We start from the raw sequence: 143,807 nt of genomic DNA, 5'->3' as shown, positions 1-143,807 counted from the left end.
AACAGACATTTAACAACCCACTAAGTTAATTCCACACCGAGTGTAACCTGTCTGAAGAGCTCGGGCGGTTTTTGGTGATGCAGAATGGTGGGGTTATGATTTTATCACTGTAAGAGCTGGCTTTATTTGTGTATTGATTCACTTGCAGGCGTCAGAGCTCCGGGCCTATCTGAAGTCTAAAGGAGCGGAGATCTCGGAGGAGAATTCAGAAGGAGGTCTGCACGTGGATCTGGCGCAGATCATCGAAGCCTGTGACGTGTGCCTCAAAGACGATGACAAAGGTATGGCAGAACTGAAGTTAAAGATTTACAAACTATGTGTTACATGCTAAGCATTACAAGAACGTTTCCATCGCTGTGGTGTTCTCTGCAGATGTGGAGAGCGTGATGAACAGCATCGTCTCTCTGCTGCTGATTCTGGAGACGGAGAAGCAGGAGGCTCTCATCGAGAGTTTGTGTGAGAAGCTGGTGAAGTTTCGTGAGGGAGAGCGGCCCTCGCTCAGGATGCAGCTGTGAGTGCTTTCACTCGTATTGTTGAAATTAAATGGTTAGTTCACCCAAAAATGAAAATGATGTCATTAATTACTCACCCTCATGTCGCTCCAAACCCGTAAGACCTCCGTTAGTCTTTGGAACACAGTTTAAGATATTTTAGATTTAGTCCGAGAGCTTTCTGTCAGAAAGGTAAGAAAAACATCATCAAAGTAGTCCATGTGACATCAGAGGGTCAGTTAGAATTTGTTGAAGCATTGAAAATACATTTTGGTCCAAAAATAGCAAAAACTACGACTTTATTCAGCATCGTCTTCTCTTCCGGGTCTGTTGTGAGAGAGTTCACGGCGCTGTTGACGCGTTATCTTTGTTATTGGGCGCACCAGAAAACATGTCAGCAGTGTCGTGAATGCACTCACATCAGAACTGGAAGAGATACAATGCTGAATAAAGTGGTAGTTTTTGCTATTTTTGGACCAAAATGTATTTTCGATGCTTCAAAATATTCTAACTGACCCTCTGATGTCACATGGACTACTTTGATGATGTTTTTCTTACCTTTCTGGACATGGACAGTAGACCGTACACACAGCTTCAATGGGGGGACTGAGAGCTCTCGGACTAAATCTAAAATATCTTAAACTGTGTTCCGAAGATAAACAGAGGTCTAACTGGTTTGGAACGACACGAGGGTGAATAAATAAGGACATAATTTTCATTTTTGGGAGAACTATCCCTTTAATCTTTTTTTTCCTGACCTTGTCCATTTGTTTTAATTAAACTCTTTGTTTCTAGCTTGAGCAATCTGTTCCACGGTATGGACGAGAACACAACGGTGAGGCACACCGTGTACTGCAGTCTGATTAAAGTGGCAGCCACCTGCAATGCCATTGCATTCATACCTACAGAGCTGGACCAGGTATGGACATCATGTCAGAAATATCATAGTGTTTCCTGTCCTGCTTTTGAAATGCATCACAAGATATTTTAAAGAGTCTTGAAATGTCCAGCTCATATTTCATCTCATAATTAAAATGAAGTGAAAAATTAAGCCCTCTTTCTCCAGTTAGTAGCCTACTGTAATGTAAAAAAAATCTGTACAGTGTATTAAAAGCATCTGTAAACTGCATTTGTTAGTGATTTAAAAAAAAGTGTCCTGATTGCTGTGACTATTACAGTAAAGATAATGAGTAAATGAGGCAAGTACAGTAAAATGTGTTTGTTACAGTAATGAGAATTTGGGGTGGAAATGTTTTTTTTTTTGTTGTTGTTGTATCAATATAACCTAGGTTTAATTTTCTTAGGTAGGCTTTTTCCAAATGCATGTTCTAGATCATATTGTAAACACCTTATCTGTGCATATGTTGCATTTTTCTTAAATGCATGTTTATCTTCCTCTTGAGTGCCACGCCCATATCTGGACATCCAATCAACAACTGATGCACAGAACCAAGTCCCGGCCCTATATCTGATTCTATCTGATCTCTTTCTATATGCTTGTGATCTGAACATTTCTTTGTGAGATTAAACTGTATAGCCAACATTAGTTTCAACCCTCAAACGTTTCTCTTAGTATTCATGTAATTAGGAAAGGATATTCCCAGCATGATTGGGTTTTTGTGTTCTGTGCAGGTGCGCAAGTGGATCACAGACTGGAATCTGGATACAGAGAAGAAACACACTCTGCTCCGTCTGGTGTATGACGCGCTGGTCGACTGCAAGAAGAGGTTTGTGCTCGTTTGATTTCAGGTCAGCTGTGTCCAGGCAGCTTGGGGTTGTTCTTTATTTGACCTTGCACTCTTGTGTCTTTCAGTGAAGCTGCAGCTAAAGTGATGGTGGAGTTACTGGGCAGTTACACAGAGGACAACGCTTCACAAGCCCGAATGGATGCACACAGGTATGACCTTCTCTCCTCAGGTCTCTGTCAGATCTGCTTTTGTCTTTGTTAGTAATTTCCATTCTGCTCTCCCAGGTGCATCGTCCGTGCCCTGAAAGACCCAAGCACCTATCTCTTCGACCACCTCCTGGCTTTGAAACCAGTGCGTTTCCTGGAGGGAGAACTCATCCACGATGTAAGAAAATGTCGATTTATTCTTATTATTTTTTAAATGAATACAGCCTTTGAATGGTTTTCAGAAACTCTGTGAATAAAACACCTCTTTCTCCTTCCAGCTCCTGACCATCTTTGTCAGTGCAAAGCTTGCTGCATATGTCAAGTTTTACCAGAGCAACAAAGACTTCATTGAGTCTCTCGGTGAGTACAGTCTGAACATCTTTATAGGATTCAGTCTTGACCATGACACTCTAATAAACAAAAACACAAAGTACACACACAAAGTGTAAATTCTATTATTTAAAATAATCTTTTTTTTGTTTGTTTTGGATTGTACTACATTTATAAGTACCGTATTTTTTTTGACTATAAGTCACACCTAATTGTAAGTCGCATCAGTCCAAAAATGTCATGACGAGGAAAAAAAACATATATAAGTCACACTGGACTATAAGTCACATTTATTTTGAACCAAGCACCAAGAGAAAACATTACCGTCTACAGCCGCGAGAGGGCGCTCTGTTTTCAGGGGTAGACTACAAAAGCACAGAGCACCCTCTCGTGGGTGTAGACGGTAATGTTTTCTCTTGGTTCATTTCTCTCGGTTCATGTCAAATTAATTTTGATAAATAAGTCGCACCTGACTATAAGTCGCAGGACCAGCCAAACTATGAAAAAAAAGTCCGACTTATAGTCCGGAAAATACGGTAATTGGTACATAATGAAAAAAATTCAAGACCGTTTATCTGCTATCTTAATTATGATTACAGCGCATATATATATATATATATATTATAGCACATTTAAATGCTTAGTTTAGTTCTTATTATCAATTGCTCTACGCGATTGAGTTCAGTATGTCTTATGTTTTATTATTGTGCTGGTTAAATTCTCTAAGGAACTTCTATTACTCAGCAAACACTTTTGAAGAGATATTTAACTATGGACTCCATATTAATTTTAGAGTTTCTATCTCAAACTGCAAAAACCTTATACTAGTTTTTAAATGGCACTTTTATACCATTTCAAATAGCCAAGGATGCTCGCATGGTGTTAAAACACCAAACAACATTATACATTATTTATTCATATGTGACCCTGGAGCACAAAACCAGTCTTAAGTCTCTGGGGTATATTTGTAGCAATAGCCAACAATACATTGTATTGGTCAAAATTATCTTTTTTTTTCCTTTTATGCCAAAAATCATTAGGATATTAAGTAAAGATTTTTTCCTACTGTAAATATATCAAAACTTAATTTTGATTAGTAATATGCATTTGCTAAGAACTTAATCTGGACAACTTTAAAGGCGATGTTCTCAATATTTAGATTTTCACCCTCAGATTTTCAAATGGTTGTATCTCAGCCTAATATTGTGCTATCCTAACAAACCATATATCAATGTAAAGATGATTTATTCAGGTTTCATGGGATGTATAGATCTATGTAAATGTATAAATCTCAATTTACATCAAGCTGACCCTTATGACTGGTTTCCTGGTCCAGGGTCACATTATATATTTTGTTACATTTATTTCTTCATATAATTTTATTTTGTTATTTTCATTTTTCATTTGCATAAAAGAAAAAGGCATTTGTTTTATACTGTGGTTAATCTAATATAACTCACTTTTAAAGCTACCGTGCATTAGCAATGATGAGTGTTGCTCCATATTGAAAACTGGCCTCTATGCATTGCTCATCTTGTATTTGTTTTTAAGTGCAGTAATGTGTTCGGCACTGGCTCTCACACGTGTTTGTTATCTGTGGTGTCACTGGGCCGCTGGAATTTGAGTCTCAGCAGTTCTGGCTCTTTTAAAAGACAAACGTTAATTAGAGCAGGATCCTCCCTGCCATTGAGCAGCGACAGCCAGCTCAGACCAGTCCTGATCAAGTGTTGATCTAACCTTTGAACCCAGAAGAGAACGGCTCAATCACCTTCTCGTTTGATGATTTTATAATTAATGTAAACAGATTTTCTGTTGAGAGGGTGAAACGGTGAATATTTGTAGTCTGTCAGCATTTTCTTCACCTACATCCAATAACATCTTAATAGAGCGTAACAGTAGCTGTGTTTGATGTGCATAAATTCTAAAAATGCACATAAAAAAACCTATGTGCATATTGGAGTAGGATAAACTTATTATCCAATAAGAAAAAATGTGCATAAATTATTGAAACCCATTTCCCGAATATATTCCTCCATGCGCATTTTGTTCTCTTTGACTCATTGGATGAGTTTAATTTAATAAGTTTAATTCAGATCTTTGGATGGAAACATAGCTAGTGTTTTTCCCATCCCAATTTTTCAGCGTATCTTTCCCATTAGAATTTTTGCATATTATCTCATTGAAACAGGAACAACAAAATATTGATAATTATTATGACTATTGATAGCCTGAAGTAATTGCCAATAAAAAATACATATATTTTTTTTTACATTTAGTCATTTAGCAGAAGCTTTTATCCAAGCAACTTACAAATGAAGACAATAGAAGCAATCAAAACGAACAAAAGGACAGTGATGTGCAAGCGCTGTAACAAGTAGGGCTGCACGATTATAACAAAAATCATAATTGTCGATTATTCCCTTGAAATTGTAATTGCAATTATTAATTGGTTACCACAATTTACATTGAATGTTTATATCGTTGTTTGATGCAACTACATGCTGTATTTTATTATGCAAATAAACAAGCTGAAAACTGTAATTCTTTTGGTGCTTTTCTGTAGTATTAAGCCTCAAATGTCAACTATGCATCGGATTGTTTTTTTCTTTAAATTATAAAAAAAAAAAGTAAAAATATTTAATGATATAAAGTTATACTAAAACTAAAATTTAAATAATGGGAAAAACCCACGATAACATGTAGAAAGAAAAAACATCTTAAGCATGCAGAATAACATAAGTGGACTTTAAACGATTACGTAATTGTGGCATCCATAATTGTAATCACGATTAGAAATTCGATTAATTGTGCAGTCCTAATAAGTCTAGCAAGGTTTTTATTTTTATTTTATATATGTGTGTGTGTGTGTATATATATATATATATATATAATAAAATGAAAATAGAATAGAAAAAATAAAGCAAGCTTGTGTTAGAAGCATTTTACTTATTTAAAGCACAGTCCAGTGGCGTAATGTTGCATTGAAGCTCAAATTAAATACCGAATGCTTCATGTTGTGTGTTCAGGTTTGTCTCATGAGCAGAACATGGCAAAAATGAGGCTGTTGACGTTCATGGGCATGGCAGTAGAGATGAAGGAGATCTCGTTCGACACCATGCAGCAGGAGCTGCAGATCGGTGCTGAAGATGTGGAGGCCTTCGTCATTGACGGTACGGCTCTGCTCTACCTTTGCAGACTATTTCAGCTCAGTGTATTTGAAGAGTAACTGTTTTGTCACTGTCTGCATGTGGTCATTTATGTCCAACACCAATTCCTCTGACTGGGACAATAAAGTAAATCCTAAGCTCAACGGTGTACATAAATAGAATGTTAAAGAAGCTTTGCGTCCATGTTTCTGTACAACCACACAAACATACTTACTGTGTCTTCATGTGAATTTCTAGCTGTTCGGACCAAAATGGTCTATTGCAAGATTGACCAGACACAGCGGAAGGTTGTGGTGAGGTAAGGCATTACCTTTTTTTCTATTTCAGACTAATTTAAAAACATACAAATAGACTTATGGTTGTGTCTGGAGCCCAGACTGACGTGATCGGTTTCTGACTCTCTTTCCTGTAGCCACAGCACACACCGCACCTTTGGCAAGCAGCAGTGGCAGCAGCTGCATGACACACTGTGCTCCTGGAAACAGAATCTGGCTTCTGTGAAGAGCAGCCTTCAGACGCTCTCTCCTTCTGCCTGAGACTGCTGCTTCTGTTTCAATACACATCCAATAAAACACCCATGAAGACCATGTTTCTGCTTCACTCTCAGTGCTGTATAAAGGATAATAGACAGGCAGATGGTCATTATTGTAAAACGAACCTCCTTCAGGGTCCACTGGTGTTTTATCACTCTGAAAGGGTTTATTTATTATAGTGACTGAATGATTGAACGTTATCCCACTTATTACATGAGTAACCTAAAGACATTAAACGCCTTGGGAAATGTCTCCAAGCCTCATGATTTGCATTTGTTCTAGTCATTGCTTTAAGTATGAGTAATGTAAATGCAGTGACCACTAACTTAAACTTCAGGAAGACACCTTGGCAGCATCCAAATTTGCGCAAATAACAGGGTTTGGACACAGCAGCAAGTCCAGAAGTTTACAAAGTACCTGGGTGACTTACTACATTGAGGTAGAATACCTTCATAATTGAGTGTCAAAGGCTGAAGAGATGTGAATGATGAAGGGAATGGCCTGCAGAAATTGGAAGTGAGTAAGAGAGAGACCGAATACTAGATTCAACTACATGTGTCTTTATTTAGTAAGTCAAAGATGAGCTCTTGAAATGAGATAAGCCATTTTTTTAATCCTTTCTAGACATGATAATAGTTCCAAAACATGCAAGTCAAATTCAACACATTTTCAGAACGTTGATTTTGATGCTGAACACTTTAAGGTCAAGATAAATTATGTGAGAAATGTTTCAATCAAATGCAAAACGTTCCCTCTTCCTTCCTCTCTCTGTTTGCACTCACTATCCCAGGTGAACGGTTCATGCCCAAACGATGTGTTGTGTGAGATTTACCAGTTATGTCTTCATTGTTTCTATCTACCGTGTCCGATTTCATGACCCCGCTTTATCAAGATCTGATACAGGGTGAATCATATTTCTGCTCTGAGAGAAGTCGTAGCTAATGTTTCTTATCTCTCTGGTTATACGGTGGCCCCAAAGAGCTCTTAGGCTCTTAAGACACACTTAAAAATGAATTTCATTGCATTAGAGGATGTATGAAGTATGATGTCAGTTCTGTTATCCTTAAGTTCACACAGGTGTAGTTATCATGTTTGTCATTACAAAAAAAAAAAAAAAAACTGTTATTCTGAATTATTGCTAAATAAATTATTTGTTATTAATGTAAAATCCTAAATCAGCTATTTTAATTTAGAAATTTTTGCAATTTGCTTCAATTATTGAAAAACTGAAGATGAACAAAAGAGATTCATCTGAAAGCTGCCCATATTTTACCTGAGGTTATGTAATAGTAGCACTCAAATTAAATAATTTAATTCAGTTAGCCCATAGGTTTAAATTAATCATGAAGAGTATGCACTGAAACATCTAAATTTTGAATAACACCATTCGTGACAATTAAAAGTATTAAAATAATAACATTCAGGGGGTTGTTTTGGGGCCAGGATATCCCATGGTCAAATTTTATATTTCCACTTTCAAATAATTTTTTTCTAAAACGAAAATATAAGAACATTAATGTGTCCACAAAAAATATATATATTTATTATTATTATTATTATATACATCCGTATTTGATCAAAGATTCTAAACTTCCTCTTGCAAAACACTGCTCTGTGCTATATTTCGTTAAAATAAATTCCACATGGTTTCATATTTTAATGTCTAGGCCTAATTCAGTGACTTTCAGACTTTTTCTAAAGTTTGCTTTTTGGGGGCTCTCTGTTCATATTTCATAACTTTGTGTGTGATAACCTGTTTGTTTTTAATAAAACGCCTGCATGCAATTGGGTAATAGTTGAGTGATCTTCCGCTGAGCTTAAAATGCTCTGCCAAAGCTGATGAAAGTCGATATCTTAATTTCAGCGCAAAATAAACAGAATAAATCTTTTCCTCCGCGCGCGTTTGTAAACTTGGCATACTTCCGACGGTCTAAAACATGAATTCAGTAACATAGCAGGAGGTAATTCCCACTGTAGAGAAATTATCGCATTTCCAGCAGCAGACCCCAGTTATCCGTCATTATTCATCCAGAGCAGAGCGGGGTTCTGACGAGTTCACCGTCGTCTGGTCTTACAGCAGATAAAGACAGGAATGTGACTCTTGTATCAGTTCACTGCAAGGTCCGGTGTGGACAGACGTGTTCAGTGCAGTGCAGCGGGCCGCTTATGGCAAGCCGGCTTAACATTTAATTAGGATTACCACTGTCAAAAAAGACAGTGGAGGCAGGATGCAAACGAGGAGGGGGGTTAAAGTAGTCATCTCCATACCTAAAATATATATTTTACAGTTACTGTAATGCATATTGATCATAAACACAGTAAGATGTTGCTGACATCAACCAATCAGAATCGAGGGATAACTTTTCAGCAAGTTTTAGGCTTATGGTCAGGGTTGGGTGCTTCTACACTCTTGTTAATCAGATATCATTTCCCACTGATTTTAGGAATAAATTATGGGGACGGTTAGGTTTAGGGGTAGGCGGGGGCGTCACTAGGCCCTTTTTAGGGAGGCTTCAGCCCCGCTAAACCTCTGCCCAGCCCCCTTAAAAAATATTTGATTAATAAATTTTTGATCGCTTCAGTCCCCTTTAAAAAAACTAATTTGAAACGGCGGCAAGCTGTGTCAAGTTTCGGCTCCTCCCCTTATCTGAGTCTGCTTGGATTTAGCGCATTTTTCAATCTGCAGGGGCGCCGAGCAGAGCGAACATCAGAGACTACAAGGTGTGTGTCGTGTGTGCGTGCATTTATTGATAGATTGCTAATGCTATGAAATTACATCTGCATCGGTGCAGTTCTTTGTCATAAATGCATTGCAGTTTACATAATGTAATGTTACTGGAGCATTGGGAGCACACGGGACGGCTCGGTTTCTCATCCAATACCAATACGTTTCGCTGCGTTTTTTCCTACAAAAATGAAGTGATTAACACCCATGAAAACATACTTTAGATTCAGAAAACGATCATGATTTATTTTCATTTACTTTTTAAAATTACAGACATATTATTATGTATTTTGATATTAGCCTACATTATGCAGCCATGCACAGAAATGAGACACACATCATTGTCTGAAAGCACTAGATGGCCCAGAGAGAGAATATGGAGTTATTTTGTTTTGTATTATTAAATATAGTTTTGTATTAAGTCATAATGAATCATGATACATAAATTAGAGTAAGCATAGAGTAAAGGGATTTTTGATTTTCTTGATTTATGCTATTTATACTAGATTTGTACTTGATTTATAGAAGTGGCAAATTGATAATTCATGTTGTTATTTTTAATAAATAGAAATAAATATAGAACAGATTAATCATATTGCCAATAGACAATTACATTAATACATGGTTTGTCTATATTCTTAATGAATATTAGCTGGTTAGTTAAAATACTTAAAATGACATCAATTTTCATGGGGTGACTTTATGAATATCCAACCGTATTGTTGATTATAAAGGCTAAAAAGCTAAAAAACTTAAATAATTTATATTTCATTGTAGATGGATATACGCCATTTTTTCTTGTCGTGCGGGAGTAGGTCTGCAAATGAGCAACAGTCAGGTGAGAATACAACGTAGACAGCCTCTCACACACACAATACCACTGTGTTCCCAAGATTCATTTCAGTCATTGAACCCTGACATTGTTTTAATTGTCTGCCAATTTCCCTGTACATTTTATAAGAAAAAGCAGTGGTATCGTCAAAGGAAAAAATTCCTATCTGAGGTTTGTATGTGAGCATAGAAATGCAAACAGTAAAATGTTGTGTTTGTACTGGAAACATGTGTGCGTGTGTTTGTACAGTACAGTGAATGAATCAGGAGGTCTTCATTGTAAAAATATCGACATTCCCTATTTTCTAGGGGTCACATCCACTAATTATTTTTTATAACAGTGTTGTATATGGCTCAGTCAGTACTCCTACTCCCGTATTTGAAATACAGGAAATACAATGGAATAGTGGATTGCAGTAAGGTTAGTAGCATACCACCCTACCCTAATAGTCAAATAATATTTTTTTAATCATACCCTTATTGGGGGCTGAGCCCCCCTAAAATCAAAATCCTAGAATCGCCCCTGGGGGTAGGGATTGGGTTAAGTCTGAATTTTTGATGTTGATCCAGGAACATGTCTTACTTGGAAAAAAATCACCCGGGACCCCGCCTGGGACCAGTATGGGTTTGGGTCTGTATTTTAAATGGTCAGTCGGGTCCCGGGTCTGTTTAACACTGTGTGTACCCGAGTCAATCAGAGAACACCGCACCCGCCAGTGATCAGTGTCAGTCAGCACTTTGCATATGTTTTGAATTGTTTTCTTTTACTGAAGAAGAGACACACCTGTTATTGAACATCCACACAGTAAAGTGTAACGCATTTCTTGTTCTGAGCGTTTTTTGTTAAAAATAATTGTTCCTAGTCGTTTATTATAACCAACAAAAAGTATTGTTAATGTAGTTCAAAAGGGTAAATGCAACAGTAGAAGTTGATGCAAATGGGAGGGCAGGTGGGGTTATCAATGACAACAGTGTATAAGTAGCCATTTTCCATGGGAAAAAATGCAGGCTTGACAACCCTGCATCCAACACTAACTGCTGGAGTCAACTTTGACTGTTCATGGGTGGAGAGTAAGGAGAGATGAAGAAGAGCTGAATCCTGGACATTTTGAGCGATTTAGAATTTGCATTTTTAAAGTCCATAAAGAGGAAATGTCTTGGAAAAAAGTGAATGTATGGTCACCCTAATTTATTCCTTAAAATGTATAGAATATATTTTCATGCTACTAGTAAGCCCACTCATTTTTAGCTACTAGCATTGAAAAAATCCTACCGGAACATTCAAATCTGTGTTTGCACTGGTGCTGCAGATTATAGCAGATATAGATAGATAGCTTCACAAAGAGTCTCTTCAACTCCACAGTATTATTTCTATCTATCACTCATTCATATTATCACAGAAATACTGGGATGAAAGTCAGATATAAACATTGATGTCTATGGTTACGATCAAAATAGAGCAAATCGCCTTTTGAAAGTAACTGGCACTTCAAATAATGTTTGATTTTGTCGATTACATCGTCTCTCCAGTATGTGGAGACAAGTGACCTATTAAAAAATTTATTTGTCACTGAATCATTTATTCAAGAGATTCATTCAAAAATGCTGATTCATCCAGTAATGAATCAAGTGAAGTATTTATGAATCATTGAATCATTCATTACAACTTTTTTTTTTTTTTTTTTGTCTTTAATCGATAGGACAGTAGTTAGACAGAAAGCAAAGTTGGATAGCATTAAAATAGATACTAGTAGGTTTCGGATTAAATGTTAAAACAGCTTGCCATAGTATGCCGCTGCAACAGAGTCCAGACCCCTGCTGAAATAGTGCAGTCTATTACTGTTCAATTAGCACCAGTCTCCAGGAGGAGCACAAATACATCACTGCTGTTAAATTGGGGACTTTTCCTGGCTGGAGATCATCTGGGTGAGGCAGAGGAGGAGTTGCTTTCCCCAGAAAGCATAGATATGAGGCAATCAGGTTATAAAGTGATGAGGTTTGTCTGTGCTGTTTGATATGTTCAAGATATTTATAAAAATGTAATTATTTTTTGCGGTCTCCATGGAGCATAAAGTCATCTTATCAGCTGCATGGTAATGCTTTGAGAGCCTCGTTAATGTTTCATAGATGACATGAACATACATGTGGTTCTGGTAAATGTTTTTTTATAGTTAAAGACGTGCTTCTGTACATTTAACAATGCTCTTGGGAATTGTCTGGAACAGAAATAACTGAGGTTAATTACAAGCATGCAGTCTGTAATTATACACTGGACTCCTCAAGGGTCAGACAGAGTGCTTTAGTCTCCAGTTTACAATCTGAATTTTAGATGTCAGCTTAAGTCTGAAAACTGGAAATTGTTATTTTTCTCAGTATACACAAGTTTTTCATTTTTGTGCTAGTGGTGTTCTCTAATGGTGTTGACTGTAAATAAATGCATATATACATATTTATTTATTTATTTATTTATTTAATTGAGCTAGTTGAAAAATAATAACATAGCCTAGCTAAACAAAAAATACATAAAAAACAATCCTTTATATATATATATATATAATAGTATATCAGTGATATTATAAATAACAGAATCAGACAAGAGTAAACTATATACTTAAAAATAAAGGTCAAAGGTTGTTTTCAGGAAATAATTAATGGTTAAATTGTTGCTCATTAAAAAAATTGTTTAATATTTTGTGTTACTATTTACATTTCGTTTTAGAGAATGTTTTGATTCACACGATTATGAAAATTAAATTAAACATTTGCTCATTTGCTTTTAATCACAAGAACTGTGGACAGCAAGTTTTCATTGCCATCTAGTGGTTCCTGAAAGTGACATCCACCTGTGGCTGGATTAAAAAGAAACAATAAAACCCCAAATAAGAAATAAAAAGATAAGAAAAAAAGAAAATTATTTACTCAGGCTCAAGCTATTCCAATCCTGTATGAATTTCTTTCTTCTGTAGAACACAAAATAATATATATTTATAATTTTATTGTTCCTTATTTGCAAATATGAAATTTGGTAAACAAACTAAAAGGTTAATGTGCCCGAGATCCTTGTCTCTTTTGTTTTCATAAAATATAGGCTAATGATGTCTTCATAGTGGTGGAAACATATTTACTAAAGTTAAAATCAAAATTGCATTTACATTTAGATTTATTCATTTAGCAGATGCTTTTATCCAAAGTGACTTACAAATGAGGACAATGGAAGCAATCAAAAACAACAAAAGTGCAATGATACACAAGTGCTATAACAAGTCTCAGTTAGCTTAAACGCAGAACACGAAGCAAGGGCTTTTAAATAATATAATAAATAAAAAGAAAACAGATAGAATAGAAAAAGAATAGAGCAAGCTAAAGTTAAATAAAGGGTCAAATAAAGATGAAAATTAAAATTAAGAAAGTAAAATTAAAATCAAAACTTTAGTATTACAAAAATGACAAACATCATGAATGTAAGCTTGTTTAGCACTGACAGGATAGATGTGAAATGTTAAAGTAAACCTCATTTACCTCTGTAATAGAGTAAATGAAAGCACCCATGCAGTTTCGCGTGGGAATGATAATATTCTTTAGCCCTATTCGGACGGGATTAGTTTAACAGAAGGACGTGGGGTAAAGCAATTTTTATCAGAGCTTCTCGGTGATTTTAGTCCCGTCCGAATGCTCCATGTCAGTAATCATCACGGACAATGTCAGTAAAGATTACGGCGACTTTTACCTTCTGTAAAAAGGTCCGGAGAAATTACCTCAGGTAATACTAGTCCCGTGCGAATAGACCATCTGAAAATATACACGGTAGTATTTCGTCATTTCCTGTAATTTTGCGCGTTTTTTTTAAATATGGAAGCGCTTGAAGAAGCATTCACTTGCTTTCTAGGCGGTGGAACAAATCAATGGCAAACCTCAAGTTTATCCTGCATACGACGACACAGACCATTAAAGAAAAGGTCACAAGCAGTTCTCAGAAGCACGGAACTTCTGTTTGTATTAAGTTAATTTCCAATTACCAACAGAATCCAATCATCAGAATGTAATGAATTGCGTTAATAAATCGTTTAACTGGACCCAAATCTTTGTTTATATATCTTTATTAATATTATAATATATATATATATATATATATTATTATATATTATTATATAATGTATAAGGTAAGTGTGTGTGTGTTTTATATATATATATATATATATATATATATATATATATATATATATATATATATATATAGTCAAACTTAAAAAAAATCAGACACCACCATCAGGGGCGTCGCTAGGCACGTGCAAGTTTAAATTTTAACAATTTACTGTAATTGTTGGTGTATTCATTTACATTGATTGAATGTATATGCATTGCATCGTAGTATTAACATTAGAAAAACTTTTGCTAAGAACACAAAACTGACGGAGAAATCAATGTCGCACGCGACTCTGTGTTGCCAGGTCCGCGGCCTTTAGGTGGAGTTAATAATTGGGCTACTTAAAACGACTTTTTGTGACTTGATTTTTTTCAGTGGATTAAAGATGGAAGGATTTCGCTCATTATTTGTTGTTATTTGGGCTGTGGGTGGCCATTGGGATGGTTTTGGGCTAGTTTTTAATGACCATTGGGCTGGTTTGGTTACGCGGATCTGGCAACCAAAGCAGAACACACAAGTGTAGGTGCGTGTTTGAGACGAGGGAGGTGACTGCGCTGCGTAATCGTGTAACCCCTCCCACTTCTGACTGTTTTACTGAGACTTTCTAATCTAGTCCGAATAGGACATCAATATTACAGACGTCCTGTGGTAAAGTTACATTACTCCATCTACCCCCGTAAAACTAATCCCGTCCGAATAGGGCTTTTGACGTGTTATGAGAACATACAGTGACGTGTTTTTTTTCAGTTACATAAATGTGAAAATTTTGAGAATCCGCTGAGAACGTCTGAGCCAGTGGGCGTTCTGCGCGAACGTCATGTAACGTAATAAATATTCATGAGCTAATCCTTCGCCATAGTATGTGTCGGTGAACTCGGGATTTGTTCTCGATCGATTATTCAGGTCTGAGCAGGTGTTTCCCAGTTCAGCCTTTTTTTTTGTCCTTTTGTGTGTGTGTGTGTGTGTGTGTGTGTGTGTGTGTGTGTGTGTGTGTGTGTGTGTGTGTGTGTGTGTGTGTTGTAAACGGAAACTGTAACGTTAATTTCCTGAAACACGAATAACATTTCGTCCAAACCATGAATGTCTTCAGGTGCTCTGTGGAAATTAATTAAAGTCGAACGCTAGCGTTATTCTCTGGAAATATAAACTAACGCTGAAAGGTAAGTACTTTGATAGCTTCCTTCACTTTCTTTCGATTTCGACCATTAAAGCTGAGGCCTTTTTCAGATCCAACTGGAATTTCAGCTTCTAAACTAACACAATATGGGTGTGTGTGTGTTTCCCTTACGAAAATTAACCATGGTGTTTTATTATAGTAAAATTGTATTAAACATTTTGTTGTTGTTGTTTTCTTTTTTTTTTGGGCATATTCAATAAGTTTGTATAATCACAGTTTTACTTCAAATGCCATGGTTAAACTATGGTTACCGCTGCAAAATCAGTCAATATTTTTAAACCATAGTAACCAGTTTTGTTTTTATTATTATTATTATTTTTTTTTTTTTTTTTTTGTAGTAATACCATGGTTAATTTTTGTAAGCTTTGTAGTATTAAGTCTGTGTTCCTTGTCGTTGAGTAACCCGATTTTTGTCTTTTTTCCCTGCAGTTGACCAGAAATGCTGATATTTGTCCTCCTGCTGTGTCACTTCACTTTATGTGGACACTGTGCATGTGTGAGAAAAACCCTTCAAACACCAGATCAAGACAGTAAAGGTGTGCAATGCTTTTAAACATTACCATTTAGTTTTTCAACAAAATAATGACTGCATATACTCTTATTAAAATCCTAGCATGATCTAAGATAGGATAAGATATTATATGTTTAGGTTTATGAGACTAAGCCTATTATAAAGTGACGATAATGATATCCATAACTTCATTTCAGTATATTTTTCTGGTTATGTTCAGATGAACTTTATATCTCTATCAAAGTCGGTTTCAATATATGTAACATTACTTTTGATTATTGCATGACACTGTTTTATTTGACACATTTATTGGTCCTGTGTAGTGTTTGTTGTGGACCAGGAGGCCAACACATTTTTAGGACGTCGCCTGTTGTTGAACCGCTTCGACTTTGAGATCCTGACCCCAGGTAATCTAGAACGAGAGTGCTACGAGGAGGTGTGCAGTTACGAGGAGGCTCGGGAAGTCTTTGAGAATATCCCTGATACAGCTGAGTAATCCCATTATTATTATTATTATTCTTGGCTAATTAATTTTATTCATCACACAGGCTGTGACAAGCACTCCTAGTTAAACGACATTGTCATGTGTACTTACCCATGGGTTGGATTTGGGCAGACAGCTCATTTTTAGGCAGTACAAATAAAGATGATGATTAAAACGTGATGCCAGAGTGTGTTCGGAGTGACACACTCCCTTCACATCAACACACAACACCCATTTGTTAATTTCATACCGGACATGATTTTTAATTCGCATTAAATTTTTGATTTGACAGGATGCCTTTTGGAAGAAATATACAAAGGGTGAGTTTTTGTCATGCATACACCCCTTAACAGAAATTGCAAAAAACAAAACACTGAAATCTTTTCATCTTCTCAGTCAAGTGTTTATCTGTTCTGAAAGAAACCCCTTCATCCAGAGTTCTTTGCATGTTATTTTAATATTCCCAGTTCACTAAAGTTCCACTTCTTTTTAAACCACTTCTTCATTCTGAAAAAAAAAATGTATTTTTTGCTTTCCGTATATGTGCAATCCTTTACATGTATGCTGCCAATAAAATGTTTGGAATTAAGATTATTTGAATGTTTCTAAAAAGAAGACTCTTAAGCTTAAACCAAGATAGCATTTATTTAATAAAAAATACAGTAAGAATAGCTTTATTGTGAAACATTATTTAAAATGACTTTATATTTTGTAACTTATTCATGTGATGCTAAGATAAATTTACATTACTCCAGTCTTCAGCGTCACAGGATCCTTTTGACCAGTAGTGTATGTACTAACTTCCATTATTTCAAAGAATTCATGCACAAAGCACTGTCATATATAAACAAATAATAATGTCATCAAATAAAATCTGCATTTTATTATTAGATTTTTGATAGCTATTTCCACCTGTATTGATAGATAAGGGTGAATCCCAATCAAAAGTTGATGTGACAGCACTGCTGGTGGGCATCATCACAGCTGGAGTCTTTATTGTTATAGTTGGCCTCCTTATCTGGTACTTCTGCCAGGGGAGGAATAAAGACTATGGCTTCCGAGGGTAAGGCTTTACAATAACACATTCTCTGTGTTGAGAACTATGCTAAGAGTTTGTCATTATCTGTAGGGATTGGAGAGACTGATTGCAGTGTTTTTGCCTTTTAGTTCATTCCGACGTCGATCCAACCGAAGCAATGCCTCTGTGATCATCCGGAGACTGGAGGAGGTCTCTCTGCACCCTATTCCTCAAACAGACGCCTATGTCAGCCCCGATGCTCAAGGTTTACCTTCTTATGAACAGGCCATCGCCATCAATGGACCACATGATGCCCCACCTCCGCCGTATCCTGGGTACCAACACACCTTTTCAATTATTATATTCCCTTATGAAGTCTTTTTCAGTTTATTATTATGTCATTTAGTTGTATATGACCAACAATTTGACGTTTCTTCAAAAAAAAATAAAAAACAATTTAAGGTTTGTTAATTGCCAAAACAGGCAGCAATTCACAGTTATCTGTTTCTAAATGCTAAACAAAACAAAAAAATCTAATTTACTGAGACTTTGCCCGTCCTCAGGCCATCCAAGATGCAGATGAGTTTGATTCTTCATCAGATTTGGAGAAGTGTAGCTTTATGTCACTTGCTCACCAATGGATCCTCTGCAGTGAATGGGTGCCGTCAGAGTGAGAGACCAAACAGCTGATTAAAATCATCACATGTAATACACATCACTCCAGTCATCAATAGATGTCTTGTGAAGTGAAAAGCTGTGTGTCTGTAAGAAACAAATCCATCATTAAAGCATTTTCATTTCAAACTTTCACTTCTGGACAAATATATGAGTCTGTAATGTGTAAAAACGTTTCCTCTAGTGGAGGATGTCCATCCATTGTTGTTCTTTTCCATCAAAATCTACCAACATATTTGTTTAGAACTATTTTGGACTGTAAACAGTTCTTGATCAGTGCAGATTTCTCTCTTGATTCAGAAGAGGTACTTTTTGACTGGAGAAAGCAATATTATGGATATAGGATTTGTATTTTTTGAAGTTTAAATCTTCTTAAGACATTAACTGATGGACTGGAGTGGTGTGGACTACTTGTGTTGATTTTAATCAGCTGTTTGGACTCCCATTTTGACGGTACCCATTCACTGCAGAGCATCCATTTGTGAGCAAGTGATTGAAAGCTACACTTCTACAAATTTGATGAAGAAACAAACTCATCTGCATCTTGGATGGACTGAGAGGGATTAAAATTTCAGAAAACTGCTGAATGTTGCTGCCTGTTTTAAAATATGTGACCCTGGAACACAAATCAGTCTTAAGTTGCTGGGGTATATTTGTAGCAATAGCCAAAAATACATTGTATGTTTCAAAATTACAGATTTTTCTTTTATGCCAAAAATCATTAGGATGTTAAGTAAAGATCATGTTCCATGAAGATATTTTGTAAATTTCCTACTGTAGATACATCAAAACTTAGACAACAAAACTAAGAACTTCATCTGGACAACTTTAAAGGTGATTTTCTCAATATTTCGATGTTTTTTTCACCCTCAGATTCAGATTTCACACTCAGTTGCATCTCGGCCAAATATTGTCCGATCATAACAAACCAGACATCAATGGAAAGCTTATTTATTCAGATGATGTATAAATCTCAATTTCGAAAAATTGACAGTTAAGACTGGTTTTGTGGTCCAGGGTCACATATATTATACACAATCAACAATCTATTGTGTAATTCTTGTTAAAATGGTTACATATCTAATTCCTCACGTCTAATATCTGTCCACAGTTCCAGGCCAAGCAGCATCCGACGATAACCAATCATCATTTTCCGAACTGAATCCGGATGGACTAAACCACTTTTTCTTGACTATGAACTGAAAATGTGTTAAACCAAAGGCATTTGGATTTAATACACTGGAATAAACCACTAATATTAAGCTGCATTGCAGCGTTTAGTCTTATTAGGAAATAATTAAAATCTTTGAACATTTCTGGATAGTGTAGATAGTTAGAGCTACCTAGAAAGATAACCTTTAAACCTAATCGCCATTTTTATTCTTTCAAGTGTTTATTTAAAACCATAACCAGTTTTATATTAATAACTGTTACAATAAAAGAAAGATCATAGTGTTTTATATAATATGGTGGGCTTTTATGAAGGGCAAATCATTTTATCCCTTTTCAGTATGCTATAGTCCATTTTAACGATCTAGTAGGGTGTGACTTAGATTTGTGTATTTACTGGATCAGTATTTGGTGTATATTCTGTGATCAGCTCACCAAAAACCAGATTACCTCCTCTAACGTCATGACACTTCTGTCAGGCTGTGTTGTTTTGCACTAAACCTTGTGCGTGTAGATAAACGAATTCTGTTGCTTTTGTCTTCTTTAGGGATTTCAGTTCATTCTACTGGCATGAACATCAGCTTTAAAGGGCATTTTGCCAAGCGGCTGGTACTGTACAGGTTTCTGAAGCATCTCTTTGATGCCTTTTAAATGATAATGGCTGGGCTCTAGTGTTATCATCATATGGATATTAATAGACTTTATAATAAACTGTCTAATTTGTTTGAATATTTTTGTATATTAGTGTTGTCTTGTTACATTTTGGTGGATGATGAAAATGCTTGGTGTAATTATCACTAAAGCCGTTACACCGAAATAACTTCTAGGTACAATGATGATGCAATTTCAAGTTGTATGGAGAGTCAGATATTGTTTATTAATGTTTAGCAGGTTAATGTGTGTTAGGAAAGTTTTGGGTAATTTACATTTTACATTTTAGAATATGACTTTTCCCTCAGTAAAATCCTAATGTGCTTCTTATTAATAATTAGTAAAGTAGTTAAATTTATGTTTTGGGTAGAATTAGGGATGTAGAATAAGGTCGTGTAGAATGAGGTATTAAGATCTACTACTAATAAATGGCTAATATTCTAGTAATATGCATGCTAGTTAGTTAAGATCGACTAAAATAAAGTATTACTCTTACATAAGGCTTACTTAAAATCCCAAACAAGTGTGTGTACACTAGTATTCTGTACACTACTGGTGTAAAAGTTTGTAATAATTAAGACTCTGAAAAAAGTAGCAGCTAATGTTTCTGTGCATGCTTTGATGTTTCAAGATTCTTTGATGCATTTAATTAAAATATAAAGGTTTTGAAATATTATAACAGTCTTTACAGTCACTTTTGATCAAGCAGGCATGCTTAGTACATATAAGTACTAATTTCTTTCTCTTTTTTTTTATTTAAATACATTTTACCCAAAACTTTTGAATGGTAGAGTATCAGTTTCACAAACATATTAAACAGCAACATCTTCGACATTTGATAATAATCAGAAAAGTTTCTTGAGCAGCTAATCAGCATATTAGAATGATTTCTGAAGGATCGTGTAACTGTAGACTTGAGTAATTATGCTAAAAATACAGCTTTGCTATTACAGAAAGATTACATTTTGCAATATATTCAGATCTAAAATAGTTACTTTAAACTTGTAATAATTACTGTTTTTCATCAAGTAAATAATGAGCATAAGACTCTTTAGCCACACTTAAAAATATGAATGTCAATTTATTACACAAATTTTCAAACATTTATTTTACAGGAGATATAGCACAAGTGTACTTTTCAAGCATGACAAAGATGTTTAGTTTTGAAATGACTAGATGATGTACTTAACCAGGTACAGTCAAAAATATTGTGACTGTTCGTGGTTGTCTGTGGTTCTCTGACATTGTCAGATTGTAGACCACTTCAATATTGAACAAAAATTGTGGACCACATCAAACCATCAGTCATCAGTCTCAGAAAATAAATAAAAAACAATCATATTATTGTTTATACCCTACTCTCATAAGCTTGTTTATGTATCCTGTGAATATAGATGTATCATGTAAAACTAAATGCCGCATTATAAAGTTTTTACTGTACTTGCCAAACCGCATGAAACCCACTGTATTAGAAACCCTGTCTGAACTTGAAGGAAACTGTCTTAAAAGTTAGTTCTGAGACACAAATATAAAATTAATTTGATATTTTATTAGCGAATTCAATAGCATTAAGATGTTTGCTTGCATGTCTTAGGTTCACAGTTCTCTATATCTCAGAAGAATAAGAAAGTTAATGTATTGGCCAAGAAATAGTAACCTGTATAAGAACGATTGGAGAAGTCTTTCATAATAATAACGGTTTATGATTGCAATGTAAAGGTGTATTTTGGGTTGAGATTATGGAGAGGGATTGTATTAATTTTAGTAACAGTCTCTACAGCGATGCATGCTGCGCGCGCGCGCGCATGTTTGTGTGAGGAGAGAGAGAAAGCAAACGAGTAAGAGACAGAGGAGGGGGGAGAAAAGCAAAAAAACTTTTGCACATCTAAAGTTTGTCGGAAGTGAATGTTAGGAAGAAAACGCCAATATGGGGACTTGAGGCAGCAGCGCTTCTGTCTCTGTGTGATTCTGTTTGGGGGCCACGAGCAGCGATTCTCGCCCTCCGCTTAAACCACGGCACAAATCATCCGTCAGGAGCACCGCAGGACACACGGCGTTTGAGGAATATGTGATTTTCTCACGCTCGGTTGAATGTGTAGCTGTATCGGGGGACGCGCGTCATTCCCGATCCAAGGCGGATGATGGAGAGGAATTACCCGAGCCCCAGCTTCACAGAGACGGGCAGCGCGGCGGCGCAGAGCGCGGGCTGGGCCTACAAACCCAGGTACGAGAGGGCGGGTCGCCTCCCGAAGAAAACTCCGGTGATGGAGGCCTAGCGAAAAACACACACATTCACACACACACCTAAAAGTGTCAAGACGCATGCAAAGCTAGTTTTAAAGGAGTTAATGCGTTTATAGCTGCAGTCTGTCGCGTAGTTACACACCGTGATGATGTTTGCTCATCTACTCAAATCACTGATCATCTTTAAAACCGCACTGCACTTAAACATTAATGCATTCTTATTCATTTAGGTGTATGTGTTGCCTATGAATCATCCAAAAGTGCTGGATAAGGACTGTGTCAGCTTGTTGGCGCATATATAAACTTGTTCAGCAGTCAGAGTGTCTTTGCAGACATCGAGGAGGTTTGTAAACAATTGATCGATCAGTGTTGCAGAAGGGCCACGTGTCTGCAACTTTACACAAAGTGTCTCATTTAGTTCAGTCTTTCACTGGTTTTCCATAAAGGTCCACACTTGTGGCATTAGTGCATCGTGTTTAAATGCATAAATTGCCAAATTTTTGATCATGCAACGATGTCAAATGTAGTATTTTAGAATTATTTTATTCAGTAGAGCATATTAACATTGCATTTAAGTGCGAAAGCTTTTAAGACAGTGCATGTGTCTGATTGTGGACAGGTAACAGACTTCTGGTAGACACGTTATAACTGACCCACTTGCAAGCCATGGATAGCTGGGCAACATTATTTTTGGAAATTCCCATGAAGTGTGCACTGCATAAGGCCATTCACAAGTCCTAATAATGCACATTGTGATAATCTGTATTTTTCATGCCTGAATCTTTCTAATAAGTCATAACACATAACATGACACTGCAGCCTGGAAACTATTAAAAGATTAAAATGTAGTGTATTGTATCTATTGTTGTGATTATGATGTCTTATTAGCTGTGTTATAATGCATTAGGAATGCATTTATAATGCAGCTCGTTATGTTATATAAGCCTGCTAGTATTGTGTGTTTTAAGCACCAGGTGGTTTGCCGGTCCGAACAAGGGATGGTTAGTTTATTACACTGTATTAGTATGCAAATAATTGCACAGGTAGTTCTGTTCACTCATTTGCAAAAATCAGAGTTCCCATATTTTAGCTTAGGGTTTTTTGGATGCTTTGGTTGAAATTTACATTGACACCAAATTGAAGAAATCAGTTGTGTTAATTTACTTTTATAGCCAGGGAGCAGGAATGAGAATTTGTAATGCACCATAAGAATATATAGGTGTATATATATATATATATATATATATATAAGAAGGAATAGACAAAGAATTTATAACACAGTAACAAATGGACACACATTTAAGTTCCAGTAGGTTGAGGTTCATTAGGTTGTTCAGCATTCATAGTGGGACTTTGAGTCTGTTTTGTACCGGTAGTTGCATTTAGGCTGGGTTTTTTATTTTATTTTATTTTTTATTAAAATGATCACTGTCACTTAAAGTTTAATAATTTGCTGGCTGTGCTACTAACTGAAATAGAGGATATTCTGATGGATAAGCTGATGGATATTCACTCTGTTAGTTTATACAATACGCATCCACACTGAAACCATCAAAAACAGCCAGGAAACAAACCCAAAGGAATCTCCCCAGCTGTGACATTTACTTGCACAGATGTTTATTTGGAAAAAATATATAGTGCAGACTTCCTCTATTTAGCAGGAGATGTGGCATTGCTAAAATCATAACAGACAAACTAACCAACTAAAATAGTTTCCATATGTTTCCTCTGACATCTGTCTATTGTCTTTGTAGTTCATTTTTCTCATTGGCTGTGAAGTATAGCCTACATATTACATCAAAAGTGTTGATATGTTATGACAGAAAACTTGTATAAATATGCACATAAAACTAACCAATCTATGCAACTATTACTAGCCTATTACATACACTACTACTACCAAACAAGTCTGCATCACAGGGAACTTGTGTAATATCTGCTGTTATGTCTGAAATAGGTTGTTTTTGTTATACGAAATACTTTAGAGTTATGCAAATGTGTAGCGTAAAAACCTCTAGAATGATATGTGCGAAGATACTGTATAAAAATTGAATCCTTATTGAATGTTAAGGATCTTTGCGTGAGCTCAAGTTTGTGTTGGATTTTTAACAGTACAAAAAATATAATCTAAAGGTGGCTTTTTTTGCTTTATAGTTCTAGTTATGGTTCTACACAGTTGGACTCTGAGCTCCTCCAACGGCAGACCTTTGCCTCTAGTCACCAGCCTACGTTTACCACCACCACCCACCATCCCACAGGTGAGCAACAGGTTCAGGCTAGAACGAGGTATAGCTACTGCTTAAAGTCACTGACAGTCTGTTGTCTGATATCTCTCTGCTAGGAGTGTTTGACTCAAATCAGCACAGCACAGCCAGTAGCAACACTACTGAATCATCGGTCATGAATTTCCTCTCTGGTATTGAATCTAGAAGCCTTCAGGCTGGACCTGCTGGCTCGACTCTTCTCCCTTCATTTAGAAGTCCATCCTGGCAAACTGGTAAATATACATTAGGTCTCTTATTTAGAGAAACCACTGATGTTTTTGCTGCACCATCTTATCAGCGATAATTGGACTCACAGTTTCTCAGTTGCCAGTCATGAACTAGATAGTTGGGGTTATATGAAATAAACTAGCTGATGGAAGGGAAAAAAAATGAAATCTGGTTTTGTTTTCCCTATATTCCATGTATTAATAGATCATCATTTAGAACTTGATGAACATTTTCCACCCTCCTTTATTTTTTAAGGCTCTTTCATAAACTCCTTCATCGCATGTGAAATTAATAAGCAGATTGCTGCATTTTCACGTAGGTTGCAGTTTTTTTTCATCCTTTAATAAACTTTGCATTACAGCGTGACAAGTTCACAAAACCATTCTGGCTGAAATGCATCACTAAAACTGTTATAGTCTGATAGAAAGAATCGGGTCTGTTATTTTCTCTAACTCTTTGCATTAGATCTTCTGGTGTTTAATAATGATATCATCAATCCTGTGTTCTCCTTTTCATCTCACTGTAATTCTGCATGTTTCCAAACACTGAAACAGCTGAATGAATAGGTACAGAATGAGACATTTTTGGAGCTTTAGAATTTCAATAGATGAATTGTTTGGACTACGGAAAGTTATGGTTTAAATGGCACAATTAACTCTTCCTCATTATATGAGCCCCTTAATTGTTGTGGCATCAGAAAGTGGCATTTTAATGCAATAGAAAATTGGTTTAGAGATGACGTGCAATTTAAATTTCACTTGCAGTATGTCAAACTTTAATTTTTTTCTGCTATAGGTGCAAACTCTTCAACAGAACTTTATCTCACCGGAGCCCTGCATCCTTCAGGAACGTTCCCGACGCCTTCTGCGCTCACATCCTACCAGCACCCTAGTGCCTTTCCTAGCAGAAGTTTCACCACTACATCAGCATCTGCAGTTCAGGACAGCACTTTCAGCTCTTCAAATGGTCTGCTATCCCCTAATGACCCTCTGCTGCAGCTCAAATCCTCCCAGTACACTGTGCCAACTGCACTTGCTTTTGGTGGTACGTCTCTAGGGGCTGGCTTGCCACCCCAGTCCTCCACCTATCGCTCAGCACAAGAGTCAGCCCCTCACCTCCTCCAGCCTCAGTTCAGCCTGCTGTCCGCATCCTTGGGCAGCTCCCAGCAAGCCCCTCAGCCTTACGGTGGCCCGATTTTCTCAGGCTCCATTGAACGAGCACTTCAGCGTGAATGTAGTGTGATCAAGCACCACCAGCGGCCTTCTAGCACCCAGCCAGTTCAGGAGCAGCTGGCTAGTGGTGCTCAGCACTCCTTACAGGGTTACCTGCATGACGAGAGTGATGTTTCATATCAACAGGACCCTTCCCCGCACACACCCTTACCCTGCAGTCCTGTGGGCGACCCTTCGCCCCTAAACAGCACCACACAACAGAAGACAGCTTCTCAAGCAGCACTGCAGCAAACTCAGGCCTACGTTTCTTCGGCCCCCTCCCCTGGGTTTTGCAGCTCATCTGGAGTAAAGGTTAAAGACGGTTCTTCCAAAATAGTTCAACATCCCAGTGAGAACACAGACACTCAAGCCCAGGCAAGCTCTCCAGGCATGCAGCCGCAGACCTACTCCTCCCCAGCCCAGAAACAAAGCTCAGTGATCGCTAGCCAGTCACAACCGTACACATCCACACAGCTTCCAGGCCTGGTCTCCGTTAGTGCCTCGCACTCTTATATCACATGTCAAAGCCTGTTGAGCAACCTCAGCCAAACACGAGCCCTCTCGTCTAGCTTGCCTGAGAAGCTTCCTTCAATTTACAAGACTTTCCCATCATTTGCTAGTCAATCTGAAGCTGAGACATCTGTGAGCCAGTCTCCTATTTATTCCTCGAGTCAGCCACAGGATTTGCCGCCTGCAGGTAACAGGGAAGGGTATGAGACACAGGTGCAAACTCTTTGCATGGGAAGTCCTTCTCAAAGTTATTCTACCAGCCACTCTCAGGGCCTGCCAACCATTAGTTTCTATACCCAGGGGCTGGTATCTGCAAGCATACCTTCGCAGAACTATGTGTCAAGTCAATCCCTAACCCCCATCCCTTCTTTCTCACCCAGTCGTGCCAGAAGTTTATCATCCACTAACCCAGGACAGGACTATATCTTAATGCAGTCTCCTCCTGGTTTCAAGACAGACAGTCCTCTTTTGCAGCAGAAGTACTTGTCATCTGTCCAGTCATCAAGCTCCTCCCCTGCCACTCACACCCAAGCCTTACCAAACAGCCAGCCCTCCGTTGAGTTAAAACCACATCAACAAGATGAACGAATGTTTCTTTCCTCAAAAGAGGGCTCTGGAGAGCTTCCTCTTGAGGATGTGCAGGCGTTACAGAAAGGCTCTATGTTGACCTCCTCTCAGACCCTTTCAGCCAATGAAGTCGGAGCACAGAACAGCACAAAAAATGATGTTTATGTAGTTTCGAAAATGGAAGACAGGCACAACACCCAAAGTGTAATTCGTAGTAACTCTAGAACAGAGGAGCAGATCCTTACACATTTGGAAACCTCAAAGGAGCTCACTACCAGTGCCAATACTCCCTCCGACGCCAAGAGTAACCCTTTGTTGATGCACTCCACCCATGCACCCCTGAGTGCCGACCAGCTGAAACAGCATACTCTACTTCTGAAAGGCTCCAGTTCTCAGCAGCAGAACCTTCAGGGTCAGATTATCAGAGTTCAACCGACAGATCCCAGACACCTGTCTGAGGACCAAACACAGTTCATTAGAGTTCCCAGTGCCCAATTTCTCCTTGATCCCGCTCACATGATTGTTCTGCAACAGCCTGTACTCACCTCAGGCCAGAATCAGACCAAGCAGACTATGTACATGCAGTCCGTACCAGTCCAGTATCTCCAAATGAACAGCGACACTGTTAATTTGACAGTTAATGGGCGTCAAAACCAGCAAGTTGTCTCTCACCAAGTGCCCAACTCAACAGAGTCCACTAAACAGGACCCAACACAAAAAGACAACTTCAACCAGTTAAATCCTCATGACGCAAAGCAGAACTTTACTCTCAATTCTGTATGCTTTCCTGACTCGATGCTGTTGGCAGATGAGAGGAACATCCTGTCAAATGTGGATGACATCCTTGCTGCTACCGCAGCCGCCTGTGGTGTCACACCACAGGACTTTGTCAAATCCACATCATCTGATGCCAACTTGTCATTGGTAGCCAACCCTGTAGTTTCCAAGTGCAATTTTCAATCAGCTGAGAACAGACTCGATAGTTTCCCATCTCAGCATATGATAATCACTAATTCGCAAGCCATGACTATAATTGGTGCTCAAACGACATACTCCAAAGATGACACCGAGGGACACCAAGTGTTTATGCTCTCAAACTCTAATAACCAACCTGAGATGAGAAACAACTCTGCACAAGAAATATCTGACAAAGTAGCAAACATTAATGAGAAAAATAATGTCTCACCCAAAGGACATTTTGTAAACTCTAGCCATGGCTCTGTTTTGAATGCTAATGGACTTGTTATTAGTAATACAACCTCCTCTGACTTTCAGTTGTCTGGCCAGGAGCAAAGTCAGCCAGGACATCAAAATACTGAAAAGACATCAAATGATATAAGCCAGCCGAAGGGATTGAACAGCCTTAAAACCGATGATTGTCCAAGTGGACATCCTACAGATGGCCTTCCAAAAAAACGACCCAGATCAAAGGGTTCCTCAAAGCAATCTGTTGAAGATGAAAATGGTCAACCCAAATCTCAGAAGAAAAGCACACAAGTTAAGCGTCAGAATTCACGCGCCAGTGAGGCAAGTTCAACTTCCACCTCAGAGGTCTCAAATGAAAGCTACCAGCAGCAGGAGAGAATGCGTCAGAAGTTACGAGAGGTTGAAGAAAAACAGCCAGAGGTTAAAACCGGATTCTTGGGCTCCTTCCTGGACTTTCTTAAATCTGGATCCAGACAAAACCTATCATCTCCACCCATACGGTCACCCAATCGCACTAGAAAGCCTTCAGCCTCCAAGAGACCTCCTAATCCATTACTTATTCCTTTTAAACCTCCCCCTCCTTCAACCCCATTGATATCTCCAGATCCTCAAAGTGTCATTTCTACAAAACGACTTGATGAAGAGCTCCAGAGGAACCTGGAAACACTGCCGTCATTTTCCTCCGATGAAGACGATTCAGTGGGGAAAAACCAAGATCTTCAAAAGAGCATCACCTCTGCACTGTCATCTTTAGACGAGCCCTCAGATAAAAAGCAGAAGTTAGGTATGGAAGCTCCCTTTATGTAGACCTTTTCTTTAATGATTCATAATGAACATGTCTAAATCATAATATTATAATATGTAGAAAAGCTTCAAGAACTGTAAAAACTGGTAAAGGCATGTTGCTTAATATTTGATTTTGTAAATCAATGAAATTTTGGTCTTATGATAACCCTAGTTCGTCTTCTCCTGTTTCAACATAAAACTTCAGGTGACAATACAAAGCAACTTCAGACCTCCAGCACACAGCCTACTGATGCCAAGCCACAGGACCAACAGACGGTTGTACAGAAGATGTCTGCGGAGGAGTTACTAAAGGATGTGCCTCCAGACAAGCTAGCTGTTCAACTGAACTCCGTTGCTATCGAGGGCCTGATGGATGAGGAGCTGTCAGATAGTGGAGGGGAGGGCATGTACCGGGAGCGTGACGAGTTTGTCGTTAGGAATGAGGATATTGAAAGGCTAGAGGTATGCTGGGACTTTTATTAACCTGTTTAAGGCAACATTTCAAGTCAACAACATGCATTTTTAAACAATTCTGATATGGAACAACCACTTGGATGATCCTGTCTAATTAAATATGCCATCTAGTTACGCTTTTTAGCATGCATATATGACTAGCACATTGATTGTTTATTAGTACTTATAAAGCACATATTAATGCCTTGTTCTGCATAGCCATATTTTAGATGCCTTAATCATACCTTATATGTAAGGGATAACCCCCGACAAGGTGATCAGGAGCGGAGGGGTCTTGTGTCACCCTGAAGTAGGGGTGCACGATAAATATTGGCCGATAATTAATGTGCATCTCGTCAGTAAAGCCGGTTCTCTAATCAGCGGTAAATTCCATCTGGTACGTGATTTCACATAGAGCAGCTGTTACTACACAGAGCCGTTGTTAACTGACAAGCTGCGCAAATCCACGTTTTTTATCAGCATTATCGGCTGACGAGATGCGCATTAATTATCGGCCGATATTTATCGTGCACCCCTACCCTGAGGGAGGTATTCTGCAATAACAACCGGCTGGATGTACATTATCCCACTTATTAGACGGCTACTTGCCACATAAGTAAATAATTAGACAGAAAATATTAATTTGAGTTGAAATATCTGAACCAAAGCTTCCACGAAGACAGCAGTTGCGAGCAAGAGGCAAGTTCAAACTACATGGTAATTTAAGGGGAAACAGTGTAGGCAAACCACGTATTACACAACATTTCACCACATACATATTTAAGGAAATAAAAGATTTAAGACAAAAATGTTTTAAAATCTTACCAGTTTGTTAGTCATCTTATTATCCATTACAGCGTACAAAAAAATTCTAGCAAAATGGCAGGGCTTGCATTTGTATGAAACGAGAGCGAGTCCGCGATACCAGGATGACACAGTTAAATAATTGTACACCATTTTGAATCGAGTTTTAATATTTTATTAGCTAAACAAACGCAAAGCTTCCACCAAGAAAAAATAGGGATAACAGGGATAACATACCTCGGAATATCACGGCTGACCAAACAGAATCAAGTATTCCACAGAGCCGTGTAATAACTCAACTTTACAACTACCTTATTGACTATTAATGAACAGCAAATTAGGCATTTATTGAGGCAAGAGTTGTAGTCAATAGTGAATTGGTCCCCAAAATAAAGTGTCACCCATAATTCATAAAATGGATTCATGTTGAGTCTCAATTGTTGAAATTACATTATGTGACCATGGATCATGGTTATGTGATCATTTTTTGCTGAGCAGGTATTGACGTTTTTCACCTCCTGTCAGTTATACGAGACATAGGGCAGACTGTCTGTCTGTGTTTAAATAAACCCTTTGTCTCTTTAAACTAGTGCTGTCAAACGATTGATCGTGATATGCATCCAAAATAAAAGTCTTTGTTTACATAATATATCTGTGTACTGTGTACATTATGTATTTATAAATACACACACATGCAGTGTATATTTTGAAAATATTACTTTTATTTTGGATGCCATTAATTGCGCTTAATCGTTTTACAGCACTGGTTTAAACCTTTGATGTGTTGTGTTTTTGTGTGTAGATCACATTGAAGGCAGGGGTCGAACCACCAGCCATCTGGAAGGTGCAGAAAGCCCTGCTACAGAAGTTCGTACCGGAGCTCAGGGACAGGAAACGAGTCTTCTTTGCCACCAACAGTGTAAGTGCCAATACATAACAGCAGTTAATGTGACATCATAGTGTGTTTCCAATGGATATCTTAAAACGCCATGAACAACAGGCAGTGTCTTATTCTCTTTTACAGTATTTGGGGTACTTTGGTGATGCTAAGTCCATGTACAGGAGAGTACATGTCAAATTTCTTGACACTGTCAACAAGCGGGAGTATGTTCGAGTCTGCAGCAGGAAACCACGATGCAAGCCCATGCATTCAGTGAGGTACAGACCGTATGTGTCTTACTATATTAGTATCAGTTTAGCTAATGAAGAAAATGCTTGTACTTGCAGTAAAATGTCATTACCAATATGGCTTAAAGTCACCCTGAGATGAAAATCCACCTCATCTGTTTTCTAAATGTGCATTACAGATCTTACTTTCAATAGTTCAGCCATGCACTTTCATTTTTAACATTTCTAGTCCTTGTAATGTGTAATGAAAATGTAATTACTGGATCTGAGAAAACGTCAGACTTCTCTCTGGTGATATATGCAGGTTTTTTCCAATCATTTAGTCACTTAAGCTCCTCCCCTGCAAGAACGCATTCAGTGCGTTCACACGCACTCTCTTAATGTGATTATAATGAGACTTTGACAGTTTTGCGATTAAACTTTACCTGATGTAAACGCAATACTTCAATCTAAATAATGCGCTCAAGTTCATAATCGCAGCAACATACTGATATGAGGTGGTGTTCACCTAAATGTATAACTGAACCACATGCAGATGAGTTTTTGCTATTCTTTACTAAAATGTCAAGCTGAGCCACAGCCCTCTATTGTGCAATCCCACCCAGCCAAATATTTTTCCATGGAACATCAATCTCCTGCCAGTGTGTTTAAATTTTCAACATCCAACTGATCCCACACATTACTCTGCTCCAAACAGCTAGCACGAACTTCGCAGTATTTCACTTTCCATCAGAACCGCTCCCTTGTTGACTACACTATTGATGATCTACATATTATACTCCATAACGTTCATTTATTTATTTGTTGTTCCCAGAGGATCTCAGGCCAAAGCTCTTCTGGCCCAACGATTCACTGCGGCGTCTGTGTCGGACTCTCCCACGCAGAAAACAACACAACAGAGAGCTCTGTCGAAACCCAGACACAAGCAGCCCAAAGCCAAGGCTGAACCGCCGCCTAAAAAGAGAAAGAAATGGAAAGAGGAGTTCACGACATCTCCCTCCGACTCCTCACCGGAGGCTGTGAGCGAGGATGACGGTGAGACACGTGACAGCAGTGGAAATATGACCTTGTTGTGTTGAAATGTGCATCTGTGAACATCGGTGATGGGGAAAAGTGATCCAGTTAGTTCACTAAACGATTGACTGATGTGAAGCACATAAACTCCACAGACTAAGGACAGCTGCTGGATAAAGCTGCGTAAATGCAACAAGAACAAAGCAAAAATATGTTTTGCAAAGTGTGATCTAAAATGTCAATAAATATCATTAAATATCAATTACAATATGTCTAGTTAATGTTATAGCACTAGTTTTGTGTACCAAGTGTGTACTAAGAATTTTATGAAATGCATATAGAAAATTCAACTATTTTAAAATAACCATACGTTTAGTTCTAGCATCAAACCAAAACTCAAATGTATTTTCTTTTATTATTATTTTTTAAATGCTACTTTGTGCATCTTCAAATTAGAATTATTTTGAATATTTCAGGTAGGGATGCACCGAAATGAAAATTCTTGGCCGAAACCGAAAAAGAGAAAACCAAGGCCGAAAACCGAAACCGAAACACCGAAAGAAATTATCCCAATTATTAGTACCATTGCATTTATTGCTATGACCGTGTACTAACTTTACTAAAATTAAAACATTGCAATTGCATAAATTAATATTAAAGTTTCAAAGATAATTACAATTACATAAATTATAAAAAAACATAAAAATGCATAATTACAAATTATGCAAATATTTATTAAGCACATTGCAACAATGCACAGTATAAAATAAAATTCAAACTAAAATTTAATCCCACTCATCTGTATATTAAATAATAATGTACAGGCCTACTGGCCTGCAGAAAGGTTGTAAAATTAACTGTTCTCTCATAAAAAGTGCATTTAGGTGAAGAGCATTTGAAATTTTTCTCTGTAGTACTAGAAAGTGCATTACTTCTCCAGTAGACAAGACTGTTATCACTTCTGGGGATGGGGACTTCAGACAGATAACCATCTAGCTGTTGAGCAGTTGAGCTTGTCATCTGCCTGACATTTGAGAAATATTTGAGAAAGTGTATTTAAATAGGGCCAGGGCATAAATAAACATTTTTATCAAATTAAAGCAGAAATCTAGCAAAAAATCTAGCAGAAATATGGCTACAATCTGATATTATGCATGTATATGTATATGTGTGTGTATTATATATGCAGAGACGAGTCTTTTTTTTTTTGCGCTCTGATCTCAGTCTCCTGCGCTTGGCGCTTCTCCGTCTCCACGCGGGTTCTCCGCATCCAGCGCGGCCTGGAGCATTTCTCGTGTGCTCTGCCATATTTCCGCGTCCAAGTAATGGTCTTTATAACGCGGATCAAGCACATTCGCGATGAAGTGCGGAGGATCCGAAAAGATCTCAGTGAGACGTGTGCTAACAGACTCTATAAGACTGTACTTTTCTTTGTTTTCACTTCGTGGTCCGTCTCAATCTCTTTGTTAGGAGACGCTTTAGTGCTGCGAATAAAGGAATAAGAATAGAGAGAATGTTCTCTATTAAGACCCACTGGTGTGAAGTGAATGACGCGGGGAGCTCGTGGTCTGCGCTATGCAGGTGCACGTGCAGGTCGCGGTTTCTGTTTGCGTCATCATAACATTTCGGCCGTGTTGTTTCGGTAATAAAAGTGTTTCGGCCGAAAACCGAAAATGCACTTTTTGGCCATTTTCGGCCGAAAATTTTCGGTGGCCGAATATTCGGTGCATCCCTAATTTCAGGCTGTAGTGGCTAATATTTTCTTATTCCATATTTTCGAATGTCTATCTGGTTCAGGGTTATCGTTAGCTAAAACTATTAAAGCATTTTTATTGAAAGTTTAGAAGTTTTATACACACACACACACACACACACATATATATATATATATATATATATATATATATATGTATTAGATGAAAAATGTAGTTGACGCACGAATTAAAAGAAAAAGAAAGATAAATATAAATAAATTCAACCTAAATAATAATTGACAAAAACTAATAAAGACTAAAGCACATAACAAAATGACTAAATAAGTAACTAAAAATGAAAACTGAAAGTGCAATCGTATATAAATAATACTGAATAACACTTTTCTGGTTGCACCATCATTTCTCATGAGTGTGTTGCTATTGTTCTACACCCATCCTTTGTCCTATCCCATAAATCCTTATCTTAGAGTTTACGCCTCCGGTTCCATTCGCCTCACGTTTCCTGAACACCAGAACGATGAAGGAGACCTTTAAGAGCTTCGTAGAGCTTCTGATCAGCTTAGCCCTGGACACGGACGTCATGAACTCACTAGAGCGAGAGAACGGTGAGATGTCTGATATGTAACAGGAGTGTTAATGAGTGGCTGGTGGTGAAGCTGACCTGTGTGTCTGCTCTGCTCCTGTGTTCAGACGAGCTGCTGCTGCCTCACATGAAGAGGGTGGATGGAATGATCACAGACAACAGGCGCAGGCTGCTGCCCAAACTGCGCATGGGTCAGATCTTCAAAGTGAGTCATGAGTCACCATTTTCCATTTCGCCATCAGTGTATCACAGTCCTGCTTCTGTCCACAATAATAATCACATTTAACACGCTGACTAATAGCTCAGTCAGAATAAAACTTTTTTGGTTTCTCTTTTGTATTGTTCAGGTTGAATTAAAGGAAAATATTAACGTAACCTCAGTCCATCCAAGATTTTCAGAATTTTAGCATTCCATCACTTGTTCACCAATGGATGCTCTGCAGTGAATGGGTGCCGTCAGAATAAGAGTCAAAACAGCTGATAAAAGCATCACAATAATCCACAAGTAATCCACAGCACTCCAGTCCATCAGTTAATGTCTAGTGAAGCAAAAACTGTTTGTAAGAAACAAATACATCAAGACGTTTTAACTTAAAACCGTTGCTTTCTCCTTAAATATTGTCCTCAATCCATAATGCTATGTTCTCCAGGTCGTACTTTTTTCAGAAGCAACAGTTCAAAGTTAAAATGATGGATTTGTCTCATACAAACATACAGCTTTTCATTTCACAAGACTGTTAATTGATAGACTGGAATCTTGTGGATTATTGAGGTGTTTTGATCAGCTGTGAGGACTCTCATTCTGACGGCACCCATTCACTGCAGAGCATCCATTGGTAAGTAAATGATGCAATGCAAAACATCTCCAAATCTGATGAAGAAACAAACTCTTCTGCTTCTTGTATGGCCTGAGAGGGAGTACATTTTCAGCAGATTTTCGTTTTTAGGTAAACCAACTAGCTGACTAGTAATTAAGACCAACACGCTGTTGGTTTTGAAAATATGTACTTTTAAATCATTACTAGAAATTCGAAAACGTCAAATACACACTCAGTTCTGCTAGTTAGTTAATCATTTTCTCTGACACAACCAGTGAAAGAAAGCATGCACACACATTTTGTTAAAAATACATTTGATGCACAAACATTTTTGTAGGCTTACATAGAACAGGGGTGTGATTCTTCCGGAAAAATCTGGAAATCCGGCTTTTCCGACCTGAAAATGATGCTCTCGTAAATTATGCAAAAATAAAAAAAGTGCGGGGGTTGGGGAGGGGTTCTTTGAAGTTCAAAGTTTACGCGCACCATTATGAATGCGCCCACACCCAACCATCTACTCACGTGAACAGCTTCAGTTGACTGACGAAGGCCGTGAACACGGGTGATTCATGTAAGCAAATCCAATATATTGTCTTTCATTTTTATATGCAGGTCTAGTAAAATTTAACCAATCTATTGATCACTTTTGTCATGCTTCCATAACATTAATGTTAAATGATTCTGGGCTAACTTAGCAAAGTAACGCCATGTTGGTTATTGCTTACTTCTACATAGAAAGTTTAGCAGCTTCTACAAGGCTCGAAATTGCCAACATTTTTGTCGCATATTCTCCTGAAATTTAATCTGTGCGACCTAAAAATATATTTGGGAGTAACGTTATATGCGCGGAGCATATGAGCATATCTGTCCACTAATGACTCGTCCGATTTGCGAACTAGTGACTCCTTTGAACCGATTCACTTTAATGAATGCTTAAATCTGATCTGGGTCGAGTTTCCCGGTAACGATGTATCTTCGCTCTGAAGAGCGCTCTCAACATGCAAGGTTATAAACGAACGCCACAATTCCACGGGCCTTTCCCAAAAACTTTACTTGACATGAACGCGTTCTACGTGCTACTAAAGAGTCGCTGTCCATTCGCGAAATTCGTGCTGAAATATAACCTATGGAATCGTATTCTGAACGTTCAACCTAATAATCGTCTTCTGTTGTGGATTAGCAATCATAGAAGTCTATAATAAAGCACTGACAAAATGGCTGAACAAAAACACAAGAAAAGAAACCTTTCAAAAATATAGAAGGAAATAAAGATGTTATTTTTAATAGATGTAAAGGACACCATAGAAATGAGGACAAGAAATACCCAATAAATGGCTAGTTTTCGTGCACTTCAGCAGCAAATCATTGACAGATTTTTTGGAATTCATCCCTATTTTGCCCAGTCTTAGAAGCATATGTACCACATTACTCCATTTATGATTTGTTTTTTGTTCAATCATTTAATTTAGATGTGTATTTAATTTTTTCTTCACTTTTTAATTTATTAATTTATAAATTCATTTAAACAAAAAACAAGTACAATATTTTTAATTTATTATTATACTATATAAATTATGTCACTGTAGGTGTGTGTGGTTGGGGGGGGCAGGTTGGGGCTGTCGCCGCGTCATGGTAAGTGCACCGTAAAGCTTCCTGCTTTTTTGTTCTTTGCCAATCACACCTATGATAGAAATGTGTACTGTACATTCAAACTTGATGAAGACAAGACTGATGAAGATCTGTGCATGTAAACATAGTCACTGTTGATTTCAGGATGTGTTTTTAATGCATGTTATTTTGTCCGTCAGAATGCATTAGACAGCTTCCCTGAGCTGTCCGTGGTGACCGAGCTGAAAACAGACTGCGAGACTCCCGTTTTCAAAGTGAGGTTAAGTGGGAGGGCTTACAACAGGAAAACCATGAAGCCCTCGAAATCGCCCTGCAAACTTCCCCTGGTGAGTACTGCAGTGTTTCTAATAACAGATATCCTGATATCAGCTAGTTCAATTGTTTGACCACTAGGAGGTATACCATACCGGTTTTTAGGTCGCTGTACTCTAGATATACAGTTGAAGTCTTTATTTATTCATTTTCCACTCTTATCAGGAATACACAGTGGATCAGCAGAAAACAAAGTGGTTTTCCCTGTATCACTCTCTACAACACTACAAATACCACACATATCTGATGTGTATGGAGGAGGTGAGGCATTAGTGTGTGTGTGTGTGTGTGTGTGTGTGTGTGTGTGTGTGTGTGTGTGTGTGTGTGTGTGTGTGTGTGTGTGTGTGTGTGTGTGTGTGTGTGTGTGTGTGTGTGTGTGTGTGAGCTTTTGGATGGATAACCAATCTACTAGTCCTTGAAGACAAGCTCTAGGAATCTTTGAAAGCATCTTGTTTTGACTAGCATTGCTCATATCAGTGTCAGCTCTGACGTGTCTGGTTTTATCCTCAGTGGTAAAATCCTCCACCTCACGCTGTGTGCGTAATCAAAATAAGACCCGAGCGTTTGCCTAGTGTGTGAAATAATGACTTGAAGCACTCCCTGAGATTTTAAGTTAATATTTCACACAAAAAAAACACATTTGCATATTCACTGTTGACTTATGTTTAATGGTCCAACAATTAACAGATTAAATGTATTTTATTTGATTATTTCTTAATTCTTTCATATTATTTTGCAATTAGTTTGTCATGTGAACATTTCATCTCATATTGCTTCTGCTGAAAACAACGAAACAAAAGACCTCTTTCAGGGTCTTCATTAGTTTGATTATTACTTGGTTTTAACTGTAATAAAGTAAAAAAAAAAAAAAGTAAAGACAAATATAGTACTGGTTTTAATTACAGTTGTACTGCAAATAAAAAAATAGTACAAAATTATAACACTTGAGCTGTTATCATTGTTAAATTCTTAAAAAACTTTTATTTTTGCCGAATGTTGGTGAAATTCTTCTGGAAATTATTTAAATATAAGTGAACCAAGCCCAACACTTATATACAATTATATACTATTCTTATTCAATTAGTTTTTGATTTGATAATCGCACTAAAGTTTATTGCATTTTCTGTTTCATTTCAATTAATTCTGCTGCCCAATTTATTTATTTGTAATTTTACATTTGAATGAATTATAAGCCTTTCATCAACTAACGCCCCCTGCAGTTCCTTCACATCCAGCTGTGGTGCTCATATGGGAGATTCGGGTTTGAATCTGATTGCTACTATCGAATAACAAACGCAGGACACCCTAGAAAGTGACATTTCTCTCATTAGAAAATGTAAAAATGTTTGTGTTTACAGTGCGGTTGTACTATGTTTCGTCAGTGTGTTTCTCTCTCATCAGATTCGGTTGTTGAAGTCGCGAGGTAAAGATCTGGGGCAGGAGGAGACGGTTCAGACATGCATGGGCAACAGGACATGGGTCGAGGGCCTGTTCGATCGCTTCGGGGAGCTTCTGACACAGGTGCAGCAGGCCTGCCTTTGAACAGAAGCCTAGATTCTGCTGATAGATAAGCATATATGAGAATGAGCATTCATAAACCTGATGAACCTGCACTGTTGAGGACAGACTTCAGTACGAAGAGACTGTGAGGGTTTTAACAAATGGAAATAAATAGACCAAACGGCTGCCTTTTTCTGTCATGCACAGAGACAGTGGACTGTGGTTTTACATGAAACCCGCTTTAGCTTTTAGTTGAGTGTTGTCTGTACCCAATCAAGGTCTGCGTTCTTTCCTCTTATCAATAAGGACCAGGATTGATCTGTTATGTGATACACGTGTCTTGCTGAGAACCAGAACCTCTGGTTTAAGAGAATAATATCAGTCTGTGATTATGGTTTGGAGGGCTAGGTGATTATAAGAATAAAATTACACATTGATATACATGTAAAACATCTGAATGCCAAATTTATATAGGATATGTTTTGTTTGTCAGAGGAATCTCATGATGTAATATAGAACACTTAGCCGATGTGCTTTTCAAACTCTGTTGGTTAAAACAGAGTTGGTGCAATTCTAATACCGCTTTTGTGATATTATGTTGTAATAAAAAGCATTTTTTTCCTGGGGTAAAAATCTCTTTATACTCTTGTCTCTCTTTTTTTTTTTTTTTTTGCTCAAAACATTTATTTTATCTCACAGATAGATGTATTTTTCACAGAAGGAAATATTGTGCTCATATGTCATATGCACATCGTGTACAACATAAAAGAAGTTCCTCATTTGGTGACTGTGCGAGTTCAGAACGAATACTGTGCCGACAGCATTGGATTCGTTTTCCGCTTTTCAGGTGTAGCCGTGTTACACACTACTGTGTTTTTGCTGACATGTGAAAATAAATTTCCTATTAAATGAGAACTTTGAGTGAGTACTTCATTTATGAATGATCATCGTCTGGTGGCTGAAAACTGGTTTCATTTTAAAGCTCTTTACATTTGTTCAGTACATTTTCATAGCAGTTTTGTCACATAATGGTTTATAAAATGAATACGATCCCTTTTCTCATTAGTGTGCGTTACATCATTACACATTTAGGTGGCGACGTGAGTGAGTGAGTCATTAAAGGGGTCATATGTTGGTGCTAAAAATAACATTATTTGGTGTAATGCAATGTGTTTAAGCGGTTTAAGGTTAAAAAACAGAACATGGTCGCGACAAGACAAAACCAATAAAACCCATTACAAACAAGGCATTTGTTGCATCCAGTGGGGACATATTTACTGATTATAATGACTTATACTGTCTTTTTACAAGTTGCGTTGTGTATTGCATTTGTGATTGGAGAAACGACAAACAAGCGCTACTCTACACTGCTCAAACTCACGTTTCAATCATTGGTGGCACATTCTTTAAATATGTAAACGTACTTACTGGCTGTGAGTCAGAAGCACCAGACTGTTCTTGCAAAGTTTGAAGCGCCCCACTTTATGGAAACAGCCTTTGTGCCACAGAAGGGGCATTATGCAAATCTTCCCACATCGTGATGTAGAGATGTGGGATCGTTTAAACAAGCCATTTTAGCGGATGTGGTTGACTGTTAACTTTTATAAAGAATATCTCTTTGGATTTGAGACTTTAGTGTTTGCAACTTTACAGATCTTCATTATGCACCAAGAACTTGTAGCACTCCAAAGATAAAAGAAAAATGAAAATCGAATCATATGACCCCTTGAAATGTTCACTGGTTTGTTCACACATGAAGAAAGGTGCTTAATGAAACATTTAGTCATTGAATCATTTACTAAACCGATTTTGTTCATAAATGTGTATCATTCTTGAAAGAACCACTGTTAGTGTGTCTGGCTGCTCTTCTGCTTTCATTTAAAATCAAACTGATTTCATTGCGGGACCAAAAAAGGGGGAAAAGGTTACTCACAGAATTGTATCTAAAATGTTAGTAATAACTTATTTATTAACTGTTGTATAGGTCTATAAGCAGTTATTGGACAATTGGTTTGCGACACAGCAATGCATTGGGGAAAATAACAGTGTTCTTGTTTAGGTGATATAAACTGCATTCACCATTTTAATGTTCAAATGGACACAGCCATTTTTATCTTGAATGTGCTTCCAGTTAATTTAACTGTTCAAAACCCATCCGTTATGCTGCTTGATATTGCAAACTAGTATTTATTATCATTTTTAATGTAATTTATTATCACAATCGTAAATGCACAGGTTTATAGTGCAAATTCAGGCTTATAAATATTACATGACTAAAATCTCTACATCTATCATTTTAATTTGAGGTCATCCAAAATCACTTGTAGTGTGCTAAAAGTTTTGAAAGCAGCTGTGTTGATTTAAATAGGAGGAGGAATCTCGGTGGCAGAGAAATTGTTTCTGCCACATGAGTCTCAAACCGGGAGTCATGTCTTTTTTGTCTTGTCTGTTGTCCTTGTTCCTCTTCCTGCAGTGATGCTGCAGATTTCTAAGTGGACAGTAAGCTGTGACCGGTGATTTATCACTTTGCATACTGACATAGCTCCACTGGGAGAGGCTGGTTGATCTTTAGCCTGCTTTTACACAGCTTTACAAGATGACGTGCATTGTCTGTGTACTCTGGGAATTTAGAGCAACCAAATCAAGAACATCATTTATAAAATCTGCAGTACTGATTTCTGATGAATATGTTAAGAAATATTGCTGACTTTTTTTTCTAGATATTTTGCCTCATTACAAAAGAGGATGGTTATATATAGTCAGCAAAAAGATATTTAACTCTAACTAAATTCAAATCAAATGAAGCTTTGGGTCCAAAATCAGATTAATTATAAAAACAATTAAAATATATGTGTTCCATGCTTGTGCTCTACAAGAGAATAATCAGAATCTCTTAACACTTCTCTATACCCTTGTGAAAAAGAAGTAAACTTTAGAAAATAATATAATTTAAAATAATGTACTAAGTGTGAACTAACCCTAACCCAGTACGGCTGATCAGTGGACTGCTGAATGAAATATGATTGTCGCAAGCCACAATGCTGCAATCTCAAACATCTCTGTGGCTGGAAACAAAGACCTCAGTATCCACGAGTGGCCCGTCATGAAGGAAGCCACTGTACAGTTCAGTCTAGTGAGGGGTGTTAGTAGATTCCAGGCTGCATATTGCAGAACTGGATGTTTGTCCAGTCCCAAACGTCTCAGACACATGAGTATGGATAGGATCGGGCTGCTGGGGCCGTGTGGGACTGACACACGGTCAACTCATTGTTCTGGTTTCACTGAGACTGGAATTCTCTTATGGGGACAAACGATGGGCAATTGATACAATCCACCCAGTAACCATCCATCCTGGAGATACTCGGTGCATCAGACAGGAGCTTCAAGAGCCCAACTGGCTTCATTTTAACAAGATTAGATTTTACCAAGTCAGAATTTAAAAGTACATTGAAAGTTATAATAAAACTTACAAGGGTGAATCTCACATAACCCATCAAGAGCAAATATATATATATATATATATATATATATATATATATATATATATGTATGTATATATATATATATATGTGTGTGTGCATATTTAATTGTAAAGTATGAAATATTTTAGATAAGATACAATTTTTCGTTTTATAACAGTAGCCTAAGGACAAAATGATTTATTTTTTAATCATTTATTTATTTTTTGGGTGGCAGTAATAAGAGTTTGGGGGAGGGGCTCATCAAAAAAAATGTGAAAAATATCTTCACAAAGCATGTCATAGTGCAAAAACGTCCTCACAAAAAGACTTCATTGTCGAGTGCCATTGACTTCTTCGAATATTTAGATTTTAGGGGAAATGTGAGCTGGTTGGTTCTTCAAGGGATTCAAACATTCCTCGAGACATTTCATACGTGTCCTGTGATGTCAAACATGACCAGACCAATGAACGTGACAACGAGTGTAACACCCTGGTCATCAGTAATCACTTATCACACCCCTTGTGTTCCCATGAAGCCCAGGTGATAACGCACCCAACATAAAGAGCTCAGATGGGCAGTGTAGGGGAAGGGAAGGCGGCTCTGGGTTCTTGATAAGAAAAGCGGAACAACAGCCAGGTATTCTGACCTTGCTAACAGGTTCTTCAGCATGATTTAACCCTGAGCTGTAGGAATGTGTTGACTCAAGAGTAAAAGGAAAATGCTTTAACCTGTGACACAGGGGGCAGAAACGTACAGAACCAGTTCTTATGACACGCGTGCGTTTTTAGTGGTTGGAAGCCTAACTTTTACGAAGAGCTTATTTTGTTTTATAGATTTTTAATTCAATGTATTTCGCATGAGGTCAACTCTGGAACTTTTCATCGTCTGTTGTTCTGAGTGGGTAAGTAAACACTTTTTATAGTATCTCAAACCTCTCAGACAAACCCGAAAAGTTTGTTATCTATGTCCTTTAAAAGTTTTTATGGACTAGTTTTCATGACAAAATATACGTGTTAAAAATAGGCATGTGGAAGATTGTGGATGTTCGACTGACACATACTGTTTAAATCAGAGTGTTTGTGTGTATTGAAATCATGCAAAAGGACAGTAAAAGGGATAATGACTTGGGAAAGATGAGTGAATGAGACCCCCTGGAGAGTGTGAAAGCTAGCATTGAGAGGCAAATTCTGTTTTACAATCGTTTGGCCTGAAAACTCAGACAAAGCATCATGAGGAAGAGTCGTAGAAAAGGACTTTCTAGATAAATCCCATCCCTCCCCCGTTGAACTGGTTTCTTTACCACGTTTAGCTACTATCTCAACACTGACACTTATGCATGAAAAATACAGTCCAGACCGACTCTTCCTTTGATGCTTAGGACTAGGTTTTGCTTTGCTGATGAGCTCAGGATTTTCAAAATCTCTTATTTGGAATGTTGTACCAAAATAACACATTCTCACGTTATAGCAGTCTTATACTGTTCTCAAATTGTTGTTACCGAATTCTCCTTCCTGGATTCAGGTCTATTCACATTATTCCACTAAAATTTTCACAAGATGTCTATTAAAGATCATAACATCCATCTTAAGGTTTTTATGCGGATGCCATTGGCAATGATTTACAAGGCGGGTGAAGTAGGACCTGCAAATGCACGCTATTAAGAACGGCTTAAAAAATGTACCTATGGGTTTCTCATAACAGAGGTCAGTCTATGCAGCGATGCATTATATCAAATTACAGTTTTCTCAGCCCCTATTATCCACAGTCTGTTAATATTTCTGAGTACTTAAATCCTGGTCAGGCTAAATTCCTTGAACTAGTCATGCTTTCTAAGAACTGAATTGTCATTTAAAACCACACACCATGCTGTGAAAGCTGTCTGTGTTTATTTCCCAGTTATCAGACTTCTTGTTCAACCAGTTGAGATTGAGATGCTGAAACAAATTATTTTTAATTGTTTATGATCTTAATAAGCATCAACATTATCTCAAGTGACACAAGACTTTCACAGAGTCTCATTTGACCTCCAGAGGCTAACCTACGTACCTACGTGTACTTGCAGAACAGTTGATGATTATTATTTTTTATTTTAATTAACTTAAATATTTCATCATTTTAATTAATTTTGACTAGCCTAATACATTTTCAAGGGTTCCTGGCCAGGCTGTTAGAAATGATGATAATAATAATAATAATAATAATAATAATAATAAAACATATGGAATCTCATCAAATCTAAATGTTATTTTGTTTAAAATGAAAGAGAAATTTTGAAAGAAAATGAAAGCACTTTAGCATATATCTAACACTTATGGAAAAAGCAGTTTTTTAATAATACATTTAACTAAACTGAACATGATTTTGGACACTTAATTGCATATCATTTAAAATTACATTAAAATATATTTAAAATATATACACTTTTTTAAAAAATATATTTGTACATATGTGATAATGAATTTGATGCAATTTAAAATAGATCAACTTTAAATGAAATATCATCATATATATAAGATTTGAATACCATACAAGTGTACAGTTAATAAAATGGAACACTTCTTTTTAACAAGGGTTGCCACTATATAGAATATAGAAATGGCAATATGTATGTGCTTTTTTTTTTTTGCGGGAACCATGTTTAATTTCTTGTTTAGCCCTTAAATATCGATATCTCAAAAAACCATGAAAAGTCTAGATCAGATTTTTGCTGTCTTTATAACGGTATTATTTACATTTAGTGGTGCTTGTTTAGCATTTGCAAGTTTCAGTGACTGTTTGAGTGTTAATGAACTCATTATTATGTTAATGAGCTCGCGACTGCCCTCGTGACGTCACGGCGAGGGTGTGGAGAGCGCGCGGTCTGCGGCTGTAGATGAGTTCAGTCTCGGAGCGTGCGATTGTGAACATCAGCTTAGAGCGCGAGACCAAAGGAGATGGTTCACTTCGGTACAGCAGCGGCGCGACGCAACCGGCTTTAACCCCAACTACATGCACGGACCTCCAGGTAGATTTCTGCGTGTACGACTGACTATTTGATTTTATTTCGTGTTTGCACATATGAAATATAAATGCATAAGCTACTTCGTTTTTAACTAAAGTGTAAATGCTAAATAGCTTACATAAAATTAAAACATGCATATTACTGCATTTTTATGTCGGAAAGGATGTTTTTTTTGGACCTTACATATAAGATTTGTCTTGTAATTGTTGTCTGTAATTGGTAAAATAATAAAAAATAAATAATGCATTTCTGATGTGTATTCTATATATATATATATATAGATATATAGATAGATAGATATATACATTCATACATTTTGATTCAAGTTGTCATTCAGACGCGGTTTTGCATTTACAGTAGCCAGAGGGTAAAAGCATTTGGCGTGTCTGTGCATGACAAACTAGAGAGCTCTTAGTTCTCTTAACTCTTATACACTTAGGACAAATTAGCAGGGTTTGTCCTAAGTTGTCTTCAACATGATTCTGTGTTATAACAATAGCCTGGTGTATTTGCTCTCCCTCTGGGGTTATTTATCTGAGTGTTGGGCAAACACATCAGTGTGTGCTGGCCATCAGGAGAGGAGTGATTCCAGCAGATGCTCTCTGTCCATGGGGACAAACACCATAGGTATTCTGCAGATACTGGATTCACATTTGATTGTTACACTGGTATTATTCATGCACACTAAGAAATCAACAACAAAAAATGTCATTTTTTTCAGACGTCATTTTTCTTGATGCAGGCTTGTACCCACAGCTGTGGCAGGCAGCTGTGGCCTAATGGTTAGAGAGCTGGTCTAGATACCAGAAGGTCGTTGGTTTGAGTCTTGGTGCTGGCAGGAGTTGTAGGTGAGGGGGAGTTAATGAACAGCGCTCTCTTCCACTCTGAATACCCATGGCTCAAGTGCCTTTGAGCAAGGCACTGCACCCCCAGTTACTCCACGGGCGCTGGATACAGCTGCCCACTGCTCCGAGTGTGTGTTCACAGTGTGTTCACTTCTCACTGCTGTGTGTGTGCACTTGAATGCAGAGCACCAAGTCTGAGTATGGGCTACCATACTTGACAAATGTCACAACTTTTGTCTTTCATAATTCTGTTGGGGCATCATATTTTCATTTTAACTAAGTCATTCCATTCCTGTAGTACACTAGCATCATACTTGTTTGTAAGGTTCAGTTACTTTTATATGAAATAAATTATTTCAAATAGTTACACCAAAATCTCAGCAAGTAGGCTACTAATACAGTTTTTCAACCAGTGATATACAAATGAGCTAAAGCCTACATGATGTGAACATAACAAGGACGTTTTCCTTATCAAATAGTTATCAGATGGAGGCATGAATCTGACGAGTCTAGTCAAATCTAGCCATTTGGAAAGAAACTAAATTTATGTTTGTTTTTTAGTTTCTGTCTTGATAAATAAAGCTTTTCCAGATTTGCTCATTTGTTTGTTAGGTGTAAAAACAGTGATACTCAAAGGTACTTAAATAGTTATTTTTTATAACATCTAACACACTTGCATACACTTTTTAAAAAAAGTGCTTTGTAATAGTCAAAATAATTTTTTTCTCTAAGTAAATTTTAAAGCAATCTTTTGTCGTGGTTTAAATGAACTCAATTTGATGTTATCTAAAGCGTAAAGCCTAATTGATGTTTCTTTAAGTACAGATTACATTTTTATCTGATTTTACTTTAGTGGTTGACAGATATATCAGCCGATATTTGGCATTTTTCAAATATCTGCATCGGCCGATACGTTTCCAACTTGGCCGATGTGTTCAAGGTGGGACTTTTATTTTGGCACACAGTGCTCAAACTCTCTCTCTTGTTTGTCGTCGTCGTTGACAGTTCTGTCTAATACGAATTGAAGTCTGTCTAATAATCAGATAGAGCAGTTAAACAAAGGAATTAATGTATACAAAAAATATTATAACGATTGCTTTTATATTATTAGTAATAGAAAGGCAAACATTAAAATACTATCTTGTTTGCCATCAGCATTAAGTAAATACGCATTTATATTATTTAAGCAAATCTTTGAATGACTAATGAACATTTAATCTGTGATATCTTGTGAAGTGTGCCTTTTTATCCAGCATGATTGCGTGTTCTCTGTTTGACGGTCAGCCTGTTCTTTACACTTTAAACGTGATTTCAAATTATGCTGCACTTTATGCATTCGCCCACTGTCATATTCATGTACTTGTCTCTATGCTGTATGTAAAATAAGTGTTACCCTGGCTTTATTTGAAAATGATTTCCAATGCACACAAACTTCCCAGAATACAGAGTGCCCTGTTGGTTACTGTAGTTACTTCTTTTTTAATTATATTTGTATAAAATTTATTTGTGAAAATACTTATTTTTTAATCTATTGTCAAATGATTTAATATTTCTTAAATATATATATTTTAAATGATATCGGATTTATATCGGCCTCCTGCTTTTCAAGATATCGGCATCGGCTGTCAAAAAACAATATCGGTCGACCACTAGTTACTTTTAAAGTTAATATATTTGAAATTTACACAAATTATTTTAAATATGTTTAAAAAACATGTGGCATACAAGTTTCAATAGAAATAACATTAAAGTATGTTTTACTTTGTCATAAATAGTTGCCGGTACATTCTGCGAAAATATAGCAGTATAAGTAATTATGAAATTACATATAAAGATGTACATAGGTTCTATTTAAGTGGCTCAAACGCTTATGTTCAACGAATTCAATTCAACTTTAAACTATAATACATTTAATTTAATTGCAAATTACTTATATTCTAGTCTATTTCTGTAATAACAAGAACTCTTTTCAAAAACATGCTAAAAAGTACTTGTTTTTTAGAGGGGCAAACAATGACTATATTGTATATTCACACAGCTAGCATTAATCTACTGTTCTCTGCATCTCAGATTTCCCAGAAAAACTCTTGAACCACAGTCTAGAGAGAATCTTTTGTATTGAAGCCAGCTGTTGTCCACTTGACGCAGAGCCTTCATATTGAAGACTAGGGGTGCGTCTCTATGACATCACAACATTCATAGCCACCCCTAGTAAATAACCTGATCCCTGATGGGTCATAATCATTACTTCAGAGCTGCACATAAAATTCGGCAGGAAACACTTTCGAGAAATGATCAGAGAGTGTCTTTTATAAGGCTTATGAGGTACAGTATTGTTCTTGGAAGCGGATGCTCTTTGTGTTGGAAGTAGGATCTGTAAAAGCTTTCTTTAGTCCAGCGTTACAGCCATGAGAGCAAAACATGGGAAACTTCATGTTCTAGAAACTGTCAAGATGATTACAATGATAAAGAGCTGAAATTAAATAGCTGAAAACCTCTTTGTCCAGTTTCAGAAGTCTGAAGAAGCTTCATTTTGTAGACTCGTTCCAGTATTAATAACAGACGGTGCCAAATTCTGTGTGTAATTGTATTCCTTATAATTGATTTAAAAAAATGCCAAACTCACCAATATTGGCATGGAAGGCCTAGTTTGTGTCCACAGTTTTTTAAAGCCTGACTAAACGTATTAAATGCATCTCCTTTCAGTCAAAAGCTATCGATTTATTGAACATGTGGGAAATCAGAAACACAAGAATGCAGGCTGTGATCATTATTCTGGCGTTTCTCATCCAGTCCCTCTCTCGACAGAGACAGGGATGGCTGGGAAACCATTCCGAGCCACGTACATCTGGACAAACATCATCAACAACCTTCAGACGCAGGTGGAGGTGAAGAGGAGACGCCACAATCTGAAGATCTACCATGACTGCTTTCTGGGCTCCGAGGCTGTGGATGTGGTTCTGGCTCACATCATTCAGAGCAAGATCTGCGGAGACGAGGAGGTGCCTCGTTCCAAAGCGGTCCGCCTCTGCCAGGCCCTCATGGAGGCCAGAGTCTTCGAGGCGGTGGACACGAAGGTGTTTGGGAAAGAAAAGAGGCAAGCCAAGTTTGAGGACAGCAGCTGTAGTCTGTACAGGTTTCTAATCAAGCCGACCCCAAGCGCATCAAGCTCAGAGAATATAGATAGTGAATGTGACAAAAGGTAGGTCAAATCACCTTCGTTCAGTGAATCTGTATACTATATAATCAGAAAATATCAGAAACTTGTAGAGGTTGTAGACCTTCCTCCTAATGCTTTCTCTAAAAGACCGTGGCCTGAAACGAATCAATGTCATTTCAGACCTGTAGGACCTTTTTTTATCTGTGAAACATAAAAGGAGAAATTTTGAAGACTGTGCTGGCTGCTCTTTTCCATGCTATTACAGTGAATGGGGAATGAGGCTTTGAAGCTTCTAAAAGGAGGCAAAAACACAATAAAAGTGGGCCATATACAATTCCAAGTGTTTTTTAAAGTTATTTTTTAAAATCAAAGTCATTTGTGTGTGGAACCAAAAATGAAAATTATCATTATTATGAAAAATCATTATTCATTGATAATAAATCAGCCAAATCAAATCAGTCTGGTTTGTGAAAGAATCACTCATGAACGTGATCATTTGAATTCATGATAAGATTTGACATATAATGATTGTGCATCATTACTTCTCTCATGTACGTAGCCCTGCACATGGCATGCATGAAAAAAATAGCAGGCTAAATCAGGTGCACAATTTATAAATCAAGAGAATGAATTAGTAAATCGTGAGGACAATTTAGCAAATCGAAAAAGAAAATATTAATCGTGTGCACGCTTTTGTACATGGAGGGAATGAATTAGTAAAAATCGTGAGCACAATTTATTTATTTTCTCTTGCATGTCATGTGTGGGGCTCCGTATTCATGAAGTCTTATGTATGAAGTCAAAAGTTTCAGTGATTAATTTAAGAAAGTAACTTGATTATTGACAGCTGAACATTTTGAATATATTGCACAAATCATTGACTAATTTTATAATGCTCTTATGGTGATTTTGCATCCTTTTTGAAGCTTGTAAACATCTATTCCTATTCACCGTCATTTAAATAGATTTAAAAATATTTTGGAATGAATTTTTTTTTTTTTTTCGTCACACCGAATTATAACAGATTGTTCATTTTTGGGAGACAAATCGGTGGCAGATAACAAAATGTGTGGAAAACATGCAGAAAAGTGCATTGTGTTTCCATTTACAGTAGATACAAGTGCTGGTAAAACCTTGCAAAATGAGTTAATCGTTTACTTGTTTTTAGTTGCATAGAGATCTCACAGAATGCTTGGTATTTTCTCTGAGTGGTTTTTTCTTTGAGATTTTATTCTTTCACATCACAGCGAATCATGGACTAAAAATCCTTATTTGGTGATTCATACGAGAATGCATGAAACTCGTTCAGCTTGATCCTTCATTGGAAACTGTTTCAGACATATGACATACTCATTACTATTGTCTGATTATTTCCTTTAGGAAAGAAGATTCTGTGTATTCAAACAACTCACTTGTCAAGACGGAAAAGTCTCTAGAGGATGTTTTGGGAAATCTTAACATGAACACAACCATCACACCACAGATGATGAATCTGGGGTTATCACAGGAGTGTATGTTTTCTTTGGAAATATATGCATGCTTTGTATAATGTCATGAAACATGATGTTTTTTGACTGTTTGACAAAATTGTCATAAAATCTGTCCTAAAAGTTGTAAAGATGACATGTGTCATGACTGTGTCTGTATCAGTGATGGATGAAATATGGCGGCAGCAGACGATACTGAGGCTCCTGAAGCTGATTGAGCTGCCTCTTCTGGAGAACCTGTTGGAGGGCCACGAGAGCCCTCGCCCGCCCCTCCACAGCATGGACAGCGACCCAGACCTCCTCTACACCAGCAGCTACCTCGACCGTGAGATCCTCAAGGCCTTCAGTGAGGCTCAGTATGCTGATTATTTCCATATCATGCTCCATCTCTGTTTGTTTAACTCTCCTTTTGTGTTTTAGAGTTGCGCTGACAAAAGCTAGAGTTTTACATTTTGTTCAAGAAATATATAATACAATGCAAAAGTGCTGAGGTAAAAAACATCCTTCTCCAGAAATGTTTTTATAATCTTATACTTGCATTGACACATCTCAAAATATAAAGTATTTACCGTATTTTTCGGACTATAAGTCGCACCTGAGTATAAGTCGCATCAGTCCATAAAATACATCATGATATGTATTATATGTATGATATGCAAATACATCAGGAAAAAAACATATATAAGTCGCATTTATTTAGAACCAAGAAACAAGAGAAAACATTACCGTCTCCAGCCGCGAGAGGGCGCTCTCGCGGCTGGAGACGGTAATGTTTTCTCTTGGTTCATTTCGTTGGTTCATGTCAAATTAATTTTGATAAATAAGTCGCAGGACCAGCCAAACTATGAAAAAAAGTGCGACTTATAGTCCGGAAAATACGGTAAGTCTATGTAATAGTCATACTATGTAACTTATAGCCCCCTAGCGGTTAAAAAACAAAACAGCACGTGGAAGAGTATTTGTTTTTTGGTTAATGAGTCATGATAATCTTTACATTTCGTCGTTTCATCATTTCATAAAACAGGTTTACCAAATAAGCCAGGTTTATTTAAGTTAGTATGACTTATTGTGAGTTGATTTGCTTCAAAATAAGTAAGACTAACTGAAATAAGCATGGTTTATATGGAAACCCGCCGCTGGAGTTTCTTTGATGTGTCACGCACTTTCCCGCAAAATCCGTCTAGACAAAAATGTAAATTATTATAATATATTTTTTTAAGTGTTTGGGTAAAGAAATGGTTTGGAAGATGTTTTTTTTTGCACTATTTCAATAACATTATTATTATTAGTATTATTATTTTTAAATTAAATGCATGCAAAAGTAATCTGCACTACATGTGTTCAGTCCAGTGTCAGCTGATCGTTATGTAATAGTTCTGTATGAATCCAAACCATGCTGATTTCACCCACTCATGTTCAAGACAATCTCTTTTTGTCCACACACATTCTGATGAAGGAAATCTCATAGCAAACTTGCATCTTCTCATTTATTGATTCTGTCCTTGCATTTTAAGTGTTGTGTATTTTTAGATGGCTGTGCTTTTAATTGATTCTGTGTTATCTTTGCATCATTTTCTTTCCTCTTCCGTCTCATTAACAGAGCAGACAGCTGGTTGTCGGCGGCTGTGGACTGTCTGGAGTTTCTTCCTGATCAGCTGGTGGTGGAGGTGAGCCGAGGACTGGCCAGGTGTGCGGAGGAGACGTCCCAGTATAAGCAGCTCCTCTACGGGACCCTCGTTCAGCACTACGGCCAGCCAGACTACCCACCGCTGCTCAGCAACCACGTCTTTGACATCCACTCAGGCGTCTGCGAGCTGCTTGGTGAGAGATCAGTCCATTATATGTTAGCTTAACCTGACTTTTATAGGAAATTAAACTTATTAGCTTATTAGTGGCCCCTGTTAAGATGAAGTACTTGTTATTATGTAATAATTTACATTAAAAGAATATATTTGCATGATGTTTTTGGATACTTAGTTGCAATAACTAAATGCAACTAATTTATATTAAATGCAATTAGCAGTTAGTAGAGTGCAACATTAGCCGGTCTGACCTTAGCTTTGTGAGATTATATTGCATGAAATATGCACAAAATTAAAACAAGCAGACGTGCTGAGTGAGAACGCATGTTCACACACTGACAGCAGGTGGCGCTTATGGAGCAGCAGTGAAACAGCGTTTCATTTACTACCGCTGTAAACATTAATATGTATTATATGGAGGTGAGGAAAAAGAAAATAAACTTAACTGAAGACAGTCAGTTCATATAACCCCTCACCCCCAATTCAGTTTTTTCCGCAATATTTTGTGTATCATAAACAGTGAGTTTGCTCTGCCTGCTACTATTTCCTCCTCTTTGTGTTCGTCTTCAGAATCTCCGACTGAAGTTTTAGTTGTGTGTTATTAATGCTACTATAACCATTAGTCAGAAGTGTATGCAGTTAACAAGTATCTCCTCTCAATTCATGACGCTGTTTACGTTGCCTAGCCAGTTGTACCAGTATGTCAGTTTCTTTTTTTAGAAATCATACCGTGTGCATAATTCAAACCAGTTTACTAACATCACCCAGCATTATTAACAACCATACAAAACATCCTAGCAATGTTCTACAGGCAGTGTTGGGAAGGTTACTTTGGAAATGTAATAGGTTATAGATTACAAGTTACTCTATTTAAAATGTAACAAGTAGTGTAACTGTTTCAATTAGTTTATTAAAGAAATTTAACTGATTACATTGATTTGACAAATGTTTTCAACTGTTAATCATTTTGAACCATTTAAAGCAGGCCGCGTTAACCTTACAGTAGTACGACAGTAACACTTATTACTGTCAGACTTCAGTCAGTTGAATTAAGATTATAAAAATGTCATTTTAAAGCACAGTCGCCACAAAATCAAACTTTAGCTTCGCGTTTCACTTTGAGATCGTTCAGAGGTTAAATACTGATTTAAAATCAAATCTTTGCAGCTCTGACAGGAAGCACTGATATCTAGCAAAACAAAGTTCATCTAAAAAAATCAAGAATGTACACAAACCTAAATAGGAACTAAAAGAGTTATCAAATAAGCATGTGTCTGTGTCCTAAACTCCTGAAACACTGCTGTCTCATGTTTTGTCTGTTTGTGTGTGAAAATATTTTTTAACAGTACTAACTGTAATTTAATGACACATTTTTTGCAGTAACTGTAACAGATTACAGTTGCATTTATTATGTAACCGTCACATGTAAGTAGTGACTTTCCAACACTGAGTGTACAGGCCACTGGATTGCTCAGAGATGACTGTATTATATTGTTGTGCGTGTGTGCAGTGAACGGGAAGCAGGAGCAGGCTCTGGAGTCTCTTCAGCTCTGTCTGAAGCTGCAGGATTCACGCAGTAGAGAGGAGCTCCGCAGGTTACTGCGCTTCATGGCCCTCGCCGCCGGCCCTCAGGAGACCAGACTTCACAAAGAGGTACCAATCATCTGACGTCTAGTGGAGACTGAGAAATACTGTTTGAGCGTGTGTTTTTATGCTCAAGTGAGTCAGTTATTTGTAAAACAAATAAAGGATGATATGAAGTGCTGGTGTAGTATTTTTAAATGACATAGTGTTTAGAGATCATTTGTGAAATGGATACAGTATCTGCACTGAAACTGAAGCAGATCTTTCAGTATGTTTGCAGCTAAATCAGCCCAGTGCACACTACAACAGTGTTTCTGTCGCATAAAAGTGTCATTGTTAAAAGCAGAAACTAAAGTCAGCTTTGAGGTGAAATCCATTTATTACACCCTTCCTACATCCCTACAGAAACCTGACCAGCTGATTGTTTGTTTTGTTCTGTAGATAGAGAACAGAATGGCAGTGAAGAGGGTGTTCTCCAATGCTATTGTGTATGGGACTAAACTAGCCAAGGGGAAGGTCGATCTTCTGGTTCTTTTCATGACGGACAACCACCACGACCTCTTCAAGGTGAGCCTACTGTTAATGACATACAATCAGACATATACTGTATAATGTGCTCGACTGTGCAAAGGTCTGGAACAAATCCTGTTCTAGATCCATCAAAGAATCCTGAAACAGACATTAAGCAGCAAAACCCGTTTTCACGTGTGGGTAATAATTAGCAAATCAGTATATTAGAATGATTTCTGAAGATCGTGTGACACTGAAGACTGGAGGAATGATGCTGAAAGCTCACAGGAATACATTATATTGTAAAATGTATTCTAAACTGTAATAATATTTTAATATATTACTTGTATTTTGATCATATAAATGCAGCCGTGTTGAGCAGAAGAGACGGCCCAAAGCATATCAGCATATATAATAATTGTAACAGTCCTTGTGTTTTAATATGAGAGCCTTGTTGTGAATAACTCAGCTCGTGGTTCTCTCATAAAATTATGTTTCTGTGTCTGAAGTGAACTGACAGCTTTTGTAATCATTTGTCTGCGTTTTTGCTCTAGATTCCCGTCACTCTGCACAAACTTGTTAGTGATAAACTGGCCAGTATCATCAAAGGAACAGATCCTGATCTCATCACAGGTAAATCTACAAATATATGTCGGATTGTAGATTCACAAATATCTTTGTAAATAAACCACGGCTTATAATGTGTGATGGTTGATTTTCTAAGAAAACCCATTGAGAATCTCCACTCTCTTAGGAACAACGTACTGTCGCCGTCTGACTGGAAAAGATTACCTGGAAACGGTTCAGAAGACCACCAGAGAGGAGCTGTGGACCTTACTGCAAACTATTCACGAGAACTCGAATCTGTGTCTGAAAGAGAAGCGCCGTCTGCTCGGACAGTTCTACAGAGGACATCCCGAGATATTCGTGCAATACTTTGGCAACAGGATATCCAATGTTTATATTTAAAGATCTTCAGTTCATTTTATATGTATAATATGTAAAAAGTATTGTAAATATGTATTTATTTAAACCACTGTTATATCTGTATTGATAGAGAATGAGATTTGTTGGACAGTTAACACATCTGATGATCACTGATGATATTATTTTACCACTTATTGCCCAAAAAAACCACATTCTTAGACCACAACAAAGAGTCCTAACTGCTCGGAGTTGAACACGTTCAGAATATAAAGACAGGAAGTAGGTGGGTTGGTGATTACAGACAGATGCTGAAGGCTGTGAATCTTCTAGGTGTGGATCGTCAGTTTCTGTCCTCAGCTTCTTTAAACTTGTAGGAGGAAAACTACAAAGACTGTTTCAGTTGTTTTTGATATATTAAATGCAATAAGGGAGGCATAAAATGTACAGGAGTCACTTAGAGATTTACAGTCGAACTGAACCAGCACATGAATATTTTATGTGGCCGCTTTTAAAACGTAATGTCGCTGAACATGAGTTTTGTGCTGACTGGAGGTGACCAAGCCACTTATGTCTGTTCTAACAGTGTGGAAACTTATATTGGCTTAAAAAGCTACATTTGGAGATGAAATAAACCTGTCACAGAAAACACTTATTAATATTTTACTGATACTTATAATAGTCACTTGTGCTTTTTTTTTTTTTTTTTTTGTAGCCTGATCCAGAAACATTCACTCTCATTCAGATCAGGATTATTATCATTAGCTAAAACTAATATATGTGTGTGTGTGTGTGTGTGTGCGCGCGCATTTCAGCTTTCATTCAGATACTTGATGTACTAAAATAAACTAAAAATATATAAATAGACGTCTAACACATTATCTAAAATATGACAGAACTTTCAGGAATATATTTACTGAGAAAAAAAAATAGAGACGTGTTTAATATTTATTTTACCTGGTGTGTGTGTGTGTATAATTGTGTATAATTTTCAGTAAAATGTAAAATTGTTGTGGAACGAAGTGTCATAATTCACAAATGTGATTTTGATTGTTCATTGACTTAGATGCTTGTTCTGAAGTAATAAAATAATTATATAATTGATGCAACAAATGTAATTGTGCTAAAACATCTTGCATATCTGGGTCAGTGGGATTTTTATTATTTTTTGCAAATATATACCATCTATTTCTTTTCAGTCAGACTGAAAAGAGGTCAAGAGTTCAATCCAAGTGAAATTTTAATCGGATTGGAAGGAGCGGTGTGAACCTGAAATAATCCGATTGCTAGGAAAAAATGAAGCAAGATAATTTTGTGTGAAAATCACAACTTGGTCCTTACTTCCTGTAGTGAAGAGATCCACTGCACTATAGTGCGTCCTAGTGGTGAGCACAAATACCCTGACATGTTTCAGAGATCACAGATTTATTTATCAGACTCTAAAACTACCAGACAGTGAAGTAACACACACCACACAAGCACTTTTATCATTTTGTTTTATTGGAAGCAAGTTGTGTGTGATCCTCAGTTCACTACAAAATGAATTCAACTCTTCCATCACCAGCAACTACGCATGACAAGTTCAGGACTATGAGGCGAAACAAGAATAAAAACTTTATACAGTATAAACCACCCAGTTTTTAAAAATAAAACTGTTAAAAAGAGACTCAAAGCACTGAACCAAATGGAGATGAGCGATGACTTCTGAAGGCTGTGGGAGTGCAGGCTTCACAGTAAACAGGAAGGAAGCTGGATGCGGCTTTAATCGTCTCTCTGTTGTTCAGGGCAGTGTGTGTGTGTGTGTGTGTGTGTGTGTTTGGGCGGCTCATCGGATCCTCTTCTGCTGTCGCGCTCGGTAGATGTCGTGGATGGGAGGTGCGATCGATCCTTTGTCTTCCTCCTCGTCTGAGTCAGCGTTAGGCCTCTTCAAGGACTTGTTAACCACAGCGTGGTTCTCCACAGGTCCGTTTCCTTCGCTGCTCATCTCCAACTGCTTCCCCGTGATCAACTCTACAGCAGCATCAACCGCTAGAGACAGAAGCAGAGCGCCATTCATCACCTTCACATTATGTTACTTACATGCCCAAAACATTTATTAAAGAGTGAAGCGTGTAATTATTCTGTTGTTCTTTTTAAACAATAATAGCTTTAATATTTTTTGCTAATAATGAGAATCTATCAAAAGTAATAAGAACCACATTATATTACCTTTATTAGTTGTTAAATAAGCCACTTTCTATTCTTATTACTATAATTCCAAAATCTATTTTTAGTATATAATATTATATTACCACCGTTCAAAATATTTTATTGGTAAGATTTTTCAATGTTTTCAAAAAGCCTTCGGCTCATCAAGGCTGCAAAAAAAGGTTATAACAATTTAAATTAACTAGTTTATCTCATTTTAAGAGGCAATTTAGTTCAGTGATGCAAAGCATTATTACTTCAGTCTTCAGTGTCACATGATCCTTCAGAAATCATTCTAATATGATTTGCTGCTCAAAAAACATTCAATTTAATGCATCACCGCTTGTGAAAAACAACGACAAATCTTACTGAAGAATATCATTTTAATTTGAAACAGTTATAACTCTTAATGTGATGATATTCTGTGATACTTACTCTCTGGTAATACACATCTTCTGAGAGACTCCATCAGCTCATCGACCTGCACAAAGGGACCCTGAAAACAAACACACACACACACACAAACACACACGATCACACTGCCTTGAAGTCTATGTTTAAATATCTTAAGGATATCTTATCTGACATGCTACGGTTTAGTCAAAAGCATGTAAAAGAAGGTGTTGAACTGACTGTAAAACAGCCGGGAGGAGGCAGCAGCTTCATGAGGATGACAGCAGTCGTAGGGACAGGAAACACTCCTCCAGGAACAGGATGCAGGCCGGGAGCTGTCAGGACACATCACCAAACTTAGCAAAGTGCACACAATCACCTCAGAGTAAGAACTGCACAACTGGGAATGATTTCATGACACGTCATTTTCCTCTCACAATTATGACTTTTTATGAATTGAGACAAACTCAGAACTGAGATACATAAAATCACAAATCTGAGAAGAAAAGGCCAAACTTTGAGATAAACAGTTGCAATTAATTACCTTAAAAAAAAGAGAATTAAAAAAAAAAAAAAAAAGAATTGAGGACTGAAAACTCAAAATTCTAAAAAAAAAAAAAAAAAAAAGGATATGTATACTGTACTTGGAATTCCAAAGGGAGAAAAAGTCAAAATCTAAAAAAATTAATATTTGGGATGAAAACTCAGAATTCTAAGAAATCCATTTAGAATTGAAGATCAAGAAAACTTCCGATTGCGAGAGAGTCAGAATTGTGGGCTGTTAAACTCAGAATTCTTCGAAATGTGAGAACTGTGGATGCACATTTGGAATTCCAAGGGGGAAAAAAAATTCTAAGAAAAAAAAAAAAGACAAAATTCTGAAAGGCAGAATAATCCGAGTGGGCAGAATCCAGCTTCCACGTGATCTAGACGTCTCGGAGTTGAATGTTAATGTATGTGAGGTGCTGATACTCACGGGCCAGATGACGTGGCTGGAAGGGGATCATCTGGCTGGTGTCAGGTTTGGGATACTCAGGTTTGCGGTCGGCCTCGTCTTTCAGCGCAGGGGTGGAAGGAGTGACCACCGCCTCTGGCATCAGTGCTGCGTATTTGGCACGAGACACGTCCTGCCAATCAACACGTTCAGATGATAAGAGGATTGTCGTATTTAAATTATTGATGTACTTCATACAGTACAAACATTCATATCGTTATGGTCAGTCGCTTTCTTGAATGCTGTTTCTCTGCACTGGCATTCTTGTTGTGTGTTTGTGTCATTGACCGAGAAGTGCGCAGAATGATCGTGAATGATTCAATTTCCTGTCGTACCTTGTAGCCGAGGGCTTTGAGCTCACTGGGGGAGCAGGGATATAAATCCATGAACTTGTATCTGTCCACCAGCAGAGCCGTCTCCTTCCCTTCATACTCGTCTTTAAAGGCCACGAAACGCCTTCGCTCAACCTTCAGGATACTGGCCAAGTCTCCAATGTTGCTTTCAAAGGCCAAGAAGCGTGCCCAGATTTCCCTGTCACATCAAAATCACACGTTAACATTACAAATATTCTCCTTTTCACATTACATTTAACCCTGGGTTAAAGTCACAATGAAATGGAAACAGTGAGAGACGTTTTGTTCTATATTGTGGTGGGGTTTTTTTTGTGTGTTTTTTTTTAGAGCAGGGATTGTTCTACACATTCGTTGTTGATTGGTTGATTGATGTTGAGATGTGGGCTGGACGATCAAGCTAGAAGGTTTAGATTAAAAGGCAAAAAACAATATGTGACCCTGGCCCACAAAACCAGTCTTAAGTGTCAATTTCTCAAAATTGAGATTTACAAGTGCTGGTCATATAATAAGAATATCATCAAAACGTTGATTTCACTAATTCCATTCAAAAAGTTAAACTTGTATATTATATTCACATTCAAATGTTTTTTTCTTTTAATTTTGATGATTATAACTGACAACTAAGGAAAATCCCCAAATCAGTATCTCAGAAAATTAGAATATTTTGAAAAGGTTCAATATTGAAGACACCTGGTGCCACACTCTACAGTCTTGGCCAAAAGTTTTGAGAATTACATAAATATTAGTTTTCAAAAAGTTTGCTGCTAAACTGCTTTTAGATCTTTGTTTCAGTTGTTTCTGTGATGTACTGAAATATAATTACAAGCACTTCATACGTTTCAAAGGCTTTTATCGACAATTACATGATATTTATGCAAAGAGTCAGTATTTGCAGTGTTGGCCCTTCTTTTTCAGGACCTCTGCAATTCGACTGGGCATGCTCTCAATCAACTTCTGGGCCAAATCCTGACTGATAGCAACCCATTCTTTCATAATCACATCTTGAAGTTTGTCAGAATTAGTGGGTTTTTGTTTGTCCACCCGCCTCTTGAGGATTGACCACAAGTTCTCAATGGGATTAAGATCTGGGGAGTTTCCAGGCCATGGACCCAAACTTTCAACATTCTGGTCCCCGAGCCACTTAGTTATCACTTTTGCCTTATGGCACGGTGCTCCATCGTGCTGGAAAATGCATTGTTCTTCACCAAACTGTTGTTGGATTGTTGGAAGAAGTTTCTGTTGGAGGGTGTTTTGGTACCACTCTTTATTCATGGCTGTGTTTTTGGGCAGAATTGTGAGTGAGCCCACTCCCTTGGATGAGAAGCAACCCCACACATGAATGGTGTCAGGATGCTTTACTGTTGGCATGACACAGGACTGATGGTAGCGCTCACCTTTTCTTCTCCGGACAAGCCTTTTTCCAGATGCCCCAAACAATCGGAAAGGGGCTTCATCGGAGAAAATGACTTTGCCCCAGTCCTCAGCAGTCCATTCACTATACTTTCTGCAGAAGATCAATCTGTCCCTGATGTTTATTTTGGAGAGAAGTGGCTTCTTTGCTGCCCTTGTTGACACCAGGCCATCTTCCAAAAGTCTTGGCCTCACTGTGCGTGCAGATGCGCTCACACCTGCCTGCTGCCATTCCTGAGCAAGCTTTGCACTGGTGGCACTCCGATCCCGCAGCTGAATCCTCTTTAGGAGACGATCCTGGCACTTGCTGGACTTTCTTGGACACCCTGAAGCCTTCTTTACAAGAATTGAACTTCTTTCCTTGTAGTTCTTGATGATCCTATAAATTGTTGATTTAGGTGCAATCTTAGTAGCCACAATATCCTTGCCCGTGAAGCCATTTTTATGCAACGCAATGATGGCTGCACGCGTTTCTTTGCAGGTCACCATGGTTAACAATGGAAGAACAATGATTTCAAGCTCCACCCTCCTTTTAACATGTCAAGTCTGCAATTCTAACCCAATCAGCCTGACATAATGATCTCCAGCCTTGTGCTCGTCAACATTCTCACCTGAGTTAACAAGACGATTACTGAAATGATCTCAGCAGGTCCTTTAATAACAGCAATGAAATGCAGTGGAAAGGTTTTTTTGGGATTAAGATAATTTTCATGGCAAAGAAGGACTATGCAATTCATCTGATCACTCTTCATAACATTCTGGAGTATATGCAAATTGCTATTATAAAAACTTAAGCAGCAACTTTTCCAATTTCCAATATTTATGTAATTCTCAAAACTTTTGGCCACGACTGTAATCAGCTAATTAACTCAAAACAACTGCAAATGCCTTTAAATGGTCTCTCAGTCTAGTTCTGTAGGCTACACAATCATGGGGAAGACTGCTGACTTGACAGTTGTCCAAAAGATGACCACTGACACCTTGCACAAGGAGGGCAAGACACAAAAGGTCATTGCAAAAGAGGCTGGCTGTTCACAGAGCTCTGTGTCCAAGCACATTAATAGAGAGGCGAAGGGAAGGAAAAGATGTGGTAGAAAAAAAAGTGTACAAGCAATAGGGATAACCGCACCCTGGAGAGGATTGTGTAACAAAACCCATTTAAAAATGTGGGGGAGATTCACAAAGATTGGTCTGCAGCTCGAGTCAGTGCTTCAAGAACCACTACGCACAGACGTATGCAAGACATGGGTTTCAGCTGCCGCATTCCTTGTGTAAAGCCACTCTAGAACAACAGAAAGCGTCAGAAGCATCTCGCTTCAAAAAGGACTGGACTGCTGCTGAGTGGTCCAAAGTTATGTTCTCTGATGAAAGTAAATTTTGCATTTCCCAGACTCTGGAGAAAGAGAGTAGAGGCACACAATCCACATTGCTTGATGTCCAGTGTAAAGTTTCCACAGTCAGTGATGGTTTGGGGTGCCATGTCATCTGCGTGTTGGTCCACTGTGTTTTCTGAGGTCCAAAGTCAATGCAGCCGTATACCAGGAAGTTTTAGAGCACTTCATGCTTTCTGCTGCTGACCGACTTTATGGAGATGCAGATTTCATTTTCCAACAGGACTTGGCACCTGCACACAGTGCCAAAGCTTCCAGTACCTGGTTTAAGGACCATGGTGTCCCTGTTCTAAATTGGCCAGCAAACTCGCCTGACCTTAACCCCATAGAAAATCTATGGTGTATTGTGAAGAGGAAGATGCGATATGCCAGACCCAAGAATGCAGAAGAGCTGAAGGCCACTATCAGAGCAACCTGGGCTCTCATAACACCTGAGCAGTGCCACAGTCTGATCGACTCCATGCCATGCCGCATTGCTGAAGTAATTCAGGCAAAAGGAGCCCCAACTAAGTATTGAGTGCTGTACATGCTCACACTTTTCATGTTCATACTTTTCAGTTGGCCAAGATTTCTAAAAAATTCTAAAAATTTCTAAAAATCCTTTCTTTGTATTGGTCTTAAGTAGTGGCGGGCATAGATAATTTTTTTTAATCTAGATTAATCTCACTGTGATCTTGAAATTAATCTAGATTAAAATGGCTCATTCGAATTCTGCCGAAGGCATTCAGAATATGTGTTTTACCCAAATAAAATTGACAAACAGTAAGTCTTTGAGAAGGGGTTTATCAAGCTAGGTGGTGCATTAGAAAAGGGGCTCATCTCCTGTTTCCAAAATGCATCACAAAGTGGTTGAAAAAGCTGTAAACTAATTCCACATTGCACAAGGTGCAAACAACCTTACACCTGTTACACACATACTCCGTCTGCAGTGCGTATGCTTTGCATTTTTTTTTTTACGCACCCATGTTAACGGATACCAGTTGCGTTCCAGGAGCGTTGCGTCTGCAGCAGTGCAGCGATCATTTACGTGCCAAGTAGCGGACTGTAAACGCGTCCCATGTGAAAGCACATCGAGTCCGTGCTGCACCACATACGTAATGCACAAGGACTGCATACGCACTGCAGACGGAGTATGTGTGAAAAAGGCGTGAGCAGGGCCGTAGCTGGGGTCAGCGGGGACCCGGTAGAGGTTTTATCCAGTGGGCCCTGTTTGAAATTGTTTAATTTGTATGTTCGTTTATTTTTATTTATTTGTGCTATTTACACAATGTTTAAGTTTTTTTCAGGTTTGTAGGTGTCAAGGTACAGAAACCAAATAATTAAATGTAAAATAGCACTGGATAGTCTTCAATGTAAAAATTAAATATACAGTACAATAAAACCTACATTTATTCAGACACTTTCAACATTTCTCACATTATTACAGTTTTGCTATATATATATATCAAAAAATTATATCTGGTGTCTGAATAATTTTTGGTTTGACTGTTAAAAATACAAAGTAATTCAGTCAAGAGCAGTGAGTGATTTTCATTTTCATGGATTAACATTACAGCAGTTAGTAGCTAAATTAGGCGCGGTCACTTTAAGAGACGATGAATGCATCCAATATAATACACATCCCATTTTTTTCCCTCAACTGTTTACTTTCACTTAAGAAATAAGAGTTTTTTCGAGCATAATTTCCAAGGTGGATATTTTGACATATTTTGTATGTATTTGTCGGCACAAGAGCAAAAAAAGGAAATTCGATGTTCAAGTGTTTTGAGACGCCTTTCTCTCAATCTGCGTGAGCCCTGAACACCAGAACACCGCGAGTACTGAATTGGGCTCTTTCACATCTTTTTGTTTGTTCAAACTGCGATTTGTATTTGTTCGTTCAGGTGCAGGAGGGACTTCGAGGAGAACTTCGCAGAAGAGAGCTCGGTTCAGTGTCGCTGTCCGTGATACGCGGCTCTCGATCTCTCCACACCGAACACAGCGCAAGAGTAACCAGCTCTGTTCAGCTTTTCCGCGTATTGTGTTTGGACGCTTTAATGTTTAAATCGACAAGCGGTAAGGCTTAAAAACACGTGAAAAAGATACGCTTTTTGTGACGATGCGCAGCAGTGGCCCGTCAACTGTCCGGAGCATCTTTTTAGGCTGGCCTCAGCCAGTCGGTTATATAAAATATCAAGGTGAAAGTCATCATAGCTTGCTTAGTATAGACCCAGCTCCCAACCCAACTCTGAGAATAGATTAACGGCGATATTTTTTTTTATCGCCCGATAAGAGTCTAACGTTAACGCCGATTACGGCCCACCACTAGTCTTAAGTAATATTCTAATTTTCTGAGATACTGAATTTGGGATTTTCCTTAGTTTTCAGTTATAATCATCAAAATTAAAATAAATAAACATTTGAAATATATCAGTCTGTTTGTAATGAATTAAATTAATATACAAGTTTCACTTTTTGAATGAAATTAGTGAAATAAATCAACTTTTTGATGATATTCTAATTATATGACCAGCACCTGTATACATCATCTGAAAGCTGAAAAAAATCATCTTTCCATTGATGTGTGGTTTGTTAGGAGGACAATATTTGGCTGAGGTACAACTATTTGAAAATCTTGAATCTGAGGCTGCAATAAAATCTAAATATTAAGAAAACTGCCTTTGAATTTGTCCAAATGAAGTACATGATCTTTATTTACCATCCTAATGATTTTTTGCATAAAATAAAAATCTATAATTTTGACCCATACAATGTTTTTTTGGTTTAATTGCTAAAAATATACCCCAGCGACCTAAGACTGGTTCTGTGGTCCAGGGCCAAATATGTAAAAATTTTCATTTTTTTCTTTCAATTATGAAAAATTTGCACACTCTGCAAGGGCTATGTAAACACGAGCACAACTGTATTTGTTTGCAAATCTTGTAAGTTGTAAAATGTACATAAACATTCATGTCAAAGCACATTATTTTTTAATCCAATTGAGAAAAGTCAGATTCAGACAGTTCCTTGCTTCATTTTTTTCCTAGCAATCAGATTATTTCAGGTTCACACCACTCCAATTGAAATTTCATTCGCCGTCGACATCTCTTCAATCGAACTGAGCTATCAATTCATTCACTAACTTGTGTGAAACATTAAATGGTAATGAGTGTTAGTCCAAAGTTACAATAATTCAGACTTGAGCAATTATAAAGTGTCAAACGCCTAGAAGATTGTTAGCAATACTTAAGAGCAATTTAAAATAAATAGATGGTATATATATATATATAAAAAATAAAATGAATAAAATCTCACTAACCCAGATTTCTCAGAGGAAAGACTGCCGGACGTCAGGACTCTCTCAAACAGGACTCTGGTGTTGTTGTCCTCTGTGAAGGAGGGAAGGGCAAATAGCTCAATAATTCATTGTCATTTTTAAAAACTCATTCATAGCCAAGTGTTTTACTTCTCTTCTTTTTTGGTAATAGCCTAGCTACAAGATAAACACGACCGATGTTTACTGCATGGCAAACACTGTCTCCAAGCTATCTGCTAGGGCATGTCAATAATATGCAATCTCTCAAAGCTTGGGCTGAAATAGTTTTTCTCCAGTGTTTCACCCAATGTGTTACAGGCTGGATGAAATGTGACAGGCCAGTACAGGTGTAATAAATGTCACAGATTGTTTGGAAGCAGATTAAAAGGACCAGACGTGTGGATGGAGGGAATGGGGTTCTTACCATTTAAGTGAGAAAGGTAATCAATGTACGCCAAAATGTATTCAGGAATGTCACCGTATTTCTTCAGTCCAAGCTCAAATATCTTAAAGGCCACAGATTTGTCCTGTCGGCAGAGGAAAAGACATTCAGATACAGTTTACAGACATAAAGAGTCTTCTCAAATATTTGAATGGTGGTGTTAATATAAGAATCGTGGTGGTGAAGTTACCTTGCTGCAGTAGTACTCCATAAGAGCAGCGGTGACATACACATGATGCCGTGTGCGAGGGTCCTCTCTGGCCTTCTTAAAGATGGTGCGTCCAGACTTGATGCCTTCAGCTCTTCTGGCAAATTTCATGTACTGGATATAGACCTGAACAATTCAAGAGCACCGAAGGTCAGTCTCTCTTTACTCACCATGAAAACGAGGAAATCCACAGATATTTCTGCTTAGCTATTCAAAATCATTTCTGGAATCACTCAGAAATCAGACACACTAGAAGATTTTACTCCAGAGCAGAAATTGTATTATTATTATTTGTCCATCGCAGGCATCTGTCTCCAAAGAGAGCTGAACTCACCAATGTAGGGTCAATATCTTCTATGGCCAGGAGGCGGTTGTAAATACTATGAACTTTCTCATGCTTCATGCGACTCTGTGAAACACAGGTTCAAAATATAAATGGACAAAGGTCGAACTGTCAGATAACAGGAGAAAACATTAGTTTTCATCATTTCAGATATTTAAAAAATATTTTATTTCAGCTAGTAGTCAAACTAAAAATAATAAAATAAAATTACTAAAAACGGCAAATATAAAAACGATGCATTTCAGCGATACTTAAGTAACACTGGTCACAAGCATAGGTTAACATCCACATCTTCATTATTAAGAAACTGAAGTTAACCATTCTTACAAATGCAATAAAAAAAATAAAAAAAACAAGTCATTTCCATTTCTAAGTCTTAAAGACAAAGTATAACCTATTTAATAGTAAAGGTAAGACAAAAGAAAAGACGTAGAAAACTGATTAAACTAAATTCGGACTCTTTTTGGTGCAAGAGACCTTGACTAACATAAGCAGACTTCATGGAAGATCTTAATGAAGCAAAAGTGTAGAACAGGTCCTTTTATAGATAAGAACAGCTCAGGTCATCCAGAGACCTCTAACCTCTTCATAATCTGCAAAAGAGAAATACAGCAGCATGTTCTTCTTGAGCAGAGTTCCTATGGCACGCTCGTAGATGTTAGCAGCCTCATCACTGAACAGCTTGGCATTGTTCATGTCCTGAATGAGGAGATCATGAGTGAAATCAGATTAGCATGCAAAAGCAGCCAAAAAAAAAACTAAAAAAAAAACTAAAAAAAACTAAAAAAAAACCTAAAAGCAGCCAAAGAGAATCTATTTTGTAACTGTGTTTAATGTCCATCACCAGCGGTAAAACAGTGTTTATATAAAATGATTTGCAAACCAACCCCTTTTTCTGCAAGCAGTTTGCTGGACTGTTCCAGGTACTGGGCAGCTTCGTACCAGATGTCCGGGTGATGGCCGAGCACCAGAAGGCACTGCTCATAGGCGAACATCACTGCAGGTGACAAATAACAAATACTTTAAAATCTCCTCCATCCATCAGCCTGAGACTAAACTCTACCAGAGAGGATCTTGCAATGCACTTCGGTCCATTTATGTTTATACTGTTGCAAAATGTAAACTGTAGTATTGCACAGCTCTGTATTTAAAGATACGCATGTTATACTTGCATAGGCTAATACAGTGGGGCTCGAAAGTTTGGGCACCCCTTGCAGAATCTGTGAAAATGTGAGTAATTTTCAAAAAATAAGAGAGATCATACTAAATGCATGTTATATTTTATTTAGTACTGTCCTGAGTAAGATATTGTACATAAAAGATGTTAACATTTAGTCCACAAGACAAAACAAATGCTGAAATTCTTAAAATAACCCCACTCAAAAGTTTGGGAACCCTTGGTTCTCAATACTGTGTGCTGTTACCTGATGATCCACGACTGTCTTTCTGTTTTGTGATGGTTTGTGCATGAGTCCATTGTTTGTTCTGAACAGTTAAACTGAGCAGCGTTCTTCAGAATAATCTTTAAGGTCGTGCAGATTCTTCAGTTTTCCAGCATCTTTGCATATTTGAACCCTTTCCAGCAGTGACTGTATGATTTTGAGATACATCTTTTCACACTAAGGACAACTGAGGCACTCCAACACAATTATTAAAAAAAGATTCAAACATTCACTGTTGCTCCAGAAGGAAACAAGATGCATTAAGATGTGGGGGGTGAAAACTTTTGAACATGATGAAGATGGCCAAATTTGTCTTATTTTGTTGAAATATGATTTTTTTCCCATTTAGTTCTGCCCTTCGTAAGCAACAGAAGATACTTGTATGTTTCCCGGTACACAAATTAAGTACAATTTACCTTGATCTTCAAATTCCAAAAGTTTTCACCCCCAGCTCTTAATGAGTGAGTGATAAGTGAAGTGACATTCAGCCAAGTATGGTGACCCATACTCAGAATTTGTGCTCTGCATTTAACCCATCCGAAATGCACACACACAGAGCAGTGAACACACACACACACTGTGAGCACACCCCCGGAGCAGTGGGCAGCCATTTATGCTGCGGCGCCCGGGTGCATCGTGTTTCCTTCTGGAGCAACAGTGAATGTTTGAATCTCTTTAAATAGTTGTGTTTGAGTGCCTCAAATGTCCTCAGTGTGAAAATATGTATCTCAAAATCATACAGTCACTGCTGGAAAGGGTTCAAATATGCAAAGATGCTGGAAAACTGAAGAATCTGCACGACCTTAAAGATTCTTCTGAAGAACGCTGCTCAGTTTAACTGTTCAGAACAAACAATGGACTCATGCACAAACCATCACAAAACAGAAAGACAGTCGTGGATCATCAGGTAACAGCACACAGTATTGAGAAACCAAGGGTTCCCAAACTTTTGAGTGGGGTTGTTTTAATAATTTCAGCAATTTTTTTGTATGGTGGACTAAATGTTAACATCTTTTATGTACAATATCTTACTCAGGACAGTACTAAATAAAAAATAACATGCATTTAGTATGATCTCTCTTATTTTTTGAAAATTACTCACATTTTCACAGATTCCGCAAGGGGTGCCCAAACTTTCGAGCCCCACTGTATATATATAGCAAAACTCAAATGCATATTTGCTAAATATAAACCATATTAACGTCCGGCTCTAATCTTTGCAATTATATTATACGGCATGAAGATATTATAAACATTAGCATCATGTTTTTTTGTAAAGCTGCTCTAATATGAAGACTGTTGTAAAATAAACCAGATGTTCTACACAGGACTAAACTCATTATTTATGAATCTTCCTGTAAGTCACCTCTCTTGGTGATGAGGGTCTGATCTTCTGTACGCAGTGGGTTGCTCTTCTCCCATTGGATGTATTTCTTCCACATCTCCACCTGCTGGGCCTCCTGTGGGGAGTTCTGGGGCGGCACCGAGGGGGCGTTCCTGTCCAAACCCTTCATCACCGTCTCATACTCCTGAACGGGGTTACAATCACACCGTCAGCACAGAGAAATACTTCTACTACTAAAAACTACTATTGGTGAGTCCCATCATACACTTTAACCAGTGCAGAACTCACCTTGGCGACTCTCCTGGCGTTCATGTAGTCTCTGCTCCGGTCTTCAATCATCTTTTTGGCCAAGTGCACGTTTATGCCCTTTATAATGGAACAACAGCTATTTATGGACAGCATGTGCAGATTACAACCAAGTGAACAATAGAAAGATGAAGATGACTTGCAGCAATCCTAACAAATCAGAATTCACCCTGAGTGTCCTGAACCAGAATTACACATCCATTCCTAATTTCTCACCTCTTCATACTTGCTGTAGTCCCTCCAGAGTTGCTCGATGTTAATCATGGGGTTGACGCAGCCTCTCTGATACACGCGTCTGACGGCTGTGATGCGCTGGTTCTCAGCGAATGACCCCACGGCCTCTCTAGAGACCAACACGGAGAGCCCTTCAAATGCCTCGTCTACCTCTTTAATGACCGTGATATTAGTTTTGAAAATATCAATGGTGTACTCACACTCCTTTGAGGAAATTGATGTAATCCACCCAAATCTAAGAGAGGGAGAAGAGTTTAGAGTTGATGTCCATAAACACGTCAGGATAGAACGAAGTGTCGAAACGCTCACCTGATAGGACATGATCTCCATCCCAATCTTATCCAAGGCAAAATCATAAGCCTGTGCCATCTTTTCCCTGCCAAAGGACAGCACATTGTAAGCATTTCAAGCCACTTTATAAGTATGTGTGACAAGAAAACATACAACTAACAATGCACAAGAAAGTGACCAAGTGATAAAACCATCAACCAATAATGTGCAACTTAAAGTAAGAGTAGGGCTAAATCAGAAAATAAATAAATCAGGTCCAGAAAAAAATGCTTTTAACCAGACATGATGGTTTGCATAGTCAATTCAAAGAATGGACCTATTTTCTACATCATCTGTTTTATTCTTTTCTTTAGCATTAAAATAATTTCTCTCTAGATTTTGAATCCCAGATTGAATTGTGTTCTCAGAGCTTTTTGACCTCTCTGTATATTAATGTATTATCAATCACCTTCTTCTCTAGATCACTAGTTTAAAGCCATATAAACACAACTGTGTCACATACTTATAGCTGGGCAGTTTCCCTTTGGTTTCCCGTACATACGAGAGGTAGCACTTCCACAGGTCAATGTGCAGGACCTTCATTAAGCACCTCTGAAATAACTGAGCAAGAGAGACACAATACACAGCACATAAAATTACACTACCGCCTCACGCACACACACTTAATTACAGCAACAAGCCTTAAACAAATCGTACAGACTTAGGATAGAGAAAACACATGCCAGAGTCAACTAATTCTAGATTATGCTCCAAAATGACATCAAAATATACTGACGTTATAATTATGATGCTCACACTGATCATTAGATGGCACTTCAATATAATCCTGGATGATTAATATCCATACATCATGGCATTTGCATGGAAAAGAATACCACGCCCTAAAAACCACAGTAGCACCATGGTCTTTTTGTGTTACCGTTTTCATTAACGAAAGGGTCAAAATTGACCCAGTATGATCAAAAAAGACAAGAATCATGTCTGTAATCTGCTTTTCCTCATTTTATAATGTCTGATTGCTGGATTTAGAAGAGCAAACAGGATATTTCAAGTCAAGCAGAGTGTTATTTTACTTCATTATCATCTTGAGGTTTACTCTTTCCCCTTTACTTTTGAGGACCCAAAGTGGTGATCTAGAGAAAGCTCAGCTTTCATGGTCTCACACCTGTGAATCAGAGTAATATCACGCGATCGGTACATTCGACATGTGGCAAATGCTTACCTTTTCAACCTTGTCATAGTTTTTAGCCTTGATCTGTGGACACATTTGAAAACCAAGATTATTGAAAAGTGATGGTCTGTAGAAAGACAATTTCTCCACACAAAAACACTTTAACGTCAACAATGTGACATTCACACAACTCTGCGTAATATTGTCAGTTAACTCCATTTATTAAAAACATGTGATGCTGCATATAGTGACATGATTCACTAGAGCTTGTAGAATCTCATATTAGGTGCGTGTAGACAGGCCACAAAGCAACCAATGGGTACTGGGCTGAGCATTGTGTTTTAGTAAAAATATACATTTTTGGAGTGCATAGTCCTGACAAAGCATCGACTCTATAAGCTGCATCTGAAGCTTTTACAAGCTCCTGTTTTTCGCTCGGTAAGTAAGGTGAGTTGGTATCGTGTCATATGAAATATCACACTCAAATGACGACGATAACTTACAATACAGGCTTACTCAAGTTTATTTCTCTTATTCAAAATCCTCCAAGACTATTTTTTTTATTCGTCACAGAGGTTACAAACAGTGTTGCCAACTAATCTTCAGAGAAAGTTGCTAAAGGAAGGTTGATTTGTTGCTAAAAGACGATGTGATGTTATTTCTCGATGACGTCATTGCGTAATCACAACGCAAAACTGTCACATTAAATCTCAGCAAAAAAAATATTTTATATATGTTAATTTAAATTTTTGTAAATATGCATAATATAATATTCAAATATAAATAACTATTTCAAATACATTGCATTATTCATCAGACATTTTTGAATGATTACAATTAACAAAAATTTGATAGATCGTAAAAAACTATAAATTCTACACTTTTACAACAATTATGCTTTAAGTTGTGTTTTAAGTAGTTAATACTCTGAGAAAAAATCTGTGTAATTAAATTACACAGTAACTGATGAAACAATAACAGGTACACGTGACTAACAAAGAGCAAAATAAATGAACAATTATTAAATTATTATTATTATTATTCAATTCAACGATTGAAATAGCAGCTAACTCAATTCCTGTGATGTGTGTACTGTGTAGGCATCTTTGGTTTCCTCTTCTGTTCTGATTTTTTTGTCTGAGTCACTCATCAAGAGTTGCCAAATAAATAAAAAGAAATTGCTTAATTTGTTGCTAGGTTCTTTTGAAAGAAAAGGTTTCATAGGGTAGTCTGAAAAGTTGGTAAATTTAGCAACAAAATTGCTAAGTTGGCAACACTGGTTACAAATCAACATTTAATCATTTTTGTAGTAACATTTAAACCTCAAATAAATTATTTGCTTTAAATAGGAGCCAATAATAAACTGCAAAACGTTGCATACTGTGTATCATAAAACACACCAAGAAAATCTTGTATCATTCCTCACCACTACTTCATACACAGAAATAAAACTTCAAGGCTCAACAATAAGGATTTATCTCTGCTGGCATGACAAAATAATGAATAGCTTTTTTATGAGTCAGACATTTTTCATTCAACTCGAACAACTAGCCTATAAAGTCAGTTCTAAAAAGAAGCTTTTGGGATGGGATAAGAAAATAAAAAAGGTAACTGCAACTGAACTCACACAACTGAGATATTAAACTAACATAATGCAATTTTTTACTTTTTTTTATCAGAAATAAAAATAAACTTGCATGTCTGAGAAGAAAAGTCAGTATTGCAATACAAACTTCTTGCTATTGCAAGAAAAGACTTGTGAAATAAAGAGTTGCAATTATATTTTTGCAAGTTTTCTAGTAGCAGAAAAACAATTGCAAGATGTAAATTTAGAATGCAAAAGACAGGAAAAGGACGGATTTCTCAGTTTATATCTCGCAATAATTAATATCTTGCAATTCTGACTTTTCCTTTGACTTGCTAGAAAAAAAGTTGGAATTGCTAGTATAAAACTTTTTTTAATCCTGTGCAGAAATGGGCTTGCTTGGCTATAAATTCATAAACATGCTTTACAGTGCAAACCATGTTATTTTTAGTATTCAGTCTATTCCAGGAAATTTTTCTAAGTCTTTTGCTGGTCATTCAGACAATTTCCTCCACAAAATCTTCATTTATTAGCCAGTTAAAATAATGATTTGCAACAAATGTTTAATAAATCAAAGAAATCTAGATGTTTACATTTGCAAGGCATAAACATATCATGGCATGCATGATTTAGTAGTGAACTGATAGGGCAAGTGATTCATGAACTTCTGCATGTTTCAGTATTCTGATGAAATATAAATGCATTCCTAAAGACAAACAGCAGTTAAGTGTGAAACTTCTCCCATGTACTCAAATAACTGGCGCAAATGATGAGAACTGATTTTAAACATTTAGTCAAATCATTTGGAGAACTGTGGTATAAGACCAGATGAGCGAGAGCTTGCAAGAGTGAAGCGGATATATAAAGACCTGAAACTTAAGTCAGAGCAGATGACATGCATTGGCAATTTTCTCCAAATATCACTAAATGTTTCAGTGGTACAGAAACTGTAGGATTGTGTGACTATTGTGTTGAGCCATCATTTTTTTTAAATAGATTACCAAAAAATTATTGCCCATTGTCAAACAGACCAACTGAAGCATTTTCACTGCTAACAATATAAATGCCAAATGCAGATTTCTTTTAGTTGAATTATGTTAATTCTTAATTGTCAGTGCAGGTGTACTATACTACATTCTAGTGTAGCAACATTAGAAGAAGCAAAAACTTTGTTAACAGAAAACGGATCAAATTGTTAACATTAGATAATATGCCAGTTGTTAACACTTAAAGGATAGTTGACCCAAAAATGAACCTTTATCATTTACTCACCCTCATGCTGTAACCTTACTTTCTACTATAGAACATAAAAGAAAAGTCAAAACATTAAACTGTTTTCCCTCCATACAATTGCACATGCCAAACAAAAAGATCTTTTAAAATGTCTATTTTGTTCCACAGAGGAATGTCATACAGGTTCAGAATGACGTGAGATTTTTTCATTTCTGGGTTAACTAACCCAAAGGCCATTTCAGATAATCTCCATGGTCCTTCATAGCGTTAAATCGCATTAATATCCTTGAGATCAGCTGTAAGAGGCAGCTAGCAGTGTGTCTTTGCTCCAGGGCAAATGGTGAGAGCCTGACATACTTAACCAACCACTCAACAGCTCCAAATGAAATCAAAACTCAGCATGATTCAATGTGAAAAATACTGGTACTGAGGCAGAATGGCTCTGGGGCACGATCACTGCGGGACTTCCGTCTCCACGCCTCGAATAGATGCACGCATGCACACACACTCACTGACACACATTACAATGCACATTACAACCACACGCATTTTATTACAGGAGTGGTAAAAAGAACAGTTTGGTCAAAACCAAGCAGTTTTGACTAAGGCTGGAGAAGCTTGAAGAATAATCAAACAGTAATTATTTTCATGATTGGAAATACTCAATCATACTGAAGGTTATCTGATCCAGATCAGTGCATAAACACCCAACTCATTTGTTCTTGATTGTTCGAATATCCACCTTATTTTTGACTTAAAGCGTTAGTCCACCCAAAAATGAAAACTTGGCTGCGTTTTACTCACCTCAGAGGCATCCTAGGTGTATATGTCTTTCTTCTTTCAGACGAATCCTGTCGGTGTTATATTAAAATTGTCTTTGATCTTTCAAGCTCTATTATTGCAGTCAGTGGGTGTTGCATTGCTTCAGTCCAAAAGAGGTTAAATAAAAAGTGAAGTGACATTCAGAAGTGAAGTGAAGTGACATTCAGCCAAGTATGGTGACCCATACTCAGAATTTGTGCTCTGCATTTAACCCATCTGAAGTGCACACACACAGAGCAGTGAACACACACACACACTGTGAGCACACACCCAGAGCAGTGGGCAGCCATTTATGCTGCGGCGCCCAGGGAGCAGTTGGGGGTTCGTGCACCTAAGTCGTGGTATTGAAGGTGGAGAGAGAACTGTACATGCACTCCCCCCACCCACAATTCCTGCCGGCCCGGGACTCGAACTCACAACCTTTCGATTGGGAGTCCGACTCTCTAACCATTAGGCCATGACTTCCCCTAAAAAAGAGCCCTTCCATAAAAAAATAGTGCCTTACATGGCTCTGGGGGGTGAACAAAGGCCTCCTGTAGTGACTTGACGCGTTTTTGTAAGAACAATAACCATAATTATAATGTATTAATCACTAATCTAGCTTGTGCCAACAGTTGTACACAGAAGCAGCATGATGTATGGAGGTCAGCTCTGCACCAGTGACTCTCGTGAAAACCAAAGTTTGTTTACAGGATCAACAGAAGCTAAGTTTCCTTACTTTAGCAAAAGGAAAACCAGTCTCCTCTTGGCTTATATCAAAATCCTGACATTTTTCTTTACAAATCCTAATTAGTGACCTTTGTTTTGTTTTGTTCTCTCTGCTGTTTCTCCCTGTGAATCACTTCGGAGCGGTGCGTATGCACAGCGCTGACCTCCATACGTCATCCTCCCGGAGCTGCTTCTGTGTACAACTGTTGGCGCAAGCTAGAATAGAGTGATTAATATGCTTTGAATATGGATGTTTTTCTTACAAAAACACATTGAGTCGCTACAGGAGGCCTTTACTCACACCCCGGAGCCATGTGAGGCACTTTTTTTATGGAAGGCTTTTTATTTAACTTCTTTTGGACTGAAGCAATGCAACACCTGCTGACTGCAGTGATAGAGCTTGAAAGATTGAAGACAATTTTTTATATAACTCCGACTGGAATCATCTGAATGTGGAAAGTCGTGAAAGAAGAAAGTACACCTAGGATGCCTCGGGGTGAGTAAAACACAGCCTAGTTTTCATTCTTGGGTGAACTAACCCTTTAAGAGAAGCCTGGATGTCCAAGGCTTCCGGTGTCCTTGACTTCCCGTTATTTATGCTGAACAAATAGTCTGTTATGTTTTTTTTTTTTTTCACTATGACAATCATAAACACTGATTTGTAGCACTTTTACTGTTTATAGCACTTCGTTATTCTAGTTGTTTAGTGTCTAGTAAATCTGAAAGCTTGCACATTTAAAGAAAAACAGCATTGCAAAATAAAGTGAATACTACCTCAACTGTGTATAAGGAATCACATGAAATATAATTTTCAGACCCTTATAAGGTAAAACCAAGGTGATAACACCAAAAATTGGTTTACGCTTAGCAGGTTGGGGAGGGGGGGGATTTGGGGGAAATCACAATTGGGGATCTGAAACTATGAAAACTGATGACCCTAGACCACAAAACCAGTCTCAAGTCGCTGGTGTAAATTTTTAGCAATTTCCAAAAATTATTGATTTTTCTTTTATACCAAAAAAAAAATTAGGATATTAAGTAAAGATCATGTTCCATTAAGATATTCTGTACATTTTCTACTGTAAATCTCAAAACTTTGTAATATGAATTGGTAAGAAATCATTTGCACAAACGCAAAAGCAATTTTTTCAATATTTTGTTTTTGCACCTTCAGATTCCATATATTCAAAAGGTTCATCTCTGCCAAATATTGTCAGATTCTAATAAACCATACATCAATGGAAAGCTTATTTATTCAGCTTTCAGATGATGTATAAATCTCAATTTCAAAAATACACTTAGGACTGGTTTTGTGGTACACACACACACACATTTATATATAAATAAATAAACATAGCTCTCTTTAATTATTTGGACATACTATCCACGGTGAGGTCCCTCTTTGGAGAAAAAAAAAAAGGTGGATATTCGATTGGAAATACAATCCTAACTGCCCCTTCACTAATATCCATCCCAATTGCATTTTATCTTTTGGATGCAGTAATGATTTAAAACTGTTGAGACTGCAAATCAAAATTGGCGCAAATATAAAAGTGATAATTGAACGGAATGGTTTGAAACTTTTCTACAATGCATTCACAATATTTCTGCAAACTGTTTCAAAGAGATCAAGTTCTTAAAGCAAATGTAGGTTATTTTATTGATATTATACATATTTCTTTGGGAATGAAGCCTGATTGTTTTGGATTGGAAAATGAGAAACTCTTCTATGTACAGTGTTTCACTACTAATTCACCAAATTTTTGGGGGGTAATTTCCTTCATAACATTATATCAGGAAAGAGCAAAAGCTTATTTGAGAGAATGGTGGATGGCAACGTTGGCAAAGGTGGGATAGGTCAATGTTTTAAGGTGGGGCAAAAGGTCAACGTAATGATCAACTAGGCAGAAAGAAGAATAAAATCATTACAACCACCCACCAAAATTGCGTAAGTATTAAAAAAAATATAGTGACATTCAGCTTTCTTAGTGATATTACTACATTTATACCCAGATAAAAAAAATTGTCAATTTAACGGGCCAAAAAAAAAAAAAAAAAAAGATACAAACGTAAGTGACTGCACTAGTTAATGTAAGTTAGATTAATTAAACGTGTGCACCTAAACGTTACATGTAAGATACTTACCATTACGATAATTAATCGGTTCCTAAACCGCACAACTACATATTACATTTATAATGCTTTTTTCCTCCATATTGCCTTAAAGAAATACCTTGAAATGTGAAAGCATGTGGCCAGGTGTTGCATTTTTTTGTGGCAAGTGTGAACTTGAAAAATACCATATAATTAGCCTCATGATTTAGACAGTCTAGTTAATGTGAGATCTAGTGTGAATACTAGACTACGACTCGCGTGTATAAAATGGAATGAAGGACTACAGAAAACCAGACACTAATATGGACAAAATCTTGAATAATTAACCACAACAACCTCAAAGAAATGACACAGGAGGCAAGAAATTGACACAAGTAATAAAGGCTAAAGCACTCCAATACCATTAAAATTGTTTTAATGCTGTTGCAGATGAAACATGCAACAATATCACCTCATAAAACTGAAAAGTAGAAGGAAAAGAATGACTTGAGAAAAAACTATGAGTTTCCCTTAACTCCCTGAGATTATCTTGCATTGTTGGTGTTGTGTGAATATCACATTGTCGATCAAAATGGACAGATTGAAAAAAAATATTTAATTAAAATAAAGTATAACCTCGGCTTCAATGTATAGCTTCCAGAATCTGCCCGAGCTGGGAAACTGGGCGACAAGTCGCTCATAAGTCTTCCTTGCTTTGTCTATGGGTTGATTCTAAAAGAAGTAAAATTAATTTACATACAGAATCATAATGATACGTCCCAAAGATCGTTTACATGAAACAGCATCACGTATGCTGTCAGAGACCCTCCCGTTCCCTCCCAAAACACGTTACCCCGGGGTAGAAAGGAATGCAACCCTGTGTCACTAAACCTGTGCTTCACGAATCAGTATGCTCCAAGCGTCCAGGTCATATGGATTTTCTTCCAACTTCTTCTCTGCTTTCTTCACCTTCTCTGGGATGTACTCCGCCGCCTGTTGGAAGGGAAACAGAAACGTGAAATATGAATGACATGTGCAACACACGACACAGGAGAAATCAGTGCACATATTCATATTTTGGAAATATAGGTTAACCATGAGCCGAACTGCTATGGTAATGTTCTCAATCTATGACCATGAGGTAATGCAAACCTCTCACATTAGGTTCAAGTCTTTGGCTCTCTAGTAATATAAAACGGATGGTGTAAACCAAGTTGGTCTAATAAAAATAAAAACATTTTAAGAACTTAAAACCACCAAAAACACGTTTAACAACAAAGCTATTAGCTGAAATACAACTGTTGCATGTCGAAAGCTGCCGTTATAAAGAACATTTTCACACAAAAAGCCAGCTTATCTTTAAAATACTTAAAGATAAAGTCTCATTTCTCACTCAGCATGCATCTTGATATCAGTAAATAACTAACTCTGGGTAAAAGTCACAAACAAAGGCATCGTGGCGTTGCGGTCGCCATTCACCTGAGACATTACAGCATTACGTCAACATTTCTCTCTTCTACTGTGTCCACAAACACACTTATTACAGTCCTGCTGTGTAAACACTCGACGCAATCCGTGATAGACGAAATGTAAACACGTAAACATCGCCACAACAGTCCTCTTCAGGCTCGACAGTTATAGGCCGCGAACACGAGCACTTGATCTCAGACACTCCACAGATGTCTTTACTTTACCTGGTCCGGGGGAGTTTCGGTGGACATGGTTGAATACGAGTGCAATCCGAGTAAAGAAACGTCGACTGCTCTACTATCACAAACAAACTAAGCGCAGAGCGTGATTACTGCAGCATTGTTTATTTGTGCTGGCTCTTTGTGCGGCCGCTCGCCTCGCACCGCGCATTAAAATGGCAGCAGCGACTGCCAGCGAGCGGAGCCGTTGAGCCACGCCCAACGGAAACGATTAACTTCAAAATAAAAGCCGCCTGAAATTTAATCGACTGGTCGTTAATAATAATAATGATTATAATACATTCGAAATATGGTTAAGCATTGAAGTACTAAGACTTCTCAAAAACAAATGTTTTCCTTCAAGTCACTTCTGTAGGCCTGTGTGTCATGTTTTAATCACTAGCTTGTTTGGAAGGGATGCTGTTTAGTCTACATTTAATATAATACCTTCATGTAAACAGACAATTCTCCATAATACACATGAGTAACCTTATTTACTTTTCATTGACACAAATTGCATCTATATGTTTGTTTATGTATTTTCAAAATCACTATTTTGTTATAAAATGAAAAATATATTCCATTATGTCACTATTCAGTCAGATATAAAGTATTCCAGTACAACCAATGTCCATTTTCACATTATGTTCACAAATCGATTTAATATCACATTGTCAGACTATTTAATTATTATTATTTTTTATCAAATATATACAATATATGTGTATGCGCATTCTTCAAGCAGCAGTCAGCATTCCACGAATATTCCATTAGAACGTCACACTAATGACGTCACACAATAATGATGTCACAGCCGGGGCACTATTATTAAAGTCCACAAGCCACATTGATCTAGAAATTGGACATTTACTGTAATTAGTGCTGGATTATAGTGGCTTGTGATAACAATGGCTTGTGATAATAGAGTTCAGTCAGACAATTACCGAGAACTGGCTTTTGCGGCCCATCTAGCTGCACAACTTGCTGTACCACAGCTGAAGGATGTCACTTTTCAGTCAGTCATCTGCAACTTTATGTGGAATTTGACAGAGCAGTATGTCTTTTTTTATACTAGTGTAATTATATTATATTATATTATGTTTTATACTGTTCTCTTTTAATATAATGATATTATCCATCTATCCATTTTACAATCTGCCTATGTAGGGTCTATTCTATTCTATTCTATTACATTATATTCTATCCTATCCAATTCTATTCTATTCTATTCTATTCTAAACTGCTTCTCTTATCTAGGGTATATTATATTATATTATATTATATTATATTATATTATATTATATTATATTATATTATATTATATTATATTATATTATATTAACAATGGTCTATTTTTCAGAAATCTGGAAGTGACACAGGCAGCATTAAGCTTCCCGGTAAGTTTACTTTTCCAGATTAATTAATATGTGTACTGAATGTATGCAGATAAAGCTGGATATATTTATAGTAGTTGCAAATTAAAGTTACTGTATTAATTCATGCTGTGATAGGGAAATCTGTAAGGTTTAAATTGATACATATATTTTTTTTAGTTAGAACAGGAATTAAGTACATTATGCATTTGAAAGTGATAAAAGTGATAGTGAAAGTGATGTGACATACAGCCAAGTATGGTGACCCATACTCTGAGGTCATGCTCTGCGTTTAACCCATCCAAAGTGCACACACACAGCAGTGAACACACACACACACCATGAACACACACCCAGAGCAGTGGGCAGCCATTTATGCTGCGGCGCCAGGGGAGCAGTTGGGGGTTCGGTGCCTTGCTCAGTCGTGATATTAAAGGGGGAGAGAGAGCGCTGGACATTCACTCCCCCCACCTACAATTCCTGCCAGCCCGAGACTCAAACTCACAACCCTTGGATTGTAAGTTCAACACTTTAACCGTTAGGCTACGACCTCCCCTGAAAAAGTTGTGGGTATGTGTGTGTAACGCCAGCTAGTCCATGGATGATTGCTTTTAACGTAGGATGATGCTTTTACTCACATGTGACTTGCATAAACATATTTTGGTATAAACATTTACTTTGAAATGTAGCCCTGTGAAAGAGAAATGATTCGGGCTTACAAAAGCAAATGATCTAGGGATCTGAATATATACCCTAACCGTAACCTAACATTAACTTAAAGTGTAATGCGTAACAAGACCTAAAACTCATTTAGCTTTTTTCCTCACAGTTCTCCAGACAGCAAATCTATCAAATGCTGACTTCCATTGTAACATCAGCTGCCACAACTACAACTGATTTAATATCAAAACTATCTACGATAGTAGGAATGACTCCGTCTGCAATTGTGAACTCAAACAGGCCATCAACGTCCGCATCCACTGAGGATAATCATCTGGACACATCAGAAAGACCAGTGATCCTGAAAATGGAACAACTTCCATATGTGTATCCACTTGAATCTCTTTTTGGGATCACGGTGGATGGTCTCCTCAGCAGCGCTGACTGCGATTTCAGCGACTCTCTGGATGAAGACAATTCGCATTCCTCTGAGCTTGCTGGTATTGTGGTGGAGGAAGTTCTTCACCGGGTGAATGTGGTGATGCACAACAGCGTCCTGAAGATCAACGCAGCCTCGTCACCATGCATCGTTTACTTCCGCCCTGACGATTCCTGCACTGATATTGGGGAGTTACTGATCAGTGGTGTCATCCGGAAGCTGAGTGCTTTACATTGTCACATCTCCCGCGCAGTGGCCACGACTGCCATTGGCACGGTTCTTGCAGCAATAGAAGGAAAACTCCCATGCCCTCTTAGCCCGAGCCATTGGGTGGAGGTCACAAGCAATGTAATTGACTTCATTGTGGAGGATGTCATTAGTGCCTGGTCGAACAATCCCACTGCAGCATCCAGAACATGGGAAGCCGGGCATGTCCCAGTTCTGAGGCCGACTTTTGAGGCAACTGAGGGAGGAATGTCACTCATCCTGCTGGAATCAAATCATCCCTCAGGCAGTGGCAGGACAAAGACCACCTTATTTGATTCACTGATGACCGCTCTATATATGTCGAAGTGCAGCGGTCACTTCAGCTCGCAGGACAACAGTTACGCAGCTTCAGAGCGTCTGCATCAAAGATTTGCAGATTTAATGAACTGCATCTTACGATGCAAGACGAGTGTCTCGAAGGAGGTCAGAATGGTAGCTATAGACTTTCTACATTATTTTGTGGAGGAACTCGTGCAGCGGCTTTTTGTGTGCTCCGCTTTCCCCCATCCTGCGATGCTCCCTGAAAATACTCCAGTAATGCCCTTCATCATCAAAGAAGAGGATTTCGGTCTGACAGTGGTGGATCATCTGACAGAGCTGCTGGTCAGTCAAGTTTTCGACTTGCTGGCAAAGAGATTTCCATCAAGTGAATCTGTCAAGACTGAACAGAAGGGTCATGATGTGTCAATACAGGAGAATCTACCAGAATTGACCTTCAGAGACAAGTTAAAGATGATGAAATCAAATGTCCTTAAAAAGGTAATTTCTCCTCCATATGAGTGTGCTACCTAATATCTGTGCTTATTTATTGAAATAAAGTCTGTTTTGTCATTTGTTTGCAGTTTAAGAATCCTTTCAGATCCAAGAAGGACAGCAAGAACAAAGATGATGATGAGGAAACATTAGAGGAGAGCACAGATAGAAATACAACAGCTCCAGAACCCGAAAAGCAGAAGTCATTTTCAGGGTTCACGGTTTCCTTTTCCATGAAAATAAAGTATCTTACATGATTTAAGTACGCAAGTGCTTTTTTTTTGCCTAGAAAGAAAACATTGCTACTTGAGGTTGCAACAGCAACAGGAGCCCTAATCACTGAGATTCATTAGAGATCATTACTGCTCAAATGTCCTTAGAAATTTGCAAATGATGTAAAAGCAAGCCGTTGGGTTCACATAACATCTGCAGAAGTGTGTGTTGTTGCGTGTGTGTGTGTGTGTGTGTTGAACACAGACACCTTGGTGCACTCTCTTTCTCTGTTTGTAATTCATGCATTCTCTATATTTATATATAAAGGTTTATGTGCATATGTATTTTTGCACTTTGTTAACATTTAGCAATTTGTTTTAAGGTATAGAAATATATGTACAAATAAAGAAATAAATAATATAAATAATTTATGAAAACGTGATCTATATGTACATTGATCTAAATATACAATTGTTAAAATTAAAGTGAACTTAAAGAACACATATTATTATTATTATTATGCTGTTGGTGGTGTTGATGATGATGACGATTTAGGGGCAACTGGAAAGTGGTACAGGTGCAACTTAAAAAATTAGAATATCGTGAAAAATTATTTAAAAAAGTGAAACTTTTCTGTTTTTCTAGATTCTTTACAAGTAAAGTAAAACGTTGAAGTTTGATGATTAGAGCTTACAGTTCATGAAAGTCAAAAATCCAGAATCTCAATTTTTTTTTATATTTTATAAGATTAATAATAAATATATAAAAAAAGGATTTGCAAAACAGAAAAGTACAAGTTCTTTAAGGTTTGTGTGTATATATATATATATATATATATATATATATATATATATATATATATATAAAATATACACACACACACACACATATATATATATATATATAAATATATATATATATGAAAGCGTTTTTCTGATTTTAAATTTGGATGTCGTGAATAAGTAAAAAAATACACACACACACACACACACACACACACACACACACACACACACATATATGTGTGTGTGTGTGTGTGTGTGTGTGTGTATTTTTTTACTTATTCACGACATCCAAATTTAAAATCAGAAAAACGCTTTCATTTTAGTCAGGCACATTATCAGACATCTCTGCTAACACTTTCCCAGCGTTCCTTGCGAGCGGCCTTTTCCTCCATTTTTGAGACTGAATCAGGTGAGCGTTTTAGAGCTCGACTTTTAAAATGTGACATTTTTAGCCTAATGTGAAGTATACTTAAGCACAATATCTGCCAGTATGAATAAAAACAGACCTGAAGTCCACAATCCGCAGAGTTCTGCCTCGTGAAGCGTAAGATGCTTCAGATTCTGAACGGATTGCGGGATGAAAGTTAGCTCAGGCTAAACTCATCCGCAGCTCATTCTCCTCAGCGCTGTCGAAACATGATCATTTTAGTTGATTTCTACACTGATAAACTTGTTTTGAAGACAGTAACAACTATGAGCTACGGTTAACTTTGTATAAGACTATAGAGTGGAGTGTAAACCATAGACTGTATAAAGGTGTAAAGACGCAGTAATGTTGTGGAGCTGTAACTAATGTCTAAAAACAACACGAGACTATTCATTTATCCTCAGACTTAATGTTGTATTTTTTTTTCATACTAGGTTTATTTGACCTGGTCAAAGCATCATCATGCCAGGAAGGTAAGACATGAAAGCTGTCACAAATATAATCTGAATTGATGTGTAGTTCAGAGATAAAAGCAGTGCATTTATTATTATAAAGCCATTAATACTGTGCAGAAACAGCAGTTGTGCAAATGTTTTCTCATCTAATTGTTAGTTTATATGTTTTAGCAGTCAAAGGAATTTTAGTGTGATTGTAAAACATATTGTTCTATACATAGAAATATAAAATTTTGGTTTAGTTTGTGCCTTTAGTTAAAGTAACCATTTACTGAATATTTAGACAAAAGAAAAATGTTCAATCCTTGTTTGCTTTAATCCTAGTTGATACATCAGCATTTGTGGTTCAAAGAAAGATAAAGTGAGAGTATCAAGCGGGGGAAAATACAGCTTAAAAATAAAACTATTAAAAATAATAAGACTATTATGTGTTAGACATTACAGGGTTAAATGTTGCTTGGCGTGCATAAAGAGGAGGCCAAATGAATGGTTTTAACCCTGTGTGTGTTGTAGGCTGTGGAGCAAGGCCATCTTCGCGGGCTACAAGCGTGGCCTGAGGAACCAGCGAGAGCACACCGCTCTGCTCAAGCTTGAGGGAGTCTACAACCGTGACGAGGTCGACTTCTACCTGGGCAAACGCTGTGCCTACGTCTACAAGGCTAAAAAGCAAGTGATGCTCAGTGAAGTCTTTGTGTGTGTGTGTGTGTGTGTGTGTGTGAGGAAAGACTTGAGCTTGTGCTGCTGTCAGAAATATGTCTGTCATGTTTTTGATGTTAATGATGACACCACATTGAGTTTCTTTGCTAAACTTCTTGATGCATTTTTTAAAATAGTTTAACCTACATAAACTACTCATTGAATGTTATGTTTCATATTGGATTTTGGAAGTAAAATGGGTTGTCAATAGCTTTGGTGTTGACAGTTTGGATGTAATTGTGAAACGTATTTTGACATTTGGATGGAGAAGCGTTTCATCGTTTCTGTCGACGCTCTATAGTGATCAGTGTTATTTAATGTGAGTTTTGTGTGTTGTCTGAAGGAACACTGCAACACCCGGCGGTAAACCCAACAAGACGCGTGTCATCTGGGGTAAAGTCACTCGGGCTCATGGAAACAGTGGAATGGTTCGTGCCAAGTTCAAGAGCAACCTTCCAGCGAAGGCTATCGGACACAGGATTCGTGTGGTAAGGGTCTTCGTTTCTTTCAGATATCAGTGTCTGTCCCTGAAATGTGTACTTGCTAGTCTCAAAGACTTGTAAGGCTGCTTATACTTTGTGTTTGCCACTGTGTTTTGTCCATTTTCATTTGTCCAGTACATGCATGCTTTTATAATGTGGCAGTGACAAAAAAATTAAGATTCACCAAAAGTCTTGCTGAAGTTGCTTTTGTGCTACCTTGTAAGTTTTAATCAAGTCTGTCTGTTGGCATTTTAGCAGGTAATTTAACGTTGTGGTGGTCACATAAGCTTAAGATTTTGTCATTTAAGGTGAATTAATTGATGATATTCCTTCAGTGAAATGTGTATCAGAAGTTATGCTAGACAGCAAGAACCTTGAGTAAAGAACACTTCTGAATTCACTGATTGCAAGAACAGTGTCACTAGAGCAACTTAGTCTAGAGCTTTTGCCTTCCTCGAGGTCTCAGTGGGGTTTTGTAGTTCTCTGTAACATACCTGACGAGAGATTTTGGTAGATCCTGTCTTATTTGATCTATGCTATGGGTGTCCAAACTCTGTCTCGGAGGGCCACTGTCCTGCAGAGTTCAGCTCGCCTCAGCACACCTGCCTGGAAGTGTCTTGTGTGCCTACTAAAACCTTGATTAGCTGGATCAGGTGTTTAATTAAAAGCCTGCAGGACAGTGTACCTCTATGTGACAACCCTGATGTATGATGTTGGGGCACAAATACATTCCCTTGTACTTTACAATCTGCTTCAAGTTTAAAAAAGGGTATAAGGGTGTAGTTATTGATGCATGATGCTGTAAATGTATTTGAATTTGCTCCAGTGAGTAGGCTGAGCCATGTTGACTGTCAGTGTGTTTGTGGCAAATTATATGAAATGAAAAGTATTCAACAATTAACTTATTGTTTGCTTTTGTTTTTCAGATGCTGTACCCATCTCACGTGTAACCTGCTTTTGTGTACAGACAATAAAAAACTGGTCCAAAAAGTTGCCTGTCTGGTCTTCCTTCAGTACATGAAGCATAGTTGAAATCTTTCTAGCTTTTGCTATTTTCTGCCCAGCTTTAAGTAGAGCAGCATCTGAGAGTTGTAGTCTTTGTATCAAGCCAGGATTAGCAGAGGAACTGATGCTCGAGTTAAATCAGCTGTAGAAGAACTGAAAAGAGCACAATTAAGGGAAATTACAGGTTTCATCATTAACACTTCCTTTACTCAACCCTGGAGCACTTACGAGAACTGTTTGTCTGGGTTTAGTGTAGATCAGGAGGAAAGACATTTCACTTAGTGGTATGTAATATAGCAACGGCTGAGCTATGAGAAACCCCATTCAGTGACATTTACCGGTCTTCATTTGACTAAATTAATTTGCGCAGTCAAACTAGAGTGAGTGAGTTTTATACATTTGAGTGTTCAGTGCGTGAGATGAATCTAGTGACACTGTCAAGGCTATTTACAGACACACGCACACACACACACACACATATATATATATATATATAAAATGATGTCCTGTGATATTGGGCAGACAAATGTGGCATGATTCTAATGTTAACATGTATATCTAGAAAATAAAATTGCTTTCTAAAGTGAAGCTGGTAAGTGACACTAGTAAAAAATGTCTTTTTACACTTCTACATAGAGATAAGTTATTGTAATTCCAGCTATTTACCTGTTCTGTATGTATTTATATTTAATAGACTAGTAGTTGGTATTAGATTAATTGATTTGTCTAAAGTATGTGTGTGTGTGTGTGTATATATATAGTCTATATGCAATGCCTTGAATCAACAATGATTTGAATTCATTTATAGTTGAACGTTTTATCATGACTTGCAGCTAATGTATAAATATGGATAATAAACTTATTTAATATAAACCAATATTTTAAATCATTTGTGGCTGCATGTAGAGAGGAAATGTTTTCGTGTTGCATTTTGGATGTAATTACCGATGAAACAGTAAAACGTGAGGAACAATGTCCACATATTTTGCAGAATCATCATCGCACTGTACTTTGTGGAACTGTAAAATTCCACTCCAGAGTCTTGCGCTTATTAGCAGACTGCAATACTAGCGCTGGACTGCAGAGGCTGCGCGTCGCCTTCAGTCGCGCAGTAAGCCCCGCCCACTAACAGAGCTCTGACTCATTCACGGAGAAGGGAATTGTGGGTAACGTAGTTCCACCAAATCGGCACTTTTAACGATTGTGAACGTGTAGCAAACGCTAGTTACACTACATTTCCCATAACGGCGTCCATCAGAGTCCTTCAAATATCTTGTTTATAACGAAGTTGTTTTGCTCCATCCGCTGTAGAAGATCCGCAGACCAACCAGACAAACAGGTAATGTGTCTGCAGCAGTGGACACTTTTATCTTTTATTCGATGTGTAAAAAAATATTTATTGCTGTGTAAATTGCATGCTACACATTTGTAATTATGACACCATCATTTAATTTTTTTTAAACTGTTTCTGATTTTAGCATCATTTGACATGTCATGGTAAATTATTACACTGACTTTTAAGAAGATTAAACAAATAACCAAAACGCATCTTTCACGTGAATATGCGCTAACGTTAAGGTTACTGCGACGGACGTCGTGTTTCTTGGTGTGTTATATCCTGATGTAAGTGACATCTATTGTCTCTGTAACGTTACAAGTCTATCTAGACGGGACTGAAACGCATTTGTACCGCTCGTATTATTTTTTATTTAATTATAGTTCAGATCAGGATACATATATGCTACGGAATTAAGTGGGGAATTAGTATAAAAATAGAAAAAGGCATCATTATTAAAACAAGAATGGGATTAAGCCAACATGTGCTCTTTGCCATAAAACACAGATCCGTTTGGGCAATGTTAAATATATATATATATATATATATATATATATATATATATATATATATATATACTGGTTGTTTAATCTAAAAAACAAAAGGCTGTAGATGTCCCTGAATGAAACCCGTGTGGTTTGTTGTTTTCAATCGTCTTTTTGGGAACTGGTTGTTCTCTTCTGGTAAGAGATGTGGGGCATATGGCACTCAAATAAACATGAGAAAGACTTCCAGCGCGATCCAGTGTCATCTAATGTAGATTCAGTTTGTGTTTTTATTCTGTCTTCCGAGATTAGCTGTTAAGTCAGCGTGTAATAGTGGATTCACCAGATAACTGCTGCTCTCTCGCTACACAGATCAATATAATAATGTGTATATTCATTCATATCTGTCCGGTAATATCAAAATACTGGCCGTGTGTCAAAAGCTTGTGAGCACAGTCAACATCAGTAGTGCACTATTAAGTTGCAACATTTTTTGGTCAATGCAGGCGTGAACCATGGTAAGAACATGCTCGGGCAAATCACACAAATTAAATAAATAATCAACTGTATTTTGCCTAAAGTAACTTAAGTAAATGAAAGACCACTGAGATGTTTTGCATAGTGCTGTCAAACGATTAATCGCATCCAAAATAAAATTTTTGTTTGCATCTATATATTCCCCCTCACTTTCGTTACCGTAAGCAATAAAAGCTCATTCTCATTACTAAAAGAAAGTATAAATATGTAAATAAATACTATAAGGCTTACTGTAATATATTTATTTTCTGTAGTGCAGTAAAATTTGTTCAATTTGTTAAACATCTAGTAATTATATTTTTAAGAGAAAATGTAAATATTTATACAAAAGGATAGTATTAGTTGTATTGCTGTTCATCCATGCTAATGTAAATTAAAGAAACTATATTATTTTAATGAATATATTAACCTCAACACTGTTAAAATGGCTAAAGGGAATTGCAAAATGTTTGGATGCATTAGTCATGATAATGTGGGGTGAAAATTTTGTAAGTTGTCATGAAAATACTATATCTTTATGGTCCTTTTCAATTGATTTTGTAAAATTCAACAAGAATGGATTACTTAATCTGGCCAAGTGATGACCATAAATGCTATTTAGGTATCTAAGAAGCTCACTAGGTTTTGAGACAACTGAAAGTGCTTACTAAAAAGTTTGTCCATGCAATCTATATATTTCCATTATTAACCTACAACAATACCATCTTGTCAGATTTCAAAGCTAGGCTTAAATGGGATAAAGTGGGATTTGCGCATATAATGTGCTCAATCGATGCTGACTAAATAAGAATAACATTTCCATTCATGTTGTTAACCCGTCTCTTCTCTCATCAGTTCAGATTTGGAGACTTTGACAAGATCAAGCTCAGAGAAGAAGCAACGAAGGCGCTCCTATGTTGGTAAAAGAAGATGAAAGGACATGATTTGGGAAAGGACTGTCTGGCATCTGGTTCTGCGTACAGGGCCGTATCGTCCAGAGAGACGCTCCCCGGACCTGAATTGGACCATTACGAGCTGTCTAAAGTGCAGGTTAGTCCACCGTATATGCAGCATGTCCTTTCAGATTTGTGTTTAGACATCGTTCTGCTTCTTGTTGAGTATCCTCTCATACTACTAAACACCCTTCAAATAGTCAACTCTTAAACTCTCACAAATGGGAATCCTTTCTAATGGACCGTTCAAGCCAAGGATGGTAAAGATAAAGTTGTAATAATCGCTCTAATTCTCTGAGAGCAGGCAAGTTCACACCAGAACGTTTTTTCCAGATGATGATCAATGAAAACATTGACACCCAATCAGAATCCACCCAACTTTAAAGAACTTGAGCATTTAAAGTGGCAGACAACAAAACTGCACCGTGCTTATAATAAACAGAGCTTTATCATACTGTTATAGTTGTCATTATTGGTGTGAATGGGCCTTTTTTTATTTTATTTATTTTTTTATAAAACATTCTATTTACAAAAATGCTGCAACTGAATGGTTTTCATGACGTTTTTATTATTGCTTCATGAACCTCAGCATAATTTTTTTTTGTGGACGTGGACAAAACTCTGTATTACAATACTTCGACATTGTTACATGTGCTGCTCTTTGCCTTCGTGAGAAGTATTAAAGGGGTAGTTCACCTAAAAATGGTAATTCTTTCATTAATTACTCATCCTCATGGCGTTCCAAACCTGTAACACCTTCGTTCATCTTCAGAACACAAATTAAGATATTTTTGATGAAATCTGAGAGCTCTCTGACCCTCTGTAGACAGCAATTATATTACCATTATCAGTGCACAGAAACATAGCGAGGAGATCAATAAAATAGTCCATGTGACATCAGGGGTTCAACCGTAATTTTACGAAGCTACGAAAATACTTTTTGTGCGCAAAGAAAACAATAATAACATCAGGGAGTTCTTCTCCCTGAGTTACTGTCTTCCGCCGATTTACAGAACACCCCATAACATAATTAAAGTAATCAGTGTTGTTTATGTTAAGGATGTGCGCACTTTCCACTAACGTAAACAACGCTGATTACGTTCAGGGAAAGCGCGCGAATGCAGAGCGTAAACATTGTTTATTACGTAGTGGGGTACTCTCCAAAATTGTGGAAGACAGTAACTCAGGGAGAAGAACTCGGAATAAATTGTTATAATTGTTATCTTTGCACACAAAGTATTCTTGTAGCTTCGTAAAATGACGGTTAAATTCAGTCATCCTTTTTAATCAATCCAGACCTGTATGACTATTTTTGTCTTATGTGCTACACAAAAGAAGGTTTAGTTGTTTTTGTCCAAAACAACACTGGACTACACTGACTTTCATTGTATGGGGAAAAAAAAACCTTAAAGCATGCATGAAGTCATACAGGTTTGGAATGACATGAAAGTGAGTAAATGATGGCAGGATTTTAATTTCTGGCTGGACTAGTTCATTAACATTAAAATGCTGCAATTGTTGTTTGTGATCATAAACGTAAGCGAACCCTTTGTCATGTCATTTTTCATTGTCCATTACACTCCTGCCGTCAGCATTTTTTTGGCATGTTAAGAGAGGGTCCTGTGCTGCCCACAGTTTTCTTTGTCTTTTCCTATAACGCTACCTTTCTGTCTCTCTCTCTCTCTCTCTCTCTGTATCTCTCAGCCACTCAGTTCAGGACTAGTGATGCCGTGTGTGCAGGCAGTGTTTGTGATTGGCTGCTCAGCCTGTATTTAGAAGCTGGATCTGTTTACATAATCTAGTCCCGCCTTATTTGACACCACAGCCAATTGCGATCCTGGTTTCCGGTGATGCGTCCAGCAGCCTTGCCTGCTGATAGGCCGATGCCCCACTCAGTGCTCAGGGAAGCTGTATGTTTGTGCAACGTGAGCGCATTAGAGGGACACTGAGAGTGGTGAGGACGTCCTGCACGTGCTGAGGAGCATTGCAGAACGCTTCACGACAGCCTTCTCTCTCTTCCATTCATCTAATCCAGCCAGACATGTCAGATTCACTTTTTTTTGTAGCGCAAGGCTGACTTACCTCGAGGCACTTTAACATGAGTGTTATGTAAATAATGTGATGCATTTCACTGTTGTGTTTGTAACGTATTTAAAAGTGCTGTTATACAGTTCTTTCTTCAGTTTCTGTTTCCTGGAAGCTGAGCTGTCGTTCTCGGTGTGTCTTTGGTTTCTAGATCGTTCTGTTCCCTGCATTCTGATCAGTCCCAGATAAGGCTTTTTTTGAGCATGTTTCCCATGAGAGCTTGTGACAGAGTTGCTGTGCTGATTCGTGGGGCAGCTGGCTGACAGAAGAAAACTAGCTTTGTATTTTTGTATTTGTGTGCGTGTGAAATGTCCTCAGATCTTTTCATTCAAAAAAGACAGGGTGTTATGGTTTGCAGAATCCAGTCTTGAAAATTAAATTTAGTGTTTAATGTGGAATGCCACAGAATTTTGCACATTTTGAAGAAAAGTTGGCAGAAATGTATTGTTGTACAGTAGAATATAATAACTGATACAGAGAAAGTAATATTAATACAAGTTATTGAAACATAATTTGAAGTAATATCACACAATTGAATTTCTTTTTGTCCATTTTTGAATTTAAAAAGTTATCCTCTGTTCTCTGTTTGTTTGCAAAAACAAAAGAACTGTTAAGGGAAAAGTTGACCCAAAAATGAATTTTTGTTATAATTTGTCATTCCAAACCTTCTTTCTTATGTTGAACATAAAATAATATTTTGAAGAATGCTGGTAAACAAACAGTTTATGGCACCCATTGACTTCTAGTATTTCTTTTCCTGTGGAAGTCAATGGAGACCAAAAACAGTCTGGTTCTTCAGAACTCTTCAAAATATCTCCTTTGGTGTTCGGCTTAATCAAGAAACTTTTATACAGGTTTGTAATGACGTGAGGGTGAGTAAATGGTGACAAAATGTAAATTTTTTTTTGGGTGAACTGTTTAAATTTTTCAATTTGATAAAAAAAATAAAAAAAATAAAAGCTAAGTTGTTAAAGTTTTATGCATCACCATTTTTGATGATACATTTGTATTTAAGTTTAAAATACAGAATCCAGAAAAATTCTAACACAACCCAGAAGTTTCTTGATACATAACAGATGCATGCAAATGTATAAATGAATCTGATTTTGTGGACCGAATTCATTAAAATAAAACCGTTTTATATATTTATTCACACATGCAGGACTTAAAGTTCTCCGGCACCGTGCCGGATTTCTGGTGTGCAGCATTTGGCTGTGGAAAAAATAACTGACATTTAACAAAAATGTACAAAACGTTGATTATCACTTTGGAGTCCATGAGTTCGCCTACCATTTCCCTCTAAACCAAACTAACATTACTAGCAAATCAGAATGTTTTGCTCTTATAAACACAAGACGTGCATAATAGTATCAAATTGCAAAGTCGCAGCTCAGATGAATCAAAGCGCAATGGACAAAGATGTAAATCTAGTGCATATTTACATAGAAAAGCTAATTATAAAGCCGCAAAGCTTTGCAAACAGCTCAGACTAATCATGTCATCTCCATAAGAATGATAATTAACATAAATTAATTATCGATAATTAAGATAAAAATGATAATTAATAAATTAACTTGATTTTTGAAAATGTCCTGTTCACATATGATCTATTAATGGTAACTTACCGGTACTTTACCAGTACTGTATGTGTGAATACACTTGGGGCGTATTTATTATCTCTCTAGATTTGTAACGTAACTCATTTATAAACCTTTACCAACACAGGAGGACATCAACCTATGTCTAAATATGCCATGTATTTTACATCGTGATTTCAAAATAAACATTTCTGCACGTGGCCAAATATTAAAATGTAATGGATTTAAACATTGTTTAATCACGCTGTAAAGTTTAACATCACCAGGCCGTTGGCACCCCCTGCAGGTTTTAATACATAACGTACTTAAAGGGTTGGTTCACCCAAAAAATGAAAATGATGTCATTAATAACTCACCCTCATATCGTTCCAAACCCGTGAGACCTCCGTTTATCTTTGGAACACAGTTTAAGATATTTTAGATTTAGTCCGAGAGCTCTCAGTCCCTCCATTGAAGCTGTGTGTACAGTATACTGTCCATGTCCAGAAAGGTAAGAAAAATATCATCAAAGTAGTCCATGTGACATCAGAGGGTCAGTTAGAATATTTTGAAGCATCGAAAATACATTTTGGTCTAAAACTATGACTTAATTCAGCATTGTCTTCTCTTCCGTGTCTGTTGTTAGAGAGTTCAAATCAAAGCAGTTTGTGATATCCGGTTCGCGAACGAATCATTCGATGTAACCAGATTTTTTTGAAACAGTTCACCAAATCAAACTGAATCATTTTAAACGGTTCGTGTCTCTGAGTTCAAACAAACCAATATCCCGGAGTAATTCATGTACTCAAACAGTACACTGACTGAACTGCTCTGAAGAGAGAACTGAAGATGAACGCCGAGCCGAGCCAGATAATGACTCGTTCACGAGTCAAGAACCGGTTGCATCGGTTTTCGGATCACCAGCACTTCTTTCGGACAGTTCGATTCAATAAACCGGTTGAAGAAAATGGTTCACCGGTTCAAATAAATGTAAGCACTGTATAAAGTGAATATAGAAAATGTTGAAGCAAATTTTCAAATTGACATTATCTTTATTATCAAACCACACATTTGAAGTCCAAACAAGTACATTCTAAAAATAACTTTTAAAACTACAATCCGTGACACTACAACAGTAGTATTTCTAAAATGATTGTGGATTTGGGCATCTGCCATGACGCTCGTTGTGAGAAATACTGTAAGTGGAGTGACACAAATGGTGAAACGGTTGGAGTTCTGTTATCACTGGAATATCGCACCACTGGAAAAGGCTCTTAGCCAATAAGATTCAAGAACCAGAAGGAACACACAGTTCTGTCTGGTCCTTGAATCCAAGATACATTGCAATGTTAGTCTGGCTACTAGAAAAAATTACTAGCCAGTGGCAGTTCTATTGCCAAGGTGTGCATAGAGGGTTGTTCATGTAAATTAACTAATGTTAATAAATGGATGCTTGTTGTTACCATATTAAGAACCCGAGCACCAATGGTGCAGAGACACTTTTGGAATTGCTCCGTTTATTCCTTTTATTTCTCATGATGGGAGATAGTAGATGAGAGGCTGACTTCAGTGGAGTGTAGTTTGTTTGATTAGTATCACTAGCAGTGTTTGAAGATGCCCATCCTGCCTTTTAACTGAGAGGCTATAAAATACGTGCGGTTCCCTTTAGTGAGCTAATCCAGCTGGCTTTTTCTGCCTCCATGGGCTTTAAAACATGTTGGAGTCTGCCTTTGCTTACACACACACACATACGCAGACACACACTCAGACAGCACTCAGCCTGAATGTCAGCAGAATACGCCACAGCGCTCGTCACCCAGGAAAGCGGCTCATATAATCGTCTGTTGTCTCAGCTGGATGCGGGCAGCACAAACTTTATTGTGGTCTAGCCTGTTATAAAATATTTTGTTTGTTAGAGTAGTCTTTGGCTCATGTCACAGTGTGTAGCTGCAGGTGGGGTCAAGTATATTTGTATTATTATTTTATTATTATATATATTATATTTAAGTATTTATATTATTTGTATTATCATTTGTAAGTTGCTTTGGATAAAATGGTCTGGTAAATTACTAAATGTAAAATGTAAGTACATTGGTCACACTTTAGATTGGGGACCTATTCTTACGATTAACTAACTATTAACTAAGAAATTTGCCTCCGTAAACACCTGATTTGCTGCTCATTAATAAAGTAGATGTGAAGTTTAGGTATTGGGTAGGATTTGGGTTTAGGTATTAGGTTTGGACATAAATGTGTGTTGGCAGTGGGTGAACACAACCACCCTACAATAAAATAAAATAATAAATCCACCAACTCCTCATTTTTTTAATTCCCTTTAAACCAAATCAGTCTCACTTGGCAAGCCATTTGCATTGGGCCGGGCCACGGTGGTTGATTGACAGCCCTGCATTGCTATAGTTTCCTCCCTCTGTGTTGTATGCTGTTCTCCATTTTTGCCGCTCTTGAGCAGCTGTAATCTCAAAAATGTATCGTAAGCAATCCAGATGTTCTGTGTTTAGATGTAGGACTGAACATAAGAGTTTTTGTTTTCTCCCAACATCTAAACCACTGAGGGCGCAGTGGATTACTTTAGTTTTTCATGGTAATGCGCCTCAAAATCTACCTAAATATGTTTGTCCGTGTAAACTCCATTGTGAAAGTCATGTTGTTGTATTGCTTAGTGTTTTAACTGTATTTGTGTGCATACGTTATTTAAGTATTTTAATTTAGATTAGTTTGTGCCACTGTTCGTTTGGTAGCACAGTTGCATGGTTCGGTCCTTTGAGCCGCACGGTGCGAACTCTGTAACATCACGCTGTTTCGTCCAACTTTTAGTTCATTTGGCTTCCCATATGTATGGCTGAACACAGGTTCTCTCGCTCTTTCATGTTAAGTGCTGCCACTAATGACTATTTTTATATCGATTAATCTATCAACTAATTAATCAATTAATCTGATTAACTTCCCACAAAAAAATCGACAATTTTACTCTCTCTCCCTTCGGCTTGCTCCCTTTTTTTTTACCAAGCATCATTTAATTCAAATGTCCACTTTATCTTTAATATTTGGCTATTTCTTTACATCAGAAATGCTAAAGCCATGGTAATTTAATGAATATGTGAATACATTTCTTTTTGCACCTTCATGTTTTGAATCCCAAGTGTGGAAACACTTTGGAATTTACACACTGTCGGGAAAACAAGGCTAAACGGTATGCAATGTAACATAACTTTTTTTTATTTTATTTCATAAAGTATTTTACTACTCATTTTGTTGAACATTTGACTATTATATTTATGTGCAAGTTCAGGGTTTTGGTACTTGAAAGTTTCAGGGTTCAAGGTACTTTAACATATACACCGTGTATGTGTATGCTCCTGAAATAAATGTTCAGAAAGATGTGACGCATTGTTTTTGTTAATATGACTCATCATATACAGTCTCTTTAAGGGTATGATCAAGTATTTTTCCATCATCTAGTCTTTAATAAGCAAGAAAAAATCATAATAAATGATATCTAATCACAATAGTTATTGAATCGCCACGCAAGTATTGGGATACTATTGAATCGACAGATTAGCGTATCGCCCTACTGACCAATCAGAGCAGAGTAGGCTCACAGTAAGGAGGGTTTTAGAGAGACTGAACCTTAGATCTGCTTTGAACCAATCATTTGAAAATCTTTGGAAAATTAGATGATATTCAATGTATATTTTGAGAAAAACAAGTGTATTTTTTCTTTTTTACCTTGACTGCATGTAAACCTATTGTAGGAGACTCCCAAAACAATATTAGAAACCTTAAAAATGGCAACAAATTAAATAATAATTTTGAACGTAGCTTTATCCAGTGTGCATACAGTGTTTAATTAGATAATGCCTCATTTCCAAAATTAAACACAACTTTTCAGATAACTTGTAATACAAAACAGTTGTGCTGTGATTAATAAACTGGGGAAAGTATCATTTCTTTGCCCAATTCAGGCTGTGTCTACATTAAACAGTGTTTTCATTTTAAAACGCTCTGCATCTTCAAACGTTTTCCAGAAGTTTCACATGAAGGTTTTCACTTTACTGCACATGCGTGAAACCTCATAAAAGCTCACTGAGATGATATAGACGGAAGAGACAACGTAAAATTCTCACAATATTCTTCTTCAACTGCCTTCATGTTTTACTGCAGGACAGCACTTGCGAGTAAATTTTCTGTCGTCTTTGCTGGACTGTGACAGAGCATACAAAGTAACTTATGTTTAGCAACAGTGTGAAAGTGAATAGCACATAACAGGCACAATACAGGTATAAACACAGATAACTTTTAATACAGTTTATGTGTCACGACTAAATGTGCGTCATTGTTTTTACAGTCCACACTACAATGAAAAATAGTTTTCACATGTATCCACTTTTTTAAAAAGCTTTGTCTTTAGTGACAAAAATGCAGGTTTAGTGTGAACAGAAGGCCAAACTGGAGAGAAAAAAAAAATTAAAACGATTGTGGAGTGGACAAGGCCTCACCTCTCGCGTCTTGCCTTAAACTATTTACTGTTTACTATTAAGAATTTTGCCTGACACATGACTTGAACATGTGTGCGTAATTTACAGTTATTGGCTTCATCAGGTGTCTGTGTTTAAGGTCACATGCAGCACAAGACTTGCATGATGCAGTGGTTTTTCCCCAAGGCATTATGGGTTGCATGGTTTTAGGAGTCTGACTGGTTTCCTTCCTCTATTTTTTTTCGCTGATGATATTTTTCCTGGCCCAAATCATGCTGACGAACATGTCGTCTTTCACTTCCTGTTAACAAATGTTTTTTTTTTTGCAAGGTCACGTTTTTCCATTAAAAATGCTGATATGCCATGCTCAAAAACAAACCTGGCAGCTGAACACCTGATCTGCTGATGTTTCTCCCAGGATGCTTTTGAAACGGCAGCAAGAGCTGAGGGTGGCCTCTCATTGGATGGAACCAATGCCGCTGACGCAAAAGAGTTGGAGGACGAAGTCGGGAGAAGCAAATACCACCACAGTGTCTGTGTGCTCAAGCCCATCCGCTCCACCAGCAAGTACGTACTAAAGTTACTGATCAGTGTGCCTTTCATTTCAGTTAGCCAATCACGATGAGTAACACGGTCCATTTTCAGATGTCTACATGCTTGTGAAGGTCAGGATCTCAAATGTCAATGACTCAATAGACCTGAGATGCCAATAGAATAATTTTCTGAAACAATTGGGGACAAACTGAACTATTTGAATAGATAACAGTGACTGCGTTTACATGCAGCCAATAACCCGTTCAAAACCGGGATATTAGCAATAACCCGGTCGCGCACGGCCATGTAAACACCGGCAAAAACCTGGATATGCTCATATCCCGGTTTTTAAAAACCGGGATATTATACCTGGGGTACCCCTTTTCTAACACGAATATTTGGTCTTGTAAACGCGTTTCGGCATATCCCCATCAAAATGTGTGTTCTGCGCATGTTCCATTCGCAAGGAATTTTGGTCTTTTGAGTAGAGACGGCGCATAAAAAAACCCCGCGTGCAGTATAGAGGCACAGTACTGTCAAGTGCTGCTGGTGGATCAATACCAGGGCCAAAGCGCAAACAAACACTATCGCTATCTGCCCCAAACTATTCATTATCAGCCTGCTGTTGTTGTTGTTGTCTTTGGATACAGGAAGAAGAATCGGAAATGACGCATATTGCGTCTTGTTGTCCGTACTTCCAGACGCTAACCGTGCGTCGCCGTTTACATCGGGATTGGTAACTCTCTCTGCTCACGCATGTAAACGCGTTATCCCGAATGTTTCAGAAACCCGAATAGTGACCTTAACCCGACCATAACCCGAATTTTAACAGCTTGTAAACGTAGTCAGTGTTAGCTGTTGAGTGGTTAATTACAGCCTTAAAGGAACAGATCACTCAAAAGGAAAATTTGCTGAAAATGTAGTTTGATTTAGCTTTTAGCTTTTATCACTTGGTCACCAATGGATCCTCTGCAGTGAATGGGTGCCACTGCAATCAGAATGAGAGTCTAAACAGCTGATAAAAACATCACAATAATCCACACCACTCCAGTCCATCAATTAATGTCTTGTGAGTAAATAGTGAAAGAATTTGGGATTCAGACATTGAAAGACGACGACACAGGAGACAAGAACATATATACGAACTAAGTCTGGATACGGATACCAATTTCCAGATTCAATTTTAATTAAATTATTGGATGGGAGGCATGCTATAAATAATGTTTTATAAAGCGCTGTTCATGAATCAACTGAAAACAGTCTAGACTAAAATATAGATTCTTGGGATTATTTAAGAATCTATGATGAAGAGTCGATTCAAATAGAGAAATAACTTTCAGCTTCATAGAAAAGAAACGGAGAGTTTTTGGTCAACCCGGCCCTAGTAGAAACATCTTTGTTGAATTTTAACAAAAGCCACATTTTGGTAAAATTACCTACCCTATTAAAATGTCATAGTGCAGTGATTAAACTCAAATGACACAGTTTTACGAGACATACACTGTGTCCCTGAGATAAGCACGTGGGACTCAGGCTGGGTGGCCCTAATAAAATAAACCAAATTGGAGCGAATGAAAATGCTGCAGCTTAGAGACTAATCCAAATCTCCTGTCCTGTTTTTCACTCGGTCACCACAGGTATCAGCATCCAGTCGACAACGCTGGCCTCTTCTCCTTTATGACATTTAACTGGTTGACCTCACTGGTGTTGTTGGCCCATAAGAAGGGTCAGCTGTTTCTGGAGGATATATGGGCTGTGTCGCAGTTTGAGAGTTGTGAGGTCAATCATCGCCGGTCAGTACTGATATATGACTTCTTATCACAGCACTCATCCAACTAAAATATATGTAATTCTCTCATATAGAACTTTTTCATATAGAACTACGGTGATACCAAATGGTAACACTACCATAAATACTACACTGAATGATTGATGAACCATGGTAGTTTCATAGTACTCAAAAGTACTAAAAAAAAATACATTGCACTGGCATGGCTCATGTCCAAATCAAGTGGTGTTACAGTGGTACTTCTTGGACCTGGAGCCAGGCCTGATGTAATTGCTAGATGCATTGCATGTTAACAAAACATCATTTCCACAGGTTGGCCGGGCTGTGGGATGAAGAAGTCAGGTCACGAGGGGAAGGGGCATCTCTTCGTCGTGTGGTCTGGCTTTTTTGCCGCACACGTCTGCTGCTGTCCATCCTCTGCCTTATGGTTACTCAACTCGCAGGCTTCAGTGGCCCAGTAAGTAACACCATCTCAGCTCTGTTGTGTCTTTCTGGTGTCTTTTCCTTCTATCTATCTCTCTCTCTTGCTCTCTCTGTGTATTATGAGCTTAGACCCACCTATCAAATCCTCCCCCCTCAAATGTTCAGGTGAGTGTTCAGATGGGGAATGAGCGTTGTTTTACATTGTCACTGGGCCTCAGAAGTGATCTGTTTGACCTCTGTGGTGTTTCCAGTGTGGCTCCCAAAACCAATTCATTTAACCATTAGTGCTATTTATAAAGTGCCTTGATGATGACTCGTGCCAACACCAAAAGAGAATTACAGTTTGTCTGCTGCATTTTGCTGAATAGTCTGACTTTATCGTCAAAAATAGGGGGAACTTTATTAATTTAGATGTTATATCTGCGCCACTAACGGCACCATATGAAAACACAAGCCATTTGAGCTGCCCAATTATGTCAGGTGTAACAACATTAACTCAAACTAGAGTGCATTAGGGTCAAGTAACTTTTTCAGAAGTGTTGGTTCCAGAAGTATTTTTTCCATTACATTTTCCCATAGGGATTTAAAAAAAGTCTTTGTTAAAGCATTATAAGCCACAGACCAAAGCAACAAGCTATGGGGTGAATCACAACATTGCAAACTTTAAGTGAAACAAAACAATATTTGCAAATCATACAAAAGTACAAAAACTGTGTATTAGTGGGGGAAGGAATTACAATCCCATGAAGCATTACAAATGACATAATCGAATAAAAAATATAATATATATCGTTTAAATGTAACTGGTGCTATCAAACGATTAATCGTGATTAATTGCATACAAAATAAAAGTTTTTGCTTGCATAATATATGTGCGATTTGTTTATTATGTATATAAATACACACACACACATACAGTATATATTTAGAAAATGTCTATTTATATTAATATAATTTATATTTAATATATAAACAAGATATATTTCTGAAATACATACATGAATGTTTGTGTGTATTTATTTAGTCAATATAAATATACACAGCACACATTAATTAAACAAAAACGTTTATTTGGGATGCGATTAATCGTTTGACGACACTAAATATAACACAATTCATTTTATCTAAAGAAACAAAATATGGTAAGTTATATACACAAATATGTAAGTATTATAATAGCATAGCGAGAACATTTCATTTATGTTATTTGCTGTGCCTTATGGGAGACATTATCTGAGATTGGAGATTTTTTGCACCGCTTTATGGGTAATGTAGTTTTTCCCAATTTTAAAATGTATTCTTTAAAGGTGAAATAATGCAAACTGATGCTTTCAACAAAACCATCGATTACTAACCTTGTAGCTCACAGTAGGACTGCCTTTAAAGGTTTATAAGTTATTGCTAAAAATCTATTCCCCTCTGGAGAAAATTAATGGAGTTTTTACTTCCTCAACCTGATTTGTCCCCGTTTGCCGTGAGTTCAGGGTGGGAATCGGTTCTGTTTGGTGCTGCCAGTTGTGTAGCTATAATATATTTTATTTTAAAGCATTTCTGTTAGTTATGGCAAAATGTTATTAATCATAAACATCCTGTAGTTTTAATAAACCTAAAGATGAAGGACTTGAAACTTAGTCATCAGTTCCAAAAACAGAAACAAATGTATCAGACCTGTCCAAAAAACTGCTGCTCTATGATTGTGCAAGTTTCTGTTTGTCTCTTGCTTCACAGGTACCAGGTGTTTTATATCTGTGGTGTTATTATCAGGTAGAAAATAATTATCATCTTATGGTCCACTATGAAATGCTAGATTTGGAGTACAACTTTGAGAGTTTAGGGGCATTGCATGTAGCACAAGCGTAGCCTAAAGAGAAGTCTCCTAGGATCGGGAGGATAGGCTAACATTTTCTTCAAGGAGAGCTTCTGTCACTGTCCCACCCTGGGCGACACAGCAAGGCTCTGTCTCCTTCAGGCTTCTGGAGAAAATCGGGTTTCAATCAAAAGATTCTGTTTAATCATCAACTGCCTTTCTCTCCCTGTTGTCTATATTTAGCAACTCCCTGTAGAACATCTCCCTTGAAGAGATACCTGTCCTTGCTCTGATGACTGAGGTCAAGGGTGATTTGTAAAGGAAGGTGGGTGTCTGAGGGGGGGTTGGGGTTCAGATTGGAGTTAGGGTTCAGAGGTCGCTGGGTCCCCATGTGTGCGACATGTGACAGAGGCTATTCTTTAGACTCCACAGGGTGTCCGTTTAACCTGCGGGGAGAGCACACGGCAGGCAGAGCCGGTGAGGATTCCTGGGAGGTAAGGGCATGTTTCTTATGCAGGGCTGGATCAAGAGTTAATGCTGTTTGCTGCCCGTCTCTCTCTCTCTCTCTCTCTCTCTCTCTCTCTCTCTCTCTCTCTCTCTTGCATTCTCTCTCCTTTTTGTTCCGCTTCTCTTATTTGATCTCTGTAATTATTTACATCTCATGTGTATTGAAATGATCCAGCAAGATATGTCTGAAAGGTTGGGTAACTGGTGGGCAAATGATTGCGCAATGAATATCCGATGACGGATGTGGGCAAGATTTTCCGCTGATGGACAATTGATTCAGACTTTTCCAGATAAATACCAGCGAACGGAAAACGGACTTGCGGGGGTTTTATATTGCCTGGGTTTTGGACTGAAACGCTCAAGTTTTGACAGATTCACGAGCGTACAGGTCGTTTTCAGACCCGCACCTCTTGTCCTCAATATGTTGCTGGATTTTTGACCAATTTCATGGACACCTTTTTGGGCAGCTGCGGTGTAAATGGGTCATTCAGGGAGGGTGATCGCTGCCCCACTAACCTCGATTAAAAATAAAATGGGACCGCTTTTAAGTGATGACAACTCGCAGATGGACTCTCAAAGACCTTATTTTGTGCAACAATGTCTTTTGTTTTTCCTCTCACAACAAAGTATTGATTTGCCTGATCCATGTTTTTCGACTTTGTAAATTTATTTATTTTTTTTAACAAACTGCTGATGTTTCAAGGTTACATATTCAAGGTTTCCTTAATAAAATCTAGCAGCTGTGTTCAACCACATGGGTCTGCCCTTGTTACCAGTTTATGTCTGCATATCCTTGACTGTGTATGTGCATGGTATTTGAGAACGGCGTGTGTGCGCGAATGTGTGTGCTTGGATGACTTTCGTTGAACTGTTTTTCTGTGTTTTGTGCTCCCGCACACTCTGCTACTAATTTAATTGATATTAATTTTCAGGTGTTAAATCAAAAGTACGTCTCCATCCTGTACCTCAACCTGATGAGACTGTAGGTAAAAAAAAAAAAAGCATTTGAATCCACAAACAAGGGGCATTATGTCCATGATATCACATTGCTTTGTCTCCCGCACAGATGGTACTGTCGGTACTGTTTCATTGTCTCTCTTGTTCTTTCCCGAAGGCTAGAGAAAAGGGCCGCATAAGGTAACGAACTATTAGAACAAAGGCAGACATTCTCTCTCAGTAGACGTTGCCGCTCCCTCACTGTCTCCAATGATTAAAAGCCGTGCATTTTATGACGAAGCCCCACACATAGCATACAATGATCTGCATCCCTTTACCCTTCTCTGAACAACGCTGTAATAAGATGTTTTATGATGAGGAAGGTTATGAAGTGTAAATGTCGCAGTGCTGGTGCACAGCTGTGTTTGTATCCTCAGTCACGCCTGCTGTGTCCTGTCGCCCCCTTGCTCGTCCTCCCTCTCCGCAGGCGTTTGTGGTGAGGCGGTTGCTGGAGTATACGCAGAATAGCGAACCCGACCTGCCCTACGGCCTGCTGCTGGTGCTGGGCCTCTTGGCCACCGAGCTGATTCGCTCCTGGTCCCTCGCCCTCACCTGGGCGCTCAACTACCGCACCGGCACCCGTCTGCGAGGAGCCATCCTGACCATGGCCTTCCACAAGATACTGCGTCTGCGCAGCCTTCGGGAGAAGACCATGGGAGAGGTACGGTGTTGAGATTGGGTGGGTGAGGAGTTTTGGATTAATGAAATGGACATTTAGGAAGGTTAGGTGCAGATATCCTAGGGTGTTGAATGGTGAAGAGATGAAGAGTGAAGCAAAATATCTAAAGAAGGTGATGTCCGAATATATTTAATGGTAGTCTACGAAATGTTCGGGGATTTTGCTGATGTATGTGTCACTTGTGTCTTTAGCTGATCAATATGTGTTCGAGTGATGGGCAGCGCATGTTTGAAGCCGCTGCTATGGGCAGCCTGTTGGCTGGAGGCCCCCTGGTGGCCGTGCTGGGAATGGCATACAACTTATCCGTATTGGGGCCGACGTCTCTGCTGGGATCTGCTGTATTCATCCTCTTCTACCCCACTATGGTGAGCTTTTCGTTCAGGCTTTGTTTTGTTTTCCCATTGGGAGTTTCCGTTGTAACTCCGATGTTTCTCCTGTAGATGTTTAGCTCCAGGCTGACAGCGTACTTCAGGAGGAAGGGAGTAGCCGTGACTGACCAGCGTGTTCAAAAGATGAATGAGATTCTGAACTACATCAAGTTCATTAAGATGTATGCCTGGGTGAAGGCCTTCTCTCAAGCTGTACGAAGTAAGTTGTTTTTTTTTACGCGTGTTTGGCTTGGTGTTATTTTTTTAGGATTACTAATAAACGAATGTAGTTTGATTTGTATATATTATCTGTTTTAATTTAAGTTAGTAATTTTTGTAGTTTAATTATGTAGTTGTTTTGGCGTTTGGCTTAGTGTCAGGTTACAATCATTGTTAGCACATTATACCTTTTTTGTTAATATTTTGAATTGATTTTAGCTTTATTTTTTTGTTTTCATTTAAATGTAAAGTTTAGAAATTGTTGTTTGCATTTGTCATTTTTATTAAATTTAGTTTTTTAAATGTGTGTATATATAATATTAATAAAATTGTAGCTTTTAGTTTTGGATCAGTTTCAGTGGTTTTAATACAAAAATTCAACTAAAACTTGATGAAAATGCGAATTGTTGTTTGGCGAATAACTAAAATTAAATCTTTTTTTTTAAAGTAATGAAAATGTTTTGTAGGGTTTTAGTTAATGGTAGTAGCCTGCTTTGGTCTATTTCCATGCAAATGTTTTTGCTTATTTTGTTCAATCTAACAGGAATTAGAGATGAGGAGCGTCAGATTCTGCAACAAACAGGATATTTTCAAAGCATTACAGTCGGCGTGGCACCGATCGTCGTGGTGATTGCCAGTGTGGCCACATTCTCCACCCACATGTTGTTAGGTTATGACCTTAACGCCGCACAGGTAGGGTTACATTGCTTGTTTGGAGGTGTAGGTATTACCACAGTGTTAATTTACTCATGCACTGACTCTTTACTTCATTTCTTTTTTTTTTTTCAGGCATTTACTGTCGTCACTGTTTTCAATGCCATGACCTTTGCCTTAAAGGTCACCCCATTTTCTGTCAAATCTCTATCAGAGGCATCTGTCGCCATTGATAGGTTTAAGGTGAGCTTTCTCTCCTTCTTTCTCCAGATAGTTACCTTCTACCTTTGTCAAGTCTGGCAGTGTGTATTTTGCATGTTGTTCTCATAGCAAGTGTAATCATTGAGGTGTGTTTGATATGGGGATATGGGAGTTGAATGAATAAGATGGGAATGGGGCTGTTCTTGGTGCCATATTGAAAAGCTCCAGTTGCCATCCAGCTCACTTCTATCTTTCACTTAATCCTGCAGATTATATCTTAATTTCTTCTGGTTCTGGCTTAAGTGGCAGATACTAAAAAAACACATAAAGTCCCTTTTACGTGACTTGCATCATGCTTCAATGAACTTGCACATCAAAAGTGTTGGAGATACCATCATAAAAGGGCAATTTTAGGAAGATGTTAGAATAACAAAATGGAAGTAGATTTGACAATGGGTAAAACATGGTAATAGCAAGAGAACTAGAGTTTTATTTGAGCTTAGAACTGAAGCAAATCTCTTCAAGACTTCTTGAACAAGGGTTCACATTTAAGGTTGCTCAGCTTCATACATCTGGACCAGAAACTCTTCCATCTTGTTTAGTTTTTTTTTGTGCCAACATCACGTTACTGTAGAGTGCTGCATTAAAGATGACTTTTCTCCTTTAATCCTTTAAAAAAAAAAACAATCGGATGTAAATCCCGTGGCAAAACAGAGAAACAAATAGAGATATAATTAGCATAGCTGCTGTTCCAACCAAGTAAAATTAATTAGTTTAACCCAAGCTACAGAATAATAATGCGCATTTGATCAGATATAACTACAGTCCAAAATTTTGAGATGCATTATTTGAATGCTTGGTGAAAGAGATGCGTTTTTAATCTAGATTTAAACAGAGAGGGTGTGTCTGAACCCCGAACATTATCAGGAAGGCTATTCCAGAGTTTGGGAGCCAAATGTGAAAAAGCGTGATGGATTGTAGCGTGGTAGAAGACTAGTTAGGTATGCAGGAGCTAAACCATTAAGGGCCTTATAGGTAAGTAATAATATTTAGTAACTGAGACAGAACTTAATAGGTAGCCAGTGCAGAGACTGTAGAATTGGGGTAATATGATCATATTTTCTTGACCTGGTAAGGACTCTAGCCGCTGCATTTTGGACTACCTGTTGCTTGTTTATTGAAGATGCAGGACAACCACCTAGCAGTGAATTACAATAGTCCAGTCTAGAGGTCATAAATGCATGAACTAGCTTTTCTGCATCAGAAACATATAAAATGTTTTGTAGTTTGGCAAGGTTTCTAAGATGGAATGCTGTTTTTGTAATATGGGAAATATAGTTTTCAAAAGACAAGTTGCTGTCTAATGTAACGCCCAGATTTTTGACTTTAGAGGAAGTAACAGTTCATCCGTCTAGTTATAAAAAAAATCTACGAGATTCTGTGTACTGTTGTTTTGGTCCAATAAGTAATCTCTCTGTCTTATCCGAATTTAATACTAAAAAATTATTGGTCATCCAATCTTTAACATTTTTAACACACTCTGTTAGCTTAGATAATTGGGAAGTTTCATCTGGTCTTGTTGAGATATATAGTTGAGTATCATCAGCACAACAGTGGAAACTAATCCCGTATTTTCTAATAATATTACCAAGGGGCAACATGTATATTACAAACATTAGAGGACCTAGGACAGATCCTTATGGCACTCCATATTTTACTGGTGATAAGTGAGATGACTCCCCATTTAAATAAACAAAATGGTAGTGTTTGGACAGGTAGGATCTAAACCATCTTAGAGCCTGCCCTTGAATACCTGTATAGTTTTGTAATCAATCTATGAGTATGTCATGATCTATGGTGTTGAACGCAGCACTAAGATCAAGTAAAACTAGCAATGAGATGCAGCCTTGATCTGACGCAAGAAACAAGTCACTTGTAAATTTAACAAGTGCAGTTTCTGTTCTATGGTGGGGCCTGAAACCTGACTGAAATTCTTCATACAGATCATATTTTTGATCATAAATGGGCCTATACTTTGCCAGTTCACTAGGATCTAGTTGTGGTTTCTTGGTTTCTTAATAAGAGGCTTAATAACCACCAGCTTGAATGGTTTTGGGACGTGACCTAAGGATAAGGATGAGTTAATGATATTGAGAAGCGGTTCTTCGACTGCAGGTAACAACTGTTTCAGTAATTTTGTGGGTACAGGATCTAATAAACATGTTGTTGGTTTAGATACAGTGATAAGTTTATTTAGCTCTTCCTGTCCTATAGTTGTAAAGCTTTGCAGTTTATCTTTGGGTGCGATGGATGAAACTGAAGTATTAGACACTGTAGAATCTATATTTGTTACTGTCATTCTAATGTTATCTATTTTATCAGTTAAGAAATTCATAAAGTCATTACTATTAAACGTTGAGGGAATATTTGAATCAGGTGGCATCTGGTTATTTGTGAATCTAGCCACTGTGCTAAATAAAAACCTTGAATTGTTTGTGTTATTTTCAATGAGTTTGTGGATATGCTCAGCCCTGGAAGTTTTTAGGACCTGTCTATAGCTTGACATACTGTTTTTCCATGCAATTCTAAAAACGTCCAAGTTTTTCTCCATTTGTGCTCAAGACTATGAGTTTCTTTCTTGAGAGAGTGACTAATACTGTTATACCATGGCACAGTATGCTTTTCTTTAACCTTTTTCAATTTGATGGGGGCAACAGCTTCTAATGTATTAGAGAAAGTAGTGCCGCTGTGTAATGCTGAGCCATATAGTTAATATCAGTGATACACAGCATTAGGGCTGCAACAAACTATTATTTTGATAATCGATTAATCTAAGGATTATTGGGTCGATTAATCAACTAATCATCAATTATTTAGCTGATTAACCAGTAGAAATGTATTGATTATTCAGCTTTTGCAATTAGTTAAAATATTGAGTTATACATATTCTGATAAATAAAGGTAATCACTTCAGCTTTTAAAAAGCAATATTATGTAATTAGTTATACAATTAATTTATACAAATAAATATATTTGGCACACAAAATGATATGGCAGAGAAACTCTCTTATTCAACCATTTAATCATTTAATTACATTAAATATATTTTTGTGGGTCATATGGATAAGAAACAAAATAAAGATTAAGTGATAAGACATTTTATTTTTTGGATAATCTAATATTCACAACATAATCTCTCTTAAAATACTTTATAGGGTTATGATAATCAAAACAGTCCTGAGCGGGATCAAGCTTTGATCTCTGCGAACCAAACTATACCTTTAAAGTGCTACAGTGCCACACTGGTCAAACCGCGTTGTTGCAGGCTCTTACATTAGATCATATGACTTTAATGACTACTTGACGACAAAAATATTTGTAGACCATTTTTATTGTCGACGTTGTCGATAATGTCAACTAATCGTTTCAGCCTTACACAGCAGGAATGGTCAGTATCATCATCGCTTTGAGGTACGATATTTATATCAGTAAGATCGATTCCATGCAATATAATTAAATCTAGTGTATGATTAAAAACGATGAGTGGGCACGGTGACATTTTGCTTGACTCCAAAAGAGTTTATTAGGTCAGTAAACGCAAGACCTAATGCATCATTTGTATTATAAATGTGTAATTTAAAGCAAAAAGTCTACTGAACCTTTCGTGTCCTCGTCAATACGTGGGGAGTGGTCCTGACACGATGATCGTCGCCGCGGGCATCATGCTGCGCTCCGTATTGATCAGGCTCCTGAAGTCCCTCTTCAGCATCTCCGTGTGCCACAGTGTGGTGTCATTAACCCCGGCGTGAAGCACGACTGCTCTGGGGCTCTCGTCGGCCTTCAGGATCGCGGGTATCTGTGCAGAAACATCGAGAACATGAGCACCAAGGAAACTGTGAGTGTGCACTTCTCATTCGGCTAACGTAGCACGGACGTGTCGGACGATGGAATCTCCGATGATCACAGCGTCGCGTCCCGTCTCGCGGAGGGGAACAAAGTGGCTCCGGGTGGAGATCTCAAGGACCGGAGGAGGAAAAGTCGTCTCCCGGGTCCTGGCTCGTGTCCTCCGCTGTGGAGGCACCCAGGGCCCGTTGTGTCCCAGTGCCGGAGTGAAGGAAATCTGGGAAGATCGGGTCCTGGGTTCACCTGGCCTGTGCAGAGAAACACACGGAGTAGAGGTGGTGGGTTATTACGATAAAAAATAGTCTATAATCTGGAACCAGCAGACCTGAGTCACATGTTCTGGGAATGCCCCAGATTAACAAAATTCTGGGCTGACATTTTCAGAACGTTTTCATTTATTTGTAACAAAGATCTTGATCCCAATCCTCTGACTTCCATCTTTGGGGTAGTGCCGGAAGAATTGCAGCTAACAACCAGATATCAGATAGAGCTCATAGCTTTCTCCACATTATTGGCTAGACGCCTGATTCTTCTCAACTGGAAAAAGGCATTGCCACCATCTTACAAACGCTGGGTTACTGAGGTGATGTCGTGTCTTAAACTTGAGCATCTTAAATACACTATCCGAGGTACCTCTGCAAAGTTTTATGGGGTCTGGCAGCCCTTTTTATCTTATTTGAATCTTCATTGGCCAGTATAGTATAATCAGTACTATGTGTATTCCCCCCCCTCCCTCCCTTTTTTTTTTTTTTTTTGCTGCAGGGGTGTGTATGTTGATGTGTGAATAAGTATGTAGATCCAGAATTAATGTTGTTCATGGTTCTGTGTATTGTGTTTGTGGAAAACAGAAAAATCAATAAAAATATTTGTATAATAATAAAAAATAGTCTATAAAAAATGTAAGTGACGGAGCTCAAACTTAAGACACATGGCAGCAACAAACAAAACGTAAAAATCACACATTAAAAAACTTGTGTTTGTTAAACACAGACCTTATTTCAGGCATTTAAGCAAAAACCCATTGACAATTGAACCAGAAGTGCTAAAATGCTCACTCATCTCCAGGATTTGGCCTACAAAAATACATAATTTCTGCAGCACTCTTCAGTCATGCATAAAATGAACATGCAGACATTCTAAGACACATGAAATGATTTAATAGCTAGGAAAAAGACAAAGAGCATCTGTGCAGTCTGTTAAATTTAACACTTGTAAATTGTGAGACAAGTTCCTTTTTAATCTGTTTTTTTCTCTGTTTTTTCATTGTCCTTCAGAGTTTGCTAGTGATGGCCGAGGTAAAGATGATCCGTGAACTGCCGAGGAATCCTTCCGCTGCGATCGAGATGACCAGTGCCAGTTTGGCTTGGGAGACAGGTGGTCACAGTGCCCAGCCTTCCCCCCGTGGTACACCCTATGTAGGCCACGGCACGAGAGGCTGTCGCAAGAAACGCCAGCAGCGTGGCGAACCAAAACATCACGGGATCCTGGAAGAGGAAACGCATGGCCAGCTGTTGAAAGATGTGTCTGTAGACATGGCATCCAGTCCTGAAGATCAAACACTTCAAGTGCCGACCATCAGCCAACGGCTGCAGAGAACTCTTCACTGCATCGATCTATCTATACAAAAGGTCTTTGCCTTTCTCAATGCTAATTTGGTAATGGTAGAGATAACAAAGAATAATCATGCTAATGATCATTTATGTGTTTGGATCTTCAGGGGAAGCTGGTTGGTGTCTGTGGCAGCGTGGGAAGTGGCAAAACATCTCTCATCTCTGCCATTCTTGGCCAGGTGATTGTCTAATTTGAAGCATAAAACAGAGCACCTGTCCTTTGTCTATGTTGAAGGCTACATCAATTCTATGTGGTCAGAAATCATCTTATCTGTTGTAACACCTGTTCTGTGTATGTCCCAGATGACTCTTTTAGATGGGACTGTTGCTGTAAATGGAGATTTTGCATATGTGGCACAACAGGCCTGGATTCTCAATGCATCCTTCCGTGACAATATCCTGTTTGGCAAGGAAATGGAGGAAGAGAGGTGAGTGCCAAATAAAAGGAAGGTGTTGAGGCCCTGATATACTCACAGCAAAGTTATTTTTCGTTATTCGCTAAAGAAGTTCAAAGTACTTGAGCAACAGTGTACTGTCATTGAACATCCATTTCTGTCTGTTCTACTGAGAGTGGCATTTAGATGAATATGTAAATATGTGCTGCGCGTTTTCCTCTCAATAACAAAATAAGCACACAGTAGAAATGACAATAGTGAGAAAACAGCAGTTAAGAAAGCATATGATCAAAGTGCTGTGGATATGTTTGCACCAGTTCTGCAATTCAGAACTCCATTCAAGTGATGTCACGTTTGTTTAGCATAGCATTTTATACAATAGATTGCTTTAAAGCAGCTTTACAGTATTAACTCTTTCCCCGCCAGTAATTAAAAACAACGCAGCATTTTTTTATCATTTTCACAAAAGTTTATGAATATAAACTGTTGTATGAATATCTGAACATGCCATATGCCAAAGAACAAAGAAACAAAGAACAGAGCCTCTGCTTTTAAACAAAAAAACTTTTATTGTATATTCATGGTATCCATTTTTATCAACACTTAAATGTGGGTACGGTTCATTAAAAAAAATTATGTCATTAATGACTTAGCCTCATGTCGTTCCAAACCCGTAAGACCTCCGTTCATTTTGGAACACAGTTTAAGATATTTTAGATTTAGTCCGAGAGCTCTCAGTCCCTCCATTGAAAATGTGTGTACGGTAGTCATAATTTTTGTTATTTTTGGACCAAAATGTATTTTCGATGCTTCAACAAATTCTAACTGACCCTCTGATGTCACATGGGCTACTTTGATTGTTTTTATTACCTTTCTGGACATGGACAGTATACCATACATACATTTTCAATGGAGGGACAGAAAGCTCTCGGACTAGGGCTGCAACTAACGACTATTTTAATAGTCGACTAGTCACCGACTATTGAAACGATTAGTCGACTAATCGAATAATTATAAATTTTTTCTAAAATTTAGCATGAGATTGCTTTAATTCTGTGGAAAATGATAGTAAACACAAGAAAGAAGGGGGTACTTCAATGAAAAATGCATATTTTATTGAACTTTGCTGCTGATAGGCCGATTCATACTAAAAGAAAATAAAAATGCCCTGTCTAAAACCAATTAGGCACAGCGCTCGGTCAGTATAGACATAAATGCATAAATAAAGAAACTCTATCATTTTTATAAAGGACAGGCACATTTGTTTTATAAGAAAAATTAAATTAAAATCAAGTAAACATTTTCTTCCTGTAAACCAGGGGCAGGCACATTAGCAGCAATAAAACAGTAAACAAAAATATTAAGTGCATTTTGTGAGATGCATTCAGTGGTCAATCTGTTGCAAAAGAACTTTACAACTCGTCTCAACATTATGAAATCTAACGGTTTTAAAATAAGCTTTCAGAGTCGTCTGAATTTAAGTTGTAAACATGGACTGTGTGATACTACCTGGACACAAACCTGTCATGGTGGACAGACCAAGTTTAAAATCAACATGAGGCTCAGGCTATGTCGTTCAGTTTATTCATATTAAGGAAAGTCAGCATATCCACATGGTCTCGTGTGAGACTTGCGCTCTTCTGGGAGCAGATATTATCCTATCATAACAAACAATATATCAATGGAAAGATTATGTATTCAGCTTTCAGATGATGTATAAATCTCAATTTAAAAAAAATTACACATAAGACTGGTTTTGTGATCCAGGGTCACAAATGTACAATGTACATCCAAAACAAAACGTATTGGCTTCCATGTTATTTAAATCTGACCGAGGCGAGTCAAACTCCGGTTTCATTCAACTGTCCGACGTGCTTTCTCTTTAAATGTTCATGCATCACCGAGGTGCTGCCGTGATACGCAAGGACTGCTTTGCAAACCATGCAGGTAATCTTTTTATTCGCCGTATCCAGGTTAAAATGCTCCCAAACTTTAGATGTTTTGGTACACGCAGCTGCTGCGTTGGACGCCGCCATTTCTGTATGTTATCGCTCAGCAGAGAAGCTAATGCGCATGTGCGACTCTCGGCAGAGATTGTAATGAAGAGAGATGCCTCACTCGGTCGGAAAAAAACATGTCTGGCGACAACTTCGACAATGAAATTCATTGTCGACTATTTCTATTATCGATTTTTGTCGACAACGTCGACGAATCGTTGCAGCCCTATCTCGGACTAAATCTAAAACATTTTAAACTGTGTTCCGAAGATGAACTGAGGTCTCACAGGTTTGGAACGACATGAGGGTGAGTTATTAATGACATAATTTTTTTTTTGGGTGAACTAACCCTTTAATAACCAGTGCTCTCTTCAACCTTCAATACCACGACTGAAGTGAGCACGACTTAAATAATGGGTGTGTGTTCACGTTGTGTGTGTGTTCACTACTGTGTGTGTTCACTTGAATGGGTCAAATGCAGAGCACAGATAACTGTAGGTCACCATAATTGGCCACACATCACTTCAGTATCTATGGGCCTCAATACCGGACAGGTCAGTACTTTTTTTGGTTTGCCAAATGGTTGCGCTACATCAGTGTAATGAGTAATATGTTTGAGTATGTGTGAAAGAGACTAAAGGGCTGAGCAAGTGAAACAGGGCTGCAGGTGGATTGGTGAATGTGACTCTGCACAAAGATAAAATGAGCAAACATGACCTTGAAAGCTTGTGCTTAGTCATTGAATAGCCTCCACCTCTTGATATATTTAGAACTGTAATGACACCTTGATATTTTACCATTAAGAGTAAGCATTTTTGGTTTTAATGCAGGATATTTTATTCTCCTGTATTTATTTATTTTTTGTCTCCTGCAGGTATCAGGCAATTCTGAGTGTTTGCTGCTTGAGACTAGACTTGGCCATCCTCCCTAATGCTGACCTGACTGAGGTAACATGTTCTCTACAAAAATCAGCAGATACTCATAAGCCCTGTTATGCATTGCACAAATTTACACACACTGAACACGACATTCTGTTCTAGCAATCTAAGGTTCAAAACATCAGTCCAAAAAAGTAAATCTCATAGGGATGTGACAAGATCTTGTGGTGCGAGATCTCACAAGATCTGTTCAGAACGTGATGATATCCTCACAAAACAATTTGCAGTGTTTACATTAGAGCTGCAAGAGTAATCGTTTAAAGATGGCGATCTCAATTTAAACACCCATGCCATCTTATTCCTGAATGACAACGATTCAGTTATGTCTATTATGACTGTTTCAAATCGCGAGTGTCAGTGGAGTGTGAGAAGCGTTAGTGTTAGCAAACTCTTGAGCAGCAACAACAGTACCATGTTTTCTGCCATTGTTGTGCGTGTTTGTTTGCATTTGCCTTTAAAATCGGCATTTACTGCGCATGTCTACATGCCTAACGTACTACACACGCGCATGACGTCATCATCATTTTCAAAGATTCCCGTACTGGGTGTTTACTTTGAAATGAAAACAGTGGCGTTTTCAAAAACGTGCACTTTGAAACTTTCTAAATTATTAAGTCCCCAAAACGCCATTGTCGTGTAAACGAACGGGCAAAATGCAAAAAGTTTCCAGTTTTTGGCTGAAAGCATGTTATGTAAATGGCCCCTTAGATTGGCGAAATTGTGGCCAAAATTGTACAATGTGCACTGGGCTGCAGACCTGAGCTACTAATACAATAATAATTCTTTGATCAAACAATAAATGAAGGTATGTTTTTAATACATTGCGGGATTCCCTCTGTCAGATTGGAGAACGTGGTGCCAACCTGAGCGGCGGGCAGCGTCAGCGGATAAGCCTGGCTCGAGCTTTATACAGCAACAGGGATATTTACATTCTCGATGACCCTTTAAGTGCTCTGGATGCCCATGTTGGAAATCACATCTTCAACAATGCCATTAGAAAACATCTGCGTGGCAAGACCATCATCTTTGTCACTCATCAGCTACAGGTAATCTAGTGTCGTGGCCGGTCATGTGAAAAGTACTGTATATGTATTTTTAATTCAGCTTCCAAAAACCCTGTCCTATTTCTGTTGTAAGTATCTGGTGGACTGTGATGAAGTGATCGTCATGCGTGATGGCAGTATCACAGAGCAGGGAAGTCATGAGGACCTGATGAATCTGAATGGAGACTATGCCGCCATGTTTAACAACCTTCAGCTGGGAGAAACACCCATCATTGAGGTCCGAAAACTTCACTCTTATGTCAGGATGAACTTCAAACATCATTGTGTGTTTCTTGCATATTGAAGCTATGGTGGAGTTTTCAAATCTGTCGTTTTGTGTCATCTCAGGTTCCGAATAAGAACTCTGGGAGTTCCCTAAAGAAACCCTTAGAGAACAAGAAGGCAGGATCTGTCAAAAAAGAAAAATTAGCCAAGGGTGATGGTAAATAAGATTATGCTAAACAGTAAATTACACTGTTCTCACATTTAATCATGCTTTACTTGCTGATTTACCTCACTGCTGTCTGTTTTCTTTCAGGTCAGCTGATGCAGGTGGAGGAGAAGAGGAAAGGCTCAGTGCCCTGGGAGGTGTACAAAGTGTACATCCAGGCTTTAGGAGGGTGGCCCGTCTTCCTCTTCATCCTCGCCCTCTTTGTTCTCAATGTGGGCAGCACAGCCTTCAGCAACTGGTGGCTCAGCTACTGGATCAAACAGGGCAGCGGGGTAAGAGACCATGGGCAGATCGGAGCGGCAGAAAGGCTTCAGTTCCGTAAGGCCAGAGTAGAAGTGTTTAAATATTTAATGTGCTTCTGACCTTTACCAGTGTTTTTTTCCCCTCTTTTCTTTCTAGAGCTGTTAACTGTTTGTGGAAATCACAAATTATATTATTAATAATATTATGTTATTTTTTTCATATCGCAATATATATTGCAGAAAACCAAAATATCGCAATGTGAGTTTTTTCCTATATCGTGCAGCCCTACTAAAGAGAGTGAAATGTCTTTCAAATTTAAAACAATTTAAATGGAAAACAATATTCTCAGATTAGATAATCCATGTGAAACATGCTTAAAGGGATACTCCACCCCAAAATGAAAATTTTGTCATTTATCACTTACCCCCATGTCGTTCCAAAGCTTTGTTTGTCTTCGGAACACGATTTAAGATATTTTGGATGAAAACCAGGAGGCTTGGGACTGTCCCATAGACTGCCAAATAAATACCAGTGTCAACGTCCAGAAAAGTATGAAAAGCATTGTTACAACAGATTAGAAATTTACGCTTTGATTTGAAAGAAAACAGCACATCCTTGAAGTATTCTTGTCGCTTCATAACATTACGGTTGAACCACTGATGGCAGATGGACTATTCTGATGACGTCTTTCATACTTTTCTGGACCTTGACAGTGTAACTTCCTTGGCAGTCTATGGGACAGTCACAAGACTCCTGGTTTTCATCCAAAATATATAAAATTGTGTTCCGAAGACGTACAAAGCTTTTACCGGTTTGGAACGACATTGGGGTAAGTGATTATTAACAATTTTCATTTTTGGGTGGAGTGTCCCTTTAAAGGCACATCCATTACTGTGGAGATGACGAGGTAGTGTCGCCGACTTCATCTCTTAAACTGAAAACAAAAAAAGCAACGTTAAGATGTTTTTCTGGACACATTCATAATATATATACATACATTCAATTCATATATATATATACATACACATACACACACACACACAAATGTTCATTCATTAACATGTTTAACTGCATAATGCAGTGTGTGTGTGTGATGTCTTGCTCAACAGAACACGACGGTGCAGGTGGGGAACAGTTCAGTACTGAGTGAGAGTATGCGTGATAACCCTCAGATGCAACACTATGCTGCTGTCTACACCATGTCTATGGGAATCATGCTCCTTCTCAAACTACTGAGAGGCATTGTGTTTGTAAAGGTGAGATTTTACATCATATCGTTACTTTTATGCCGATTGCAGTTTAGCATGATGGACTTGCTGTGTCAGAGAATGAGCTCAATGTTTCAGCAAGTGATTTTTTGATTTATTTTTTTAAGGGTACTCTGCGTGCCTCCTCCAGGCTCCATGAGGAACTTTTTCAGAAGATTCTTCGTAGTCCCATGAAATTTTTTGACACTACGCCCACGGCTCGCATCCTCAACCGGTTCTCCAAAGACATGGATGAAGGTGGGACCTGATGGAGGGAGAGTGTAATTAGACTAATTGCTAATTTATAGCGATTTGTTTTTGTTCTGGTATCTAGTGTACATCTGTTGTGGACAGTTGACACAACTTTTCATATTTGCCTTTATAAAGCAGTTTTTTCTAACCTTATTCGATGTATGCATCATCTTGTGTCAAACTCTTACATTTAATCAATAAATGTAATTAGAATAATAAGACACTATAGGTTGTTTCCAGCCAAATTAAATCAACAAAACCTACTTTTGCACTGCAGAAGTGGTAAAGAAGCTGCATTTGATGTGCCATTTAGATGTGTTTACATTGCAGTTATGATTGCACAAATAATATTATGAATATTAAAGTTTATTTTTGTTTTTTAATGAAATGCTTATTTAAATATGAAATATGAATTAAAACCACCTGTAGGTGGCTGCAAGTCTGAGTAAGTCACTGGGTGCATCCGAAAACTGAAAAATGCTGCCTTCGGAGGTCTCATTCCAAGGTAGGAAGGCATCAAGGCACGTCTGAAATCAATGTCAGCTTCATTTCCTGTCTCCTGAGATGCCTTCATCTGGCCGGTTTTTGAAGGCAGCATAGATGTATCCTTTGCTGCCTTTGATATCCCACAATCCTCTGGGTTCCATTCTGTGAGAGTTAAGCCAAAAAATAAAGATGGCGTCTGAAAGTTGCGGTCGGTGGTCAGTTTGTGTGTAAATGTATGTTTCTGAACAACATTTTCCACTTTTTATGTCATTTCTAGCGAGAAATTAATATAGCAGTAATGAAATATCCACTTAGTTATCACCAAAGCTCTCTATATTTTGCTGTAGATCACTAAACCATTACTCCGCCTCAGAAGCCTGTCCGAAATCCGTTTCATGAGGTGCCTTCGGGCAAAAACGCTGCCTGCAAAGTCATTGCCTGATTAGACAGCAAGGCAGCAAGTCACCTGCCTAAGTTTTCGGATGCAGCCACTGAGTCATCCGCTCAACTGATTCATTCAAATGAATCATTCAGGAATGAAGCAAGTGTCCGATAGCCCCTTCCCCTCATGACGTAACTAAAGTGTCCAACATCGGTTATTTTCAGTCAGTGGTTCTCAAACCTTTCCTGGAGGACCCCTAGCTCTGCACATTTTGTATGTCTGCCTTATCTAACACACCTGATTCAACTCATCAGCTCATTAGTAGATAAGGGAGACATACAAAATGTCCAGGACTAGGGGTCCTCCAGGACCTCTAATTTAAGTGCATCATCTGGGTATTTAAAGTGCTCTTTTTCTTTTTGGAACGCACTACTCACTCTATTTATACTACAAAACGTCATAAAATAGTGCATAAGTACAGGATTTGGGACGCATCTGTCTTTGTGGATAAATCAATGAGTCATTGATGTGTTTAAAAATGCTGTTTCAACACTGCAAGTTGCTCAGTTCTGTTATGGATCAATTTTTGTTGTGTGTAAAATGTAACTCGGCAATAATAACTTCTTGTTTTTGTTGTACAAAATCAATATCAGATATGCAATCATTTGTTCTTTCATGAGAACAACAATTCTATGATATTATCATTAGGTGAACTCTCTTACCTGTCTCACATTTCTTCTCTCAGTGGACACACGTCTGCCGTTCCAGGCTGAGATGTTCATTCAGAACATGCTTCTGGTGCTCTTCTGCTTGGGTGTGATTTCCAGCGTGTTCCCGTGGTTCCTGTTGGCAGTAGGCCCGCTGGTCCTCCTCTTTATAGTGCTGCACGTGGTTTCTCGGGTCTTCATTCGAGAACTCAAACGATTAGACAACATCACACAGTCACCTTTCCTGTCCCACATTGCCTCCAGCATTCAGGGCCTGACCACAGTGCATGCTTATGGGAAAGAGGACGAATTCCTTCAAAGGTAAATGCTGGGATATCACTTTTTTGTGCGTTTCTTTTTAAACTTCTCCTTAGACTTGCAGTGAGCTTGGTTGATGGATTGTCTGTGTGTTTTCTCCCAGGTATCAGGAGCTGCTGGATCAGAACCAGGCTCCCTTCTATTTGTTCAGCTGCGCTATGCGCTGGCTGGCTGTGCGTCTGGATGTGATTAGCGTCGCTCTCATTAGCGTCACGGCTTTGATGATCGTCCTTATGCACGGCCAGATTCCTCCTGCATACTCAGGCTTGGCCATTTCATATGCCGTGCAGGTGAGGGGAAATTGTGTAAATGTTGTTTTTCTCTTTTAAATGGATGGTTCGCCCCAAAAATGAACATTCTTTCATCAGTTACTCACCCTTGTGCCATTCCAAACCCATTAAGCCTGGCTCATACTACAGGAGTTTTAGCATGATTTCAAAAATCTTGTCAAGCGCCTCGATCGGTCCCGTAGTTTATTGCATATTATTTGGTAATGTGAGGTGTTCACAGATCAAATCTTGCACTTCCCGATCTACTTGCTCACAAATCGGGGCCGCCTTGATCATATCAATTATGTTTGATATTAAGGATATAAATCGGGATGATGACGGCTATATGATAACGTCAGTACTTTCACAACAGCCAATGCGTGGCCACAAAACAGCTGCTGTATGCGTCTGTTGGAGATGGAGGAAACTGCCTCTTGCTTTTTTCTTTTCTTTTTTTTTTGTATTTATAAAAGTATTTTCACTCTAAAGCTTTTGGGGTAGGCCATTTTGGTGTAAAAAGATTTCCTTTTTTTTAAGCTTTGAAATTCTCGAACACTGCTGGGGAAAGTTACTTTATAAAATAATGAACTAAAAAAGTAACTAATTGCGTTACTTAGTTACTTTATATGTAAAGTAATGTGTTACATTACTTTCACGTTACTTTTTATATATGAGCAGGGCTTGAATGTTTTTAATATAAAAAGTTCTGTTTATATCAAAACGTAAAAGGCCTTTCACACCAAAAAGTGTGATGAATAAACCTCAGGCTGAAGGAAAAGTAAATTCACATCTGTACAGTAGAACACAGGAGAGGAAGCTTCAACATTCAGCAGCAATAAAAACTAAAAACAATGAAGAACGATTGTTAGTTTATCTTAAGTCATTTTTTATTATTAGTGTGGCTGAACTGGATCATCAGAGGTCAACAGCAAAGACATTAGTTAATAAAATGGGAATAGATACATTTGTGCTGTTTAACATATTGCAGGTTTGTGTCATATTCTAAGGTTTATATTCTAATTATCAACATTCACAACACCTCTCTACTTCTGATTTCTCCCAATATGGGGACAGGAGACTTTACTAGTTAATTGAAAAAAGTAATCTGATTACATAACTCGTGTTACTTGTAATGCATTACCCCCAACACTGTTTTTGAAAAAAAGCTTGGGATATGGTTCATGTAAATGTTTGCAGTAGTAATAAAAGCAACACAGCCTATTTTCCAGAAGTAAACCACAACTGATGATGTCAAGTGGGACTGATGCCCTGCAGGTAGAATAGCAAATGGATTTCTCCTCACTGCTTAGAAAAACCCACATAATTTGCATCTGTGGCAGACTGATGCACATGCCATTCTGTGCATGTTATGCCTTTTGTCTGATTGGTCTTCTGCCAAAATGTGAAGTGAGAAAAATGCTTTCCATTTAAGCACCTTTTCCCTCCTGAGTCATCATTACCTGGTTATACTGATAAGCAGGCAGTATTCAATTGATGACGCAAATACACTGTGGTTTACAGCCAAATCATACGATGTGGAAATAAACCCACGGTGAAATAGTGAGGGAATCAAACTCAGGACCAAACAAACAAAACAAGTGTAATAACAAAAATAAGTGTAGGATGCATATATTTCCTTCAAATGAGATTTGCATAAGGTCAGATTGCCAGTTGACATTTGTACCAGGGTTATTTAATTGAAACCATTAAAAACATGTTTGTTACTTAAATATTAAAATAAATATTAACTGCAAAAAAAAAAAAAGTGTGTATGTTTGTGTGACCCTGGAAACTCAAAACCAGTCTTAAGTGTCAATTCTTCATAAATAAGCTTTCCATTGATGTATGGTTTATTAGGATCGGACAATATTTGGCTGAGATACAACTATTTGAAAATCTGGAATCTGAGGGCGCAAAAAATCTATAAATATTTAGAAAATTGCCTTTTAAAGTTGTCCAAATTAATTCTTAATAATGCATATTACTAATCAAAAATTAAGTTTTGGTACATTTACGGTAGGAAATTTGCAAAATATCTTCATGGGACATGATCTTTACTTATCTTAATAGTTTTTGGCATAAAAGAAAAATAGATGATTTTGACCTATACTATGTTTTTTGGCTATTGCTACAAATATACCCCAGAGACTTAAGACTGTGGTCCAGGGTCACGTATATATATATAACAAACTTGTCACCTTGGCTAATTGAACTGTTAATTTAGTCTAACTTAAAGTACTTAACTGAAGCAAATAAACTTAAACGAATGAATAAGAATGAATTGTAACTATATAGATATTGCATCTTAACATCTCTTTCGTCTCTCACAGCTTACAGGATTATTCCAGTTTACTGTTCGCTTGGCCTCTGAGACTGAAGCTCGGTTCACCTCAGTAGAGAGAATCCACCATTACATCAAGGTACTAGTCCTGCATCATTTCAACTTGACATTAAAAGCTTCTCTTCCAGATCTGAGGTCTGTTGTAACTCTTTTTACGATGAATTCAGAAAGGATGAAGTTCTACCTTTGCTTAGTCACCTCTGTCTGTCTTAGTCTCTGTCTCTGGAGGCTCCTGCGAGGGTGAAAAACAAGGCTCCTCCATCTGACTGGCCCCAGGAAGGTGAGATCGTGTTTGATGAAACGGAGATGAGGTACAGAGACAACCTCCCAATGATACTGAAGAAAGTTTCCTGCACCATTCGACCGAAAGAGAAGGTCGGGATTGTGGGACGAACGGGCTCAGGTCAGTCTTATGTCTGTTCTCTTTAAGTATGATATTTAATTTATTATTCCGATTCTTTTTGGAATGCATTAAAAAAATATTTTCCTGGTCACAATGCAAAACACCGCTGTATGCTGCGTCCATAGACGGTAAAAATACATGGACGTAGTTTCCATGACATGACCTGTAGATTTCTGAAGAGCGTTTTTGAAGCTCAAAGTGGGCGGAGCCTGTTGTCACCATCTTGCTAGTACGTCGCTCCCGGATAATCAAAAATAGGCAAAAGAGGCAGGAGGAGGTTGCTGAAACCACGCCCACCTAGCTCGACAGCGGTGACAGCAGTGGAAATCTGCCTGTCACTCAAGTGGCCACGCCCTTAATTATGCAGAACTTAAAGGCTTAACCACATCAACTCTGGGGACCCACCGGTGGGTCCAATATTGCATATGCCTAATTCTCAAAAAAATCAAAATAACAGCTGAAGTGGTTAATATAATTTAAATGGATGAGTAACTTCCGTGTTGATTTCACGAGAGAGAGCGGGAAACACAGATAAGAATTGCATGGCAGAGAGTGTGAGAGAAACTCTGGATGAAAGCGCACATAACTCTGACAGCAGATGGCGCTGAACAGCAGAAATGCAGCCGTTACCCCAGAAACTCTCTAAATAAAACAGCTGCAATGGTTTAAATAGCCGTTCAGATCACAGCGCCAAATACTTAAATATCTAGACTTAATAGGCTGTTTATTGTAAAATAAGATTCTACAACATGCCCTAGATATCCTTTGAAATGTTTTGATTCTTTATTGTTTGGTAACACTTTAAATTAAGGCTTAGTTAATTAACATTAGTTAATTCATTAGCAAACAATGTCAATGAAAATTTTTTCTAAACGTTCATTAATCTTAGATAATTTCAATATTTAATAAAACGTTGTTAAAAAGAAAAAGTTTCAACTGTTATTTAATGAACTAATAACTTCTGTTTTAATGTGCAAATGTAGCTATTGCTCATTATTAATGTTAATGCATCAACTAATGAGATCTTATTGTAAAGTGTTACTTATTGGTCTTGAGAATTCTTTGGCACTTTAATCTGTGTGAATTTTTTTACTTTATATTTTTTTGTGTATTACTTTTATTGTATGTAAATGTTCAGTTCTTTTTGTTATAGGAAACGAGTTATTAAACCTGTTATACTTTGACAACACTTTTTTGTTTTTTGTAACTAAATTTCAATACCATGATAATGCCGTATACAGTGATAAAAACAATAGCAATTAATCGCACCATGAAAATTTGATACTGCCATACTACCCACAGAACGGGTTTTGACCGCGCATAACTAAAAATAAATAAATATAATTAATAAAAATAAAAATTATGTACATTTGACACATTTACATATATAATAATAATAAAAAATATTTTTAATGGTTTTGAATACCTTAATAATGTATAAAGTGGTAATAATAAAAGTTTATCAAGACATCATTAACTTTTAAAATAAATTATTGTGCAAATCAGATATTCAATTTAAGGTAACTTTTATAATCAGGGTTTTTTTTCTAAATCACTTTCATGGTGAATCTAGATAAATGTGTAATAAATCTGCCCTCAGGGAAGTCGTCTCTGGGAGTGGTTCTGTACCGGCTGGTTGAACCGTGTGGTGGCTCCATCAAGATTGATGGTGTCAACATTTGCGACATTGGCCTTGCTGATTTGCGCAGCAAACTGTCAATCATTCCACAGGAGCCAGTGCTTTTCAGTGGTACTGTCAGGTAGGCGGGACCTCCTCTGACTTGTGCTGTGTATCCAACAGACCATTTCACACATAGGTACAGTCAAACCAAAAATTATTCAGACACCTTCAACATTTCTCACATTATCACAGTTTATTCGTTGTAGTTTAGTAAATGGTAATAAAAAATGACATTAACTTCATCTTGATAATGTCAGATAACTTTGATAGAAAGATATGTTCTGAATTATGTCGAATAGCTGTCAGCTGTTAAATTTAAGTACGGTACACAATTAGATCATACCGATTACCAAGCAATGCTTCATTTTGTTCATTCTGTGATGTAAAAAGGTTGCATTAGCAATAAAAGAAAAAAACACTTAATAAAACATGGTCAGGTCAAAGTGTCTGAAGAATTTTTGGTCACAAATTTGTATCAGTTTTACTGGTAGTGCGTTGTATGAAGAATTTTTGGTTATATGTCACAGTTTATCTTATTTTGCTATCCTCACTCGTTTTGTATTCTTTATGAACAGATCCAACTTGGATCCTTTTAACCTGTATTCAGAGGAGCAAATCTGGGATGCCCTGCAGAGGACACATATGAAAGAATGTGTAAGCTACAGAAAACCCTTCACAAGTGACACACACCGTGTATAACGTTTACAGGTTGCCCACTTTCACATAGCAGCTTCTCAGTTTGTCACGTATGAAATCTCACTCTCCCATGACTTCTTGTTGTTCTTCCCTTCATCTCATCAGCGTTACATTCAGTTTTCCCACGGCTTTGAATCTTTGTGATTGATGTCCTGCATCTCCTCTCTGTTGTTCAGGTGTCTCAGCTGCCTTTAAAGCTGGAGTCCGAGGTGGTGGAAAACGGGGAGAATTTCTCCGTGGGTGAGCGGCAGCTGCTGTGTGTGGCCCGAGTTCTTCTGAGACAGTGCAAGGTGAGTTAACATTGACTGGAATCAGCTGATCGTGCAGAACAGACTGTGTCTCATTTAACCGACTCATCCGATTTGTTTGCCTCCTGATTTTTAGATCTTGATTCTGGACGAGGCCACAGCGGCGATGGACACAGAGACTGACAATCTGATTCAGGAGACGATTCGTAATGCGTTCCAGGACTGCACCACGCTGACCATTGCACACAGATTGCATACGGTGCTCAGCTGTGACCGTATCATGGTGCTCAATCAGGGCCAGGTATGGTGTAGCGGACTAATGACTAGTTTGGATAAAAAAACCTTTTCATTAAGGGACAATATTTGCCCCGGTATTTATTTTTGTGGGTATTGTTTTTTTTTGTTTTATCATTGTAGGGGCAGTCTCTATATTTACTTGTATTAAATGTCAAATACTTTACATCAAATTAGGGCTGTGCAATTAATCGCTTTTGATTGTCATGCACATCTTTACTGAAAAGATGCGCATGACAGTCGCATGCGATTAATTGCACAGCCCTATATCAAATACTTACATTTTACCAATTTATCAATCAATCAGAATGATATAGACCAATCAAGTTTTAGCAGCATCACCAAAAGCCATCTTTACTTCAAACCAGTGTTAATTTCGTTAACAAACATTTTTTCTGTGACTAGGATGAGACGTTGATGAGCTAAAAAATATATCTGATGACGAAATTATGACGAAATTTATGCCATGTCTTCGTTAACTAGAGGAGACTGGACTATAATGTTATCTGAGGACTACCGGACATTCAAAATACATCCTGTAGGCTATTGTCCTTCAAAATGTCTGTCCCTGTCATTGGATTGCAATCGGATAAGGGCCGTTTGCAGACTAGTCAGTATAGCAGCCGCAGTGGATGGATAGGCTAATACAACGCGAACTAGCGATATGAAACAATGGCCTCAGCACCCTCAAGGGTAGGGATGAGGAGACCAGACATCACGTTTTTCCCAGGAGTCACAATTCGTTGTCGATTAACTTAAAGTTAGTGAAGGCGGGATAGGCGGAATCACGCTGATAGAAGTGTTCTCTCTCTCACGCGCGCTCCACTTCCTCAGTTCTCACATACAGCGCACGATCAGTTCTCAGCGCTCAAATACACACACAGCAGTCCAATATTTATCGTGTAGAGTATCTCACGTAAATACAGTAGGTTATGGATTAAGTAAACGTGAACAGGTGTGTGAAAACTAGGGCTGCTCCGATCACGATCAGCCGATCATTAATGCGCATCTCGTCAGTAAAGCCGGTTCTCTAATCAGCAGTAAATTCCCTCAGGTGCGTGATTTCACATAGAGCAGCTGTTACTACACAGAGCCGTTGTTAACTGAGAAGATGCGCAAATCCACGTTCATTTTCAGCGTTTATTTGCGCATCTTCTCAGTTAACAACGGCTCTGTGTAGTAACAGCTGCTCTATGTGAAATCACGCACCTGATGGAATTAACCGCTGATTAGAGAACCGGCTTTACTGACGAGATGCGCATTAACGATCGGCTGATCGTGATCGGAGCACGTCTAGTGAAAACTGAACGTGTGTCAGTATTTCATGCATGCCTTCCGTCTTAAAAGGACAGCATTCCAAATTAAATTACTATCTGTCATTAATGTTACCCAACAAAAGATGTTAAATTAATGTATACATGTTAAGTAAAACCTACAGTATCTTGTATTATTGTGCTTCTTTAAAAAAAAAAAAAAAAAAAAAATTGAAAATTGTCATAATTTATTTAAGATTTTCCAAATTCAGTCCTTGATTCATATTTGTCATAAGCTTAATTGATTTGGTCTAAAGAGAGAAGAATTCATGATTATTTTAATTTAAAAACTACATATAAAATAGCTACCAAAATATTTTTTTGGTTATTACAGTTTGGCTAAAACTATTGACTAAAAGTAATAACTAAAAGTTGACAAAAATGCAATGACTTTGTCGACTAAAACTATGAAAGACTCTAATGACTAAAATGTGACTAAGACCATTAAGCATTTTCATCTCAAGACTAAGACTAAATCAAAAATGCCTGCCAAAATTAACACTGCTGCAGAAGTGGAACAGAAGAACGGTTTATGAATTTGTCTATTGCTTTTTAAGCATTAGAAGTGAAAGAGTTCAAATTGGTTATGCAGTGAACAAAACATGCATTTTTAGCGGAATAACTCTGGCCATTGGGTTCATAAGCTCATTAGAAATGCGTGTGATTGGTTATAATGCTTAATGCTGCAAAAACTGAACAGAAGGTATGATGCAATGTGAGAAGGCATAACAGATTTAGTTTACTTGTGCAAGGGCAATTGTCTCCTACTTGTCTTGAGTTTGGATGTCGTTTTTGTTCACTTTGGTGGCATTTTTGCCCCAAGACCCTGGTGGGACGTAATCCAATGCTCCACGGTTCCTTCAAACGTATTTGATGAAAGAAGCCCTTTTTTTGTTGTTCTTCTATTTACCGACTCACAGCCTTTTTCTTTTCTCTCCTTTTTTTTTTTTTTTGGACCCAGTTGGTGGAATTTGACGAGCCGTCCAAGCTCTTGGCGAATGAAAACTCACGCTTCTGTGCGATGCTGGCAGCGGTGGAGAACAAAATCTCTGTAAGAGGCTAAAGGATGTCCGAGCCAAGGTTTCACTCCTGAGGACCGGAGGGAACATTCCCCATTAATATTCCAGACATTGCTGCTTCAATGTTACTCCCTCCTGCAAACCTATAGGGACCTGGGGAGGGAGAGTATTGTATTTCCATGAAACTCATGGGCTGTCATTAGGGGCATGCCTGTTAAGATGTACTACTTGTGAGCTTAAATGCTTAGGTCAGGAAACACTGATATTTACATAACGAAGTGAGGAAATCAGTTTCAATTCATGCAAACTGGTATGTTTTACAGCGTACATATCTCTGTTTATATGTATTTACAAGGTGGTTGCAGAGTGCTTTTGTATTGATTCTGCTGGTCTGTGTACAGTATGTAATATATACATACATTCAGATGTATCATCTTTCATTACAGTTTAATATTTTTGACAACTAGATGGTCATCAGTACATGTGTAAATGTTGTCTTGTGACTTGAACCCTAAACTTTGGCACAGGTGACGTTGTTCACAGGATGTTGAAGCACTGAGTAAGTGGGACTCTTTAAGAGAAACAGTGCTGCTTATTTACTGTCTCCTTGTTCAGCACACCAAGGATTCAGTCTTAGCTAAGATGCCTTTGTATATTTATAGCCTATTTCCACGGTTAACATTTCTGCCTGTTCCTTTTATTTTTCCTCTTACGTGGTATTTTTTGTTGCTCTTTTATGTATGAAAGCATTTTTCATTTGGGCTTGTTTTTGCACTTTGTATTCACTTCTGTAGGAGATCACAGACGTTGTTTTGACTCTGTCCCAAAAAGACGCTCGTCAAGCGTAATCTTAGCTGGCCAAATTTGCTAGAATGGGCCTTTTTTTTTTTTGTGTGTGTGTGTGTGTGTGTGTGTGTGTTACGTTGTCTATCACAGCACTGGCACAAAGATATCGCTCTGAATGGACTCTCTGAATCAGGTTGTGATGGTCATTTGTGGTCTGCAGGAAGGGGAATCTGATTTCCAAGTCCCCCTCATCAGACCCTGCAAAAATGTCACGTCATTTCCATTTTTTCCATAGCCTTAGCATGATTTTTTTTATTGCCTTGTGAGAAGGGTGGAAGGAGAGTAGGAGAGTGTACAGTCTCTCCACTGTCTCAATAAATTTATTTTAGGTTTACCCTTTCTGTGTCTATGTTTCTGGATTACTGAGAGGATTAACAGTAATAAAAATGTGATACCAGAGTGAAATGCTTATAAAAGAAGACGAGACGTTCATTTTAGTCATGATACACTATAATTCATGTGGCTTTTTCACAGATTCAATTCTGTTATGCATCCTGTTATTCTGCCATTTCCTAATAATAATTACCTCCCATTTATTTAGACTTCTGTTCACCTTAGATGGCGCATGCATTTATGGCAATGCTAAGAAAAGAACATTACAATTTCTGAGGGAGACAAAGACCCAAAGAAAGTGATATACTTGAGAATATAATAGATCTTCCATTCGTTCTTTCTGCTGATGAGAAATATAATTACTTTGGGAGAAAGTACATAAACTATGAACCACGTCCAGTCCACAAACACATCTGGCCAATGAAAGAAAGCAGGACGGTGTCCAGTATGAAGAGGGAAACAAGCACTTTCAGACATTACAACAAACGGACCTGAGCAGCCAATACATTATCATATGCTTATGCAGGATGGCTCTTTCCAGAATGATATCAAGGTTCCTGACTTCATTTTTAGTTTTTGAAGTCAAGCACTCACCTTTGATATTTCATCTTTATTTCCAAATATAATTACCACTCCTTTGTCTTAAGTAAATTCAACCTGGAATAGCCAGCTGTAAATGTTATTATGAAACATTGCATCAGCACCATTTTAGATGATATTACAGATTTTGGTCATTTATAGTAGGTTGATGATTTTGGAGATGTGATTGTGCATGCTTGTTTCTCCAATTTTACATTTACAATACATTTGCCTCATCTGATGCTCCCTTAAATTTAATCATTAAAAACATAACTATTTTAATAACAGTATCGTATGTTCCTTTTAATACTGTAATGATGTAGCATGTTAAATGGCTGATTTTAGTATTTTATTATTAACTTATTTACAGAAAATTTACTGGGTTTTGGCCATAACATGAAATAAGTGTTTTGTTATAAGATATGGATGCATTCCTACTAGTCCAGTCCTTTTAATCCCAGTCAGACAACACCATCTGATGTGACATTAACTGGTCTATTACCAATACTAACTGGGACACTTTATATAAACTACATTGTAATCTATAACAAATATGACCCTGTCAGGTTGTTCCCCAGGTTAAATAAAGTACACTTCCTGATAATGTACTTCAAGTGCTTTATTTCCGCGCACTATTTATTTTGTACTTAATATACTAAAATTAACTCTTTAGAACTTTTAAAATGCGCTTTTAACATAGTAGCATCTCTATTTAAAAAGGTATACCACTTGAACCCTTCTTTTATAGTAGCCTACACTCAAGTGCATTACAAGTGGTGACTTAATTTTTTTTAAGTTAAGAGATAGTATGTTTAAAGCACATTTTAGTTATCATGTCCTAAAATAGCACATTAACTTAGCTCATCTTAAGAAGTAGCAAATCATTTTTAGTATATGAAGCACGAAAATAGAGCGCTTTAAGTAGGCTACATTATGGAAGTGTACATTGTTTTTGTTGACCTGTGTTTTGAAGACGCTTGTCCGCTGCTGGACCGTGTTTTTGCGGTTGATCGCGAGCTCCGCAGCGCCGCCCTGCAGCTCGAAAACTTTCCCGTCTCGAAGTGATTTCCTCCCCTGTTTTTACTTCCTGTTTTCTAAGGGAGTCACTTAACTCATACCGTTTCTGTTCATCGGGGTTTCACTATGCGTTTCTTCTTCTGCCGGTAGTTTTTACCGATCTTTCCGTAGGGACCTATGACGGACTGGGACATCCGCATCTATATTCTGCTTTAGATGGAGGTCGGAGGGTTGAAGTCAGTCGTGTCTGCGGCTCTAATGGATTTTACGTAGACTTGTGTTTTGTTTTAATGCCTTTTACTGCCTTCCTGCTCGTTTTATTACCATTACTTTAACTCGGTTTCCTCCTCCACGGAGTGTCCAGCCCCTTTAACTCCAGCAACAATGTATTCACTCGATCTCTCGCTCATCTCTCTTCCGCCGAGCTCCACTCCGAGGACCGCAGCTCGCGACCGCCGCTTTTAAAGTTAGACGCTGTTATCGTGTGTTTAATCGCCGAACTTTGCGATGGCCGAGCTGCAGCGGCCGACGCTGTGCTGCTGTCGGAAAGTGCTGTCCGTGGCCGGTAATAAGTCCTGCGAGGGCGGCCGGAGTCTGGCGCACTGTCGCCTGGTGGACGTCGCGTCGGCGTCCAACTTCCACAGCTTTAAACTCCGACATTTCCACCTGGACCTCCACCTGAACTTCGCCATCAAGAGGATGACGGGATGGCAGGTTCTAGAGCTCACGCCCGTCCAGCCCGGCGTCCAGTCGCTCATTCTGGACACGCATCCTTCATTATTAATTCATTCCGTGGACTGCAAGGTGCCCGGCGCGTCCGGTGCTCCCGACGTGTTTTTGTCGCTCACCTACCGAATAGAACCGTTCACCGATTACGGCTCGTCTCTGAACATCAGCCTCCCGGCCGCGGTGACCCGGCCGCACCGGGCTTTCCGTGTCACCATCCGCTACACTTCCACAGACGGCCCTGCGGTAAGGTCAACGCGGTGACAGCTGGCGAGCCGCCTCTCATACACGCTAATAATAACTTTGTTGCACAGGACTATTGTACACAGAGTCAACATCCACTCAAAATATCCCAGCAGCCGAGCCTTAATGTTGATAACCAGTTCTGCCACGTTCGCTTTTACGCGAGATTAAAGGGGTCCTGTGGCACGCGTCACGCGGGACTATAAACATGGGTGTGGAATCACCCGTTTATTTATTAGACACAGGCCAGGATAAAACACAGTGAGTGTACTGGAGCGTCTGAGCTATACTGATAAGAATGACCTCAGTGTAGTGACATGTCCCAGTAAGTAGATAACTAGAGTTATCCAGGTCATGATTATGAGTGCACGAGCTCATTACTGGGAGGTGGGCTGTGTTAAACAGGTTTCAATTACAGATGGCTGGAAAAAATAAGTTGATTACGAAAAACTGTTTAGTGTTATTTGCACTGTAACCTGTCTTGCACAAAGGGGTTGCACTTAAACGTAGCCTACCTTATATACTCCCTTGACTGCTATTTTTTAAAGCAGTGTTTAGTAGCATTATGTGTTAGAAATGACATTTTTCATTAGTTTTCTTCATTACAAAAAGAATAATAATTTGCTGTATTAGCCAGAAACTATACAGCTACATCAACATGACAACAGTTTCTTGGAAGTCTTTTTCAACCCAAAACATCATTCTCACTGATGCTTCCAAAACCTCATCTTTAATCGCCAGCTAGATAACATTACCTTGGCAAGCACTTGGCATCAGCAGAATTCATAACAAATTACACAACAAACATCACAGAGAGCCAAGTATACGAGTTTGCAATGCATAAAAACATGTTTTTATGTATAAAAACATTACGACAGCTCTGTAAGCTGGTCCAAAACTGGGTCCAGGCTAGAAGGTCATTCTTCTTACCGCTGAGTCCTGCTTACACTGTGCTATTTTAGGGGCGTAATATACACACAAAACAGGCATTTAGCTGCTCACCTCTATAGGGGTAGTTGTCTGTTGTTTCTGCAACTTCATCAAGAATTTAATTTGACGTTTGGATTCACAACTTCTTCACCTGCATGAAATAAATGAAATTACAATGCTTTAGTGCCTATCTATTAACCATGCAACCTAAACCTGGTTACGTAAATCTGTAGTGAATCATTTGCATGCTCAGAGCTATTCTCTAGAATGGTTATTTGCCAAAGGTACTCCCTCACTTCATTGTTCCCTGGTTCCTTCATCAGATTTGGTGGCTGGATGCCGAGCTGACATGCGGACAAACGCGTCCGTTGGTCTTCACTCAGGGTCACTCAGTCTGCAACCGGTCATTTTTTCCCTGTTTTGACACCCCAGCCATCAAAAGCACCTACTCTGCCACTGTTAGGGTGAGTCTAAGCTGGTCAGATCCACCCAAACATCTCTGTGGGAATTCAGTGTTGTTTTCTGGTTTTAGATCATGTGTACTGTGTTACAGGTACCAGAGGGTGTCACAGTGTTGATGAGTGCCTCAAGAAGTGCATACTCTAAACAGGACAGGGTTTTCCAGTTCTCCATGGAGTACCCTGTCCCAGCCTACTTGGTTGCTCTAGTGGCAGGAGACCTACAGCATGCAGACATTGGGCCCAGGTAAATAGGGATTGAGTATCCCTGCTGAAAACAACAGAATAGTTTGATAGCAGCATATGTTGTTTTAAACGGTGATATACTGGTGCTCAGTCTAGAATGCTAGTGTGCTGGTTTTTCTCAGATAGGCTGCTTAACCACAGTTGTCAGGACCACATCAGTTGCCATCTTTATCAGAATGAATGGGCTACTTTGGTCAACAAGGTTACCAGAAAACCATGCTGGTTTACCAACTAAGTTTTGCTTCCACACATCATGGCTATGCTGGTTTATTAGCATATCAAAACCAAACCAGTACTATCTAGCATACCTAGCCTGGACATGCTGGCTTTTTAAGCTTTTTATATGCATCGTCTTCATTAGTGTTTAGTGCTTTACCTCAGCCACAATCTGCTTTCAGGAGTCGTGTGTGGGCAGAGCCCTGCATCCTGACGTGTGCGGTCAGTAAACTGGGTGGCAGTGTGGAACGCTGGCTTAATGTGGCAGAGGGCCTTTTTGGGCCTTATGTATGGGGAAGGTCAGTTCTTTACTTTCCAGTCATATCAATCTTGTACACATCAAGGCTCATTATCAGGCATTATCCCGTCCCTCCCTTTACAGGTACGACATAGTGTTCCTTCCTCCTTCATTCCCCATCGTTGCCATGGAGAATCCCTGTCTTACTTTCATAATTTCCTCCATACTGGAGAGTCAAGAGTTTCTGCTGATTGATGTCATCCATGAGATTGCTCACGGCTGGTTTGGCAATGCGGTCACCAATGCTACCTGGGAAGAGATGTGGCTCAGTGAGGGTCTGGCAACTTATGCTCAGAGGCGCATTACCACAGAGGCCTATGGTATACACGTCCTCACACATATCCAAACATAAAAACATCACCACTTTTGCAAATGTTGGTGCATACATGTCACATACTTGTGTAGAATGATGCCAGTGATATGGGAGTGTTTGCATTTGTCCCAGCAGAGTGCAGAGGCCTGTTGATCTCCCACAATGCTCTCCTTACATTTATCTTTTCTTTTTTCTAATTCAGGAGAAGCCTTCACTTGTCTTGAGACTGTGTTCCGTCTAGATGCTCTTCACAGACAGATGCGTCTTCTTGGAGACAACAATCCAGTCAGTAAGCTGCAGGCCAAATTTGAGCCAGGTACAACCTTTCTAACAATAGAAACCAGCCTTTGTATGAGTCTGAAAGAGACCTTGGGTTTGGCACTTAGTGATTTTTCCGTACACCTGAAATAGCTGTGTGGTAAATGCATCTAAAATTCCTTGTTACTCGGATTTCAGAAAGACAGAAGCTAGGAAAATCTTCCTTTGCAAAGTTCAGCTTGTCTGGAAAATGTTTAAATATTTATAACGTACTTGTGAAGTGTCAGACCCGTGATTTGTGGGTCAATGTGAGATGTTATCCTTTTTCCTTCTCTTTCTCCAAAGGTATAAACCCCAGCAGTCTTATGAATCTGTTCACCTATGAGAAAGGCTTTTGCTTTGTATCTTACCTCTCACAGCTGTGTGGTGACATCAAGAGATTTGATAGCTTCCTTAGGGTGAGAAACATGACATTTACCACACATACGTGCATTTTCTATGCTCCACTCTACATATATGGCATGGTCCACACATGAAATTTCTGAAATTTTCCACCCTCCACTGTGTAGGCCTACATTGAGAAGTTCAGATTCAGCAGTGTGATCGCTCAGGATCTATTGGACTTTTTCCTTGGCTTCTTCCCTGAGCTGAAGGAGAGCTGTGTTGCTCAACGAGAGGGTGAGTTTCAACAGCTGTCAGAGATGATGATTAACACACAGAGATACTTCTAGTTACTCATCTCACTGCGCTCCGTTTGTCCTCAGTTAGGAATTTCCCTGTTGAGCCAGTCATAACACCCAGTGAGGGGTCATAGTAACATCAGCAGTGCAAGAGATGGAGGCTAAATAAACAGAAATGTGACACTACTTCCCCTCCTTCTTCCTTCCCCTCTTGCTCAGGTCTGGAATTTGAGCGATGGCTAAATGGCTGTGGTCCTCCGTTATGTGAACCAGATCTCTCGGCGGGCAGAGCTCTCACAGGCCCTGTTCAGCACCTGTGTGATCTTTGGGGAGTGGACGCACCTGACCCCCAAGTGATCTCTACATTTGACCTCTCCTCCTGGAGCACCTTTCAGACCGTCCTCTTCCTGGACAGACTTCTAGACCGCTCACCTCTGCCTCAAGGTATTAAAGGGATAGTTCACCCAAAAATGAAAATGAGACTATTACTTACTCACCCTAAAGCTATCCTAGGCATACATGACTTCCTTCTTTCAGGTGAATCCAATCAGAGTTATATAAAAAAATTACATTGATCTTCCAAGCTGTTTAATGGCAGTCAGCGGGTGCTGCAGTTCATCAGTCCAAAAGAAGTGAAATAAAGCACATCCATCCATAATAAATAGTGTCTCACATGGCTCCTGGGGGCGAACGAATCAATGCATAGCAAATAGCAAATCAATGCATTTTTGTAAGAAAATATCAATATTCAAAATTTAATAATCACTTTAATCTAGCTTGCACCTACAGTTGTACATGGAAACAGCTCTAAAGGATGACATAAGATGTCAGATTTGTGCATGCAGTCTCGTGAAAACCAACGTTTGTTAACGGGCAAAATAAGCAAAGATTCCTTACTTTAGCAAAGGAAAAACAGTCTCCTCTTGGCTTATATCGAAATCCTCTGACATTCTTCTTTACAAATTCTCGTTTTGTACTTCTAATTTGTGCCCGTATTTTGTTTTGATCTCTCTGCTGTGTTTCCGCGTGCATCAATTCTGAGCGGTGCGTATGCAAAGCCAACAGTGAACACAAGCTAGATTAAATTGATTATTATGTTTTAAATATGGTTATTTTTTCTTACAAAAAAGCTTAGAGGCCTTTGTTCACCCCCCGGAGCCATGTGAGGCACTTTTTATTACGTACAGTCGTGGCCAAAAGTTTTGAGAATTACATAAATATTGGAAATTGGAAAAGTTGCTGCTTAAGTTTTTATAATAGCAATTTGCATATACTCCAGAATGTTATGAAGAGTGATAAAATAAATGGCATAGTCCTTCTTTACCATAAAAATTAACTTAATCCCAAAAAAACCTTTCCACTGCATTTCATTGCGGTCATTAAAGGAGCTGCTGAGATCATTTCAGTAATCGTTATGTTAACTCAGGTGAGAATGTTGACGAGCACAAGGCTGGAGATCATTATGTCAGGCTGATTGGGTTAGAATGGCAGACTTGACATGTTAAAAGGAGGGTGATGTTTGAAATCATTGTTCTTCCATTGTTAACCATGGTGACCTGCAAAGAAACGCGTGCAGTCATTGTGTTGCATAAAAATGGCTTCACAGGCAAGGATATTGTGGCTACTAAGATTGCACCTAAATCAACAATTTATAGGATCATCAAGAACTTCAAGGAAAGAGGTTCAATTCTTGTAAAGAAGGCTTCAGGGCGTCCAAGAAAGTCCAGCAAGCGCCAGGATCGTCTCCTAAAGAGGATTCAGCTGCGGGATCGGAGTGCCACCAGTGCAGAGCTTGCTCAGGAATGGCAGCAGGCAGGTGTGAGCGCATCTGCACGCACAGTGAGGCCAAGACTTCTGGAAGATGGCCTGGTGTCAAGAAGGGCAGCAAAGAAGCCACTTCTCTCCAAAAAAAAACATCAGGGACAGATTGATCTTCTGCAGAAAGTATAATGAATGGACTGCTGAGGACTGGGGCAAAGTCATATTCTCCGATGAAGCCCCTTTCGGATTGTTTGGGGCATCTGGGAAAAGGCTTGTCCGGAGAAGAAAAGGTGAGCGCTACCATCAGTCCTGTGTCATGCCAACAGTAAAGCATCCTGACATGTGTGGGGTTGCTTCTCATCCAAGGGAGTGGGCTCACTCACAATTCTGCCCAAAAACACAGCCATGAATAAAGAATGGTACCAAAACTACCTCCAACAGCAACTTCTTCCAACAATCCAACAACAGTTTGGTGAAGAACAATGCATTTACCAGCACGATGGAGCACCGTGCCATAAGGCAAAAGTGATAACTAAGTGGCTCGGGGACCAGAATGTTGAAATTTTGGGTCCATGGCCTGGAAACTCCCCAGATCTTAATCCCATTGAGAACTTGTGGTCAATCCTCAAGAGGCGGGTGGACAAACAAAAACCCACTAATTCTGACAAACTCCAAGAAGTGATTATGAAAGAATGGGTTGCTATCAGTCAGGATTTGGCCCAGAAGTTGATTGAGAGCATGCCCAGTCGAATTGCAGAGGTCCTGAAAAAGAAGGGCCAACACTGCAAATACTGACTCTTTGCATAAATGTCATGTAATTGTCGATAAAAGCCTTTGAAACGTATGAAGTGCTTGTAATTATATTTCAGTACATCACAGAAACAACTGAAACAAAGATCTAAAAGCAGTTTAGCAGCAAACTTTTTGAAAACTAATATTTATGTAATTCTCAAAACTTTTGGCCACTACTGTACAGTATGGATGCACTTTATTTCACTTCTTTTGGACTGATGCACTGCAACACCCGCTGACTGTCATTAAACAGCTTGGAAGTTCAAAGACAATCTTTAAATTAACTCCGACTGGATTAGTCTGAAAGAAGAAAGTCATATACACCTAGGATGCCTTGAGGGTGAGTAATTCATGGGCCAATTTTCATTTTTGGGTGAACTAACCCTTTAAGAATCCATTTTGCAGTTTGTCCACATTAGTATTCCCATTGCTTTGATGTTTGACATCTCTTGGCATTTCAGAGGTGATGACTTTTTTGTCAAGCTGCTACTCTGCGTTGTTGGATGGCATGAACGCTGAAGTCCAGATTCGATGGCTGCAGATTGTAGTGCGGAACAGCTTTTATCCTGATCTGCCCCGAGTTCGCAGCTTCTTGCATAAACATGTGAGTTTTGTAAATTAAGGGTCTTTTGGGCTGTAACTGATAATACATTAATGTAGCATCGCCTGTGTTTAGAGGGCACAAACACTATTAAGCTAGGGATATTCTGGTTTATAAAAGCGTGAACTTCAGTGAGTTAGTGCCTGGTGCTCTCTATTTCTCCCTCACCCCTCCACTCAGTATAAACTGAGTTTTCCTTAAAGGGCATCCACATTCCAGTGTTTCTAATAAACACTCTCGGCTACTCTTTGACTATTGACTGTTCATGACGTCATGTCTCTTTTCAGAGCTGTAAAGAGATGTGCTCAATCACAACCAGTTTGGCAGGTTTCTTTTGCTTCATCGAAAGCATGCTGTATTGATTACCATATTCTATTCTAGTGTATTGTCAAGCATGGTTACATTTCATCCTAAGAGACTGTAATAAGTTTATGAATTCTTCATAGTGAATTCTGATGATACCATAACCTATCATATATGGCAAATATTAAAAAAATGTATAAAATAAACCTCGAAAGTGGATATATAAAACATACAGTTCTAACCTGTGGTCGATATCACTATCGGTCGACCACTAGTTTTTATTCTAACTTCTGATTAGATGAGATGTGTTTAATGCCAGAAAAATTAATGTTAAATTATTGCTTGCCAGTTATGGTGTATTTTTATTATTACAGGTATTAATAATGTACCTTTTTTAATGAACATATTGGAAACCTATGTTTAAAAAAAGAAAAAAAAACTGTTACAGTGCTTTAGGCATTCCTCTTTGCGTGACATTTCAAACACTCTTTATCTGGTGTGAAATGATTGTCGTCACATCCTTGTCAGATTTATGTTAAAGTGCGAGTAGTGCACGCAGTTAGACTTTTGTCACTACTTTCACAGTGGCATGTTGACTTGACCTTACTGAGATCTGTTTTAAATTAAGAATGGGGCATTTTATGTAGGCATATAGAAAATAAATGTTTCATCTGGTCTGTTTCAGCAGTAGGTTGTCTATTAACTTTCCTCTCCCTCTTTCCTTTCTAGACCTCACGGATGTACACCGTGCCCCTTTACGAGGATCTGTGCGGAGGGGTGATGAAGTGTTTTGCTGTGGAGGTATTTTATCAAACTCAGGCCCGTTTGCACCCAAATCTACGCAGGACACTTCAGCAGATACTGTTCCAGAGCAGCGCCCTCAACACCAGCACAGCTCCTTCTCTATTCACATCACCCCTCTCTGCCCCTTCGTCGCCCACAGACCCCCCTGCCAACGGGACCATCGCCCTGCGAGACGTCAATGTGTCCGCTTGAGTTCAAAACTTCTTTGGAGAAGCAGAAGGTTTGAGGTGAAAAGTCAGATGGGCAGGAACAGGGCAGGAATTGAACTCCTTGGCTCAGACTGGACCATAGCAATGCATTATGGGAGGCCAGCGCTGATGAGTGTACACTCTCACCAACACTGGGATGTCTGTTTATAAAGGCAGACACTGATTTTCATAAGCTAAATATATAAAGCTGCTCAGGGCTGTGGAACAAAGTGGAGGACAAATTTGCGATGGTTATTATCCCATCACCTGTGTGTGTGTCTGTGTGTGCGTGCACATATGGATAGGGGTATGTCAGTATCAAGGATACTGGTTGCCATCTGTTAGCCATTGCCATTTTGAGTGTGTGGATGTGTGTCTTTATTTTTGTGGGTGTTTTGCATATGTTCCTCCTGCCTATGCACATCATCTCATTTTGTGTTTGTGCTCTCATCTGTTCTCTGAGAAATCAGTTGGAGGCTTTAACAAGATTTGAGAGACTTTCATTTTGCTAGCCACGAAGAGGTGTTCTGAGGAGGACCAATCCCTGACTAATCGCCTTCCGGGACAGTGTTTGAAAACTGACGTGAATGCACACAGTCTGTACCCAAATGTGCAAATCTGATCATGGCCTAATGAAGATCCTGCAGAACCAACACACTCTCAGCTTTTCTGTGATGAATAGATTGCTTCCTATTTGTTTGAACTGGGTTCTATCTTTCTCAAGCTTCTCTTTCCTGGTGCTAACCACTCAACATTAAGTCTCAGGTATATCAAGACCGAAGAAGTGGAGCTATGTTAGTGCCTTTCAAACCTTTCAACACTGGGTGTTTTCAACACTTCTGTTCAAATGAACAGCCTGAATTTGTTATTTCAGCCATACTGGGGGACACTGGTAACTATTGTCAAACATTGTGTGAAAGGTTGTTTTCACGAATTGAGATGCTGTGAATTTTTTTTTTTTTTTTTTTTTTTGAAAACAATGCCTTTTTCACTCCATTTTTTTTATTTTATAATAGGCAAATGTCCCTTAAATTATCATATATTGAAGAAAATGGAGTAAATTATGATTTGTGAGAATGCATTGAGCGTTGGGTGTTCAGGGTGGGGTTATAAGTGGATGGGTCCAAGCTGATCATCAGTGGCCTTGACTTCAAGCACAGTGGAAGACCAGTTCAGTTTTACAGGTAATAAAGACAACAGAGAGCACTTATTGTGTTGTGTCTGAGGATCCAACCCTGGATTTTTCTTTCTTGCATATGTGGCAGACACTCATCAGCAAGTTTCTCTAACTTGTAGAATCATAGTTTTGTTGATTGCAGGCTTTAACACAGCCAACAATAAAAGGGGTTGTTTTCCACCCTCATCTAATGTGGTCTACCTTAATGAGTAAATGTGTTACTGATCCTGTCTGTGTGTGCTTTGATATGCGGTTTCAGCCACGTGACCCCTTCAGCCCATTGTTAGAAATATATCATGGTTTTTCTACAGGTACAACTTAGCAACTATGGAATTCAGATAGAATTGTTGTAGATGCTAAATCTATTGGGGATAGAACAATAAGGGTATTTCTAGTTACAATTACTGTACCATTAAAAACAACACTGTTTTAGGAAAAACAGTAACATTGGTATCAGTAGTGAGAAGTAAATCATTGTGGTTAATATGGACTTAACTATGGTTAATATGAAAAAAATCATAGGCGTGGACTATAATAGGAAAACATTAACTTTATGTATATATATATATATATATATATATATATATATATATATATATATATATATATATAATAATGAAATAAAAACGATGTTTACCTTTTGTCAGCGAGACGGATGGGCCTGTGTTTTTGTTCATCCAAACTTGGGAGTAAATAAGAATCGTTACTGTCAAATCTTACTTATCCTCTTTAGTCTGTCTGTGTTTGCTCATGCCTAAATGTCTTCAGGATCATTGTCTTCAACCAAATGTCCAGTTAATTAGTCACTCCATTGCAATGCAAGCTTCAGTACACTAATGGGTTTACTGTAAGTCGCGCCAATTATGAAAATGGGCGGAGCTATTTGGCGTCAGAAACGTTTTGGATGGCGAGAAATTATCGTTATAACGTAAAAACGTAAAAACGTTTAGTTAGGGATATAACAACACGATTCTTGTAATTAGATATTAATCTATATGTTATAGATCATTTCATGGAAACCTAAAACTAGTGCTGTCAAATTATTAATCGCGAATAATGCATCCAAAATAAAGGTTTTTGTTAACGTGTGTGTGTGTGTGTGTGTGTGTATATTTATTATGTATATATAAATACACACACATGCATGTATATATTTAAGAAAAATTGTACATTTATATATTAAATATATTTATATATGATATAAATTATATGAATATAAATATATACTTGTAAATCCATGTAAATATAAAAACATATATGCTGTTTGTGTGTGTCTTTATATACATAATAAATATACACAGCACACACACATATATTATGTCAACAGAAACTTTTATTTTGGCTGTGATTAATCGTGATTAATTATTTGACGGCACTATTATAGGACCATTACACTTACTGTAACAGTGAAGATTATAAATAGGTAACAGTATTTTATATAAATGCAAATGCATCTTATTGATCAACAAAATAGAACATATCAAATAATAATAGTAAAAAGTAACAATATTTTTTTTTAAAATTCTGTTAGAGAAAAAAAAATCGGCTACATTTTTTTATTTTTATTATTAACTTATAGTGTATTCTTAAAATTGGACCACAAATCCATGTAAAAATCCAAGGAACAGAAGTAAAGTTTTTACCATACTAAGTTTTCTTTAACTGAAAAATATACATTTTCATTCATTCATAGGCTATATGGGTGCAATTAAACTTTTGTTAAAAATGCCTTACTGACTGATGTTTCATTGACATTCACTTGTTATGCTTTCAATTTTCATGTCATTTGTATATATGTAATCTCACAGTTTACAGCTCCTAAATGACTACATTAAGTTTTTTTTAATAATTGTATATAAATAGGTTAAGAAAAACAAATGTGATAATTTGTGAAAAATTTTAAGGCAGACAAATATATATTTTTTTATAAAGAATCACAATTGTTCCTTATTTTCCATTTCTGAAGTTAATTGGCAACCCTAATGATGACGTAATCACCGTTTAACTCCCCCTACAGAGGACAGTGTTTTAGCACCTTGCTGAAAAGTAGTCAGTTTTTGAAGATATGCGAGTAATTATACAATGGATTACCAGGCTGCAGGAAACAGTTCACTGAGGTTATACTGAGGTTTTTATTAC

At 38.0% G+C, this 143,807-nt stretch overlaps 9 protein-coding genes across 13 annotated transcripts in view; 8 read left to right on the top strand and 1 right to left on the bottom strand.

Moving 5' to 3' along the window:
- The window catches only part of eif3m (eukaryotic translation initiation factor 3, subunit M), a 6,903-nt gene extending 432 nt beyond the window's left edge, over positions 1-6,471 (top strand). Inside the window, exons 2-11 of the mRNA XM_059506020.1 lie at positions 149-281; positions 373-511; positions 1,287-1,410; positions 2,124-2,218; positions 2,305-2,388; positions 2,464-2,563; positions 2,664-2,745; positions 5,742-5,885; positions 6,120-6,180; positions 6,295-6,471. Coding sequence (XP_059362003.1) covers positions 149-281; positions 373-511; positions 1,287-1,410; positions 2,124-2,218; positions 2,305-2,388; positions 2,464-2,563; positions 2,664-2,745; positions 5,742-5,885; positions 6,120-6,180; positions 6,295-6,418 — 1,086 coding nt within the window. The 3' untranslated portion in view covers positions 6,419-6,471. The remainder of the gene's footprint in view (positions 1-148; positions 282-372; positions 512-1,286; positions 1,411-2,123; positions 2,219-2,304; positions 2,389-2,463; positions 2,564-2,663; positions 2,746-5,741; positions 5,886-6,119; positions 6,181-6,294) is intronic.
- An 8,637-nt stretch (positions 6,472-15,108) lies between these two features.
- Positions 15,109-19,879, top strand: LOC132101240 (transmembrane gamma-carboxyglutamic acid protein 4-like). The gene is made up of 7 exons (XM_059506015.1): positions 15,109-15,275; positions 15,722-15,828; positions 16,127-16,290; positions 16,580-16,607; positions 17,212-17,350; positions 17,455-17,640; positions 19,092-19,879. Exons 2-7 carry the CDS (start codon positions 15,732-15,734, stop codon positions 19,117-19,119), a joined length of 642 nt encoding a protein of 213 aa, XP_059361998.1. The 5' UTR covers positions 15,109-15,275; positions 15,722-15,731; the 3' UTR covers positions 19,120-19,879.
- A 1,729-nt stretch (positions 19,880-21,608) lies between these two features.
- qser1 (glutamine and serine rich 1) lies at positions 21,609-39,688 on the top strand. The gene is made up of 13 exons (XM_059506014.1): positions 21,609-22,025; positions 24,200-24,303; positions 24,387-24,542; positions 25,333-28,815; positions 29,023-29,279; positions 30,877-30,993; positions 31,099-31,232; positions 32,017-32,237; positions 34,399-34,536; positions 34,622-34,719; positions 37,141-37,287; positions 37,439-37,534; positions 38,675-39,688. Exons 1-13 carry the CDS (start codon positions 21,940-21,942, stop codon positions 38,813-38,815), a joined length of 5,178 nt encoding a protein of 1,725 aa, XP_059361997.1. The 5' UTR covers positions 21,609-21,939; the 3' UTR covers positions 38,816-39,688.
- Positions 39,689-42,980: 3,292 nt separating this feature from the next.
- Positions 42,981-55,722, top strand: LOC132101242 (DEP domain-containing protein 7-like). 3 transcript variants are annotated; one of them, XM_059506018.1, is made up of 9 exons: positions 42,981-43,136; positions 48,890-49,283; positions 50,622-50,752; positions 50,892-51,084; positions 52,329-52,549; positions 54,041-54,183; positions 54,556-54,681; positions 55,179-55,257; positions 55,379-55,722. In XM_059506018.1, the coding sequence occupies exons 2-9, from the start codon at positions 48,898-48,900 to the stop codon at positions 55,591-55,593; spliced, it is 1,494 nt and encodes a 497-aa protein (XP_059362001.1). In that variant the 5' UTR covers positions 42,981-43,136; positions 48,890-48,897; the 3' UTR covers positions 55,594-55,722. The 3 variants fall into 3 exon arrangements, with proteins under 3 accessions (XP_059362001.1, XP_059362002.1, XP_059362000.1); XM_059506019.1 differs by lacking the exon at positions 42,981-43,136 and adding an exon at positions 45,146-45,253; XM_059506017.1 differs by lacking the exon at positions 42,981-43,136 and adding an exon at positions 45,152-45,239.
- A 1,633-nt stretch (positions 55,723-57,355) lies between these two features.
- On the bottom strand, positions 57,356-79,672 carry cstf3 (cleavage stimulation factor, 3' pre-RNA, subunit 3). The gene is made up of 21 exons (XM_059506016.1): positions 79,490-79,672; positions 78,687-78,788; positions 78,432-78,527; positions 71,405-71,437; positions 70,685-70,782; positions 70,201-70,267; positions 70,092-70,126; positions 69,874-70,000; positions 69,640-69,717; positions 69,373-69,535; positions 67,452-67,561; positions 67,147-67,263; positions 66,556-66,630; positions 66,204-66,347; positions 65,996-66,098; positions 65,575-65,644; positions 59,458-59,653; positions 59,105-59,255; positions 58,369-58,463; positions 58,171-58,231; positions 57,356-57,576 (listed from the first exon to the last, which is right to left on the bottom strand). Exons 1-21 carry the CDS (start codon positions 79,514-79,516, stop codon positions 57,374-57,376), a joined length of 2,151 nt encoding a protein of 716 aa, XP_059361999.1. The 5' UTR covers positions 79,517-79,672; the 3' UTR covers positions 57,356-57,373.
- Positions 79,673-80,173: 501 nt separating this feature from the next.
- Positions 80,174-83,232, top strand: LOC132101152 (uncharacterized). The gene is made up of 4 exons (XM_059505866.1): positions 80,174-80,537; positions 80,844-80,880; positions 81,686-82,981; positions 83,065-83,232. Exons 1-4 carry the CDS (start codon positions 80,392-80,394, stop codon positions 83,230-83,232), a joined length of 1,647 nt encoding a protein of 548 aa, XP_059361849.1. The 5' UTR covers positions 80,174-80,391.
- Positions 83,233-84,735: 1,503 nt separating this feature from the next.
- Positions 84,736-87,106, top strand: LOC132101238 (large ribosomal subunit protein eL33). The gene is made up of 4 exons (XM_059506013.1): positions 84,736-84,873; positions 85,369-85,521; positions 85,895-86,039; positions 86,960-87,106. Exons 1-4 carry the CDS (start codon positions 84,863-84,865, stop codon positions 86,981-86,983), a joined length of 333 nt encoding a protein of 110 aa, XP_059361996.1. The 5' UTR covers positions 84,736-84,862; the 3' UTR covers positions 86,984-87,106.
- Positions 87,107-88,224: 1,118 nt separating this feature from the next.
- LOC132101235 (ATP-binding cassette sub-family C member 5-like) lies at positions 88,225-130,079 on the top strand. Of its 2 annotated transcripts, XM_059506008.1 has the most exons (29): positions 88,225-88,377; positions 90,231-90,425; positions 98,905-99,053; positions 100,658-100,813; positions 101,122-101,266; positions 104,970-105,203; positions 105,413-105,586; positions 105,662-105,809; positions 106,353-106,501; positions 106,598-106,705; positions 111,841-112,194; positions 112,284-112,355; positions 112,480-112,604; positions 115,443-115,515; positions 116,349-116,552; positions 116,644-116,787; positions 116,898-116,991; positions 117,088-117,272; positions 118,353-118,499; positions 118,619-118,748; positions 120,356-120,638; positions 120,739-120,925; positions 123,235-123,324; positions 123,459-123,648; positions 125,249-125,408; positions 125,905-125,983; positions 126,202-126,315; positions 126,410-126,574; positions 128,842-130,079. In XM_059506008.1, exons 2-29 carry the CDS (start codon positions 90,306-90,308, stop codon positions 128,941-128,943), a joined length of 4,281 nt encoding a protein of 1,426 aa, XP_059361991.1. In that variant the 5' UTR covers positions 88,225-88,377; positions 90,231-90,305; the 3' UTR covers positions 128,944-130,079. The 2 variants fall into 2 exon arrangements, with proteins under 2 accessions (XP_059361991.1, XP_059361992.1); XM_059506009.1 differs by lacking the exons at positions 88,225-88,377; positions 90,231-90,425; positions 98,905-99,053; positions 100,658-100,813; positions 101,122-101,266 and adding an exon at positions 103,376-104,683.
- Positions 130,080-131,762: 1,683 nt separating this feature from the next.
- Positions 131,763-141,854, top strand: rnpepl1 (arginyl aminopeptidase like 1). 2 transcript variants are annotated; one of them, XM_059506010.1, is made up of 11 exons: positions 131,764-132,646; positions 133,897-134,037; positions 134,127-134,278; positions 134,676-134,792; positions 134,876-135,111; positions 135,307-135,420; positions 135,708-135,820; positions 135,932-136,040; positions 136,262-136,486; positions 139,057-139,199; positions 140,229-141,854. In XM_059506010.1, the coding sequence occupies exons 1-11, from the start codon at positions 132,182-132,184 to the stop codon at positions 140,493-140,495; spliced, it is 2,082 nt and encodes a 693-aa protein (XP_059361993.1). In that variant the 5' UTR covers positions 131,764-132,181; the 3' UTR covers positions 140,496-141,854. The 2 variants fall into 2 exon arrangements, with proteins under 2 accessions (XP_059361994.1, XP_059361993.1); XM_059506011.1 differs by lacking the exon at positions 140,229-141,854 and having other exon boundaries at positions 131,763-132,646; positions 139,015-139,147.
- Positions 141,855-143,807: the final 1,953 nt, after the last annotated feature.

The sequence above is a fragment of the Carassius carassius genome, chromosome 23 (genome assembly GCF_963082965.1).
Source record: "Carassius carassius chromosome 23, fCarCar2.1, whole genome shotgun sequence".
Lineage (NCBI taxonomy): Eukaryota > Metazoa > Chordata > Actinopteri > Cypriniformes > Cyprinidae > Carassius > Carassius carassius.
Note: the sequence above shows the minus strand (reverse complement) of the source record. Positions and strands in the feature narration are given on the sequence as shown.

Bases quoted from the DNA above. Each gene is read 5' to 3' on its own strand.
- rnpepl1 (XM_059506010.1), top strand. From the start codon at position 132,182: ATGGCCGAGCTGCAGCGGCCGACGCTGTGCTGCTGTCGGAAAGTGCTG. The intron at 134,279-134,675 runs GTAAATAGGGAT...ATCTGCTTTCAG, and splicing joins CATGCAGACATTGGGCCCAG to GAGTCGTGTGTGGGCAGAGC. The intron at 136,041-136,261 runs GTGAGTTTCAAC...CCTCTTGCTCAG, and splicing joins CTGTGTTGCTCAACGAGAGG to GTCTGGAATTTGAGCGATGG.
- LOC132101242 (XM_059506017.1), top strand. The intron at 50,753-50,891 runs GTATGTTTTCTT...TGTCTGTATCAG, and splicing joins TCTGGGGTTATCACAGGAGT to TGATGGATGAAATATGGCGG. The intron at 52,550-54,040 runs GTGAGAGATCAG...GCGTGTGTGCAG, and splicing joins AGGCGTCTGCGAGCTGCTTG to TGAACGGGAAGCAGGAGCAG.
- LOC132101235 (XM_059506008.1), top strand. From the start codon at position 90,306: ATGAAAGGACATGATTTGGGAAAGGACTGTCTGGCATCTGGTTCTGCG. The intron at 117,273-118,352 runs GTAAGAGACCAT...CTTGCTCAACAG, and splicing joins GGATCAAACAGGGCAGCGGG to AACACGACGGTGCAGGTGGG. The intron at 120,639-120,738 runs GTAAATGCTGGG...GTTTTCTCCCAG, and splicing joins GAGGACGAATTCCTTCAAAG to GTATCAGGAGCTGCTGGATC.
- LOC132101240 (XM_059506015.1), top strand. From the start codon at position 15,732: ATGCTGATATTTGTCCTCCTGCTGTGTCACTTCACTTTATGTGGACAC. The intron at 16,291-16,579 runs GCTGAGTAATCC...TTGATTTGACAG, and splicing joins TTGAGAATATCCCTGATACA to GATGCCTTTTGGAAGAAATA. The intron at 16,608-17,211 runs GTGAGTTTTTGT...CTGTATTGATAG, and splicing joins TTGGAAGAAATATACAAAGG to ATAAGGGTGAATCCCAATCA.
- LOC132101152 (XM_059505866.1), top strand. From the start codon at position 80,392: ATGGCTTGTGATAATAGAGTTCAGTCAGACAATTACCGAGAACTGGCT. The intron at 80,538-80,843 runs GTATGTCTTTTT...TCTATTTTTCAG, and splicing joins ATGTGGAATTTGACAGAGCA to AAATCTGGAAGTGACACAGG. The intron at 82,982-83,064 runs GTAATTTCTCCT...ATTTGTTTGCAG, and splicing joins AATCAAATGTCCTTAAAAAG to TTTAAGAATCCTTTCAGATC.
- cstf3 (XM_059506016.1), bottom strand. From the start codon at position 79,516: ATGTCCACCGAAACTCCCCCGGACCAG. The intron at 69,718-69,873 runs GTGAGAAATTAG...TCCATTATAAAG, and splicing joins ACTACAGCAAGTATGAAGAG to GGCATAAACGTGCACTTGGC. The intron at 67,562-69,372 runs GTGACTTACAGG...TGTCACCTGCAG, and splicing joins GACCCTCATCACCAAGAGAG to TGATGTTCGCCTATGAGCAG.
- LOC132101238 (XM_059506013.1), top strand. The intron at 85,522-85,894 runs GCAAGTGATGCT...TGTTGTCTGAAG, and splicing joins TACGTCTACAAGGCTAAAAA to GAACACTGCAACACCCGGCG. The intron at 86,040-86,959 runs GTAAGGGTCTTC...TTTGTTTTTCAG, and splicing joins TCGGACACAGGATTCGTGTG to ATGCTGTACCCATCTCACGT.
- qser1 (XM_059506014.1), top strand. From the start codon at position 21,940: ATGATGGAGAGGAATTACCCGAGCCCCAGCTTCACAGAGACGGGCAGC. The intron at 34,537-34,621 runs GTGAGATGTCTG...TCCTGTGTTCAG, and splicing joins CTCACTAGAGCGAGAGAACG to ACGAGCTGCTGCTGCCTCAC. The intron at 37,288-37,438 runs GTGAGTACTGCA...CACTCTTATCAG, and splicing joins CGCCCTGCAAACTTCCCCTG to GAATACACAGTGGATCAGCA.